Genomic DNA, 144,179 nt, shown 5'->3' with positions numbered 1-144,179 from the left:
ATGCCTGGGATACACTGAAAAGGTCTGTTTATGGACGACGTGACCCACCAACGACTCTGAGGGATCTACGCCGAATCGCCGTTGAGGAGTGGGACAATCTGGACCAACAGTGTCTTGATGAACTTGTAGATAGTATGCCACGATTAGTACTGGCATGCATCAATGCAAGAGGACGTGCTACTGGGATTAGAGGTACTGCTGTGTACAACAATCTGGTCCACCACATCTGAAGGTCTCGCTGTATGGTGGTAAAACATGAAATGTGTGGTTTTTATGAACAATAAAAAGGGCGCAAATTATGGTTATCTTGATCTCTATTCCAATTTTCTGTACAGGTTCCGGAACTCTCGGAACCGAGGTAAAGCAAAACTTTTTTTGATTTGTGTACATAGCTCCAAGTACACAAATACGAGAACAATCAGAACACTGCAGAACACTGCAGCTTAAATGTTGAAATTTTGTTGCGATTTGGCATTCTAAGTACTTTGGACATCGTCACGGGCCGAAATGGTCATTAATCGAAAATAGTAATGCCCATCGGAAAAGAAAAGAAGGCTTTGGAGAGGAATACGAGTAAGCGAATTCGTGATTCGATATCATCCTCCAAGAGACGATGTCCGGGAAGAAATAAAGTCCTGCCTACTGATGTGTCAGACCAATGCAATGCCGTCAACGATGAAGGGCCTCAGAAGCAGCTTTAGCACATTGAGATTAGTCGTACCGAGCAGGTAGTAACTAAAAATGGTTCCAATGGCTCTGAGCACTATGGGACTCAACTTCTGAGGTCATCAGTCCCCTAGAACTTTGAACTACTTAAACCTAACTAACCTAAGGACATCACACACATCCATGCCCGAGGCAGGATTCGAACATGAGACCGTAGCGGTCGCGCGGTTCCAGACTGTAGCGCCTAGAACCGCTCGGCCACTCCGGCCGGCCAGGTAGTAACTGTTCAGTCCTATCGTGATTGGTGTTCTCAGATCAGTATTGCACAAGAGCAAGAAAGATCACTCTCAAATGCATGCTGCAATATAAAAAATGGTATATAGGATATCAAATTGGTTGGAATAGTACTGAATACATCAGAAGTATTTCCGTTTCGTGGACCAAGGTCTATGAAAAATATATGTGAAAAACGTTTTGTCACCTATTGCTGGAGACATCGACAGAGACTATAAAGACATAGATAATTGACACACTGGAACAAATATGCTCAGCAAGTCCAATAGTTTATAGTTAGGTAGTTAAGACATTGATGAACTGGGCTAGGTTAATTTACGAGCCACAGTACTTTGAGGAAGAACTCGATCTATGAATTACTCTAAGAAGTGTTTTTCTGACAAAAGTGGATGGTGGTGGTGATAACAGGTTGATTGCTGAAACTTCCTGGCAGATTAAAACTGCGTGCCGATCGTTTACTCGAACCTGGGACCTTTGCCTTTCGCAAGAAAGTGCTCAACCGACTGCCATTCAAGCGCGATTGACGACCCGCCCTCATAGCTTTACTTCTGCCAACCTCACCTACCTTCCAGACTTCACAGAAGCTTTACCGCAGTCCACAGGCTATGATTAAGCGATGTCTTCGCAATATCGTTTCTTCTCGTATTGTTACGTCCACAGGGTATGCGGGAGAACTTCCCGGAAATTTGGAAGGCTCCCTTCGCCGTTAAGAAGCCCCACCTGTCGCGAACGGAAAGGGAGTGAAAAAGCCGGGCCGTTTCTCTGACAATCGACGTAGTGTATTGCTCTTGTGGCGGGGCCAGCTGAAGAGTGAGAGAGTGGTAGAGGGAGGGAGGGGAGAAAGAGGGAGAGAGGGAGGGAGGGGAGAAAGAGGGACGGAGGGAGCGAGGGAGAGCTGCGGGCAGTTGACAGTGGCTGAGCGCCCTTGGATCTGGACACAACTGGTTTCGCCGGCGCCGGAAGGAATGTGTGTGTTTGCCGGGCAAATAGCCGGCTACACTTTACGGGCCGCAGCACAGCACGGAACGGAACGCAGTTCTTTCTAGGCGGGCCTATAATTCCTATTGTTATGACGCCTGCTGTGTGCTGCTCTCGTGAAATGTGGCGAGATGTCTTGCGAAAGACCGAGACCGCGCTTGCTCCGAAAACAAAACAAAATACTTTGGTTCCGGAATGTGGGCGCGTGTGTGTAAAGCCGTGAACGCGTTTGAGTGAGAGGCGATACCTTAAACAGCGGCTGTATTGTCAACTGTCGACACCGCAAGTAACTGTCGCTCGCTACAGTTTATATACCGCCTAGTAACAACAACCTTAAAATTCGTAAGGGTTTGAACGTGGGCAGAAACGATTCAAGGAAAACTTCCGCGATGATTTGTTGTATAAAATGTCATCGGCCCACTAGTCAGGTTAATTCTCTATGAAAATCCCAGCTTTCGAAATCACCAATCATTGTCTTCGAGAGGAAAGCAACTGACGAAACACCAATGGAATCACAGAGATTTGACTGATGTAGTAGTTCCCACTGCGACCACATATAACATGTATCACACTTCTTCGACAATCAATTATTTTTCTGACGAATACGTAAATGTCAGTATCGGCGAAAGCTCGGATTTTCATAGAGATTTAAGGAGACAACTGTACTTAGGACATTTTATTCGACATAACCTAACAATGTCATTGGTATGTAATATTAAACAAACGAATGAACAATTCTTCTATTTTAAATTTACTATTTTATGCACCTTTACTTTCCTTCACATACGAACAATTTACTTTCCAGTTCTGCCGGCGTAAGCGACTTTTACCTTACAGTGTTCTTGAAAATGTGGTTTGTCGTCTTAATTTTCACTGTTATAACGTTATCTGCCTTATTTTTTAAGATTACTCTCCTCCGATCTTTGCACTGAGTTTTCCAGCCAATTATAGGGGCACCTACAGTTTAATTCGGTTCCCAAACCGCGATGCAAACTGACATTTTTTTTCACGTATTCATTACCCCTACGAGACGGTGAAAATATTAGGACCGACATAGCTGTCAAGGCTATGAGGAACGCACTTTTTACGAACCAACACAAATATTCATAACAAACAGCAGCTAAATCGCTGTAGAGTAGCGTTGTGGAACCTCCTCCACCTTCGCTTACTTTTGTCAACGGTTTGACGTACACTGGGTTATAGCTCAAAAAATGGCTCTGAGCACTATGGGACTTAACATCTGTGGTCATCAGTCCCCTAGAACTTAGAACTACTTAAACCTAACTAACCTAAGGACATCACACAACACCCAGCCATCACGAGGCAGAGAAAATCCCTGACCCCGCCGGGAATCTAACCCGTGCGTGGGAAGCGAGAACGCTACCGCACGACCACGAGCTGTGGACCGGGTTATAGTGTATCAGCGTTTCGTAAAAGTACTAATCTTCGTGAAACAGGTGCACACAACTCCTGAAAAGTCATCATAACCATTCCTCGTTCCCAGTTGCAATTATCTCCGTCGATGATTGAGAGAGGCTGAACTATCTATTGTAAAACCGACCACTGGTGACCCTGTAACTTCCAAGTCTAAAGTTCTTTTTTTTTTAATTGTTGGGTGCAAAGAGTTTCTAAAGCTCAGCCTATGTTCCTCAGTCAACGCGAGTATTGTGTGCACTGTCACACTGTCGTATTAAAAGAATGCGTCTGTATTATGGAAAGCTAACTTGGGCCACTCGATACACCCTGTCACCTAACGTATCACGTCACAAGAAAGCCATATCAAAGGAACTTACGAATCTGTATAAAACTACAACCACCACAGGGAGCCCCTCCCTGTTTAACGACGGACAAATATATAGTCTGATACAATGGATGCTTCGCGCTTCACAAATTATATACCTGCACTATGTCAAGAAGAACTGGCTCTCTACATTATATAAGTCTTTACAGTCATCTTTGGTCCAATTTGCTTGGTGCAGCACCATGTGTGTCGTTACTGCATTCTAGGTGATGATTAGAATATTGCCTCGCGTTTCTAATTTTTCCAATTACGTAATTCGCTCCAGCCTGTCATTCCGAAAACAGCTTTTCTGAAACTGTGACTGAGAATTGATGTCACTAGAGCCGATTAATTCCATAATTCTTAGTGAATATTCAACGAGTACAATAGCTGTAGTTTGCTGTAAGTCCACTACTGCTTATGGCTGATGACGTTTTCCCGCATCACCTCCATATACACAACTGACCATATTACCCTGACAGTTTTTCATGCGCTTCGTCATCACATGCTTTTAAAAATTAATGTGAATTACAGCAAGGGATGAGATTTCTCAATATCCTTTGTGCAGTCGCATAGTGAGTACTACAAATTTATTATGAAACGACATTTCAGTACTATGCAGAAAGAATTTAAAGATTTAATTAACAATTAAAGAGCAAAAACTTATAACGATCGACAGATAGGATTCTTTGTTCTATACATCAAGAAACATTTTGTGCTAAATTTGCAGTCATGAAGCACGTGGAGATATGGACAAAAATGGCTGTTTCAGCTACTGACAGGTAGGAAGTCCTCCACGATAGGCGTACTGGTAGCATAGGCACCTGTTTCAGGGGCTACACAGGTGGATGGGCATGGGTGAGCAAAGAGGGGGGGGAGGGGAGGGAGGAGATGGATATTGAAAGAGGGGGAGGATAAGTTAGACGGAGAAAGAGAAGGAGACAGAAAGAGAGGGAGGGAGGTGATGGATAGAGAGTGAGAGAGGGGGAGGGGGAGATGAGATGAACAGAGGGAAGAGAAGGAGGTGTATGAGACAGGTGGAATATGTAATGGAGTAGTGGGCAGGTGGAAAAGCAAGAGGGAGAGGTGATGGACGGAGAGAGGAGGAGGAAGATATGGACAGGCAGAGGAGAAATTGGATATGGAAGCGGGATGGTCAGATAGAGGGGAGAGAGAAGACGGATAAAGAGAGAGGGAGGAGGAGATAGAGAGTGCAGAGAAGGAGACGGAGAAACAGTGCGAAAGGATGAGGTGGGCTCCGTGGGGAAAAGAGGGGTGTGGGTGTGGGTGTGGGTGTGGGTGTGTGTGTGTGTGTGTGTGTGTGTGTGTGTGAGGAAGGAAAGGGGGTGGAAGCATAATTTTAGTAGAAAAATAGAAGCTATGCCTATATATCGAAACCTTAAGGAAAAGTGTGATAACTGTGATCTGCAAGACCTGGAGTGCTACAGACTGATTTCCTCCTATGCAGTAGCAACGAACCACCGTATCGCACGAATAATCAGTGTCGGAACCTCCCGAAGATGCTGCGTGCTTGTGCACATGCAGCACACACCAATTCTGGATGCGTCGTTATAAAAATATCCCTGCCGCGAGGATTTTAGTGGGCCACGTGAATCAGCCAGAGCGGGCCAAAACAGTCCTCTCCGCCACCCTCTAAAAATAGAGCGGCAGCTGTCGGCTGACCGGCTCGGGCAACGCGGTCGCACTTGGCACACCGAGTGTTTACACCCCCCTCCCCCCGCCCTGGAGTTTACACCAGAAAACTCTAATTCCAGAACGCCAGCAGCGCCCCTGACCTCACCGACAGTTCTAACCACATCGTTTTCTTACAGACTTCTGTACAGAGCACAACCTGTGTACTCCAAAATAAAAATATATTTGGTAGTTTGTTCAAAATCGTGTATCTCCGACAGTTCTTGACTGATTTCTTTGAAATCCATTTACACCCAGTAAGTCACAATCGCAGTCAGTCAGTCACCGTCTCTAGCTCAGTGTCAGTATCTAGCGATCAGGGAAGTGTACATAGCGGGACTTGTACTTCGCCAGCAGTGAGGCTCACGTGGACAATTACGGAAGAATGAGATTTTCACTCTGCAGCGGAGTGTGCGCTGATATGAAACTTCCTGGCAAAGGTCCCGAGTTCGAGTCTCGGTCCGGCACACAATTTTAATATTACGGAAGGGCTCGTACCACAACACATGGACTAACTGAAAGATAAGTAGCTTTCTGTTCTGGTTAACAAATCACCCTGTTAACACATGTGTGCAGAGGATAGAGGATACCGGCCACCAAACAACATCCTCTTCTTTGCTTCCCTTAGTACAAGACTCTACAGTGTCGACGACGACATAAAAGTTACCTGCAAAGCAGATGACAAAATGACAGTGCCAGTCTGCCAGTAAACAGATACGACTAACGGCATACTAAATGCTCGGCTTTCGAGGAACATGCGTGTATGAAAATACGAGCAATAATCGTTAATCGATATTCAAATGCCAAGCGAACTTGAAAAAAACAACAACATAATAACTGCGCTTGTCTTTAATGTAAGTGTGCATAAGCTGTACTGAACAGGAATAATGTAGCGATTTCTGACCGTGGCCTTGTTGAGGAAAAATCTCGACTTTCTCCTACTCTGATGAAAGAGAACTCATCCGAATATAGTTGGGGGGTTTGAATCCCAATCACTCCATCACTACTCTTGGGTGTTAACGACTGAACCAACTGGCTGAAGTCATCAAAAGTGAACGTCTGTCAGCAAACATCAGAAAATATGTGGCAACAGATAAAAATGTTCAATAGACGAAGCAGTAATAGACCCGAAAACACATGGACAGAGGAAACAGGAGCGAAGGAGAAGAACAACAACAACGGAGAAGAATCAAGACGCGTTTCTCTTCTACAGGTGCAACCAAACGAATTGTCATTAGTCTTATGAACCCCTGGCACAACATGAGCCTCGAGATACGACTTCCTGCACCGTCGTGCGTGAAATAAAGCGGCTATAAACTTCCGTTCCACAGCTTTGAGTTTAACCATATTTAACGCAGACTCTGTTTACGGCTGCAACTGCTAAATATAAATGGAAACGTCACAGCATCCTGTTTTATTTCCCTTTGTCTCTTAATCGCGTGGTTATTCAAAAAAGACGACTCCAACATCTGCGTCGATTGCCGTATACCATTGCCAGCATTTCCAAAGACGAAACAAACATCTCTTATAGAACAAAAGCGTGCTACGTAACAGAAAAAAATAAACTCTTGATTATAACATTCATCCATAGCTCTCTGACATTCGAATAAATAAAACACAAATTTTAAAAAATTAAGTGCAGTTTGTTTCTTAGAGACGTAAAATATCTTCCAGATGCATGACAATTAAGATGCTATTTTTACCTTTACGAGAGGCAGCTTGAGCAGCAGAGATTCTGACTTGCAGAATGCACACTGGTATGGAGATGGAGCAGCTAGCTCGACTGACAATATATGCATTCATTTATCCTTATTAATGGTGGTTGACCTCCGTGGTTGTGGAAACACAGCAAACAACCACTTCTCTCTCTTTTTCCACCACATGGTGAATGCTAAGCTGCATCAGTGACACTAAAATTGTGTGTGCTGTGCAAATAAATGCGGAAAAGGAACTACAAATTCCAGTACAAACGGTAGCATAAGTGAAAATAATATCGATAAAAACGTTTATTGATGAAGATATAAATATATTATATCAGTTGAAGAAGGAGCAGGTCTTGACATACACAAAGCTTTATAAAAACGGGCTGGTTTCTGTATTATACATGTATGATACTACGTACTCTTCGGTAACTGTTTTTCAGGAATTTTTGCAGAAACAGTGTTTTGGTTCAAATGGCTCTGAGCACTATGGGACTCAACATCTGAGGTCATCAGTCCTCTAGAACTTAGAACTACTTAAACCTAAGGACATCACACACATCCATGCCCGAGGCAGGATTCGAACCTGCGACCGTAGCAGTCGCACGGTTCCGGACTGGAGCGCCTAGAACCGCTCGGCCACCATGGCCGGCAACAGTGTTTTCTTTACTGGTTATCCCAAACATATTTCAGCATACTCTAAATGTTCAAACCTATTTCTACGAAATACAATCATGGAATGATGACACAAATATTCAGAAGCATGTTTGGGTAAACCGCTACAGAGGTTGTGTGTGTGTGTGTGTGTGTGTGTGTGTGTGTGTGTGTGTGTGTGTGTGTGTGTTTTTCAACAACAGGCGAGAGATAAATGCTTCTTTGGAGCTATTTTTATGTACGTATTTCAAAAGCTACCAATTATTTTAATTTAACGTCGACTTGGTGTAATTTGCATAAAAGACTAAACAGTTACAATCATTTTTGTAACTTTTTTTCTGCACGCTTAATGATTCAAATGACTCTGAGCACTATGGGACTTAACATCTGAGGTCATCATTCCCCTAGAAGTTAGAACTACTTAAACCTAACTAACCTAAGAACAGCACACACATCCGTGCCCGAGGCAGGATTCGAACCTGCGACCGTAGCGGCCGCGCGGTTCCAGACTGAAGCGCCTAGAACCACTGGGCCACAGCTGCTGGCTCTGCACTCGAATATGGTTCAAATGGTTCTGAGCACTATGGGACTTAACATCTGTGGTCATCAGTCCCCTAGAACTTAGAACTACTTAAACCTAACTAACCTAAGGACATCACACACATCCATGCCCGAGGCAGGATTCGAACCTGCGACCGTAGCAGTCGCGCGGTTCCGGACTGCGCGCCTAGAACCGCTAGACCACCGCGGCCGGCGCACTCGAATATATTTGTAATTCACCTACATGTATTAAGATGGGTAGGATTCTAATAGCATATACTTCGGTGGCAGTGTGGGTAGGTCGTTTACGCTGATGTTCATTTATTTAATTAATTTCCTTGTGCTTGGATCGTCTGCCGAAGCAAACGTTTTATAGGTTAAAATATTTTGCCACCTTCATTGTTTAAAATTTTAAATACGATTACTTCTTTTTTTTCCATCATTCACGTCTACAGCAACTGGAATAATGCTGCGTACCACAAGTGCTGCGCCACCTGCTAAGTTCATCCAACATCAGAATGAAACTGAGCACGAATTTTTCAAGGTGAAGAAATTTACTAAGTACATTTACACTTGAATATAAGTCGTTTCACAAAAAATACATGCATGAAAACAGTGCTACAACATCCTTGCTCTTGTGCTAAGTTATAAAACACAGGAACTATGTATACTTGAATGTTCGGTACCAAAAATATGGTTGTAACCTTCGGGGAGTTTCTCATTTAGTTAAAAACAAACTATCTGTTCACAAAGACTCTTTCTAGAAAGTCGCTCAGTCACGTCGATGTAACGTTACTCACGACATTCTTTATTGATTTTAATATGTTTTTCTTAAGCGGATATTTCTGCTAAATCTAGACCCTCGGGATGCGATTGTGAAATATAATATCATGTTTTGTGTAGTTTATGACAAACGTAAGATCTCCACTAACAGTGGTGTAGAAATTCGCCTCAGTGTAACATTCAGGACAGCCTCGCATGCTACGCAGATTTCGGCAGTTCCACTCGCGCGTCCAGAATCATGCAGCTGAGCGCGGCGCGTGACATCACAAGCGGCCGCCGTGGTCTATTTGGAGCGCGTGGAGGCAGAAACGGCTATTTCTAAGTGCAACAGGTGATCGCACCACGTGTTTCTGTTTACATCCCGACAGCACCGGAGGTATATATATAGATTAGCTAGAATCTGCCGCGAGGGGGGAGGGGAGAGACGCGGCCAACTGCCAAAGGGTACTCCTTTCAAGCACGAGACGTGGAGAGACAGCACGGGCGATAGGGGTATTCATCAGAAATACCAGCCATGTTTATCAGTGCAAATCAGAAAGACCTGTTGACAACGTTGCCATTTCTTCCTCAACAACGCAAGGCGTTTTACAAAAATGGCTCAAATGGCTCTGAGCACTATGGGACTTAACATCTGAGGTCATCAGTCCCCTAGAGCTTAGAACTACTTAAACCTGACTAACCTAAGGACATCACACACATCCATGCCCGAGGCAGGATTCGAAACTGCTACCGTAGTGGTCGCGCGGCGTTTTACAGTAAACTTTGCACCGTCTGATATCAAGAATAGAGTTGTGTGTAAGAAAGGAGAAATCAATATTGAGAGATTTTTTTCTCACGAGTTTAATTTCGTTATTGTCTTGCAAAATTTTAAGGGAAATTGGTTTTGCTGACTGTGGTCCTATTAGTTAAAATACTACTGCTTACTTCTGTACATCTGGTGCCTCTGTATCAATGGCATCTGATACAAAAACTTTCGTTTCGGCAATTACAACCAGTCAGCCTGCTGGTATGACAACTTTAACATTGTTAACAGATTTATTTTCTAACTTGTCTCGCTATTTTTTGCGGCATAATTCTGTAGCATCAGAATCTCATCTTTTTATACAAATTAATTACGTACAAGAAAGAGGCACGTTTTTTTTCTTTATTTTATTTACAAACGTAAGACTTGGCACTTAGAACTGTGGCATTTTCACTCCTCAACTATTGTTTGTTATCCACGACTGGATAATTTCCGCTATGTTTCCACTGTCAAGTGACAGTTGCCTTGTATGAGGACAGCCTGCACGCTGTCCAGCCACTAGGACATGACGTGGCAGACATTAAAGTCTAATAAGTAGAGTCGTGTAAAATTTGTACAAAACACTTTCAACGCTACAGAAGAAACGAGAATGCTGTCCAGAACTGATCATGTGTAATATAAGTCAGAGTAACAACAATCGCCAAACGGGTGTTAAAATCATCATGTGAAAACTCATTCAAGCACTGTTCTCAATTCGCGAGAATGCAAAAAATACAGTCGATTTTGTCACTTTAGGCTACTCTGTCTGTAATATACGCGTCCTTCAAACAACATTGCGTCTCCATTTAAAAAGAAGACCCTACAGCTGAAATTGAAGTCCGATGTTCCAGATCCAGAGAACGATGGGATGAAATTACAGAAGACTGAGATATAATATTACAAATTTCGAGAGGCTGATTAAGAAAGCCAAGTTCGCGTTAGATGGATGTAAGCATACTGCAAGAGCTGAAATTGTTAAGTCGAAGAAGCGATGAAACACGTCAAGAATAGTTTTGGAACGGGAATAACATAAGGAGGTTTCAGCGTCAAGGCCATTATCACTGTGCAAGAGACCTTTGTCAATGATCCTTTGCAAAAGACGACTTATAAAATGTTTGACGGTGTACTGGGGTGCTTTTACGATATCTTCTACAAATGTTGGTGCATGAACTTAGCTTTAATAAAATATTTTTCAAAGACCTTTGACGGTGTAATATGATTTTATGGTAGGAGAACTTTTGATTTTCTTTTCTGAGTCAACTGTGTTTCTACTGGTTCGATGCTGCCCAGCATGAATTCTTCTCTTGCGCCAATCTCTTCATTTCAGAGTAGCATTTCCATTCTACGTCCTCAATTATTTGTGGGGTATATTCCAATATCTGCCTTCCCCTACAGTTTTTACCCTCTGCAAGTCCTTGTAGGACCATGGGAGTCATTCCCTGATGTCTTAACACATGACCCATCATCCTATCATTGATATGTTGTGAGTAAATCAAATAAATGTACTTAGTAAGTATACTCATCGACTACGGATTCAAATCCCTTCAAAACAAGATCCTATGTAATGCAAACAAGGGAAACTCCAGCACTGGTCGTATAATTTTGAAACAGTTTTTTTTCTTTTGTTATTGCTGCATAGCGATTTCAATCACAGAGTGAAAGATTAAGTCCAGTGGACTCATATAATCATAGAGAAATAGGTGTTTAGGGGTAAAGTGAAGAACGTGCCAGCTAGCAGGTAATGTTCAAACTCTTTCAATCTTACATGCTGGTTGGCATGTTCTTCACTTTGAACACCTATATTTGAAGTTATATTTTCTGCATGACTATATGAGTCCACTGGACTTAGTCTTCCACTGAATACGATCACTCTATGATTCAAATCAATATGCATTAATAAAAAAGAAACGGATTCAAAATTATACGATCAATGCTGGAATTTCCCTTGTTTGCAATACTTGTTGTGTGTTCATGGTACAAAAACTTCCTAATGGTATCTTATCTGAAGATCCTATTTGTTTGGCTCAGCGCTGAGGGATTGACGTCAAAACAGTTCATTACATGTCTTTTTGCACTAACGCTTCAGTTAAAAGACCAACTTGCGCACTACACAGGAGAACTGACGAAGCGATACAAGTCAATCTTTCAACCAGATGATGATCCATTACGTAACAAACTGGTTGTTACTAAAATATTTTCTTGTCGTACAGTTAAATGGTTAAATCAGAACTTCGGAAACTGTTAATGGTTGTCAATCATTGCCTATCAAAATTATTTCAATTTTTATTTTACAAATTCATTACATAAATTAGAATATCGTCAAAGACACGCAGTAAGAGTTTTTGATACAATTATTTCATATGTCACAGAAGTAAAACATGAAACACCTTTCAGCCATCTAATTTGGAAGTTATTATTTTACTGGGCTACTAGTTTCGGCGATGTATTATGCGATCTTCAGGCCCCCTGAGTGACGGGTAGAGAGATTCCAACCCCAGTTCCGGTCAAAATAGGGGCGAGAATTCAAAGACTGGTATCTGTAGATTTCCATTTGATACAGCGATAACTTCAAACATGCCGACAGTCGGCACATGACGTTTAAAGTGATCGCTGTATCAAGCAGAAGTCTACAGATACCAGTCTTTAAATTCTGGCCCCTATTTTGACCGGAACTGAGGTTGGAATCTCACTACTCGTCGGTCACGGGGGCTGAAGATGGGGTAACATACCACCGAAACTGGTAGCCCAATAAAATAAAAATTTGCAAATTAGACGGCTGAAAGGTGTGTGATATGATTACAGGTCTATATCACTAACATCGATTTTCAGTAGGGTTTTAGAACATATACTGCATTCGAACATTATGAAGTACCTCGAAGAAAACGATTTATTGACATACAGTCAGCACGGATTTAGAAAATATCATTCTCGTGAAACACAACTAGCTCTTCATACTCATGAAGTAATGAGTGCTATCGAAAGGGCATGTAAAATTGATTCCATATTTTTAGATTTCCAGAAGGCTTTCGACACCGTTCCTCACAAGCGTCTTCTAACCAAACTGCGTGCTTACGGAGTATCGCCTAAGTTGTGAAACTGGATTCGTGATTTCCTGTCAGAAAGGTCACAGTTCCCAGTAATAGACGGAAAGTCATCGAGTAAAACAGAAGTAATATCCAGCGTTTCCCAAGGTAGTGTTACAGGCCCTCTATTGTTCCTGATCTATATTAACGACATAGGAGACAATCTGAGTAACCGTCTTAGATTGTTTGCAGATGACGCTATCATTTACCGTCTTGTAAAGTCGTCAGATGGTCAAAACGACTTGCAAAATGATTTAGATAAGATATCTGTATGGTGCGAAAAGTGGCAATTGACCCTGAATAAAGAAAAGTGTGAAGTTATTCACATGAGTACTAAAAGACATCAGCTAAATTTCAATTACGCGAAAAGTCACACAAATCTGAGTGTTGTAAATTCAACTAAGTAATTATGGATTTCAATTACAAATAACTAAATTTGAACGATCACAAAGATAATATTGTGGGTAGAGCAAACCAAAGACTGCCATTGGCAGAACACTTAGAAGGTGCAACAGGTCTACCAAAGAGACTGCTTACACTACGCTTGACCGCCCTATTCTGGAGTACTGCTGTGCGGTGTGGGATCCGCATCAGGTGGGACTGACGGATAACATCGAAAAAGTACAAAGAAGGGCAGCTCGTTTTGTATTATCGCGAAATAGGAGAGATAATGTCACAGACATGATACGTGAATTGGAGTGGCAATCATTAAAACAAAGGCGTTTTTCGTTGCGACGGGATCTTCTCATAAAATTTCAATCACCAGTTTTCTTCTTCGATTGCGAAAACATTCTGTTGGCACCCACCTACATAGGGAGAAATGATCATCACGATAAAATAAGAGAATTCAGGGCTCACACAGAAAAATTTAAGTGCTCGTTTTTCCCGCTTGCCGTTCGAGAATGGAACGGTAGAGAGACAGCTGGAAGATGGTTCATTGGACCCTCTGCCAGGCGCTTTATTGTGAATAGCTGAGTAATCACGTAGATGTAGATCTGACTATCTGTACTGAACAGCCTAGTTGCGCAACCATCTCTGAAAACATGGACATACAGAAATAAAACATGGTGATTTATTACAAAGTCAGCAGGAATAAATTACCTACAAACTTCTCTTTTGAGCGTTAAATTTTTCTTAGAACATTTTATGCAACAGCGACAGCTTCCCCTTAGGCTCCTGGATCAGCCTCATTGCCACGATTCCCCCCCCCCCCCCCCCGCTTCCCCCGTCCTCCCTCCCCATTTTTCCCCGCTGAGGTTTCAGAACTTGTCTTCCGTGATTCACCTTGCATATAGGGCATTCGAGCAGCGAGTACGGTCGCTTTTGATGGACTCTGGTTTCGCACACAGAAAGGAACGGGCTGGCACCTGGCTGCGAGTTCCGCTTCCGGGCGGCGGTCGAGACGAGCAGCGCGCGGGGAGGCTGGAAAACAAACGCCGGGGGGCTGATCCCCGAGCTATCGCCGCTGGGATCGCCGCGCGCAGCGCCGGACTCGACTTTTTGGGCTGCCGCTGCGGCCGGCTGGGTCGACGGCCCCCTAACGGCCGCCCGGCACCTTCTTACGTCACGCGGCTCGCTGCACGCCGCCACTTGCCATCGCTCCACAATGTTACTGTTACGTCAACACGACTCTCTCCACGAGACGCACGTAACAATTTACGATACTACGTCGTCAAAAGTGATGTTTCCCCTGAGGGTCAATACTTCGTACTTCTCGTGATCCGGCTCGGCTTTAAAAAGTAGTGATCAATAAGTAATACGTAATTAGTAATTAGATGCGTAGATCACATAACTAATGAGGAGGAATTGAATAGAATTAGGGAGAACAGAAATTTGTGGCACACGTTGATTGGAAGAAGGGATCGGTTGGTAGGATATTGTGATATTCACTATTTTTGGCTTCATTAAAACAGCAAACAGTCAATACTTTCAGCCAGAAGGCACATACTTTTTATAAAGAATGATTACTGTATAATAAGGCGTCGCATAGCGATGGTGGAATTTCCTAAATAATGTAATTCGTCGTCTTTGGGCAGCAACATAAACAGAAGAATACGGATAGATATGCGCTCCTTCACTATTTTGGTCGAGGGAGAACAAATGAAGCCTCGAGCGCCAAACACTTGTACTGTTTTTCGTAAGTAAGACGGACGCAGATTTATGGCGGTCTGATCTAATTTTTACTAAATTAATAAAAACGTGTTCCGTCTAAGTTTGAGTGAAGTGTAAACAGAAGAACTGTTATAACTTATCGTGACGACGCACGGGCGACTCAAGAGGACAATGGCTATATAAAAGAGCGCTAAATGGACATGAAACGGACATAAAAATCTACCGTCATTGTAGTACTAAGCATAAGGTACGATATATGTTTTAGTTATAATAAATATTTGTTCTGGAAATACTGAATCATTTAGCAGTGCTCATTCCTATTATCTCCTCAGTATTATTTTCATTTTAATTATGCATTTTGCTAAGATTACAGACACCAAGATCAGCAGTCCAATGTGCGTGTTACATTCACAAAAAGAAAACTGTTTTATCTTCTTCTTTAATATTAAATTTCCCTTTTGTGTCACGTTACAGTTGTTTTCTCGGCCTTAAGAACTTTCTGGTCCCTTAGGAAATTGTTGTCTCATAACAATAACTTCACGACCGGGTATGATCGTATCTACGATCGTGAACTAAGTAGAAAGACGATAATGCAATTTCTTAATCAATAGCACGCTAGCTGTGACTGCTCAAAGCCACGCGAAACTGCAAGTAAAGACTATTCACATTTCATAATGCAATCTTTTATGACAATGGTCAATCCATGATTGTGATTGATAAAACAGTAAGCGAAATCTCAAATTCCAACTTTTCCATTGAATAACAACATCACTTTTATTTTGTTACATCACAATATGTTCTGAAGCATTACCACTTTAGTACTGGAGGGCAGCGTGGAGGGTAAAAATTGTAGAGGGAGACCAGGAAGTGAACACACTAAGCAGATTCAGAAGTATGTAGGTTGCAGTAGGTACTGGGAGATGAAGAAGCTTGCACAGGATAGAGCAGCATGGAGAGCTGCACCAAACCAGTCTCTGGACTGAAGACCACAGCAACAACGAATCAATAAAATCACAGTTTGCGATCTTGACTTAAGGATTTTTCTGAACCCACTGCTTTAATACAACAGATCGCTTATCCCCAAATTTGATCAAGTCAAATAACAAGAATTTACAGTCTGCAGCAGACTGTGCGCTGCTTTCTACGTCTACATACATACTCTGTAAGCCACCGTACCGTTCGTGGACTTGTGTGCCCAGTACCACTACTATCCTACCCGTTCCTGTTCCACTCACAAACAGAGAGAGATGTATGTTGGCGGCAGTAGAATCGTTCAGCAATCACTTTCAAATACCGGTTATCTGAAATTTTCTCAGTGCTGTTCCTCGGAAAGAACGTCGTCTTACCTCTAACGATTGCCATTTGAGTTCGCGAGGCATCTCCGTAATCTACCGGTAGTAAATCTAACAGCCTACCTCTGTATTTCTTCGATGTCTTCCTTTAATACGACCTGGTACGGATCCCGAACACTCGAACAGTACTCAAGGATAAGTCGCACCAGCGTCCTACATGCGGTCTTCTTTACAGATCAAACACACTTTCCCAAAATTCTCTCAATTAACCTAAGTCAACCATTCGGCTTCCCTACCATAATCCTCGCATGCTCATTCCACTTCATACCGCCCAGCGGATATGGCAATGGACTCCACATCAAAAAAGAAAGCGCGGTAGACCTGCGAGAAGCTGGAAAGACGACGTCAACGAAGCAATGGCGGCAAGAGGTCTTAATGAAGGGGACTAGAATGACCGTGAACGATGGAGATTGGGGTGCGAGAGGCGGCGGCAGTAGTAGAAACCTCGCTCATATATATATTTTCCTCAGGGCATATTATTACAAAATCCTTTTTTAAATAATGTTGCCCCCACCGCACCGCAGGCCACCTTCTCTCTTTCTCAAAGCAAGTACATAGCCAGACTGTCTAACACACACACACACACTGACTGCTACTCTCTTCAAAAGAAGTAACCTCTCTGACAGACATATGTGGTCTCAGGAACAAGCTTATAAAGAATATCGTTATATCGATACTATGGAGGTCGAGCACATTTATCAAATTCTCAACTTCACTTGCATTTATGGTCAAAACCTCTTGAAAATCGACATGGCAAATAGGACATCTACCTTTCAACTTTCTTGGTACTAGAGGGTACTGTAGAGGGTAAAAACTGTAGAGGAAGATAAAGATTGGAATACATCCAGCAAATATTAGCCGAGCGGTCTAAGGCGCTGCAATCATGGACTGTGCGGCTGGTCCCGGCGGAGGTTTGAGTCCTCCCTCGGGCATGGGTGTGTGTGTGTGTTTGTCCTTAGTATAATTTAGGTTAAGTAGTGTGTAAGCTTAGGGACTGATGACCTTAGCAGTTAAGTCCCATAAGATTTCACACACATTTTTGAACACATCCAGCAAATAATTGAGGACATAGTTGGAAGTGCTCCTGTAAGGTTGGCAGAGGAGAGGAATCCGTGGAATGACGTCACACACAGGTGCCATTGTCGGACACTGTGAGCGCCGCTGACGTTCGGTATTCACCGGTGCACACACAGTGGCCACGATCTCCCTGCAGGCCGGCCTCACGCCTCTGGAATCGACGGCTGATACACATCTGAGGCCGCTGTCAGAACGCGGGCGTGATCCCTGGTTCGTGCGAGGCGATCCACAGATGGAACCAGCTATCTCGCAGCGCTACGTGCGGGCTGTGGCCGGTCCACCACGATCCGGAGGAACGCTGTGTCAGGAGAACGGACTGCCTTGCACGATACGTATCGCTGTCGGTGTTGCCAGGCAAGGTGACAGTTTCGACACTCATAGCAACGAGTTTCTCTTGCACTTTGACGGCACATGCATTTCCTGTTTCACACAAGTTGGCGCGTTACAATTAATTTCTTACGCTGCAACTTCATCTCTAACTCTACCTCTTCAAAACAGTTGTAATATGCGTTAAGCAGGGTACATCTATCTGGCTCCTACTGGACGAAATGCCAGGCGTGTTTTTTAAGTAACGTTCGTTTTGTTGTAGACACTAGTAGTTCGCTCGCATATCGCAACGAGCGCGTGCGTCGTGTACCGGCATGCCTCGGGAACAACTGTACTCAGTTTCAGCTCTGTAGCTAACCTGTACGGTTCTGCTCTAAGCTTTCAAAATGTTTAAGACTATCAACTCGCCCGCCGCTTGTGAGATTCGCTCAGTCATACGGTTTCTGTCAGTAAGAAACCTGTCTGCTGCAGAAATTCATCGACAGATTTGCGAAGTGTAGGGTGATACTGTTATGAGTGAAAGCAAAGTGCGTAAGTGGGTACGAGAATCCAAAGATGGCCGTGACAACGTCCATGATGAGGACCGCTCCGGTCGTCCTTCTTTGATTACAGACGATTTGGTGGCTTCAGTTGTAGCGAGGATTCGTGAGAACAGGCGCTTCACAATAACAGGTCTCCCAAACGAATTTCCTGATGTGTCGATATCAGTGCTTTACAACATTGTTTCTGAACACCTAAAGTTTAGGAAACTGTGCTCCCGTTGGGTCCCGAAACTCCTAACAGAGGACCACAAAAACCAGAGATTTGAGTGTGCGATGAAGTTCTTGACTCGTTATCACGAACAAGGTGACGGCTTCTTGAGTCAGATGGCAACTGGAGACGAAACATGGGTCTCGCATATCACGTCCGAATCGAAGCAACAGAGCATGGAACGGAGACACACACACACTCGCCTCTAAAGGTGAAGGCTAAACAGACTCTGTCTCAGCGCAAAATCATGGCGTCGGTGTTTTGGGATAGGCATGGTGTTTTGTTGGTCGACTTCATGCAACGAGGAACCACCATCAATGCAGAAGCATACTGCCAAACCCTGGGAAAGCTACGCAGAGCGATTCAAAATAAATGACGCGGCATGCTGACAAATGGAATTGTCCTTCTCCATGACAATGCCGCAAGACCTCACACTGCAGGTCAGACCCGCAATTTATTGGACAGTTTTGGCTGGGAAGTTTTAGACCACTCACCCTACAGTCCTGATCTTGCTCCGAGCGATTACCATCTGTTCCTCCACCTCAAACAATACCTCAGTGGCAGCCGTTGCAATGATAACGACGACGTGAAAAAGGCTTATCCGAGCAGGCGGCAAGTTTTTATGAAGAGGGTATTTTAAAATTGGTTGAGAGATATGATACGTGTTTCAACAAACTTGGTAACTACGTCGAAAAATAGAGTCAAGTACGTACTTTCTGAAAATAAATTTACTTTTTTGAAATAACCTTTCGTTGTGTACTTACGTTCAAACGGGCCTTACTTCGCCTCGTAGATCCGTGTGAGATTTACAGTCACAGTGCGACTGGCCTAAAAGTTCCCTGACTGGAGGCAGGCTGCAATCCACAAACACAAGAGCGCTTCACGTATTCTGTAGGTAAGTGTAACACGATGACTGCTTTTCATATTAAGTGACAGTCATTTGAGGAATAACGTTATCTGTAATATCAGATCATTTGTGGACGATGCCCTTATCTGTAAGCAAATGGTAACACCAACAAAGTAGTACCCACTCAGACTTACGTATAGGTGCAACCATTGACAAGTAGAACAACAGCGATGCGGACATATCACACATATTCCCCGTCTGGCCGGCTTCGCTTGATTGACAGCATGCAGGAAAATTGGAATTTTCGCGAGAAGGAATCTGCTTATTAAACACTTGTACAACATATGCGTGGATAGAGCTGAAACGTGCAGTAATTTTATTAGAGCAACAGTGAATACATAAGCCATCGAAAGAAGATCACAGGTGATTGTTCAAAAATGGTTCAAATGGCTCTGAGCACTCGGGACTTAACTTCTAAGGTTATCAGTCCCCTAGGACTTAGAACTACTTAAACCTAACCAACCTAAGGACATCACACACATCCATGCCCGAGGCAGGATTCGAACCTGCGACCGTAGCGGTCGCACGGTTCCAGACTGTAGCGCCGAGAACCGCTCGGTCACCTCGGCCGGCACAGGTGACTGTCACAGGTTTATCAGAGCCTTGGGAATGTGCCACAGACGGATGATAAATGAAATGTCGAAGACAATCAAGTTTCCTGCATATCTATAATCAGCAAATGTTTTGATTTTAATCGGAATAGTTAGTTTACAGGTTAGGTATACGTGACTTCCATACAGGCATGGCGACATGCTGGCTGTCTACTAGTTAGTGACCAGGACGGTAGCTTCAATTTAATAAAAACTGACATATTACTTTTTGACATTAACTGTGTTACCAGTGGAATATACATATGTGATGGAAGATGTTTTGGTTTCCACAAATTCTTGAACCATGCATCACTGTAATCTTCAAGGTGACAGTGTCACCTCTCAACATAAATAGATTTAACAACAAAAGTAAAGTACTTCGTCTTCTGCATTCCCACGTTCAGTTCAGATTTGAAATTTTCTTTGCTAATTGTCAGCAGTTTTATGCTCTGGACAATACTGAATGATTTCTGCGGCTGCTAACGAAATCATTTATGAATCAATGATAGCTTTAACGATTGGTGGCGAAATCATTTAATTATTATTCTGTACGGCTTCAAAGCTAATTATAGACAACTTAAGTCCCCCAAAACTACCACATAAATTTGTAAATTACTTTCATTTCGATATCAGGCACAAAACCTTTTTTTTCATGTATCACTAGTCACTATTAGTTTTGGACTCCTACTGCAGTTTCTGGAACATTCTAGAGACGCTGAGACTAAATAACCCGTAAAATGTAAGAACGAGGGCGCGCTGAGAAGTAATGCTTCCAATTTTTTTATGTGAAAACTTTAGGATTTTTAAATAAAACAAACGTTGTTAACATGCTAAATCTTTATTTTTGATGTCTACATATCTGCAGCCCCCTGCTGCTAGAGAGCTCCGACTTGTAGAGTGTAGTAGGACGGTGTCCATCTTAACTATATCGCTGTGTGAGAAATAGAATTTCGCACTGAAACGTTCGTCTACACATGAAGCACCCCCTCCTTCAACATGAGGATGTCAGACCACACACGAGGACTGCGACATTTGCAACGAGCCGACGCCTTGGTTTCACTGTCATCGGTAACCCCCCCCACCACCACCCCGTAAGTCATGACTTGCTCCCGTCTTATTTTCATCTGTTTCAAAAATTTAAAGAACACTTTCGAGGACTTTACTTTGATAATAATGAAGCGGTGCAAGCAGAGGTGAGGTTGTGGCTCCGTCAATAAAGTTAAACATTCTACAGTGACGGTATCCAGAAACTGGTCTCTCGTTGAGAGAAATGTGTTCGTCTCCAGGATGACTACGTCGACAAATAAATATGTAGACAAGAGGAATGAATAGGTAGAATGTATGTTACTAACGTTCGTTTTATTAAAAAAAGCTTTAAGTTTTCAAGTAAAAAATTTGGAGATATTACTTCTCAGAACGCCCTTGTACGATAACAACCAGTACGAGTATGGCTTGTCATCGTCTGACTTGGGTTTGGCGACAAATAATGCCCTGACATAAAACGAATTAGTTTCGAATAAAACGACAGGCATACAAGCTAAAAAAAATGGTTCAAATGGCTCTAAGCACTGTGGGACTTAACATATGAGGTAATCAGTCCCCAGACGTAGAACTACTGAAACCCAACTAACTTAGGGACATCACACACATCCATGCCCGAGGCAGGATTCGAATCTGCAACCGTAGCAGAAGTGCGGTTCCGGACTGAAGCGCATACAACCGCTCGGCCACAGCGGCCGGCAGCAAACAAGCTATCGGAGAACATCTGCATTAGAAAATGGTCACTGCCGTAACTTAGTAAGCCAAAATAAATGTTGAAGTAAAAGTTGAAATTGTATCAACAAACTGAACAAACAACGGTGGACAGAATGATTTTGACATCATTCACCTCTCTTACATGTGAAGTACCTAATTCGAAAGGATAAAACTGATGTGAATGGTTTTAAAATAAATCGGCGTTAGTGTTCTACCTTCTGTTAAGGTCATTTGTGTGTAAAACTTTCCACTTGCGTACAACTGATGGTTGAAAGTTAGCGAATGAAGAAATTACAGAAGCACAATGCCACTGAAGAAAAAATACCGTCAAAAAGACAACTGTGAGGAGCCGATTTATAATAAACATGAAGACGATATTATTTGGGAAAAACATGAAAATTGGCTCGGAACGTTGTATATTACCACAAACAGTGTATACGAAGTGATGTTTTCAAAACACAAGTTGCAGTACTTTATACCCTTATTTGTCATCAAAGTGCAAATGTTGAATTTGAAAGTGGCAATTAAATGGTTCAAATGGCTCTGAACACTATGGGACTTAGCTTCTGAGGTCATCAGTCCCCTAGAACTTCGAACTACTTAAACCTAACTAACCTAAGGACATCACACACATCCATGTCCGAGGCAGGATTCAAACCTGCGACCGTAGCGGTCGCGCGGTTCCAGACTGTAGTGCCTACAACCGCTCGGCCACCCCGGCTGGCAAGTAGTAATTAAACATAGCGGAACAGAAAGCTATGAACACTCTACAAGGTCATACATTAGGACGTGTTAGCTACATGAGGTTCGGTATATTCGCTGTACAGTGATCCATCAAAAGCCACAGTGACCTCATTATCCACAACTTTGCCACGGGCTCTTATTTTAAGTAATAAAGATACGGAAAGAGAAAGCAGCTCGCCTACACCTTATAAAACATGGCAGCCATCGTATGAAGTAATTTAGGTAAACTCGGTGTAAATACGATTGTCCTGTAACTACGCGAGACATCTGTTTGCAGAATCCTTCTCGATTCTCAGAGAGAATTTCTTTGTCCAAAATCGTCATAATGGGCGAGCATAAAAATACTCCGTAACTCTACAACAGAATTACGTCAGCGATATAGGCGCATAGCTATGCGCCTGTGAGCGACGACCCTTCTTGACAACGAGAATGTCCTATCCTTTTTTTCCAATCTCCTTGTACCTTTCATTGCTCCAGCGACATACAATAAACTAATGCTCCAAGCGGAGCAAGTTCTTTCGTGTAATGTCTTCTGAACCTCAAAGGTACCTCAACTGATCGTTTCCGCAGTTGAGGACTTTCAGTTGATTTTCTATTCCTCGAGCGCTTATCTCAGTATCTGCCATTTCGGAGTTTGTGCCATGTTTGAAAAGAGGAACTGTATTACGATCTTCCCCAGGGAAACAATTTGGGAAGGGCGAATTTCTAGGATATTTAGTAAGATAGTGTGGCAGAATTTTAGTTGCGAATGAATTGAATCGTTCTCGCGTTACTCTCCCTTACAGTCACTTTGGCTTTCGTTTGTTAATTATACTGAGACTTCACTTAAACTGGAGATGAAACTCTCACTACTTTTACAGCACCTTCCTAACATGGCGACTGGGCTATATTACACCATTGCTCAGAACGTAATTGCAAACTCACACTGTACAATCCGGTACTGCAGGCACCGCAGTGTCGTATTTATCGGCCGCTACCGGGCCTGCGATTTACAAATAAAATGTCTCCCCTGTACAGGAATGTTAATGGGATGTACGAGCACAGGCATGGCACATGGACGTGTAACAGCGGCCTGCTGCTGTCGTACATCTTGAAGCGCATCAGATGGCGTAGAGACTCAGGTCGGAGCGATTTCTCGTCGCTCTGCTAGAAGTGATTTGTCAACACGCGTCCGGCGCAGGTAGAGGCTGCGCTGCGCAGCTAGGGAGGCCCGCGGCTATTCGCCACGCGTGCCCACCTCCGCCCACACACAAAGGGAGGCGGCTTTGCCAGTCGGTGCGTCGGCACCACAAAAGAGAGCCGCCCACACGGAGAAGGGCCGAGAGCGGGGCGGTGGGAGGCAGAAGCAAAGGTGGAGGCAAAGGCGAGGACGAGGGCGGCGAGGGTGTCTGCCGGTTTCAAGCACGAGCAGTCGAATGTCGCAGCAGCAGAACTTGCACTGAAGCTTAAACAAAATAAGTCGAACGGAGTGACCTCCTCCACACAAACCAGCACGGATACGGGAAAAGTCAGTTGTTGTAGGTTAATTCTTACAAAGAAGAAGACAGCAACCAACCACTATTAATACTGCTATTTATTTAGGTAAATAGCGCCGTTACCGGTTTCGAACTGGCAAGCTCATCATCAGACGGCTGTTCACATGATTTGCAAGATACACTTTACATTATCGTCACTTTTCGATTTTTATTCTTCCACTCGAATATTCCAAAATATTCGAAAAATACAATCCTGCAACTTCGCAACAAAATCTCGCGGAATTTTCGACGGCAGCAACACACCAAAAATATTTCGCCACAATGGAAGAATAAAAATCGAAAAGTATTAATAGTGGCTGGTTGCTGTCTTCTTCTTTGTAAGAATAAACCTACATTAATTGTACTCAGCCACGGTCTCACCATGTCAGTTTTAGACAAAATAGCAAAGTCAGTTGTATCACTCTTCTCAAATAACATGCTGATAGCCACAGATTAAGCCAAGCAGTAGCTAGGACCCATTATAGAGTCGTTATTTTCATTTAATTAACAGGTGCGCTTGTAGTATGGTAGGTCTCCCAACTGGAAGTAAATGGAAGGGATTACTCCACATTACTAAGGCAGGCCAAGTAAGTCTCACTGATTGATTTACTATACTTCAAAGTGACACAGATACATGATTATTTTTCAGCACAGACACCAAGTCTCTTAAACGTAGGTCGGAATCTTCTACCAATCGTTCAATCTCTAAACGAGAGAAATCCTCTCTTCGCACACAAACCGATTCGAGAACCGCTTGGTGAATCTCTGCCCCCCAAATGCTTTTTCCTCTTGCCGAAAAGCTGATAATGAAATGATGCAAGATCTCGACTGCAAGATGTGTCAGCATCACACGAGTCTATACGGATTTCGTGGAGTTGTTGGCGCCAATTCGCTACGGCTGGAAGCAATACTGAATTCGATCAATACGCCGCCAGAATCTTACCGTCCGTCCCATGTACTTCAACTCTGGAGTACGTTTCCAGCTGCTGCGCCATTTCGGTCAAACACTACGGTGCACCTGTTATCCGCACCGCAGCAGGAAACTCGGAACATGCACTCCTTTCTGACAATGCGCCACTCTTGTTGCGCAATGAGTAACTTACTTTCTGAAGTCCCTATGTAGATCCAGAGGTTTGCCTTACTTCTGGTACTCAACATCAAATACTCGACTCTGGAGCGCAACTGTGGAGCTCAGGAACACAACTGTCGCGCATAAACGGATAAAACTGAAAATTTGTTAAAATACATTCGAAAACGCACCACATTATAAACGTTTTTCATCGGTGAAATATTTAAAAACACACAGCTCCTTGTCCAAAAGGCCATTTCCACATACAAATTGCTCACAGATGCTTGTTACGTGATACCAATACGGTACACAATAGCACGTATGTGTCAAGCATATGTAAACAGACAAAGAGCTGCGTGTTATTAAATACGAGGGTAGTCCCAAAAGTAAGGTCTCCTATTTTTTTATAAGTACATACCTGTTTATTTCTACAATGGTTTACATCAGTTTACAGCGTGAACATTTAGCTATTTTTCGACATATTCACCATTTCTGTCGATGCATTTTTGTAGACGCTGTGGCAATTTTTGTATGCCCATGTCATATCAGCTCGCCGCCATGCTGTTCAGAAAGTTATGAACCTCTTCTTTCACCTCGTCGTCGGAGCTGAATCACTGGGACCACAATTAACGCTGACAGGTACTGTGAGACTCTGAAAAAAGTCAAATGGGCAGTTCAGAACCGGAGAAGAGGAATATTGAGCAAGGGCGCACACATTCTCCATGACAACGCTCGCCCACACATCGCTCGGCAAACCGTTGCTCTCCTGCTACAGTTTCAGTGGAACATAATCACCCACCCACCTTATACTCCTGACTTGGCGCCCAGTGATTATCACCTGTTCCCTAGGTTAAAAGAACATTTGGCCGGAAAGCGATTCAGCTCCGACGACGTGGTGAAAGAAGAGGTTCATAACTTTCGGAACAGCATGGCGGCGAGCTGGTATCACATGGGCATACAAAAACTGCTACAGCGTCTACAAAAACGTATCGACAGAAATGGTGATTATGTCGAAACATAGCTAAATGTTCAAGCTGTAAACTGATGTAAACCACTGTAGAAATAAACATGTCTATGTACTTATTAAAAATAGGCGACTTTACTTTTGAGATTACCCTCATATTTTAGCGATGAAAAATGTTTATAATGTGCTGAGTTTTATCCACTTAACATGTTGTGCGTGAGGTTCAACGTAAAATGAACATGTTCTACAACAGAAAATGTTTAAGACCTGAAGATTGCAGCTAACACTGTCGAAACGGGTTGTCTTGAATAAAAAATATTTCGTCCGATCTTGGCTTTTGAATGGTTTTTAACGATTTAAACAGATCGACTTTCAATATCTCATAATGAGAAAATTCAGTCAAAACTGAAAAACAATGTACAGTGTGAGACATGAAAAGTATTCGCAGTTGCGAGTACGAACCACCTTCATCCGTACAACGGAATGACGACGATGAAAATATTTGTGCCGGACCGCGACTCGAACGTGTATTTACCGTTTTACATTAGCGGTCGCTCACGACTCACGGCCAGACACAAAACATGCACATGCCGCCGTCCATGTGCCATGTCTGTACTCGTACATCCCAATAACATTCCTGTACAGGGAAGACATTTTATTTGTAAATCGCAGACCCGGTAGCGGCCGATAAACATGACATTGCGGGGCCTGCAGTATCGGATTGTACAGGGTTAGTCAACAAGTACGTTCCGAGCAATGGTGTGAGGTAGTCCAGTAGCGTACAGGTTTTAGGGCCAGATGTGAAAATACGAGCGTACTGAGTTTAGGGCCAGATGTGAGACTGGATTAAGGTCTTCTCTGCAGAAAGGACTCAAAACGTTCTTAAAGGAACGAAATAGACAGATGCAAAGTAATATTCGGAGTACCCCAAGCAAATGTTATGAGGCCATTGCTACTTAAAGTATGTATAAACGATCAAACACGAGGATGTGAAAAAGCTATGCCGTTGTGAAGGTTGCATCATCAGAAGACTGTAGCGAAATGCAGGAATATTTGCAAAAAATCGACGATTCGCGCAAAGACTGGCAATTGATCCTCAACATAAGCAAATAGGCGAAGACGTCCAGTACTGTTCGATTACACTATTTGCAACAAATTACTGGAAACAGTAACTACCGTGAAACACCTAGGAGTAAGTGGAATGAAAACAAATTGTAGGTAAAGCAGATGCTTGGCTGAGTTTCATTTGGAGAACTCTAAGGAAATGTAATTCATCCAGAAATAAGTGATTTATAGAACTCTTGTCAGACCTATTCTTCAGTATCGCCCGTCAGTCTAAGGGGCCTTTAGCCAGGCGAATTAATAGAAAAGAGAAAGAAGAAAACAAGAGCGGTGCGTTTCGTTACGGCGTCTAGTTAGCGCGACAGCGTTTTAAGTGTGCTCCACAAACTCCAGTGGCAGACGCTACGACAGATGCGTTGTGCAGCGCAGAGAAATTTACGGATAAAATTTCGAGAGCGTACGTCGGAAAACACTACTTCCTTCTACATATGTCTCGATGTCTCGGGAAATGTCGACGACGAGACAGGCAAAGAAATTTTAACTCACAACGGATCTTTACCAACAACCGTTCTTTCCACCAATTCCTGAGTAGAAAAGGGGAAGAAAAGGAGAAAGGGGGGGGGGGAGCTAGTACTGATGTAGATATAGGCTACGAAGGGGAACCTCCAGTAAACTTTGGTGAGAATCGGGGGATCGGGCCGCGCGGGATTAGCCGAGCGGTCTTAGGCGCTGCAGTCATGGATTGTGCGTTTGGTCCCGGCGGAGGTTCGAGACCTCCCTCGGGCATTGGTGTGTGTGTGTGTCTGTCCTTAGTTAATTTAGGTTGAGCAGTGTGTAAGCTTAGGGACTGGTGACCTTAGCAGTCAAGTCCCATATGGTTTCATACACTTTTTTTGGTGGTGGGGGGGGGGGGGGGGATTGGAACAATTTTTATTTTTAGTTCTTTGCCAATGTTGTCCAGAGACCCAGAAAGAAACAAAAATCTCAATGTGTGTGTGTGTGTGTGTGTGTGTGTGTGTGTGAGACAGAGAGAGAGAGAGAGAGAGAGAGAGAGAGAGAGAGCTCGGACTATCAAGTTAACTGCGAAATTGTTTCATGTTTTTGCTGAGTGTAATACCAACACAACGGCACTTGTGCGGCACAGCCGGTTTCGCGCAAGGCGCTTTGTCTGCTGCCACCTCGGCAGGCTAAATGTGTAATTTCGAAGAAGTGACGTCCAGGGCGTAACGCGTCATGCTCCAGTGTTCAGTCAGCGTAAAAAGCGACGGCTAATTAAGCCAGAGCGCACAGTGTGGCCCTCATTTAGCGCACGGCCATACTGCAATTAAGAGAGACGGCCTCGCTAAGCATCCTTCGCTCTGGTAGCGACAATCGGCTGGCGCCGTGCCCTGTATGTGGGCAGACTCGCAGTTCGAGATCGTCTGTCTAACCTTGAGGGAGCGGCGCCAGTAATTTGTCTGCTAATTGCCTCGCGAACGACGACCGACATTGTTCCAATCGCCTCTTGCCGGAGAGGTATTTTCCTGAATGAGATTTTCACTCTGCAACTGAGTGTGCGCTGATACGAAAGTTCCTGGCAGATTAAAACTGTGTGGCGGACCGAGACCCGAACTCAGGACCTTTGCCTTTCGCGGGCAAGTGCTCTACCAATTGAACTACACAAGCACGACTCACGCCCCGTCCTCACAGCTTTACTTCTGCCAGTACCTCGTCTCTTACCTTCCAAACTTAGTAAAACGGAAGTAAAGCTGTGAGTATGGGGCGTGAGTCGTGCTTGTGTAGTTCAATTGGTAGAGCACTTGCCCGCGAAAGGCAAAGGTCCTGAGTTCGAGTCTCGGTCCGCCACACAGTTTTAATCTGCCAGGAAGTTTCAGGTATTTTCCTAATACGACAAAGGCAATGGAAATACGTTCTGTGTTCAGAAGGATGTTACTCGTACGTTGCAAAATGTGCGCAGTGCACACAGAATATCATTGGAAGTTAACGAAAATATATTGGAACATACCAAAGACGATCGTAGCCTCACTAAACGAAAGTGAAAACAGCGCGCCCTATCACCGACAACGTGAAAAAGCAAGCAATGTTTGAAGAACTATATTGTCAAATAGACGCATGTGGCCTTCTAAATTTTTACATAATAAATTATGACAAGATAGTCTAATTACTGTTATACTGCAGTGGTTCGGCGACACAAACGTATCAAATTATTGAAAAAGTAAGGAACATGAAGGCCTATTGAAACGTCCCCTTAGAAAACTTAATGAATTACTATGCAGATAAACCTCTTACATTATTTGATTTTCAAACAGCTGAGCAGAACTGAACTTACTCAGACATTTCGCTCTTTACCTATTCTGACCAACACTAAACTGACGCACAATATTTTTAGCGCAGCGCAATCTGACTTTCAATAATCCCTACAAATAATGGCCCTGACTAACATTAACCTATATCTTTCACAAATCACTTACCTTACAAAAATCTTCGTTACTCTAACTACTGCAATACAGCGAGCGCCAATACTGCTAGCTAAATAAGAGATTCTAACTACTGAAGGCACTAACTACTGATAGGCATAGTTAGCAAATGAAAGATTTTGATAGAGAACAAGCAATGCATTTACCTTAATAGTGTTCAAAAGTCATAATATATATATCAGTCCATGATATCCAATATTACAAATTTACTCTTTCTGATGGACACACGTCCAGATCGTCCGCTCTCAAAATTCCGCCATCACTCTCCCCGCACCCACCACTGCTGGCGGCTCACCTCCAACTGCGCAACGCTACGCGCTGTTAACATCCAACTGCCCAACACTACAATAGCAAATTCCAACAATGCCACCCAGTGACAGACTGCACACAGCACAGCCAGTGATTTTCACACAGTGTGCTACGTGGCAGTGGCGTTACCAATATAAGAACTAAACAGTCTACGTACATTATTAATGATAAATAATGAAATACTAACTGGAATTCCACAAGCAAAATTTCGGAGCTGTTGGGTTGTGACTTGTTGTTGACAGAGGTTATGGGTTGTCACACGTCTCATTACGATGTCACAACACACCGGTAGATGGTCTGTTTATGATCTGAATCTGTTGTGCACTACACTGATTAGCACAGATGTGTACAACCATGATTTTTCAACAAAACCTTGAATTAAAGGTGCGCTTCCGTATGTTCTGCTGATTTGCTGTTACCATTTTATGCACAATATTTCAACCCATCCGTTGCCTTCTTCAGATGCCACGAGTTTTGCTGTTATGCACATTCGCTGCCTGGACTTCGACCAGACTGTGTCAATTCAAATACATGTTCGAAGGTCAGCGGTGACAGGTGAAAACTAGCGCCGAACGGGGACGCGAACCAGGGTCTCCCGCTTAACGCGAACGATCGCCTTCACTGCCTCAGCCATCCGAGCACGTTTCCCACCCGACCCAATTTTCCAGGCTGGTACACACTACTGAAGTAGCATCACCTACCATAAACCATTTACTCGGCGTTCCGATAGAGACAGGGCATGGGATGTATCAGCACTGAAAGAAAGGATCTACGGTCTTCGCCTTGTTGACATATGTGGTGCCTTTTTCGGACATGTACGAAAGAACAGACATCTCTTATGTACAATGTGTAACGGGTGTACGTGCAGATATTTCTATTGGTGACCGAGAACGGTGAACTACCAGGTGTAGAGGTATGAAGCCGGAATTTCCCTATAGACGGTGCTAGCCGTCAGTGTAGGGCCCGTGAGACCGCGTCTGCAGCGCCATCTGCTCTCTGTAGCGGCTGACAACAAATATCAGCACACAGCAATCCAAGTTCCAAACATCGGTATCTGTTTCAAGCCCCTAAACATATCGAGTTTTGAGCCTACGGACTACGATTTGCGGACTGCGTTGGTTTTCTGTTATCACGTGAAGGAAACTGCTGCAGAATCGCTTAGAATGCTTGTCGAAGCTTTCGGCGAACATGCTCTTTGGAAAACACAGTGCTTCGAGTGTCTCAAAAAATTCAATAGTGGTGATTCTGACGTGAGAAACGACGAGCGCCGGAAACCATCGAAGAAGTTCGAAGACAACGAACTGCAGCCCTTATTGGATGAAGATATTCAAACTCTAAAGGAACTTGCGAAACAATTGAATGTGACGCAGAAGCAGCTTCTCTTCGATTGAAAGCCATGGGAAAGGTGCAGAAAGTGGGAAAATGGGTTCAAATGGATCAAATGGCTCTGAGCACTATGGGACTCAACTGCTGAGGTCATTAGTCCCCTAGAACTTAGAACTAGTTAAACCTAACTAACCTAAGGACATCACACACATCCATGCCCGAGGCAGGATTCGAACCTGCGACCGTAGCGGTCTCGCGGTTCCAGACGAAAATGGGTTCCGCATGAACTGAATGAAATACGACAAGCAAATCGAAATACCACTTGTGAAATGCTGCTCGCCAGATATATAAGAATGTCGTTTCTCCATCGAATAGTGACAGTTGATGAAAAATGGGTATTTTTGTGACTCCTAAAGTTACGTTGTGCAAGACGCGACAGTTGGCTGCGACTGCGACGCTGCCCCCTCCTCTTTCCCCACCCTGGCAGACGGCTACACGGCCGCAACACGACTGGAGTCGTCGCCGTTTCCCAAGCTCCGGTCGGCGGCGGCGGATTCAAATACATAAGAAAAATAAGAATTCCGATTTTCTTGCTGTAAAAAATACTGTATGTTAATGCAACAAAGTTACATCGGCTCCCAGAGTTAGTTTTTCGATGCAGATTCTCCTTTTACTTTAAAAAATTGAAAAGTATCTCTTCCGGTTTTAAGTGTTTTTTTCGCTGTATATTACTTCTCAATCAATTGTGAGGAAAGTAAAAGGCACAAAAAATTGATGTTTGCGTATCTTACAGTTTCACATCACAGCTTGATAATGAGGTGTCTATTTTTCCGATATTCGTCACAGTTATCCCGATACTTAATTTACAAGTAACCTACTGCATAAAATTTGACTTGTGTACAGTGAAAAATGTGGTCGCTGGCTACTTTACGTATGGTTCACGTTAGGTCATACATCGTTGTCGATGAAAAGAAGCTAACATATCGAAATTATTTTTTAAGTTGAGATCAGATTGATATCGATCTCCGTTTCCGAGATTTGGGCTCATATATCTCCGGGAGCGTCGCGACTAGCCGCCAGTTCTGTCGACGCGCAACGAGAATCGTGTGGTCATCACACGATAGAGAATGCATTTGTTTTGTTTCGCTGACACATTTGGACCTAATGAAACCATTTTATGTCATATTCCTCCGGTATGAGTTACTAATATTTCTCCATATGCTCTTGACAATTTCATTTAAAATGCCACGAAACGTAGGTTTCTTAAAGCCAAGTGATCAAGTAGAACCCATTTTCTTGGTTTTGCTGAGGCATCTGAACCTGTTCCAAGCTTTCTTTCTCGTTTATTTCTCTGATACGAGTCCCGAATATTCCTCCATCTGTTTTTGCACATTTCACCTAAAATTCCAATGAAAGATAAGTTTATTAACAATAAGCGCACGCTAGCTTCCTTGCATTGTTTCAAGTTCTTGACAACGAGATAGGGTTACACCTTAAACATCTCTAGAATTTTGATTCTGAACGTCTACAGTATACACTGGCAGAAATGTGGAAGAAATAATGTCCATGCTTGTTCACAAAATTTCCCCAAATTATACTTGTCAGTTTCTCCCATGCAGAAACTTTTGGAACAAGCTAAGGCAACTTTCATAGCCGACTGAATCTTTATTCCCATCGAAATGAACTTCCATATTCTTGTATTCTGACAGCATACATCGTTATGGATGACATCAACATTTAATCTTGCCAAGCTGCACTCAAAAGATGACTCCAGGATTTACAAAAGACGAATTTCAATTGTGAACTGTGTCAGACCAGAAGGGCCTTGTAAAACAGTAGTGCACTTTTGGCACAAGTTTTTTGAGCACCATCTTCTACCAATGAATTGAAGTGAATGTGAAAAATTACTTATTGCAGCATACTGTTTGCGCAATCTGTTGAGAAACGCCTTCCTCAAAAACGAACATCTATTGATTACAGAAAGCTGTACAACAATCTGGTGGTGGTTTTTCACAACTAGAAGGTATCATCAAGACACCAATCTACCGTTTACTTTCAAAGTGAAGGTACTGTAAAATGTAACTTTCTCGTTGTACTTTAGATTGTTCATTTTATAATGTATTTGCCGTTTTCAATTTTTATCGTCACAAAAAAGAGTAATGCGAAAATTGACCTTCAAGTTCATTTTCATCATTCTAATTCTACATCTGCATGGATTATACTGATTTCATAACAGGCCTGAAAAATTTGCATTAATGGGAAAATATTGTATATTTCACTCACCTGCCAGTTTCAACTGTGCACCAATTTCTTCCCAAATTCTGTCTCTGAACATAGTGTCTCTATATTTAGGGTTCTCCAAATCGTAAAGGCAAGGCTGTTGCGAGACCAGCTCACAGAGCATCACATCCTGTGAGTGGCTCATTTCAGTTTTCCTTGACTGGCTCGACATCTTTCTCGCAGCCGTACGTCTTTGTGTCGTGCGACTTCCGTCGCAACACTGCTCACTGGTGCAGTGCTGCGACAGCTGCCGCAACAGTCGCGCGTCGCATCCCAAACTCGAACTGCGCATGCGCCAGCGGACAACTTCTGACGTCACGTAGCGACCCGTCGCAGTCGCTAGTGTGCGTCGCGTCTTGGACAACGTACCTTAAGCGACGTATATCATGGGTGAATCCAGAGAAACCATCGATATCCACTGGAAGACCAAGTCGCTTTGGAAAGAATACAATGATCCGCATTTCGTAGGATCAGAAGGGTGTCATCTAGTATGAGCTGCTAAAACCTGGTGAACAGTTAACAGAGATCGCTACCAACAGCAAACGATCGATTTAAATCGAGCATTATGTGAAGACCGGAATATCGAAAAAGGCAACACAAAGTCACATTGCTTCATGATAACGCCCCATCACACACAGCAAAACGGGTCAGGGAAACGTTCGAGGCTTTCAGTTGGGAAATACCAGGGCAAGCGGCTTATTCCCGAGACTTGGCTCCGTTCGATTATCATCTATTTGCATCACTGGGACACGCTCTCACTGAACAACGCTTCAGTTCGTATGAAAATATACGAAAGCTGCTCTTCGCTTCAAAAGGTGAACTGTTTTTTTGGTGTGGCATTCATAGCCTGCCGGAGAGGTGGGAGAAATGTGTAACTAGCAATGGAGATTACTTTGAATGAGATATTGTTTATCAGGTTCAAATAACAGATATATAAGTATTGCAACCAAATTCCGGTTTCATACTTCTACACCTGGTACATTACATCAGTATTTACGTCAATTGAAGACTAATAATTATAGCTATTACATGTCATAAGTTCTTAGGTTGGGTAGTGCCACCAAGTACCTGTGGCAAGAGCAAGCCATTAATGCTTATTTTCCCCTGGGCAGCAGGTCACTACCGTGCAGAAAAGATCAAGTCGTAAAGATTGAGAACAAGAAACCAATACACAGATGTGTGTGCACATTAAGGTACCACCACATACAAAAATATCTGCCCTTCCGCAGTCTGGTTGCAGTCCACACATCGAGTCACGCAACAGCAAAACTCGCAGAGGACGGCAGGGTAGGTCGTCGAAGTGCATAAAATGGAAAGAACTACTCGGCAGAACACCCGGAAGCATACCGTTCATTAATCACGCCGAGAAAACCTGAAAAATCTGAAAATTTCACCCTTACTGAGGCGGTTTTGCTGGGTATTTTGGTGTAAGCGACCCGTTGTCGCTGCTGACTCGTTACAGAGTAATAATGTAAATACGATTCATTGATTTGTTACCCAAATTACCTTTTGTCTGTGGAGAAACCTTCACAACAGTGAAAAAGGCGAGACGTACAACACCAAACACAGAGTAATGTAACAATCCTCAGATACAACACTAGTGTGACGTGGTTGCCGTCGCTGAGGAAATAGCTCACCATACAGTCGTTGTTCCACTCTTCCACATTTTGTAAACTCACGTATGAGGTACACGTCGGCAAACTCTACCAGTAAACCGAACCATACTACTGTGTACGACTCATTGAAAAAAAATGAAAAAAAATTTAAAAAAAATAAAAAAAAACGAGCCATACACAAGCTGTTCTAGATGCAAGTTTGAGGGCGAAAAGTGAAGTCGACATTCCTGTCAACAAGAAGTACCGTGAGTCAATGGAACTAGGAGGCCTTGCTGAAAAGTAATGCCTCCGATTTTTTAATGTGAAAAATCTTACAGCTTTTTAAATAAAATAAGCTTTACTAACATTCTACATCCTTATTCTTCACGTCGACTTATTTACAGTCCTCTGGCAAGAGAGGACTCCGAATTGTGACACGTAACGAAACCCTGTTGGTGCTTGAGAAACAGCGTGCTGTAATAAAGTTCGAATTCGAAGCATTCGTCCACACTTGGAACACCTTCTCCTTCAGCATGCCAATGGCAAACCACACAGTAGCCCTGTGACATCTGCAACAGTCCGAAGCCTTGGGTTGGCTGTCAACGGCTATCCTGAGTACAGTCCCGGCTTGGGCCAATCCGACTTTCATCTGTTTCCAAAACTTAAAGAACAACTTCGCGGAATTTACTTTGATACATCTACGTGATTACTCTGCTACTCACAATAAAGTGTCTGGCAGAGGGTTCAATGAACTACCTTCAAGCTGTCTCTCTACCGTTCCACTCTCGAACGGCACGCAGGAAAAACGAGCACTTAAATTTTTCTGTGCGTCCCCTGATTTATTTTATCGTGATCATCATTTCTCCCCATGGAGGTGGGTGCCAACAGAATGTTTTCGCAATTGGAGGAGAAAACTGGCGATTGAAATTTCATGAGAAGATCCCGTCGCAATGAGAAGCGCCTTTGTTTTAATGGTTGCCACTCCAATTCACGTACCATGTTTGTGACACTATCTTCCCTATTTAGCGATAATACAAAAAGAGCTGCCCTTCTTTGTCTTTTTCTATGTCATCCGTCAGTCCTACCTGATGCGGATCCCACACCGCACAGCAATACTCCAGAATAGGGCGGACAAGCGTAGTGTAAACAGTCTCTTTAGTAGACCTGTTGCACCTTCTAAGTGTCCTGCCAATGAATCGCAGTCTTCGGTTTGCTCTACCCACAATATTATCTATGTGATCGTTCCAATTCAGGTTATTTGTAATTGTAATCCCTAATTATTTAATTGAATTTACAGCACTCAGAGTTGTATGACTTACCGCGTAATTGAAATTTAGCTGATTTCTTTTAGTACTCATGTGAATAACTTCACACTTTTCCTTATTCAGGGACAATTCCCACTTTTCGCACCATACAGATATCTTATCTAAATTAAATTGCAAGTCGTTTTGATCATCTGATGACTTTTCAAGACGGTGAATGAGAGCATCATCTGCAAACAGTCTTAGACGGTTACTCAGATTGTCTCCTATGTCGTTAATATAGATCAGGAACAATAGAGGACCTATAACACTTCCTTGGGGAACGCCTGATATTGTATTGTATTGTCTTGTATGTTAACCGGGGACCTAGAAACGACGGAGAGGCTCCGTCCCCGCCGCAGCCGCAGTGGTCCACAACCCCACGACGACTACCGCAGTCCACTTCACCCCTCCGCCGCCCCACACCGAACCCAGGGTTATTGTGCGGTTCGGCCCCCGGTGGAACCCCCAGGGAACGTCTCACACTAGACGAGTGTAACCCCTATCTTTGCGTGGTAGAGTAATGGTGGTGTACGCGTACGTGGAGAACTTGTTTGCGCAGCAATCGAAGACATAGTGTAGCTGAGGCGGAATAAGGGGAACCAGCCCGCATTCGCCGAGGCAGATGGAAAACCGCCTAAAAACCACCCACAGACTGGCCGGTTCTCCGGACCTCGACACAAGTCCGCCGGGCGGATTCCTGCCGGGGACCAGGCTCTCCTTCCAGCACGGAAAGCCGTGCGTTAGACCGCACGGCCAACCGGGCGGGCCGCCTGATATTACTTCTGTTTTACTCGATGACTTTCCGTCTATTACTACGAACTGTTACCTTTCTGACAGGAAATCACGAATCCAGTCGCACAACTGAGGGGATACTCCGTAGTGATGAAACAGTGCAAGCAAAGGAGACGTCTTTGCTCCGTCAACCAAGTCGAACATTGCACAGTGATGGTATCAAAAAACTGGTCTCTTGTTCGAAGTTAAGTTTTCGTCGCCAGGGTGACTGCTGAGAAATAAATATCTAGAAATGACGAATAAATATGTAGAATGTTAATAAGATTTGTTTTATTTAAAATGGTGTAGTAGTTTTCGCGTAAAAAAGTAGGGGGCATTATTTTCCAGCACGCCTTCATAGTTTGTTTCCATGCAAGACACACAGAGCGTACTGCAGATTTTTGCGCTGTTGTACAGATATTTTGGGTGCTACACAGATACAAAGATAAGTGGGAGGTGGGGTCAGAAACCAAGATGCAATACAACGAGCCACTGGAGATCACGGCCTCCATATGCCAACTGATAATGTTCGTTACTTTATACGAGAGGCTGTCAACTAATCCCAGACTAGTGCATATTTTCTATTTACAGTCAGAAATGTGTCAGTTTGTTCATTCTTCATTCTCTTTTTTCAGTTTTTTCATAAAGTGAATCTACTTTGTGTGTAACCATTCTTGTGGGCATTTTCGATGCCATTCGTTTCTTTTCCTACATCTGCTTTAGATAACTGTAATTTGACCATTCTTTGGCGAAAGAGTTGTATCGCTGATATGTTTGTTTATTTAGGACCATAACCTCCCTCATCTGCGACTGCTTTCCCAGGCAATGACGACAACCCTTAAGGGGAACCGGAACGATCCATCTCCTCCATGTTAATTTTAGCATCTCCGCCATGTTAATTTTAGCAAATAGAAGGCACATTGTTTCTAAAACCATTAAACATATTGCTCTGAAATTTGGACTACATGTTCGGTGAATATTTCTCTACAAAGTTATAATGCCATGTTAAGAAATATTTATTGGTTTTTGTTTTACAATTTTTTTAAACAGATGTTTATTTTTTCTATAAAATTTTGCACTTTTTCTTCTATAACTCTTGAATTATACATTTTTTTTATAATTTGTTATAAAAATGAAGGAAAAGAAGTAATCAATATTGTGTATAAATTTCATTGATATATTATTAGCAGTTTTTGAGAAAATGTTCCTCATGAAAATTTTAAAGTTACGGGAAATGGCTTCCAAAGTTTTTTAATACATTCCTGCCCCATATGATGGATTTCAGCATCCTCTTCTTTTTCCAGTGTTAGTCTCCTTTTCACTGGTCTTTTCTTCCCTTTTGATGCATGTTGTAGGCTTTTGTCTCTTCTTCCTGCACCTCTTAGTCTTTCTTCATCAATTAGGCGCAGTGTGGAAATGGTGTTGTGTCCTGGTTGGAAACCTAAACGTTTCAGCACATCACATTTGATAATATTTCCTTTGTTGTATGTTGCCACTGCATCATACACTCCAAAATGCAATGTTTTTATCTGTACAAACACTCTTTTCGGAATCCTAATCCAAATTAAATTATTTACACTTTCATTTGGATTTTGTGTTTTCCGATGTAAACACTTTTCCAAAAAACTTGGCTGAGATAAATCTCTGAATAAGGGCTTAATTACATCAATTACAGCATTTGGCACACTGTTTTGATGGGCATATTCCTTTCCTGATTGGTACTTACACCATATCACCTGTGGGGCACAGTGCATGTTGTGGGTGCTCATTTGTTGATGCAGTATGAAAAAATTATTCCCATACTGCTCTCCTCATATGCTCAATGCTACAGATACGAGCAAAATTCGTCAAATACGCACAATTGAACAGTTAAACAACACAAAGCAAACTCCACTAGTCAACACACACGGTATAGCGTTTCTCTCTGTGACAAAAGACTGTTCATATCGGTAAACGCTACTCCATTTAATCCTCAAATTAGCAGGTGAGTAAACCCGTCTGATCACATTAGCCATACAATGTTGAAAAACAAAACACTGTCTAATTCCGCAAAGATAGCCTGCTTGCAGCCAGCGAGCGGCGCCACCAGAGGTGACACACCAAGTCGCTACAACCGTTTACGCGGCGCGTCAATTTTGCAGCGATAAAAAACAGACTTAGAATTCATTTAGACGGGTGAAACTTGATTTACTTTATTCAGAAAACTCCAAATAATTTTATAATAAAAAAAACAACAACAAAAAACTTTAATTTTTTCATTTTCATCGTTCCGGCTCCCCTTAAGGGGGTAGGACGTCAAACGTGGCGACTTGGAGCAGGAGAGGCACCACAGGACATTTTAATTTCCATTGTCTATACTTTTACAAGTAAATTCATAAAACTTTGTCAGCATGACCAGGAAGGATTCAGGATTCACACTCGTAGCAGCGGAAGTTCAAAACCATAACAAAATAATTTTTTTTACATGTGAAATTTCATCATTTTTTCACTTACTATTGGCTGCATTTGTTGCTATAGGTACACTTTTCTTCATAAATAAGAGAGACTGTTCGATGAATTTTGCATAGTATTCAAACCATACTTACAGGTGTCTGAAACTCTAGAATCTGTTTAATTTATGAAAAAATGAGTGAGCTGTTACGTTTTAAGCTTTATGTTTAGAAAAAAGTCAAATTTTTTATTTTATTATCTCAATTTTTACCACAGTTTTTAATAGATTTGGAAAATTCTACAGTTTCATACACCTGTAAGTATGTTTTGTATGCTGTACAAAATTTCATCAAAGAATCTCTCTTACTTGTGAAGAAAAATGTACCTATAGCAACAAATGCAGCCAACAGTAAGTGAAAAAAATGATGAAATTTCATATCTAAAAAAATTTATTTTGTTATGTTTTTGCACTTCCACTGCTATGAGTGTGAATCCTGAATCCTTCTTGGCCATGCTGACAAAGTTTTTTGAATTTATTTGTAAAAGTATAGACAGTAGAAAATAAAATGTCCTGTGGTGCCTCTCCTGTTCCAAGTCGGCCCGTTTGACGTCCTACCCCCCTTAAGTGAATCTTGGAAACGCTGATGACTGAGTTTTCGTTCCGAAAAAGTATTATAAATAAAAAACTAAAATGCCAAGAAACAGACATTCTATGGACTTCTGCTTGCCTGTGTGAGGCCACGTGTGGCACGCGAAAACCACATAGAATTATGTTTAAAAAAGGAACACCATTTTGAGTAAACTATAAGAATAGGACGTCAGAGAACATCAGCCCTTGATAGAAAGGCTGCGGCCGCCCTCTCCGGGAGTTCGTAGCACCCCTCGCAGCTGAACGGGTGCATTTGCCGCTCGGTGGGCCCGCGGCCGTTGCAACAGCCGTGCGCGCCTTGTCTCGTCATAGGCTGCCCCAGTGACCTTCTCAGATAACGCAACGCCAAATGAGCCGCCCTACGTGTCCGGCGCGGCCGCCAACACGTCACGGACGCAGATAAGCAGGATTTATGGCCGCCGTTAGCTAAGGAACTTGTTCTGGCAGCTGTTAGTGTTTCAAGTACGACTAACAACCAGATAAGCGTGCTTTCGTTGGCGGACCTTCGCATTGTAATGTAGAATACTTTGCTTTGTTCCACCGCTTAACCTACACATAGATCTGATGGTTGCTATTACATTTTTTAAGGTATCATTAGACTGTGGTCTAAAATGACTCATATGACACGTTTCAGAAAATACAGAACTTTCATATTACACTGATACATACAGTTTACATTCATACACGTCAGAAACTAGATCATTACCACTACAGATCACCACAAACGGCAATAAAAACACGATTGACCAAACAAGTGTGGGCGTAAAAAAATAAAAGTAATAAATCTAAATTAGAAAATAAAATTCATGAAACAGTTGCGGAGAGAGTATCTAAAGTGAAATATTTGAGAGAAATATCTCAGCCCTTCCAAATAAACACAGGTGTGTAACAATGAGATGACCTATCCCCAACTGACGAAATGGCTAGTGGCTTCTGTCTCGGGTTCTTCGGCCGACGTTCGTCTGATGATTTTACTGACGTTTCGCCAACACGAGTGGCTGCCATTGTCAAAGCTTTACCCTCCACTGCTGGACAGTTCTTTTCCGCAAAGAATCATCATTGGTGAACAGACTCGGTGATACCAACAACAACCTATCACAAAACGAAAAGCGCAGAAATTTACATGAAGTGTCAACGGTTTGACAACATAACCGACATCCGGGCCAATGTATCATGCGAGTTGAACTTCATCCCAAAGAAGGACTTTCCTGTTAGTTTCAATTGGTTGCACGACTGTGCGTTGTACATGCGTGTGTGTGTGTGTGTGTGTGTGTGTGTGTGTGTGTGGTGGGGGGAGAGTAGATTGTATAGGACACATAGGACACCTGAAGCAATCACAATCTTAACTTTTTTATTAATTCAGTCTCTAAAGTTTTTGGAGGTTAGCCAACTCAACTTTCCACAACCCAGCTCGGCACCGCAATAACCATAACGATTTAGCTTTAGACGTGTGCTAAGACTCTTCTCTATCTACTGTCAACAGCGAGACTCTACCAATATGAGTTTTAGCCACCATCGCGCACAACGTGCAACAAACAATTATAGCGCATACAGGTAACTCATAAGTTACCCGTATGCGCTCTAAACGTTCGTTGCAAGTTTTTGACATGGTTTTCATATCTTCGGGAAATCCCATTTTCCACTATGTTACGATGGATCTCAGCCCGAAACTGGTCATCGAGTGAATAGAAAAGTAAAAATTGCAAGTCTGGACTTGTTTTTCGTTCTACTGATTAACAGAAGTTGCTGACCCACAGCTACTCCAGCATGCTGGAAGTTCGTAAAAACTGTACGTCCAGGCCTGGAATGCCGGTGCTCGGCAGACAGTGGACCACCAGGTGCAGGCCTTGGAATGCTGGTGTCAGGTGTGAGGTGTGAGGCGGCCGGCCGGCTGACCTGGTTGTGGCAGCGGTCGCGGCGTGGGCGGACGCGGTAGGCGGGGGGTTCGTGACGCGGCCGGTCCGAATCCGGCGCTCCGTGAGGCCGGCAACACATCCTGCGGCTTTTAAGGGCAATCGCCGGAGCCCCTTACGGGAGCGGCCGTCCCCCAGGTCGTGACTGTGACTGCCTGCCTTCCGTCTGCGGAGGCTGCGCCGGCGACAGCCGCTCCGCGATAACTCCTCCCCCGTCCGGGACCGGCGGCCCGTTACCACCAGCCCGCTTTCCCCATCATTTTATAACCGTCGTGCCCCTTATTATCCCTTACGTCTACAGAAACCAGACTGAAGTTACCTGAGTTGAAGGACTTCAAAGTGAGAAGTAAGGATCGTGAGACAAGGCGGTAGCCTGTGTCCGACCAATACAGTGAACAAGCTGCGAAGGAAACCTAGGAGAAGTTTGGGAAGGGAATTAAGGTGATGGTGGTGGTGACACTGGTTTGTAGGGCGCTCGACGTCGGGGTCATCAGCGCCTGTACAAGTTCCCAATCTTTCCATTTCCAGTCTCGCCCCTTCCCGAATGACGATGACGACAGCACAAATACCCTGTCTCCGGGTGGGGAAAATCCCCGACCTGGCCGGGAATCGAACCTGGGACCCAGTGGTCCAGAGGCAGCAACACTAGCCACTGGACCACGAGCTGCGGACGTGGTGGGGGTGGTATGTATAGGGCGCTTAACAAAGAGCTCATCAGCGCCCGTATTCAACTAACAGAATGCAAGTATGGTTACTAGATGTTAGGAGCATGCAACAAAATGTAAATTAGAAAATGTAATCCGCAGCTGTCCTCCTCCTCCTCACACTCTCACACAAAAAAGCAAAAGACGTATGATACAATGCAGTGTGTGAGAGTAAATTACAGAAACAACAACCAGAAAACATCTAAAATAGTGGAGGAAGGAAAAAAACCTACACGATCATATGGAAAATAAAGGATGAAGCAACTACCCTAGAAACACATTAAAACATTCTACCTAAGACACCACTGAGAAGACTAGACATCAAACAGAATCTTAAAACACGAACCACATTCAATCCGTCATCACCTAAAATAGAGGCAGGCCAACTGTTTTAAGTGAGTTGCAGCCTTCAAGGCTCGGTCTAAAACGCGTTCAGTTAAGAGTGTGGCGTACAGAAACCTGCAACAGGACGAAACCATGCGTCAGTGTCCTTTCTGGAGGCGCGCTAAAAGTACTTGCTCCTGTCGCAGTGGCCGGAAGGTCGTGTTGATGGTTTCATGGGCCTCAGCTTTTTGTTCTCCAATCCTAGCCACTCCTCCTCCCACAGACGCATGATGTTTTGTCTCAATAACGAGGTAACTGCATGGACAGAGGCACCACTACAAGGGAATTGAACGTCAGCGGGAAGAAGTTAAAGCTTTTCACGTCTGCCGACGACATAATACTGTCGGAGAGTTCAGGGAACTTGGAATGGCAAATGAAATGAATGGTTGTGTCTTGAAAAACGGTTATACGACGTGTTAAGTTCCCCTGCCCCAAAGAAATTACTCTTCTGACCGAACTGATGCTGCTTTCCACGCTTAGTTCTGCCAACCTCTTCTTCTCAGAGTAGCGCTTGCTCCTTACGTCCTCAATTATTTGTTGGATGTATTGCAGTCTCTGTCTTCCTCTACAGTCTTTTACCCTCTACCGCTTACTCCGATAACACGAACGTTACTCCCTGATGTCTTAGCGCAAGTCCTATCGTTCTGCTTACCATTGTTGTTGTTGTTGTGGTCTTCAGTCCTGAGACTGGTTTGATGCAGCTCTCCATGCTACTCTATCCTGTGCAAGCTTCTTCATCTCCCAGTACCTACTACAACCTACATCCTTCTGAATCTGCATAGTGTATTCATCTCTTGGTCTCCCTCTACGATTTTTACCTTCCACGGTGCCCTCCAATGCTAAATTTGTGATCCCTCGATGCCTCAAAACATGTCCTACCAACCGATCCCTTCTTCTAGTCAAGTTGTGCCACAAACTTCTCTTCTCCCCCATCCTATTCAATACCTCCTCATTAGTTACGTGATCTACCCACCTTATCTTCAGCATTCTTCTGTAGCACCACATTTCGAAAGCTTCTATTCTCTTCTTGTCCAAACTAGTTATCGTCCATGTTTCACTTCGTACATGGCTACACTCCATACAAACACTTTCAGAAACGACTTCCTGACACTTAAATCTATACTCGATGTAGACAAATTTCTGTTCTTGAGAAACGCTTTCCTTGCCATTGCCAGTCTACATTTTATATCCTCTCTACTTCGACCATCATCGGTTATTTTACTCCCTAAATAGCAAAACTCCTTTACTACTTTAAGTGTCTCATTTCCTAATCTAATTCCCTCAGCATCACCCGACTTAATTTGACTACATTCCATTATCCTCGTTTTGCTTTAGTTGATTTTCATCTTATATCCTCCTTTCAAGACACTGTCCATTCCGTTCAACTGCTCTTCCAAGTCCTTTGCTGTCTCTGACAGAATTACAATGTCATCGGCGAACCTCAAAGTTTTTACTTCTTCTCCATGAATTTTAATACCTACTCCGAATTTTTCTTTTGTTTCCTTTACTGCTTGCTCAATATACAGATTGAATAACATCGGGGAAAGGCTACAACCCTGTCTCACTCCTTTCCCAACCACTGCTTCCCTTTCATGCCCCTCGACTCTGCTTACCATATGTTGGTTATATCACCGATTGTGCAGAGAATAATCCCATTTCTTTAACTACCCACCTATTTTCAACTTTCTTCTGTAGCACCACATCTCGAACGCTTCGATTCTCTTCTGCTCCGATTTTCCTACAGTCCATGTTTCACTAACACACAATTCTCTGCTCCAAACGTAAATTCTCCGAAATTTCTTCGTCAAATAAGGCCTATAATTGATACCTTGGCAGGAATGCCCTCTTTGCCTTTGCTGATCTGCTTTTTACGTCCTCCTTGCTTCATCCGTCATGCGTTATTGCGCTTGCAAAGTGCAGAACTCCCTATTCTGATGTTACATTTATCCTTACTCTCATTTCTGCTATTCCTCACGACTTTCGTCGTTCATCGGTTTACACGAAATGTATTCGCAGTTGCGAGTATGGACTACCACATGCTGTATAATGGAATGACAGTGAAATCTTGTGCCGGACCGGGACTCGGACCCAGATTTCCCGCTTATCGACAGCGGTCGCCCCTGGTAGCTAAGTGGTCAGCGCGACAGAATGTCAATTTTGAGGGCCCGGATTCGATTCTTGGCTGGGTCGGAGATTTTCTCCGTTCAGGGATGAGTGTTGTGTTGTCCTAATCATCATTGTTTCATCCCCATCGACTCGCTAGTCGCCAAAGTGGCGTCAAATCGAAAGACTTACACCCGGCGAACGGTCTACCCGACGGGAGGCCCTATTCACACGACATTTATTTATCATTTGGCTACCCTAGCACGACTCACGACCATACCCAAAGTTCCATATGTCATCAACCACGTGTCCACAACCTGTACCCGTATATCCATTACGAATATTCCCGTACAGCGGAGACGCTCTACTTGAAAGTCACACGCCCGGTGACGGCGGATAAATATGATATTATAGTGCCTGAGTTATGCATCTTCGAAGGAACTTTGTATCGTAATTGAGAATACCACAGGCACTGCAACATCGTATTCATCGGTTTACTCTGAATCCATATTCTGTACTCATTAGACTGTTCATTCCGTTCAATAGTTCCTCTAATTCTTCGCTTATACTGACAACAGCAATGTCCAGTCCTATCACTGATATTCTTTCACCCTGAATTTTAGTCCTACTCTTGAACCTCTCTTTTGAATACCAACGTAAGTAAAAAAAGCGTAACTGAATGTAGCCGAATTAAATCAGGCGATGCTAAGGGAACAGTTCATGGAATCTACATCTACACCCATACTCCGCAAGCCACCAGACGGTGTGTGGCGGAGGGTACCTTGAGTACCTCTATCGGATCTCCCTTCTATTCCAGTCTCGTATTATTCGTCGAAAGAAAGATTGTCAGTATGCCTTTGTGTGGGGGGTCATCTCTCTGATTTTATCCTCATAGTCTCTTCGCGAGATATACGTAGGAGGGAACTATATACTGCTTGACTCCTCGGTGAAGGTATATTCTCAAAACTCAACAAAAGCCAAACCGAGCTACTGAGCGTCTCTCTTGCAGAGTCTTCCACTGGAGTTTATGTATCATCTCCGTAACGCTTTCGCGGTTACTAAATGATCCTGTAACGAAGCTCTGCTCTCCGTTGGATCTTCTCTATCCCTTCTATCAACCCTATCTGGTACGGATCCCACACCGGTGAGCAGTATTCAAGCAGTGGGCGAACAAGTGTACTGTAACCTAATTCCTTTGTTTTCGGACTGCATTTCCTTAGGATTCTTCCAATGAATCGCAGTCTGGCATCTGCTTTACCGACGATTAATTTTATACGGTCATTCCATATTAAACCACTCCTAATGCCTACTCCCAGATAATTTACGGAATTAACTGCTTCCAGTTGCTGACCTGCTATATTGTAGCTAAATGATGAAGGATCTTTCTTTCTATATATTCGCAGCACTTTACACTTGTCTACATTGAGATTCAATTGCCATTCCCTGCACCATGCGTCAATTCGTTGCAGATCCTCCTGTATTTCAGTACAATTTTCCATTGTTACAACTTCTCACTATGCTACAGCATCATCCGCAAAAAGCCTCAGTGAACTTCCGATGTTATCCACAAAGTCATTTATATACACTCCTGGAAATGGAAAAAAGAACACATTGACACCGGTGTGTCAGACCCACCATACTTGCTCCGGACACTGCGAGAGGGCTGTACAAGCAATGATCACACGCACGGCACAGCGGACACACCAGGAACCGCGGTGTTGGCCGTCGAATGGCGCTAGCTGCGCAGCATTTGTGCACCGCCGCTGTCAGTGTCAGCCAGTTTGCCGTGGCATACGGAGCTCCATCGCAGTCTTTAACACTGGTAGCATGCCGCGACAGCGTGGACGTGAACCGTATGTGCAGTTGACGGACTTTGAGCGAGGGCGTATAGTGGGCATGCAGGAGGCCGGGTGGACGTACTGCCGAATTGCTCAATACGTGGGGCGTGAGGTCTCCACAGTACATCGATGTTGTTGCCAGTGGTCGGCGGAAGGCGCACGTGCCCGTCGACCTGGGACCGGACCGCAGCGACGCACGGATGCACGCCAAGACCGTAGGATCCTACGCAGTGCCGTAGGGGACCGCACCGCCACTTTCCAGCAAATTAGGGACACTGTTGCTCCTGGGGTATCGGCGAGGGCCATTCGCAACCGTCTCCATGAAGCTGGGCTACGGTCCCGCACACCGTTAGGCCGTCTTCCGCTCACGCCCCAACATCGTGCAGCCCGCCTCCAGTGGTGTCGCGACAGGCGTGAATGGAGGGACGAATGGAGACGTGTCGTCTTCAGCGATGAGAGTCGCTTCTGCCTTGGTGCCAATGATGGTCGTATGGGTGTTTGGCGCCGTGCAGGTGAGCGCCACAATCAGGACTGCATACGACCGAGGCACACAGGGCCAACACCCGGCATCATGGTGTGGGGAGCGATCTCCTACACTGGCCGTACACCACTGGTGATCGTCGAGGGGACACTGAATAGTGCACGGTACATCCAAACCGTCATCGAACCCATCGTTCTACCATTCCTAGACCGGCAAGGGAACTTGCTGTTCCAACAGGACAATGCACGTCCGCATGTATCCCGTGCCACCCAACGTGCTCTAGAAGGTGTAAGTCAACTACCCTGGCCAGCAAGATCTCCGGATCTGTCCCCCATTGAGCATGTTTGGGACTGGATGAAGCGTCGTCTCACGCGGTCTGCACGTCCAGCATGAACGCTGGTCCAACTGAGGCGCCAGGTGGAAATGGCATGGCAAGCCGTTCCACAGGACTACATCCAGCATCTCTACGATCGTCTCCATGGGAGAATAGCAGCCTGCATTGCTGCGAAAGGTGGATATACACTGTACTAGTGCCGACATTGTGCATGCTCTGTTGCCTGTGTCTATGTGCCTGTGGTTCTGTCAGTGTGATCATGTGATGTATCTGACCCCAGGAATGTGTCAATAAAGTTTCCCCTTCCTGGGACAATGAATTCACGGTGTTCTTATTTCAATTTCCAGGAGTGTATATTGTGAATAGCAACGGTCCTACGACACTCCCCTGCGGCACACCTGAAATCACTCTTACTTCGGAAGACTTCTCTCCATTGAGAATGACATGCTGCGTTCTGTTATCTAGGAACTCTTCAATACAATCACACAATTGGTCTGATGTCCATACGCTCTTACTTTGTTCATTAATAATAAGGGAATAGAAGCTACTGAAATGTGATGTTACAGGAGACTACTGGAGATATATACGACAAGTAATGAGGAGGTGCTGAATCGAATTAGGGAGAAAAGAAATGTACGGTACGGCTAAGAGAAGGGATCGAATGATAGAACATATACTGAAGCACCAAAGTATCGTCAGTTTGTTAATGAGCGAAGTGTGGAGGATTTGTGGAGGGACCAAGGCTTGACTAAACTTAGAATGTTTAAACGGATGTGGGTTGCAATAGTTATTGGACGAGAGAGAGGGTATGGACTGGATAGTGTCGAGAGCTACATCAAACCATAACAAGGACCACAAAACAAGAAAATCAACACTGCTAAGCTTGCACGGAGAATAAGGCACTTAACAAAGCAAGGAGGACGTAAGACGCAGAGTCGCACAGGTAAAGAGAGCATTTACTGCAGAACGAAGTACTCTAGTATTCAACATCAGCCTTAATTAGAGAAATAAATTTATGTTTGTAGCACCGTATTGTTTGGGTATGAATCGTAGATTGTGAGGAAGCCAGAAAAGGAGGGGACAGAATCATTTGACACGTGTTTACAGAAGAACGTTTACAATTACGTTAACTCGTAAGAGGTGATGAGGTTCCTCGCGAAATCGACGACGAAAGGAAACATACGGAAAATAAAGGCTAGATGAAGGGACTATGTAATAGGCCATGTATTAATACTGTTAACAAATAAGGAAGTTTGTGTATGGCAAAACTATATTGGAAGACAGAGAATGAAATATATAGAGCGAGTCATTGAGCACGGTGGGTGTTGGTTCCATTCTGAGATGAATGGATACGAAATCATGCGGCCCGGATGAAAGAAATCAGAAGACGAACAGAGGAAACATCCGTACGTTAGTTTTTATTTTTATTTGTTTATTTATTTATTGTTCCGTGGGACCACATTAAGGAGAAGTCTCCATGGTCATGGAACGAGTCAATACATGAAATTATAACACGATTATAGAAACAGATAAAATGAAGTATAAGAAACATATTCAGTTGTAGATTGTAGAAACAGATAAAATGAAATATAAGAAACATATTCAGGTGACAAGTCGTTAGTTTAAATAAAGAAAATCAAGAATGTAACACTGGAATTTGCTTAATTTTTTAGCTCTTCCAGGAGCTCCTCGACAGAATAGAAGGAATGAGCCATGAGGAAACTCTTCAGTTTAGACTTAAAAGCGTTTGGGCTACTGCTAAGATTTTTGAGTTCTTGTGGTAGCTTATTGAAAATGGATGCAGCAGAATACTGCACTCCTTTCTGTACAAGAGTCAAGGAAGTGCATTCCTCATGCAGATTTGATTTCTGCCTAGTATTAATTGAGTGAAAGCTGCTAACTCTTGGGAATAAGCTAATATTGCTAACAACAAACGACATTAAAGAAAATATATACTGTGAGGGCAATGTCAAAATTCCCAGACTATTGAATAGGGGTCGACAAGAGGTTTTCGAACTTACACCACACATAGCTCGAACAGCCCGTTTTTGAGCCAGAAATACCCTTTTTGAATCAGAAGAATTACCCCAAAAAATAATACCATATGACATAAGCGTATGAAAATATGCGAAGTAGACTACTTTTCGTGTTGAAATGTTTTCAGATACTGTTCTAATGGTAAATAAAGCGGCATTTAGTTTCTGAACAAGATCCTGAACATGGGCTTTCCACAACAGCTTACTATCTATCCGAACGCCTAGGAACTTGAACTGTTCCGTCTCGCTTATAATATGCCCATTCTGTCTGATTAAAATATCAGTTCTTGTTGAATTGTGAGTTAGAAACTGTAAAAACTGAGTCTTACTGTGATTTAGCATCAAATTATTTTCCACAAGCCACGAACTTATTTCATGAACAACATTATTTGATAATGTTTCAATATTACACACAAGATCCTTCACTACCAAGCTGCTGTCATCAGCAAACAGAAATATTTTTGAATCACCTGTAATACTAGAAGGCATATCATTTATATAAATAAGAAACAGCAGTGTCCCCAGCAACGACCCTTGGGGAACGCCCCATTTAACAGTGCCCCATTGGGACTGAACATCACTACCACTCTCAATATTGCGGAGAATTATCTTCTGCTTTCTGTTCTTGAAGTAAGAGGCGAACCAATTGTAAGCTACTCCCCCTGCTCCATAATGGTCCAACTTCTGCAGTAATATTTTGTGGTCAACAAAGTCAAAAGCCTTCGTTAAATCAAACAAAACACCTAACGTTCGCAACATTTTATTTAATCCGTCCAAAACCTCACAGAGAAAAGAGTCTATAGCATTTTCAGTTGTTAAGCCATTTCTAAAACCAAACTGTACATTTGACAGCAAATTATGTGAATTTAAATGCTCCAGTAACCTCGTATATACAACCCTCTCGATAACTTTAGCAAACACCGATGGCATAGAAATAGGTCTATAATTATCAACATTATCCCTGTATCCCTTTTTATATAGTGGCTTCACTACCGAGTACTTTAATCGGTCAGGAAACCGACCACTCCTAAAGGAAAAGTTACAGATATGGCTAAGTACTGGGCTAACATACATGGAACAATACTTCGGTATTCTGCTAGATACCCCGTCATATCCATGAGAGTTCTTGGTCTTTAGTGATTTAATTATTAACTCAATCTCCCTCTTGTCAGTATCATGGAGGAGCATTTCAGGTAACAGGCTCGGAACACTTTTTTCTGCGAGTGCTATATGATTCCCTGTTGGGACTAGGTTTCTATTTAGTTCACCTGCTATATTCAGAAAGTGATTATTAAATACTGTACATATATGCGACTTATCAGTAACACGGACATTCCCACTACGCACTGATTCTATATCCTCGACCTGTCTCTGCAGACCAGCCACTTCCTTTACGACTGACCATATGGTTTTAATTTTATCGTGAGACTTAGCTATTCTATCTGCATACCACATACTTTTTGCCTTCCTAATAACTTTTTAAGCACCTTACAATACTGTTTGTAATGGGCTACTGCATTTAGATTGTGACTGTTTCTAACGTTTTGATATAATTGCCACTTTGTTCTACAAGATATTCTTATACCTTTAGTCAGCCACCCAGGCTGCCTGTTTGTGCTAGTACCCTGTTTTGAACGTTCTAACGGAAAGCAACTTTCAAAGAGCACGAGAAAAGTCTTGAGGAAAGCATTATATTTATCGTCTACTGTATCAGCGCTATAAACATCTTGCCACTCTTGTTCCTTGATAAGGTTTACAAAAGTCTCTACAGCAACTGGATCAGCTTTCCTAAAAAGTTGGTAACTATATTTAACATGTGTTGCAGCACAAAAATCTTTTGGACTTAAAATTTGTGCATCATGATCTGAAAGGCCATTCATCATTTTGCTAACAGAATGCCCTTCTAGTAATGAAGAATGAACAAAAATATTGTCTATGGTTGTTCTACTGTTCCCTTGCACTCTCGTTGGAAAGAATACGGTTTGCATAAGATTATATGAATTAAGGAGGTCTACCAGCATCCTTTCCTTGCACAATCACTTATACAATTAATATTGAAGTCACCACATATAACTAACTTTTTGTATTTCCTATAAAGTGAACCAAGAACCTCCTCTAGCTTTAGCAAAAATGTTGTAAAATCGGAGTCTGGGGATCTATAAATAACAACAGTAAGAAGTTTAGCTCCACTAAATTTAACAACACCTGCACAACATTCAAACACCTTTTCAGTGCAGTACTTTGAAACATCAATTGACTCAAATGGGATACCGTTTTTCACATACATGGCTACTCCCCCACACCGCAAAGAGCTCCTAGAAAAGCTGCCAGCCAACCTGTATCTTGGTAAAGGAAGCCTCTGAATTATCTCCTTATTTAAGAAGTGTTCAGATATACCAATAATTTCAGAGTCAACATCTATAAGCAGTTCACTAACTTTATCTCCAATACCTTGTATATTTTGATGAAATATACTAATTCCCTCATTAATCGGATACCCAAGCTTTGTCCAAAGTGGTTTCTTTGTTAGAGACACTTCCCTTAAGCAGGAATACCTATCAGCTGACTTCAGTCTAAAAAAGGTACAGCGGTAACACCCACAACTACCGGAATTTTCCCATGAGTGATCCCACCACCCCCACCTATGCTGTCACGTATAAGCTTTGCCAACCTCCCCTTTCCATTCCTGTTGAGGTGCAGGCCATGTCTAGTGAAACCCGTCCTGCTGATACACTCCACCGACACCACTGAAATGTGACTCATGCCTTCTGTCATCAGCGCACCCCGAAGTCTCATGTTATTACGCCTGACGGCTGTATTAAGATGAGACCGATCGTGACGCTGAAACAGTCCCACGAAATGCACATTCGTGTTGCCAGTCTGAGTGGCTATCTTTTCCAGGTCACCATCTATGTCATACTCCCCATCCCTATCAATACTATTACCAGCCCCAGCCACAATCACTACCTGATCCTCTTTAGTAAAATCCCTACATAACCCCCCTATGTTAACAGTCACCTGAGCCAATCCTCTGTGACGTGGTTACCGTCGTCGCTGGCGGCGCAGTGTACCCGTGTATTGCAGTTTGAAGGCGATTGATATTCACTTGGCTGGGCAGTTTAATAAACAGCAATTGATTGGAGGTCCAAATGTTTTTCGTGGACTCCATCTCAACTTTACCTGTGATGTACAAGCAGTGTTTGGAAGTAGTACCTGGCTGACACTTGCTGTTGTATGGGGCAATCAAGCAGATTATGGTGCCCTTGAAACATTTCCAGATGCTAACATTTTGGCTTGGAAGTATTGCTGAGACTACAGGACTGTTGGCTAAACAGCCTTATGGTACTCTTGTTCCAAGCATGCAATTTGTTTTGACTACGAGAAGGAAGAAGAAGTTAAATGCTGATGAGTACCACTTTTTATGGGCGAAAGTCGGCAATGGCAATTGTAAAATAAAGATCAACGGCGATTGTAGTAGCAACAAATTCAGAAACCCTCAAGTAGAGAAGTAGAGCCCAATGAGCATTTTCTTTTTGTCATCCTTTGCCTTCTCGTTCAGTGATAAGGACTGTATTATCTGTAGGAATTTTCCAGAACTAGAGTTTTGTGTGCGGATTCCTTAGACACAGATCGCATTTTCTCAGCACCCTCAACATGCCTTTCTTCTGTTGCACTTGCTTACCACTACCTTTAACGAATGTGGCGGGCTGCAGCAGTTGACCACTCACCCTGTAATCCGATAGTACAGAGACCACCTCTTTGTTACGGGCATTTTCTTGCTATTCAAGCCGCACGTCACGTTGTTTGACTCAGAGCAATAATAATGACGATTTTTCTTGCATATTTTAGTAATCAAGTTTCAATTACAACAGTTTTCGTTTCGTCGACACTACAGTATTTGTAAGGATCTGCTGATTGCTTAGAAGAAACGATAGCTAACTAATTAGTCTGTAAATGTCTCAAGGAATCTTAAGCATCGCTATCATGCCGGGCGAAGCCGCCAAGGTCGAGGTTCCTGTGGATATTCCGCGGCGCGCTCCGGCAGTCTTCGACTCCAGCGCCTCGCGGCCCAAGCTGGAGGCACAGAGCGAAGAGGACAGCAGTGAGTTGGTAGGTGGCCAGCAGTGAAGACGGAGTCAGCCGGCATCTGCTGTGCCGCGGAGCCGTGAAGTCTGTGGCACCAATGGTCTAGGCGCGGCGTGGCCGAGTGCTATGGAGATTGCCTACCTGAAGGGTGGTCGGTGGTTTCCCGGTGACCAGAGAAGGCGGCAACCCCAGCCAGATACAGAGAAGAATAATTTTATTATTACTGTAAATACGGAGCACTAGTAGTGTGCTTTATCAGCCTGCGTGATTCTCAGGCAGTTGAGAAGTGGTCAGATTAGAGTAGCGTACGACGGGTGCCGTGTACAGCGAAGTGGACAATTTATGTGCTTGGAGTACGACGTGTTCGTTATAGTCGCAATATTGCGCACCGTGGCCGTGAGGGCAGACTATTCTACCTTGTATTCCTTTTTTCTTTTAGACGCTGAGGGCGTAGCTGATAACGTCCATAGCTTTAAGTTATTATTTTGTTATTGTTGTTGTTCTCCGTAGCTTGGGTAGCTTGACAGCCCTGTTCTTTTTAGTAGCAGTAAGTAGATGGTGGAGGTCCTTGGTAGTGGAGGTATATTCTACTGTGATTTTATTCATTTATTATACTATAACGTTCTGCGGGCACAGATTCTGAAAACCCTATTCTCTATTTTGTTTCTCTTGCTTGGTGCTCCCTCTGTGTGTCACATAGGCTGAATCACAACTGTGTTGTATTTAGGATAATTCTTAAAGTATTTTTTTTATTTACTCTAGTAGCTGACAAGCACGGCATCGCCCGGTAGCTATTCACTTCGCCCATTTTCTATTAGAAACGAAAACAAAAAAATGAATTATGTTTGTAGTGAAGTGTCCAAAAGAACTTCATTTTCATGCATTCGTGAAAACATTTTCCAATTGTGAAATATCTGGACAAAGAATTGTGTATAATGTACAAATGTATAACTATCTAGATTAACAAACATTATCTCGGAAAGTTTCCGTGCACTGGGTGCACTTGCTTCGCATGTCTACAACGCGATTTAGTAGACGTCTCTGTGACAATGTCTCTTCATAGCTCTGTAGACAGGTAGTGTTTTCGTCTACAGCCGTTTGTGCTTCGCAGTTGAAAGCTCTCAAACGCGCTGCTAGGCGTCACGGATTTCTTAAATTTTATTCGACTGCAATAGTGTCCCAGTAGTAAAGAACAACTATCTTAAAACTTAATGCATGATATGGCAATTTTTCACGCAGTTCAGCGTTTATGACGGCGTGTGTTTTGAACGGGTGTTGTACAATGCTGTATTTGTGTAGGTACATTCAACGGCATGTGTGGATACTGTCTGTGAAATATATAGTGTCTAGCGTTAGTAGCAAAGGAGAAAAAAGTTTAAACGTCGAGAATGCTGCAGCAGTTCTTCAACGCATCTCACTGTTTATGGCGTCATATCTCCTGAACTATGTTAGGTAGGTGATTCCTACGCCCACAGTCATTGTAGCCTGACAGTAAAGAATATGTGTACCAAGTTCGGTTGAAATCTGTCCAATGGTTTTGGAGGAACGTGAAACACACACATACACACACACACACACACGTACATGTATGGATTATTGTCTAACGCCCAAATAATACAAGGATTAGCAGTGTGCAATATTCCACTGATTTTTTTATTATTGTTTAACATACTGCTTATCTTTTGTTTGTGCGGAAGTGTTTATGACCTAATTAAGCCCATACATGTACAACCTGAAAAAATGGTTCAAATGGCTCTGAGCACTATGGGACTTAACTTCTAAGGTCATCAGTCCCCTAGAACTTAGAACCACTTAAACCTAACTAACCTAAGGACATCACACACATCCATGCCCGAGGCAGGATTCGAACCTGCGACCGTAGCGGTAGCGCGGTTCCAGACTGTAGCGCCTAGAACCGCTCGGCCACCCCGGCCGGCCGTTCTCCATCCAAACCCATTGCTACACTATATTTATCTTCCTGTTAGATGGTTTTCAAAATAAATCCTTTTCCCCAGAATGAAATTTTAACTCTGGAGTGGAGTGGAGTGTGTGCTGTTTGGAAACTCCCTAGCAGATTTAAAATGTTTACCGCACGAGTTTTGATTCTGCCTCTTGCTCACAGTTTTAATCTGCTAGCAACTTTCAAAACAAATAACTTTCTCCTACACGGCGAAAGGTTCACTCTGTAAACAATCCGCCAGGCTGTAGGCAAGCTTTTTTCGACGATATCCTTCCTTCTAGGAGTATCGTCCTGCAAGATATGCAGGACAACATCTGTGAAATTTACAACGTAGGAGAAGATGTACTGGCGGAGCAAAAGGGTTTCCGGTTCGAGTGCCAATCTGACGCACAGCTTTGATCTGGCAACAAGCAATTCCTGTTTAATCTGCTAGAAGCATATCGCTTTTTTTCAGTGTTGCTTATACAAGTGTGTTATTTCACGGTGAAAACGGGAACTGCATTTCGGAGAAATGCATCTAAGGTTCAAAAATCCAATAATGATTCGAGTCATTTTAAATTCGTCTTGACTCGGATTAAATGCGTCAGCGTATATGCCAAAAGGGTGTCAGACGGCATGAGTCAGAGCCGGCGTGCTAGCAATAAAAAGCGCTTGCGCGAGGTATAATTTATGGGCGCCTTTTACGGCTGGTTGCGCGTGAAATCTAAAAACGCCGCGTGCCGAGTTAGCAGTGGAGATGGATCTGGCGCGCGTGCCGCAGCGAAAACCCAGTCCCACCCCCTAATGAGGCGACGACGAGGACTTGATACCATCTGCAGGCCATACCGCGGGTCCGTAACATACCGTACCGTTCAACGGGCCCGGCGTCTCAGCTGACCTCACCGATGATTCCCAAGGCAGCAACGAGTCGACCGCGCAGTATCTTGGTCGCAGACTCAGAGGCTGTGACCAGTGACGTAGGAACTGCGACTGGGGCGTCAGAGACCACTGCAGCCTTCGTCCGCCTTCCTTGTCGCACATGCTTGAGTTGAAACTTATACTCCTACGATCGATGACTTCCATGCCGTTACCGTTAAGGAAGGAGGTCCAACTCTACACGAACATACGCTTTTGCTCATCTCTAAAATATGGAAAACCACAACCACCCTGCTGATCTCAAAGACGTATCAATTGTCATCGTCTTCAAAAGCAGGATATAGATCTGAGTGTGGCAGCTACCGTGCAATTTCTGTACTCTCATAACTTTAATCTTTTTTTCTTTTACTGTTAATCAGATTATGGACAAAGTTAAATGCCTGATTTAAATCTATTTTAACTTCAAAGCCTATGTCATCTATGCAACTTGATATTAGTACTTGCTCTGAAATTAGTCAAAATATCTGTTATAACAGTCTTAGTTGCAATTTACCATACATACACTCAGTTTCGATTAGTATTAATCATCTTCAGATCCGATCAAACAAGTGTTGTGAAGAGCGAAATTCTTTTTTTTTGTAATGTTTTTTAAATTGCTTCATTCAGCGCTGGTAACATTCCATTCTATGCACCACTCTTTAACACGAACACTTGATCTAGTACAACAGACATCTTTTAGGAGGTTATCCACGATCTTTAAGGGAAAAGCTGAGCTGGTCCCGAAATCTCTACTCTAGAAAATACAACACACACATGACAAAATCCTACACGTTTATTACTGCTCCCTCAATCTTTCTGTAGAAGTTCTAACTCGTCACGGTGTTTCCATTTTTTCCACGATTTTCAGTGTGGATTTCGTCTTACACCGTCACCAATGCTACGAATTTTTTTTAATTCTTCCTCCCATTACCCTGCAAAAATTGATTTTTTTCTGGCATTTTCAGCTCTTCTGGAACAAAACTCATCATTCAGTATTTCCTTAATTTTTTCCTATTCTCCTACGTGCCGTCTATGTCTTATCTGCCTGAGATGTCGCTCTAACCGTCCTATAGTTTAGTCATAGACTGTCTGCGGCAGTCTGATGAAAAGTCTTTGCGAAAAACCGTCTCGTTTCTCGAATTTGTAACACTCTATTTCTGCTTTTCGCTTCGTTTATCCTGTCCTACAGTGTCTACTTCTTTCATAACTTATCAAATTTATTTTTGACTTGAAAACCTCTATTCCCTCGGCGGTAGAACTTTCTTGGGTGACAAAATACCCTCAAATTTGAATCGCTAATAATTCGCGAACAATGGTTGAGCTCACAACGGATAGATCATGTCTATTCATATTGGCCGTGCAGTATTTGTTTTGCGGGTAATGTCATCGTACCAGTGTAGGCGCATGCACGTGCATATCACGGTTACCTTCGTACAAAGTGTAGCGTGGTAACGCGTTGATCTAAGACATTAGCTCGAGAGTTATTGTGAAGAGGTTAGGCAGGACGAATAGGATCAAAAGTGAAACGTTACAAATATTCGCCGGAATCATTGTAAAAATCGATATTAATTTGAGAATTACAAAATAATGAAAAATATTGTCTCGTATGACACGTAAATGTGCTCGGAATTATAGAAAACTCAAGTCAGAAGAAAACACGTACCGGTATAGAAAGGAGTCCAAAAAGTCTAAGAGGTCCAGTTCTGAGCGAATGCAAGAACTACTGCAGTATCGAAAAGGAAATGAGAAAATGTCGCACAGCGATTACGTAGTTGGTTCGTCAGGCAGCCAGCAACAGTCAAAAATTGCGATTTGTCTGCTTTGTAACCTTTATAGTACTCGGTGTAGCCATTGTATTAAAACGATTAATAATTATATTACATATTAACACAAAACACTTGTTACGGCATTATTCCGACGTTTTCACGAAAAATCTACGATGAGGACTCCAACTGCGCTCAGAGATTTTTTTTTATTTTTTAAATTTTAGCTTTAGGGACGGGAGTCGTATGCACCATCTATGCGTGGACCAAAAAATCTTCTGGTGTGTGTTATCGTTTTCAACTATTCATATATCGATGGAGTAACAAAAACGGAAGATTTTGCCATGTGTGTGTAGTGTTTCCTGGAGTGGACAGCTTTTGTCTGAAAGAGCAGAAAGCTTCCAGAAACCACCCTGGCTTTCCGGTTACTAGATCGCCACGTGGATTTCATCTGGGTCTAGGTCACCTCCCAGTCACACAAGTTAGAGCGCTGAGCTTTAAGCTATATGAGAAGGTCGATTTTCAACACTATCTCGAATATCTTTATTCATACGCTTCGCAATGATTTTCGGAACTTTGAAGATATGTGGCTAAATTGACTACCAGCCACAGTGAAGCATGAGAACCCAGTGCCCCGAGGGATATTTGCCAGCCGGCGGGTCTGAGCGACAGCAAATGAGTTTTGATCGCTATGCAGATAAGGGCCTACGAGTGGCAGTGACGCCCCCTTCGGCAGGCAACCCGCGTAGCACAGCCGGCCGTAGCGACCGCAGGGAGGTGAAACACGTGTAGCGTGCGGCGCAGGCGCCGCCGGGCTCGCTACCGAGCACACACGCGTCCAATATCAGAAAGCGCGGACTGCCCGCTTGCGCAACGCATAGTACTAGACGGGCCCTAAAACTGCCGTGCAGCCTGACGCCGCTGTTTTTTACTACTACTTTTTTCCACCTACCTTGTTCCACAGAAACCGTCAGCGCCCATTTCCGCTGTCGGACGCGAAGAAGCAGGAACGCGCGTCGTAAAAATTACACGCGATGGTCAGATTAACATATTTATGTATTTTTATGAAGTTCGGTCGACGGCATCCTTTCAGCTCGGGGCGGCACCGATTAATTTTGGACAGGCGCGATTCTTTTTCACTTTTCCGCGTCTATCTTCCAGGAAGCTCCGGCCTCCTTATGTGACGTCTATGTCCAGAGATGGATGTGACAGAGACGAAGTCTAAACAGTACGTCCAGACAGCGAAGACTTCGCAGCTCCCCTCGCTTTTCTTGTCGTTACCGTGCGGCACGAGCGACGGAAACGTGACCGTCATTCTAGGAAACATTGTAGCAATGGTCTCATCCAATTGTGAATGTAATCAGTATTCCATAACTGCCTTTTTTAGTACAGATTTCAAGTGTGTGGCCCTACACAACAAAGAACAAGCCTATATCTTGGTGGAGGTAATAAATCACGCTCATTTAATGCTACTGTGTGTAACATTCGTTCCAATGATATTAATGTGACCACCGCCTGTGTTCGACGTCAAGGTACAGCAACCACTCAAAGACGGGACTTGCAATGCAGGATATACAAACCCTGTCGGAAAGGATGGGGACAACCGTACAATCGTTATTATTGCGGAAACGGAACGATTTATTTTACGCCCAAAAGGGCATGATCATTGGTTTTCGTGCCAAGGGAAGAAGCATTTCAGAAACGGCCAAGTATGTAAACTATTCGCATACCGCTGTGGTTAAAGTACAGCGTGCACAGCCAACGGTGCTAACCAAAACCGCCGCTAAGGCAACAATGACTCCTCAACGTCTGTACAGCGAATGGGCCTCCGCAGCAAGCGTGTGGTTCATCCGCCCATGCTGACTGCTGCTCATCTGCGACGACGACTGGAATTTGCACGCCAGTTTCGCAAGTGTAAGTCCACTGAGTGGCCACAGGTGATCTATACAGATGAACACGTTTCATGGTTCATCGGACAGATGGCTGTCTGAAAGCGAACACCCTCGGAAGCGTTCAGGCAGGAGGATAGACCCGGGGAATGATTTAGTAGCATTCCCTGGATGGTCTCGTCACTGTGGAAGGCACGATGGATTAACACAAGTATGCGTCTATCCTTGTGGATCACGCCAACCGCTACATGCAGTTTGTTTTTCCTCAGCAGATGGCATCTACCAGCAGGACAATGAAACGTGTCACACAGACCGCCGTGTACGTGCGTGGTTCGAAGATTAACAGGATGAGTTTGCCATACTAACCTGGCCACCAAACTCAAAAATCTGTGGAACCATCTCGATCGGGTCGTTCGCGCTATGGATCCTCAACCGAGAAACCCACCGAAGCACTATAGTGGGGATGGCTCTACATTCCTATCGGGATCTTGCTGAACCTCCTTGACACTCTTCCTGCACGTGACGCAGCGGTCCGTGCAGCAAAAGGAGGTTATTTAGGCTTCTGACAGCTGGTTACATTAATGTGACTGGACAATGTACAATGGGACTGAAGGAGGAGTTAAAAGAAGGGCAGCTCGTTTTCCATTATCGCGGGATAGAGGGAGAGAGTGCAACGGACATGATGCGTGAATTAGGGTGGCAGTCATTAAAACAAAGGCGTTTTTCGTTGCGGCAGAATCTTCTCACGACATTTCGATCACCAACTTTCTCCTCCGAATGCGAAAACATTCTGTTGACTCCCACCTACTTAGCGAGAAATGATCATCATGATAAAATAAAAGAAGTCAGAGCTCTAACAGAAAGATTTAAGTGTTCGTTTTCCCCGTGCACTGTTAAGAGAGTGTAATCGTAGAGAAATATCTTGAACGCGGTTCGATGAACCCTCTACCACCCATTTAATTGTGAATTGCAGAGTAATCACATAATGTAGACATATAGACGTCACGAACTGAAAAACTTGGTGAGAATGCACAGAGTGTCTTGAGCAACAAACTGAGGACAGGAACACACGACCACAAATGTCAGCCAGTGACGCTACAGAACGTCGCGATTTCAGGGGAAACACCATGCGTTACGACTCTCCTTCAGCAGCGAACTGCGCGCGAACGGAACGTGAGCAGTATTGTGACAGGCATGGATGTGTTCAACGACATTTAAATGAATGGTTTTATGCTGACGAAGCAAAACGTTATGAGCACTTGCTCAAAAGCGTGTTGGTGTACCTTTGGAACGCAGCACAGCAGTGATTCTGCTTGGCAAGGATTCCTGTAGTCCTTGGTAGGATTCCAGATTACGTAATTACGGGCCGGTGGTTTGTGTGCCCGAGCCCGTGACCGTAAAATCAATATGAGTTCATTATTACGCTCCTTAAGTCACTGCTGCACCATTCTGTTTTATTTATTTATTTATTTTTTATGACACGGATATCCTGCTGGAAGACGCCATCGCCGTCGGGGAGACATCCAGTATAAAGGGATGCAGGTGGTCCGCAATAACGTTGACGTAGTTCACATCTGTCATGGTACCTTCCATTATTACGAAAGGTTCCACCATAACATAATACTGCATCCATCATACTGAGTCCATGGCATGGTACGTGTAACGGCAGACGTTTGCCCCAATGACGGCATACACGGACACGATCATCGAACTGGTGTGGCAAGAAACGTGTTACATCCGACCACGTGAAACATTTCCCTTTATCCACGGTCTAATTTCGATTTTCCCGTGCCCAATACAGTCTTAATTGACGATGTCGTATGATCAGCATGGGAACACCTGATGATCGTCTGCTGAGGAGCCCCGTGTTCAATAACGCACACTGGATGGTGTGTTCCGAAACTTTTGCGCCGGCACCAGCGTTGTAATCTCTCTGGCCTTCCCATTCTGTGACGAGGTCTGGACGTCCAACACCCTGTCGCCGTCCTCCAACCATTTTCCACGGCTGCTCACGACAATAGCGCGCCAACAGCCGATGGATGCGTAATGCTCGTTCCAAGGTGCCCAGCCGTAGTCACCTGTCCTCGGTCAAAGTAGCTTCCGTCAGCGGATTTCCCCATTTACGGCCGCATCGTCGCTAGAATGATGCCCAATTCGCCTCTGCTCCACATATATACTTTCCGCACCATGCCATATCCCTCAACGCCACAAGACGGTGGGCAGTAGTCACAAACCGTTGGCTCATCAGTGTATGTCCACCACGAGAAGCTTGACTTGCGGTCTGTCAACGTGTAAATCTTAATTTGGCTGCCGACAGGGTACTGTGTTTCTCATTGTGCAGGGACTCTCGAACTAACAAATGATGTTCAGAACGTCGACGTTCTGGGAGTTCAGGTTCGGCAATAAACGCAGCCATGGGTCGTCAGTAAACAAGATCAGCTCAGGCTGAACCACTCCCTCTGCACAGACTGCAACAGTCAGTTGCAATACTGACGTCGAACAACGGTATCTGGTCAGTCGATTCACTAACGATATATCGTTAGGCTTCAGCACGAGCATGTGAAATGATGGGACTAATAGCGCAGACTGAGTTTCTGAATGGCTGAATAATTTTCTCTGACTTCTTACTAAGACTCTCTAAGCTAAAACCGATACTATCTGACAAAGTCCGAGCACCGTGTCGAAGCATATGGGTCGAAGTCAGGTTCAGATCAAATCTTCCATTCTAATAAGTGTTATCATTTTTGCATGGTTTAGAGTGACTTTCAAATTATGTTTCATCTTTTTCTTCTCTGTTTCGTGAAGGGGGGAGCAGGGTATGAGTTTGATATGAAACCCCCTCCCGTGTTTTTTGCAACTGTTCAGTACTACGGATTACCCATGTCTACAATTAATGCCCGTCCAATTTCCCTATAAATATTACTTTTCATTACCCTTAATTTTAACACAGCCCTTATACCTACGATTTTAACTGAAATTAAGTATATAAAATGTTTTAATAATCTATTTCGATCAGTGCTTACAACATCGCTATACTATAATTTACAAGAAGCTGAAATTCAGAGAAAGTGATTCCAATAAATTCGGTTTCCCACCTTCAGCAACAGCAAAAATGGTTCAAATGGCTCTGAGCACTATGGAAGTTAACATCTGCGGTCATCAGTCCCCTAGAACTTAGAACTACTTAAACCCAATTAACCTAAGGACATCACACACATCCATGCCCGAGGCAGGATTCGAACCTGCGACCGTAGCGGTCGCGCGGTTCCAGACTGAAGCGCCTAGAACCGCTCGGCCACACGACCGGCAGCGACGGCATAATTTTCACGATATAAAATTAAAGTGTGCACTCATCTGTGCCACTATTTCACTTAGCACTACGACTGTGAATACTTGTTTGGAAACTACGACTACGCAATCATATAAATAGAAAGTCGTTTCTCTCTGATTTTGGAAAAAGCCAATCCCTCAGTTGTTATTGTCTTACAATTATTGGAAGCTCTTTTGCTATCTGCCTAGTTTTATTCGGCTTACTTGGACTCACGAACATGCCAGATTTGTAGCTGGTAGCAGGTCAACCTGTCCATTGTGGTCTTCAATCGGCTGGAGTCAGCCATTGGTGTTGAAAGCCCATTCACGTGGGCTGCCCTCGGAGAAGCAAGTAAAAATTGGAATTCCTTGCCAATACCGAAGTCTCGTGTCCTCATATTAAACTATCCTCCAACAGCTGTCTAAAACGTTTGCTACCTGATACGTGTAAAAGTACAGATAATATCAACAGATTGTTCTTTGGAGGCGATCTTAACCTTCCCCTAGAATATGCGCCCGATTTACTCTACCCTCCCCTAGAATATGCGCCCGATTTAAACGTTGCCGCTCCCGGGGACTGGTACTCACGCAATACCTTACACAGCGCTTCCGTAATATACGCGAAACACACTGTTTGATGACGAACTCTTGTTTTACGCTACCGCGCGCGTCCCAGGGCACTCGAATTAGACGCTGTTTTTCTGAACGGAGAGGGTATGCGGCTGTCTGGCACACGTGCCTGCGTGCAGCGGCCTGCAGAAGCAGCGGGGTGCCGCGGAGGCTGAGATAAGCGGGCGACCGCGCAGCCGCGCCACAATGAACCACCAGCGGCGGCAGCGGCGTAACGGTTCAGGCGATGTCGAGCGCGCAGTACATCACGCGGGCCAACTGGTCCGGTCCGGGCGGCGGCATTTGCATGCGGCGGCCAGCAGCCGGCAGCTTCCGCGTCCGCCACCGGCCGCTACCGCAGCGCACGCGCCGCCTCCGACACTCTGCTCCGAGAGCACCAGGTCACGCCGTACACTATCTGATCAAAAGCATCCGGACACCCCTTCGCAATGTGGAACTGACCACTACGTGTCACAAGAACCGTATAGACCTCGCTGACTTCCAATGTGAGCTAGTCATTTTTGAATGTCACCTGAGTAACAAATCGATTAGGGACATTTCAACCCTTCTAAAACTGCCCAAATCGATTGTCGGTAATCTGGTTGTGAAGAGGCAACGCAGAGGAAGAACCACTTCTAAACCAAGATCAGGCAGGCCTCACGAACTGGCTGACTTGGACCGTCGAATATTACGGAGGGTGCTTTAAAAAATCGCTTGAAATAAGCGGAAAGAATATTTTGTGAGTTTCAAACTACTGCCAAGAGTCCGCCTAGCACAATGACTATGCTTAGGGAGTTAAAAGTGCTGGAGTACAATGATCGATCAGCTCCTCATAAGCCACAATTTTTTCTAGTGCTAAGTGACGCTTCAAGTGGTGTAAATAGCGACACTGCTGGACAGTAGATGACTCGAAACGATTGGTTTGGATTGATTGGCTCTCAGCGCTATGGGCACTATGGGACTTAACATCTGAGGTCATCAGTCCCCTAGAACTTAGAACTACTTAAACCTAACTAACCTAAGGACATCACACGCATCCATGCCCGATGCAGGATTCGAACCTGCGACCGTAGCGGTCGCGCGGTTCCAGACTGACGCGCCTAGAACCACTCGGTCACACGGGTCGCCCCAGTGGAACGCCTTTGGGCTGAATTATAATGTGGACTTCGCACCAGACCTCAGCATCCAACATCACTATCTTCTATAGCTTCAGCTTTAGAGGAAGAACGGGCTGCCATTCTTCCAGAGATATTCAGACGCCTAAAGGGAAAAATCACTAGCAGAGTTCAAGCAATCATGAAGATGCATGGTGGACACACCCTTCATTAACGTCCGCTAATAGGCACGCCGTGGAACTCCGACGACGGGGTTTGCTTTTGGCGAATGCCTGGAAAATATTACTTGCGTTACCTTTAGTGCCAAGCCTTACGGTATAAGGGTGTTTTTCGTGGCTTATTGAGCTTAAGACAACGCTAAATATGGAAGGATATGAACACATTTTACACTATTCTGTACTGTGAAAAGTAGAGAAACAGTACGGAGACGATGGTGGACTGTATCACCATGGCAATGCATTCTGTCATAAAGCAGCATGTGTGAGGTAATGTTTCGTAGACAACAACATTCCTGAAATGGACCGGCCTGCCCAAAGACCCGACCTGTCCCAGTGGAACACGTTTGGGGTGAATCAGAACGTCGACTTCACTTCAGATCCCAACGTCCAACATCACTGACCTCTCTGGTTTCGGCTCTTGAGGAAGAAGAACTGCCGTTTCCCGTTTCTCTACAGACTTTCAGGCACCTCACTGAAAGTATCCCCAAGAGTTCAAGCCGTCGAAGAGGCGAAAGGTGAGAACATCCCATATGAACGTTCACTAACAGGTGTCCGGATACTTTGGCCAGATAGTGTACTGGACCATCTTAAGACGCTAATTTTGTATCAGCTAATCACTTGCTGATGTTGGAAGTCCTCTTGACAATTTTTCTGTACTCGCGTCTTTGAGTTTTTAATCTATGCTTTCTGCAAAATGCAACTATTTCTTTTTTGTATTTACTCAAACATGTTTCCACAACTACGCTTCAACTTCTGTTAGTGTCGATTTATTTTTATAAAAGTATTACACAAAGTTGACGGTTATTTTTCTGCTCCAGGCTTGAGAACTGTACCATGCACATTTTTAAAAATTTTGATGTGGTTGTTCAACTCAAGTTACATTATTATGAATAAGGGTTTCTACAACTTGTCTTGTTTCTAAGAACCTTTACCGTTTGACAGCATGTAAAATTTAGAAACACTTCATTCGAGAGTAGTTGTGTATGTCCTATAGTTACGTTTTCCATCCTCTTGTACAGCTTTAGTATAGGTTACAAGGATAAAACACGAAAACTGTACAGCAAGACGCAAAAGATAAGTACAGGAAATACACCGTTACTACTTTCAGAAGAAATATTTGAAAATGAATAACTCTCTAAGCAACTTCTTCTGAGTGCTTTGCAGATAAAATGCTGTGAATCCATAAAAGGGCATTAAGGCAGGCCAACCTCTACAAATCCACTTTCACAATTTGGTCTAAAATAGAAAAAAACCATGAATTTTGTGATATGTCTACAAAAAGAAGTCTATTTCTACAGAAGATGGGCAAACAGCAAAAAGATATACTTCTTGTTTTGCAGAAGACGGAGTTTAAAAACCCAAATTTTGTATCAGCACTGGAACAAAATATATGGGGGGCTACCATCACTCCAAGAGAGCAGTTTTGAGTGTCAAGACCGCTGTGTGTGTTACTGTAGAAGGTAAGGGCGTCGGGTGGGAGGGATGGGGCATAGTGATGCTACAATAGCATGTTGACTGCACTCCCGAGACTTCGGAAGTTTTCAGGGACAACATGCAGGGAACCAAAGGTTATCTAAAACTAGTAGAATTTCCAGACTGTGGTTATGAGAGTCGAAAGACATAAAAGTCAAACAGTAGGTGGGATAGTGTTACAGTTTGTCCCCATGCCATTCATTGTTACACTGGGCATACTGTAAAGGAACCGAGGGAAAGTATGGAAAGGAAACTGGCCTTAAGACTGAAGGCCACAACGTGGAATTGCTACTGTGTTCACGAAGTCTTTCGTAGTGACATCCTTGGATAGCAGAACATATTTTGGTGAATCATTTGTAAATTATCATTCAGGTTTTCTATTTTTACCTTAGTTATCTTTGTAATTAGCAAAGTTTTGCTCCTGACACACACGGAGATAAACCTGAAAACTTTAAGTGGTGATACTACTCCGCCGCGCTAGACGCCCGAACACCTGCTACATGTGTAACGGCGTGAAGAAATCTCTCTCATGGTATTTCAGGGAACCGTAGGGGGCATAAATTGGAAGTGAAGACAGTAATTGGAATATATCTAACAAATAATTGTCGCCAGCCGAGGTGGCCGAGCGGTTCTAGGCGCTACAGTCCTGAACCGCGCGACCGCTACGGTCGCAGGTTCGAATCCTGCCTCGGGCATGGATGTATGTGATGTCCTTAGGTTAGTTAGGTTTAAGTAGTTCTAAGTTCTAGGGGACTGATGACCTCAGATGTTAAGTCCCATAGTGCTCATAGCCATTTGAAATAACTTTCGAAGTTGTGTTTTGGTGCAACAATGAGATGAAATGGCACGCGACAGAAAATCATGGCGGGCTGCATCAAACCAGTCAGAAGTGGGAACTCACCCACCCCCCTCCTTTCTCACCCATCCCCTCGTACTCAAAACAAGATGACAAGACTGATTTGTCTCTTGCGAAACAGCGTGACTTAATAAATTCAGAAAATCAATACCAAAACGAAAAACACAGGAAGTATGAGAAACGCGAGCACAGTTTTAAGTTCAGAATCTTGATTAATACTCTGCCGAGATCAAAATTTTCATAAAGTTTCACACAATTCGTTCTACAGCGTATTGAGATCATTTATCATAATTTTACAGTATTAGCTTAGAACTGACGTACATGTGTCCGTCAAAGGCTAGAAATTTGTAAATTAAATTGTTTCCACGATATAAATTGCTCACAGTTGACAAATTAGGCGTTGATTAAATGCCAGTACCAAAACTGAGGCCTTTCAGATGTAAGCAATCTAACGAAGCGATTAGTTTTAACAGATCCGAATATGACTGCTCATAACCAATGTTTTAGCATTAGGAAATGTGAAACTGCGATCTAGGACAGTGCAGTTATTGTAAAAATGATCATAAAGATATAAAGCACAACTGGAAAGTGAGAACGAGCTTCTCGTAGCGTCACTGTCCCTGTGCGAGTTGATACCATTCCAAATCTGGTAATTGTTTATAGTTACGTCTACTTATCCTCTCTTTCTGATCCTATTTAATAAACAGCAGCAACTGACAACAGTTAGCACTTTGTTCGCAAGTAACGCCTAATGTGTAGTGTACACGAGGTTGTTTAGTACAGCGGTGCCGCGAAATAGCTGGCCATTAGCAGTACTTACGACTGAGCGTTCCGCGGGAAGCATTATCAACCCAAGCAAACACAACAGCTCATCTCGCCATTTACCTGAAACAAAGGAAACAGAGTGAGTGCTAAAACAAGGAAACTCAGAAAATGGATCTAGGTTCAATACAGATGAAACATTATATATGTAATATTACATTTGCATCAACTATGGTCATTTTTCTTGACGCTTCCTGTAAAATTAAATGTTCTTCCAACAGTAAATTCTGTATATTGTACTGTAATGGATTTCATGGCCATATCGTAGTTTTCAGTGGATGGGAATATCACAGTGGAAAAAAAGGGAAAAAAAGAAAGGCAACCAGTAAGGTCTACGTATCCGTTTTACTTTACTACTGTCATTCAGCGGCTTACCTCAGAAGATGGGATGGCTTCATAGACACGTCTAGAAATATAGAGGTTTGTATGAAAAATAAAAGGGTCCATTAACACTTACTGACAATCATAATCACCAGATTTAAATGATATCCAACCTCTAAATTCTGTATTTGGAAAAAAAAAGAAAAAAAAGAAAGAAAATGTGCTTGATGAAGAAAACTAAATCAGTTCTCGAAAAAATATTATAAGGAAAGCCTGAATCTAATTAGGCACTGCACAAACTACATACATTTCTTTTGAAATCAATTTTTTATATTTGGCCCGCTGCGAGCTTCGATGGTCACTCCACATCATCATCATCATCATCGTCGTCGTCGTCGTCGTATTTCATTATCAGATGGATTTTTTTATATTTTTTAATCGGGGATTATATTCCTGGCGTGCATGTGTAAAATATGTTTGTTTCAACCAATGATGAGACGGCAAGATGTTTAATGTTACATGTGTAACTTAAGAAAAACATTCGCTCTTACTGCACAGCAGACAGGACCGCATGATTTGTTACAGTATATTGTAAAAGAATATATCTTCAATAAAAAGTTTCCCGGTTTTTGAATGTATCGTCGTGTTCTTTATAAAACCAATAGTTTGGCCACCTGCAAGTGGTCGTCGTCAGTCTGTAATAGGTAGAGGGTTATCCATAGGTACCTTAGAGTTTTCGCAACACAACTGCGTGAAAACTGCAAGACATACAGAAAAATTACACGTACTAGTGGATAGAACGTGTCTCCAGGTTTCGATACGTTATATCTGCCGTTGCGTAGTTGCTGAACACGGTAGCAGAGTGTAAGCCATGTATTGTTGCATCGAATTCGTTCGCGCCTGCAGGCAGGTAAGCCGACGAACACACACACATCAAAAAAGTTTTGCATCACCCTGGTTCCCAAAACTCCTGAAGACAGACGTTGACTGTGGATATTGCATCACACACAGAGTCCCTTTGACTGTTAAGAGATGTCACTAAACCCGCCCAAGATGTAAACAACCATGCATGAGCAGCGCCTATTAGAGGAGGGGGTCCGACAGCCGATCAGTTCCAGTCATTCCACCAGGAAGGAGATACACGGATCATGTTGACTGTAGTTCAACCACGCCTACACGGCGAATACCGCGGTTCGATCGCGTCCGCATTGTTACTTTGTGCCAGGAAGGGCTCTCAACAAGGGAAGTGTCCAGGCGTCTCGCAGTGAACGAAAGCGCTGTTATTCGGAATCGGAGGAGGTACAGAGAGACAGGAACTGTCGACGACGTGCCCCGCTCAGGCCGCCCAGGGGCTACTACTGCAGCGGATGACCGCTACCTACGGATTATGGCTCGTAGGGACCATGATAGCAACGCCACCATGTTGAACAATGGTATTCGTACAGCCACAGGACGTCGTGTTACGACTCAAACTGTGCGCAAAAGGCTGCATGATGCGCAATTTTACTCCCGACGTCCATGGCGAGGTCCATCTTTGCAACCACAATACCATGCAGCGCGGTACAGATGGGCCCAACAACATGCCGAATGGACCGCTCAGGATTGGCATCACGTTCTCTTCACCGATGAGTGTCGCATATCGCATATACCTTCAAACAGACAATTGTCGGATACGTGTCTGGAGGCAGCCCGGTCAGGCTGAAGGCCCTAGACACACTGTCCAGCGAGTGCAGCAAGGTGGAGGTTCCATGATGTTTTGGGGTGGCATTATGTGGGGCCGACGTACGCTGCTGATAGTCATGGAAGGCGCCGTAACGGCTGTACGATACGTGAATGCCATCCTCCGACAGATAGTGCAACCATATCGACAGCGTATTGGCGAGGCATTCGTCTTCACGGACGACAATACGCGCTCCCATCGTGCACATCTTGAGAATGACTTCCTTCGTAGAGTGGCCAGGATGTTCTCCAGGCATGGACCCTATCGAACACACGCCTGCGATGGACTGAAAAGGGCTGTTTATGGACGACGTGACCCACCAATCCCTCTTTGAGGGATCTATGCCGAATCGCCGTTGAGGAGCGGGACAATCTGGACCAACAGTGCATTGATGAACTTGTGGATAGTATGCCACGACGAATACAGGCATACATCAATGCAAGAGGACGTGCTACTGGGTATTAGAGGTACCGGTGTGTACAGCAATCTGGACCACCACCTCTGAAGGTCTCACTGTATGGTGGTACAACATGCGATGTGTGGTTTTCATGAGCAACAAAAAGGGCGGAAATGATGTTTACGTTGATCTCTATTCCAATTTTCTGTACATGTTCCGGAACTCTCGGAACCGAGGTGATGCAAAACTTTTTTTGGTGTGTGTATTTCCAAAGTGGGCTGCTGCCGTTGCTCCTTCCCAGGCTGCAATTAATTGCATGCGCGTACTCTTCCGCCAATACTGACGTTTGCAGCGTCACAAACAGTCCAATATTGAGCACCAGCCATGTGAGTTATTAACTCGGACAGACGACCTATCCACTGATGTGTGTCTGTTCTCTGTATGTCTTGTAGTTTTCGTGCAGTCATCTTCTGAAACCCTTGAGGTACCTACTAATAAACCTGTAAATAACCATGATGCACTTGCTACTGTGGCCAAAAGACTGGTTTTATAAACAATGGAACGATGTGGTCACATACCTGGAAACGTGTTATTGAAGGCAACGGCCGCGGAAGTTTAAGCTCGTACTTTATTTTGGAGCTCCTGCAAACGAAAGACATAGAGAAAAATAGAAACGTTAAAACGGCTGGGCATCTCCGACTGTATCTACTTCCGATAAAGTGTTCAAGATATTGATTCAGTGTGTTACTGTGTAGACGGGGCCGCCATCATGAAAAACTTGTACTGAGTCCTTTCTGCCTAACCAAGAAAGTGCTTGCAAGTCCCATAGGAAGTAAAGCGCAAAAGTGTTATTCTCAGGGTAATTGTTTGCACATGAAAGACTGTAATGGAAGAAATTAACCACCACGCTTCTGTTTCCTCCATTAACAAACCAACCAGTCTTGGATACTTAGAATACGTCTGACCACTTTGTGTTTCTTTCTTTGAACGACTCCTTCGTTCATTGAGCACAACGCTAATTTAAGTCACCCCGAATACTGTACATTCACGATAGTGAACGTTTAAGACAGTTTCATGCTATGTGTCCAATTGTGACACAATCCAAGACACCTGGCTCACCTGCCATGTTTACGTACGTCTCATCACTGCAGACTGTGCTGGTATATTAGCAGCCCATGGAGGCGAATGAACAACAAACTTTGTAAATTTTGGCCCGTGTTTGTGGGAACCATTGTGTGTGTGCGAGGGGTTATACCGAGTTTTCATTTAACCTCGGAAAAATTTCTTTTATTGCTTGTTTGGAGGTAAATGTCTGCATTTCTGTAATAGCACCCCGAAGAAATAAAGAACGTCTAGAGTCCGTCAGAGAGTGAAATTCCACGCCACAGTACTGCAGCATGCTGTTAGAGGTCCAGTACAGAAAGGCACCGCCCATTGGTAAAGTGATTGGTTGAGCCATTGTTTTAGCCTGTTCTAGACGTGTTCCTGCAAACAAACAATTACGTAACTTTGTTTATCCGTGTAGTATGGCGCGCGCCGCTATCCTGTGATCTTGTTCAGGGCGCGCACTGTAATCGATTATAGTTCGCTGTCCTGGTGCGGGTGGCGCTCCGGTGGCGATTTGCTATGACGTCGCTGGCGTGTGTTTGCGGTGGCGGGTGAAAAGCGAGAGGGTGGTTGGTTTCCGGGTATTGCACAGAACATGAAGTTCGCTCTGTCTGACCTGCTAGTGACTAGCGCTAAGGTTGCTGTGTCTCGGAATATGGGCAGAGTGGTCTGGGGCGGAGGCGACTCGCCGCAGTGCTGGCCATGCGGTGGTGATTAATTGGAGTCGGCGTACTTGTTCTGCCAGCCTGTCTGATGCGGAGGTCCGGTGGGGTCCTGTGATACTCTGGCCCGGAGACAACTAGTGGCTGAATTTTGGAGTCGTCTGCCAGGTTAGGGTGTGGGCTCGGTTGGCTCGTCAGATTTTCCCCTGGAAGCTCCAGCAGCGGTTTCTGAACTTCATTCTAATGTGGGACAACGTTGTTGGAACTTTTTCCTGTGTGTGTCTGTGTGGCTCTTTACGATATTTGTTGGTACTAATTTATTTGCTCAACTGGAGTCCTGCCCGGAGTTGCGTTCATGTACGGTATATTTGGCATTCGATGTGTTAGGTAAAGTCTGCCTATGAAGGGCGCTTTTGTACAGTATATGCATAGTGAATTACTGCTGCTTGGTATATGTGGTCTTCTGGGACCTGAACAACACGATCTCGTCAATTTGGTTGTGTAACAGCATTTAATAGGATGTTCTGTATTTTTATCACTGTGTTATTATTAACTTAGTTGGAATAGTCGCGTTTGGTGTCGTTAAGGCGCTTCTAAGATTGTGGTTTGACTATTCATGTGCGCTTGGCTTTTATTGTGTCGTTTTAAGAAGCGAGAATTGTTTATTGAGATTTGTGTGTGTTGGCTTCCGGCACTTGTTAAGAGCGCCCGAGTCAACGGCGCCGTGGTTATCATGTGCTATCGGGATGTTATACTGTACTCTTGAATGTTATCTTGTGTTGATATGATCTGTCGTGTGTTACATAACCAAGGTGCGTAAATGATGGGCAGTTGTGGGAGGCATGTCGGGGAGCTCTCAGCGGTTTATTTCGGGGACCGTTTCTAGTGGGAAGGCTCCGAAGTGTTGAGAGCTCGCTCGTCTTGATTGCGTTGGGAGTTGCCCTCGCCCTTTGGTTGTATCAAATTATTATTTTGTTATTATATTTATTGGTTGTGTGTTGCGCTTCTTTCATTTTAGGGGCCGCGCGGGATTAGCCGCGCGGTCTGGGGCGCTGCAGTCATAGACTGTGCGGCTGGTCCCGGCGGAGGTTCGAGTCCTCCCTCGGGCATGGGTGTGTGTGTTTGTCGGCAGGATAATTTAGGTTAAGTAGTGTGTAAGCTTAGGGACTGATGAACTTAGCAGTTAAGTCCCATAAGCTTTCACACACATTTGAACATATTTTTTTTATGTTAGGGTGCCAAGCGCCATTATCTTTCTCAAAGTTTTTTTTAATATAAATCGTTTTAAATTGTAATGCCAAGTTAACTTATTACTGGATTTTGTCCTTTGGGTAAACTCTAAAAGCAGTATTGTAAAAGGTTCTTTGATTTTATGGTGGCAACCGGCCGTTATTGTTTTTAAAGATCACCATTTTAACGATTTGTTAAGTTCTGTAAGTTATATGAATTTGTTATTTAAAAGAGTTCAGCATTGACAATTTAATAAATTATGTGCAGAGTCTGCTGTTTGGATATTATTGGGTGGAACTCCTTGGATAGTTGTCCTATAAGAACACACATTTCACCCTGGTTACAATTCAAAATTATGTGTACCCCTAGTAAACAATTAGGCTTCACATCGCAATTAGTGTTTGGATTTATTGGGTTATAGACACACAGTGAAACTCCCCCACGACCCATTTTAGCACAGAGCGCCTCCTTTCGTGTACTGACGTGTCTGCCGTAGCGCACCTCGAGGCGGCCTTCCAGTCTTCAGTGACAAAGCGCGCAGGACAGCAGAGGCCTTCATAGCGACAACCTGTCTCTGTGCGCGGCGGGCGTCCATTTAAATACAATGGTCCGCCGCCGGCCATACGTTACCGGCGTGGCATCGCGCTGTCTGCAGCGCATGGCCGCCCTGTGCCGCGGGGAACGCACTGCCTGCTGCCGTCTCTGTAACGTCAGCGTCCGCCTGCGCTCCTAGCTTTGCCTGCACGGGAATTCCCTGTCTTGAGCCACAGCCCCACTGGAGTCCTAGAAGTTTGCTAAGGAACCTAATATGCTATATTTAATTAATGAACTTCCCGACTGGGAACCGAGCTCGGAATCTACTCTTTTCTACATCTACATCTACATTTATACTCCGCAAGCCACCCAACGGTGTGTGGCGGAGGGAACTTTACGTGCCACTGTCATTACCTCCCTTTCCTTTTCCAGTCGCGTATGCTTCGCGGGAAGAACGACTGCCGAAATGCCTCCGTGCGCACTCGAATCTCTCTAATTTTACATTCGTTATCTCCTCTGGAGGTATACGTAGGGGGAAGCAATATATTCGATACCCCATCCAGAAACGCACCCTGTCGAAACCTGGACAGCAAGCTACACCGCGATGCAGAGCGCCTCTCTTGCAGAGTCTGCCACTTGAGTTTGCTAAACATCTCTGTAACGCTATCACGCTTACCAAATAACCCTGCGACGAAACGCGCCGCTTTTCTTTGGATCTTCTCTATCTCCTCTGTCATACCGACATGGTACGGATCACACACTGATGAGCAATACTCAAGTATATGTCGAACGAGTGTTTTGTAAGCCACCTCCTTTGTTGATGGACTACATTTTTTAAACTCTCCCAATGAATCTCAACCTGGCACCTGCCTTACCAATAATTAATTTTATATGATCATTCCACTTCAAATCGTTCCGCAAGCATACTCCCAGATATTTTACAGTCAGTTGCGGTGAGTACTCTCACTGACTGAGCAATCCAGGCACGACTAACGACCTGCTCTCAACGTTTCACTCCTTCATCTTTCGAAGATATACGGAAACACTTCTCTATTCTTTGCTGGACAAGCATTCTTGTGGAAATTATACTGCGAATAAATCGTTTATCCACAGCCTGTCGGCAGAAGCAAACATTAACGGGTAGGTGGGTGAACCGTGCATGGATATCTCAGTCGGTAGGAGCAAAAGTTAAGAATATGGTTTAGAGACTCAGTTCGTCAAATACTTTTAATCTGCCAAGAAGTTTCGAAACAGCACACACTAATTTTCTATTTTCTTTCTCATTCGGAAGTTATTTACTTTCTCCAAATTAATAGTGCAGAGGAGGGAGGGGCAGAAATTGGCCAAGTTTCAGCTCTTCTACCACTGATGTTTGTAAAACAGTTCACATTAAAATAACAAATAATTCGAGAGTTTAAAATGTAGGTGATCTATTCGCTTTTTCCTTGGCTGACTTGTCAGTAACTTAGGTGTCCCCTGGCCACTTATGAGCGCTGCTCAGATAAGGGCGGTGACAGTGATGTCATCTCAAAGCTTCCACTCCAGCTTCCCTGCTAATTGGCCGCAGCAGACAGGATTGGTCCTTTGCTCATTAAGTCATATAGGTAGCGCGTGGTCCCACGTTGCTTCGATTTCGGCAATGTGATTCGTAACAAGATCATAAAATTTAACGTAATACTGACACATTTAGAAATACGCTACAAAAAAAAAATAAGAGACACAGATGAAATTTTCGCGACTGCTACGGTCGCAGGTTCGAATCCTGCCTCGGGCATGGATATGTGTGATGTCCTAAGGTTTGGTTAGGTTTAAGTAGTTCTAAGTTCTAGGAAACTGATGACCTCAGATGCTAAGTCCCATAGGGCTCAGAGCCATTTGAACCATTTTTTTTTTTTTAATTTTACGAAGTTATGTCAGCACCTACTCTGAAAGCTGGGTTCTCACGGAAAAGGATACGAGCAGCATTCAGGTTGCAGAAAGAAGATTTCTCTGTAGTGTCAGAGACTGCACCAGAGAAGATCGTTTCATAAATTAAGACATTAGAAACATTTTCATTACATTAGAAATGAATTAAAAGTTGATTCAGTGGCAACATGTAGATATAACGAATGAAAACAGACTTCCTAAACAAATTCTTGCCTACGAGCCTAGAGGACCAAGACAGGGGGAAAGACCACGGAAGAGATGGCTGGAAGTTGTTCACAACAGGTGAAAACACCTTATCAATAAAGGGTGGGAGAAGAAGAAGAACATTCAGGTGATGATGTTTATGAAAAGGGGGATGGCCACGTATATTTTAAAGCATCATGAGGATGATGTGAGCTCCTTGTAACTGTGAGTGACTGGGAAGTAGTACTATTTGGGAACAATATTGGATAGAATGAGTGTGGTGTATTTGTAGGAAGCAGCTGGGATGCAGGTATGAGGATTGGGATGCCAGCTGGGCAAAGAAAGGCTGGGTTGGGCGTTCATTGGGATGGGATGCGATGGTTAGGGCGGTTTATGGTAGGAAGAAGGGGTAAATCTCGCGAATGAGGTAATGGGTTGGGAGGGAAAGACGATTAAAATTCCTCTGGCAAAAGATAATTACGGTTTGGATGAAGGCGGGAAGGTGGGACGTGTTGGTAGAGGGCAGCAGCAGGCCAGGTTTCTCAAGAACAGGGCAGGCCACAGGGTGCCGGGACTGAAGATTGCGGGACATTTAGGAGAGGCAGAGGTGTTGGAGAAGTTGCGAGAATTTAATTAACTGGTAAAGGGGGCACGTGCGGAATGGCAGATGGGTACGGAAGGCAAGGCGGCGTGTATAGTGCTACAGAATTTGAAGGGAGTGATATGTTCATTCGTACAACGACAGGGATGACAATAATTACGTGATCAAATGGTTCAAATGGCTCTGAGCACCATGGGACTTAACATCTATGGTCATCAGTCCCCTAGAACTTAGAACTACTTAAACCTAACTAACCTAAGGACGTCACACAACACAATTACGTGATCCGACGAACATAAAACAACAAGTAAAATAATGAAAAAGAATAGAAATATATAAAAAGAAGAAGAGAGCAAATATATGTAGAGAGAGTATAACAAGAAGTGAGAGAGAGAGAGAGAGAGAGAAACAAAAAGATCTGATGTACAGAGTGATAAGGCACTGGACACGCATTCAGGGTGACGTTGGTTCAAGTCCGCGTCCAGCCATCCAGATTTTTGATTTTCCGTGGTTTCCTTAAATCTCTTAAGTCGGATGCCGGGATGATCCACCTGAAAATGCACAGCCGATTGCCTTTACCATCCTTTCCCGATCCGTGCTTGTGCTCCGTCTATAATGACCACATCGTCGACGGGACGCTAAACTCCACGCTTCCTTCGTTCCTCGCGTGCCGACAAATCCGACTAATTCTCACTTCGGACATTCACATCTACACAAGTAGCTAAATTCTAAGTTTTACAGATTTCGGATACTGCTGATGAATATCTACTACTAAGACCTATTGATAAGGGCATGACAGGGCGACCAGTCAAGTACACTTAGAAAAAAGATGGAATACTAACAAAAGCCGCTACTACACGACACACTGGTGTTGTAACAGAGTCATCACAAGTGACAAAATAACTGTGGATCGATATAAAGATCTGATGATGGGGTAACACTAAACACGCCATGAGAAGTTAAAAATAAAGAAATATTTTTGGCGACCCCGACAAGCGCATAATTATTAGTGCCACCATGGTCTCATATCCTCTCAAAGACTTCTTGTCTAGGGCGATGTCAAATATAGAAGATTACGAATGCGAATAAGAACAGAAAATTGTCGTTCGTGAGTTTACACAACGCAGACTCTGCAAGAGCCCTTTTATACATGTAAGATAAAAAATTAAACACTTAAAGATCTGAAACGTTACAACAAGACTGAGTTTTTATGGAAAATGTTCTCCTGGAAAAACTGTAGCCTTCCTCCGACGTTATAATCGTCTTATGACCAGTTTTAGAGAAATCCACATTTCAAGGTGGGATCTGAAACGATGGAACTTCTGTTTTCGCTATTCTAGGAGTTACAGGCTACAAAAGCATTATTTATCTTTGATATCCTTGGACTAACTCCATACGTTTGGTAGTCTAATGCATGTACAACCACGATGTGGTACGGAGACTTGAACAATTTATCCGAACACAGCTGCGGGAAAAATTACTCATTTACTCCAAAGTCATGGGTGCAAACGTTGACTAGCGTTATCGAACCCTCTAAAGTCAGATCAACGTCACTGAGGTTCTAGTATATTTCAAATGAATATTACGTTACTTCAGGAACAACATTTTGAATCGCCATATCAATTACTATGATCTACTTAACTGTGTGAGATTAATATCGTCGTTTTAGCTTCAGCAGAACCTCGAATTAAATCGTTTCTGATATATGCCACCATATTTCCTTTGAACAAGAACCCTTCCTTTACTTTTGGTTGTACTTCAGCAGTGTACCTGGTGTTTTTCCCACTGGATATTTCTATTTATTCTTACATTTGATCATTTCTTAGTTCAGACTTCCATGTTTTTCTAAAACCGTCACTTATTTTTCTACTCCGTACATTCTACTGCTCTGAACTATTGCTTTCTGAATGCCCCAAAATTATCTCCATAAAACAATGTTGGAACTGCCATTATTTTATAGGATTTAGTCGTCCCAACTTTCATCGGACTTTGTGGCACACAATGACATTTTTGGAGTTTTGTACATCACTGAAATCCGAAGCAATATCACGACCTGGATATAAACGTACGATGACCTGTTTTATCGCTTAGATGTTACTGACAGTACGAAACACCAGACATTTGAAGGCAACGAGATGTAACCATGAAACTAGACTGAAATGAATGAAGGATTCGACGAAGTAAAGTACGTTTCACAAAAGAAATGAAGAGTATGTAACAAATAAAAACGTTATTCAATGACAGACGCATTTGGGCATCGAAATGAATCGATGATAACAGGTGAAAATTTGTGCCGGACCGGGACTCGAACCCCGATCTCCCGCTTAATGCGAACGGTTGCCTTAACCGCTTCGGCCATCGGTGAACGATTCCAATCTGATCCAAATTCCGAAAGAACGGACACCACATAAACATAAATGAAAGTGTGTTGCTTTGACGGTGTGGATTTCGAAATCAGGTTGATCTAGTACTCCCACAACTTAAGGTCACATCTGAAAGTTTCGCATGACTAAGGCAGTGTTTCTTCAACCTGAAGCTGTAGCGAGATTTGTTGGATGTTGTTGTTGTTGTTGTTGTTGTTGTGGTCTTCAGTCCAGAGACTGGTCTGATGCAGCTCTCCATGCTACTCTGTCCTGTGCAAGCTTCTTCATCTCCCAGTACCTACTGCAACCTACATCCTTCTGAATCTGTTTCGTGTATTCATCTCTTGGTCTCCCTCTACGATTTTTACCCTCCGCGCTGCCCTCCAATACTAAATTCGTCATCCCTTGATGCCTCAGAATATGTCCTACCAACCGATCCCTTCTTCTAGTCAAGTTGTGCCACACACTCCTCTTCTCTCCAATTCTATTAAATACCTCCTCATTAGTTATGTGATCTACCCATCTAATCTTCAGCATTCTTCTGTAACACCACATTTCGAAAGCTTCTATTCTCTTTTTGTCTAAACTATTTACTGTCTACGTTTCACTTCCATACATGACTACACTCCATACAAATACATTCAGAAAAGACTTCCCGACACCTAAATCTATTCTCGATGTTAACAAATTTCTGTTCTTCAGAAACGCCTTCCTTGCCATTGCCAGTCTACATTTTATATCCTCTCTACTTCGACCATCATCAGTTATTTTGCTCCCCAAATAGCAAAACTCCTTTACTACTTTAAGCGTCTCATTTCCTAGTCTAATACCCTCAGCATCACCCGATTTAATTCGACTACATTCCATTATCCTCGTTTTGCTTTTGTTGATAATCATCTTATATCTTCAAGACACTGTCCATTCCGCTCAGGTTCTTTGCTGTCTCTGACAGAATTACAATGTCATAGGCGAACCTCAAAGTGTTTTATTCCTTCTCCATGGATTTTAATAGCTACTCCAAATTTTTCTTTTGTTTCCTTTACCGCTTGCTCAATATACAGATTGAATAACATCGGGGAGAGGCTACAACCCTGTCTCACTCCTTTCCCAACCACTACTTCTCCCTTGCATGCCCCTCAACGCTTATAACTGCCATCTGGTTTCTGTAGAAATTGTAAATAGCCTTTCGCTCCCTGTATTTTACCCCTGCCACCTTCAGTATTTGAAAGAGAGTATTCCAGTCAACATTGTCAAAAGCTTTCTCTAAGTCTACAAATGCTAGAAACGTGGGTTTGCCTTTCCTTAATCTATTTTCTAAGATAAGTCGTAGCGTCAGTATTGCCTCACTTGTTCCAACATTTCTACGGAATCCAAACTGATTTTCCCCGAGGTCGACTTCTACCAGTTTTTCCATTTGTCTGTAAAGAATTCGTGTTAGTATTTTCCTGCTGTGGCTTACTAAACTGATAGTTCTGTGAGGGTATTTCGCCTGTCTCATATCTTGCTCACCAGATGGTAGAGTTTTATTTAGACCATGTGGGCATCAAGTAAGAGCTGGCTGTTCACATACGAGTACACCTTTTCCTCTTCATCCTCCTGGCAGTCATATTTTACGGCTGTTACTTCAGTAAGTATCCCTCCCTCTTTGAAGACATACGATAACTCAACGACACACTCACTTTCTCACTTGTAATTTGTGAGCGCGGGTATATTACATCCAGAGGTGCCATACCGCGTCTCGACCGCAAAACGGCTAACGCGCCTGCCCACAGAACAGCATATCCGCGGTACTCCGCCTAGTGTAACTGTCGCTTTCACCTGACATTAGCATAGCAGCACACAATGGGAGTCCGGCAGGTGCGTTCCAGGAAGCCGCCCACCAACACCTAGAGGGAGAGAGATCTCGCACGCACGAGTCTGGCTCTTACATGGCCGAAAGTCCCTTCTACATCTACATACATGCTCTAAAAAATTCACCACACAGTGCATGGCGGAGAGTACCTTTTACCACTGCCCCTCATTCAATTTTTTGTTCGATTCGTAAGTGGAGCGAGAGTGTACGACTGTCTATACGATTCTGTACGAGTAATGATTTCTCTTTCTTCACTGTCCTTTCCGTGTGACATATGTTAATGGCAGTAAGATCGTTCTGCGATCTGTCACAATTGCTGGTTTCACGTGTTTCGCGAAAAGAACGTCTTTTTCCCTCCACAGATTCCCATTTGAGTTCACGGAGCATCTTCGTAATCTTCGTGTGTTAATCGTGCCTACCGGTAGCAAATCAAGCAACAGGCTTCCTTCGATGCCTTCCTTTAATCCGACATGGCATGGATCCCAAACGCTCGAGCATTACTCAAGAATGGGTGCTCCATTTCATGTCACTTTGCTATGTCACGGCTACATCTTTAACGGTGGTGACAGTGTTAGGCACATCACAGATACCGTATTCGATCATCACAGGATTGTTAAGTCTATCTTGAATTACAGGATCGTTTTTCTTACTCACACAGCAGTAGGCGCCAACAGTGGACACAAATTGCTTCCATATTGTCGCTAGGCCTACTGACAACCTGCTCGCCATCACACATTGAAAATAAAAACGAAAAGAAACCTAGGTACTGCGCTCAGCTTTGCGTAACCAAAAGGAGCGTTTCGGAAATACACATAAATAATCATCTAAAACAGTGTACATTAGTTTCAACATAGGCGATTACCTGTTTCGGCAATTATCGACCACCTTCAGATCTTTTCCGTTGTGTTACATTGTAACGCGTTAGCTTCATAGGCGTGAAAGTTGCCTTAGCATTTTGGATGTTTTCGTGTTTAGGCAGCCACGAATGGCTACGAAAAAATGGTTCAAATGGCTCTGAGCACCATGGGACTTCTGAGGTCATCAGCCCCCTACAACTTAGAACTACTTAAACCTACCTAACCTAAGGACATCACACACATCCATGCCCGGGGCAGGATTCGAACCTGCGACCGTAGTGGTCGCGCGGTTCCAGACTGTAGCGCCCAGAACCGCTCGGCCACTCTGGCCGGCTAATGGCTACGAAGTTGACGCGTACACTGTAGCAAAGCTAAAATGACCAATTATAAACGCTCCTGCCTCACCGACGTTTAAACTGGCGAAATACTTGGCCCAGTACTTCAGCCGCGCGTGGGAAAGACCGAAAAATTCTTATGGGTTTCGGGACATTTCATTCAGAAGGTGAAGAACTAAAAGTTGGACCAAATGACATACAGCTCAACTCTGATGTTTCTTTGTTCAGCAAAGTGCCACTCAGCCAGTCGCTGGAGCATATCTGTTCCATTTTCCACATACATGTCTTAACACCAGCTACATCATGTGGAATGGTGATTTCGACGTATAGCTCAAAGGCGTCGCCTGTGTAGTCCATTTAGTCCAATGGCTACTAGTTTCTTCATGCAGCATTTCCAAAGACAGGCCTGGACTTGGCACTTTGTAAACCTAAGGTGTGGTACAGGCACGTCGATAATGCCATTGTATGTAGCCATGGTGAAAAACACCTCGTTGACGTCCTAACACATCTGAACAGTCTCCATGTTAACATTAAATTTATTATGGAGTTGAAAAGGGACCAACGGTTAGCCTGTCTAGAGGTGCTGCTAACGAGGAATGGTGAGAACCTGGGTCACAAGGGTGTAGCGAAAAGCAAGATTCCGATGCTTGCATACACTACCAAATCATCACCCGAGACAGAAAAGGCGAATGATTAAAGCGGTCGTAACGTACGCAAGACGAGTGTGTGAGCCGCAGCGCCATGGAAGTGAGAGGCAACTGTAAGGTGTGCTGAGGAGCAATGGGTACACCACTTGCATAGGAAGTGTCACGAAACCTCTCGTCGAAGTGACCTGTCGAAAGAAGAAACGTCGAGTACGACCTTTCTACCATACATTTCCAGAGTGAAGGACACATTACGTTATATATTACGCAAACATGCGTAAAGACTATTTACAAAGCGACAAATATCGTTAAAGAATGTCTTCGGTGGCTAAAGGACATAAGAGACCAGCGCGGGTTGTCGGAAATACACGCATACTGTGTACATGCGGAAAAGTCCATGGTCGAATGGACTGGATGATTCCGTCGAACTTCAGCTGTGATTCAGACGCGATCCAGGTTTTGTTTCGTCTGCGTGAGGGCGCTGCTAATTTGGATGGGAGAATGTACAAGCAACGGGTAGTGCACCGCGAGCATATTTACTCATCTAATTCCTGGGCCCCACCTTCCAACACAATTCACATCAGAAATTTATCTCGCGCTTCCTCCAATTTATATCTCGTGACGGTTCAATCTCTCGTCCAGCCACCCAGATTTGGATTTTCCGTAGTTTTGCGGAAGATAAATACCGAGATGATTCCCTTGAAAGGGCGTGGCCGATTTCCTTTCCCATAATTATCCAATCCGAGCAAGTGCTCCGACCGAGCGAGGTGGCGCACTGGTTAGCACACTGAACTCCTATTCGGGAGGACGACGGTTCAAACACCATTACAGATCCTCCACTAACATGAACAGTCCCCTGCTGAGGGTCCACGCAATGATGTGTCTTTTTTTTCCTTACCCGTACACGTCTATCCGCTCGATACAATTTGAAACGAGACTCGTCCGACCAGGCAACACGTTTCCAGTCATCAACAGTCCAATGCCAGTGGTGTCGGGCCCAGGCGAGACGTAAAAGTTTGTGTCGTGCAGTCATCAAGGGTACACGAACAGGCCTTCGGCTTTGAAAGCCCATATGATATTTCATTAAATGGTTCACACGCTGACAGTTATTAATGGCCTAGCATGGAAATGTGCAGGAATCTGCAAAAGGGTTGCTCTTCTGTCACGCTGAACGATTCTCTTCAGTCGTCGTTGGTCCCGTTCTCTTTTTCCGGCCACAGCGATATCTGATATCTGATGTCTTGCCAGATTCCTGACGTTGACGGTACACTCAAGAAATAGTCGTACAAGAAAATCCCCACTTCATCGCTACCTCGGAGATTGAATCTGGCTCCAGGCTTTTCCCATAGCACTTTCACTACGGCGATCAGTTTATTAGGAATTTAAATCTTCCATTGCTGTATACAGCTCCCTTCGGCCAATGCTGTCACAGGCTGATCTTAAGTCTGTAACGAGGTGATATCAATTTAAAACTCTTTACATTCTTCTAGTACTGACCGTATCGTGATCAGCAGAAGGTCCTGCCCGGCAACCTCACAGGCTTCAGAGGATTCACGGATAACCTAAATCTGAACGACGGGACGGGAATCTGAACCACCGCCGTCCCGAATGGGACTCCAGTGCCCCACTTCATCGCCAACTGGCTCAGCCATACAGCACGGTCGCGTGCAGACTCCAGATGTAAATCTGAAACCTGGTTATCCATATTCCGGTGAGCCGCGCTGTTTAGGATTGTGACACTGCCGGTGTGCAGTGCTGTAGAGCGGGCCCGCAGCACCACCTGGCAGCAGCAGAGGCGCGGCCAATGCGGAGAGAGTGCTAGAGGCGGCTTACGCAACGACCCGGCCTACATAGCGCCAGTGGCCGGAGACCGGCGTCTAGTTGCCGCACGCCGCCAAGTTCACGGCCGCCGCGGCTTCCGCCGGCCTCCAATACACCGACGGGGAAAAAAAATCGCAACACCAAGAATGAGCTGCGTGACATTAACGGAAGGTGGAAGCGTGTTTCTACATCTGAAAGATTTTGTCCATTCAAATTTCGCACAAGTCGTGTAAGAGTGGCTCCGATATTTCGGGGAGACTTGGCAGGATTATAGCCACTATACATGATCGCTGGCAGCGTTTGTCAGAGGAATGCACGGTTGCAAGAAGACGTGGAACCCGGACCGCCACGTGGCACTACCGACGGAGAAGGTAATTGTGTTTGGCGTATGGTTCTGACGCATCGTACTTCATCTGCAGCAGCTATCAGAGCAGCAGTTGGCACTAAGTGACTCAACGAACTGTTACTTCAAGAACAGTCACGAGGCAGATATCCCGTAACGCGCATTCCACTGACCCCAAACCACCGCCGTTTGCGACTTCATTGAGAACATCGTTAGAGGGCAGGGTGGAGGTCTGTTGTGTTTTCTGATGAAAGCTGGTCCTGCCTCGGAGCCAGTGACGGCTGTGTGTTGTTTAGAAGGGGCCGGCTGACGGCTGCAACCAACTTGTCTGCGTGCTACACGCACCGGACCTACACCTGGAGTTACGGTCCGGGGTTCGATTTCGTATGACAGCAGGAGCGCTCTCGTGGTTTTGCCTCGCACCCTGACTGCAGATCTGGTGATTCGACCTCTTCTGCTGACATTCATGAACAGAATTCCAGCCGAGCGGTCTAAGGCGCTGCAGTCATGGATTGTGCGGCTGGTCCCGGCGGAGGTTCGAGTCCTCCCTCGGGCATGTGTGTGTGTGTGTGTGTTAGGATAATTTAGGTTAAGTGATGTGTAAGCTTAATGACTGATGACCTTAGCAGTTAAGTCCCATAAGATTTCACACACATTTGAACATCTGAACAGAATTCCATGGGATGTTTTCCAGCTGGATAACGCTCGCCCACATACCGCTCTTGTAACCCAACTAGCCCTACAGAACGTCGAAATGTTGCCTTGGCCTGCTCGATCACCAGATCTGTCTCCAGTCGAGCACATATGGAGATCATCGGCCAACTCTAGCATTATCCACAAACAAAAGTCCCTTTATTGACCGACCAAGTACAACAGTCGTGGAACTCCATCCCATAAACTGACGTCTGGCAACTGTACAACACAATGCATGCACGTTTGCACGCTTCCTTTCAACATTCTGGCGGTTACACCGGTTATTAATGTACCAGCATTTCACATTTGCAATGGATTACTTCGCGCTTATATTAATCTCTGATCTTGCGAAGTTCCCTAGACAAATGTATTTCCAAAATTTCATTACTCAATACCAATTATTTTTTTGTCTTGCATTGTTTTTTCACATCAGTACAGCTAACTCCGATACTTGTAAATGAACAACTAGTTCAATCTACAACGTGCTATTTATCGTATACCAACCCTTTGGCATTAAAATTGTCGGTAAGCTTTAACTGAATATTTTTAGATAAAGAAGTGTTGCTTTCATTGTTGTTGTTCTGTAGTCTGAAGACTGGTTGGATCGAACTCTCCACGGTAATCTATCCTGTTGCGACGTGCCTTGTCATAACTAAGCACAAATTTCCTTTCACAGATTATTTTAAGTAGTATGGAAATTCATAAGAGCCAATATTTTTTTCAAGCAGTAGCTGATAGAGCTATCAAACTGTGGCGGGTGGCTGAACAACTCATACGCCATGCTTAAGGGGTGGTGTCAGAAGTAGTTCGCTATGTGAGAAGACATTTTTCTGGCTGACATTTAGATAGCGGATGACCCGAAAGAAAAGGCGCCACAGTTATTATTATTAAAAGAGATTTCTTCAAAACAGAGGCTTCTTTTCTCCATTGTAACAGTACGTCAGAATGTTTTTCAGACAAGAGCAAACAAGTATTTAATATTCTCTCTTCAAAATGTTCCTCCAAGCATTCTGATCTTGCTTATCATCATCGTTTGCGCCAAGGCCTCTCATTACTAGTTGCACATTTCGGTGTTCCTCCAAGCATTCTGATCTTGCTTATCATCATCGTTTGCGCCAAGGCCTCTCATTACTAGTTGCACATTTCGGTGTTAGGTAGTCATGGGGCGTCGTCCTCTTCTACCTTCAGGTGCCCATCCCAGCACAAGTTTTGCTGTTCTTGTTTTCTCCATTCTTCTTACATGTCCGTACCACTCTAATTACAGGCTGATTCAGCTGCCTATAGCGCTGAGATTTTCGCTAGAGGCCGCAGTTTTCGAATTATTTGAGAAAAATGTGCAAAAGCGACTTACTTTAAAACTCTTTTCTTGACTAACTAAAACCATGCCCTCCAGGGAAAAGGTAGTACGTTGAATTACGGACAAAAAAAATTCCGGTTTTCCTTTAGGACTAATAGTTTGTGCATAGCAAGCGACAGATTATGAAAACCTTGCATATGGTTTTTCAAGGGGTTGCGGGTTGCATAAAACCCAGTGGAAGGGGCAACTGGATCACCCTCTATATTCCTTCTCATACTTCCATCCTCTCTATCACTTCATCACTCATTTTTTCTTTCCTTGAAATTCTTGCTGATCTTCTCCAAAAGTCCATTTGTAATGCTTCCAGCCTGATTAGCTGCCCAGGTCTCCTCTCCTTACAACTCGATACTGATATCGATCTAAATACGAATCTCTTAGCTAATTCCATTCACATTCTTGTTCCGTAAGATTTAATTGAGCATCAAAAGATCTTATAGTCGATATTAATTTAAACATCTGATTTTCCCTCTTTTTCTAAAACAGACCACACGTAGCAAAAATTATTGATCTTTTTGATTTTTCCCCATCTTTTGTACAGTCCATCTAGATAACTGATAATGTATTCTGTTATTGCTGAATAATCTTTAGGTCCCTGTTTTTGTATTCTACTGCTAACTGTTTACATACGTAATTTGCATCCTTCCTGTCTTGTGCTAAGATGACTTAGTTATCAGGAACTGGCAAATGAGATAGGTATGTCCCATCTATAATTTCTAATCCCAATCTCCTGCTTATAGACATCATGTCCTGAGACTAATATATTTTAAATAATGTTGGTGACTTTCAACAGGCGCTGTTTTTTGTAAATTTCTGCGAGATAATTTATGATTTCATTACACAATACTTCACTTTTGTATAGCAATTGTCAGTGGAAGTCTCACAGGTGTTGGCTATAATTTTGGAATTAATATAATACAGTAAACCTCTAGGTTTTCTAAACAAATGACGGGCACAGAGTCACCCGAGAATAAATGAGATGATCCAGCATTGTGTGGTGCTACACAGTGGATCTAGTACTGCCCCAAATGCGTTACTCAGCGCTTAGACACGATACTGCCGAAAGCTCCGTGATCGCTAGAAGCATAATCGTTTCTATTTTTAGATATGACTATTAACATATGAACTGTATTGCTAAAAGTTTATTAACAACAAACGCACAGTGAAACATCTCTGTTTTCATTTAATAATGATAGCTTCACGCAATCCTACCAGAAACCACGCTTCATTAGTTAACAGCATAATAGCCCCACCGACTGCGAGAGACATTATCAAAAGGACCTGCAATGCTTGCGAGATTAATTAATAGCCGACCTAACCTTGTCATTTCTCCTTCAGTGAAGCTGATTTGCCCAGTGTATCCGTAAGGCACCAAGGTCACTGCTCAAGGGCAAAACGCCTGCTTATAAATAACAGCATTTGGGTTTTGACGTGAGAGAAAATAACACTGTGCAAGTCCCTTCACCCCTGCACAACTACTGAATCACACATATACCTGAATCAATGAATCTGCTTACTAACCGTAACAAACAACTAACGTTGGAAAATAAGGCGTAGAATGTATGTCAGGCAACTGGTTGTGAACTGGTCACATATTGTCGGACTGCCTATCGTTAGTTGCTACTTTTTACGATTTCTAGATTATGTCTGTCTATGCGCAATCCAGTGAACCTAATATTCGTTTTTTCACAGGCGTTTCGTTTTAATTTATTGAGGCATCTTCAGCGACAAACATAACAATATAATAGAAAGGTGCATGTTTAGCTTGTGTGCTGTGTCGGCAGGAATTCTTAGTGGAGTAATGAGGTCTAGAGCTTCACCAGCAGAACAGCAAGCACGTATGTGAGCAGAGGCAACATACTACTAATGAAAAGAGTTCAATAAATACAGGGATAAAGTGTCTCGAAAAAGAAATTTGAATTATACAATTGCACATGGAAAGCAAAACGTAAGTTATATAATGCTTATATTCTTAAGAAACTACTGCATCAATGTTGGTGGCACAAAAATGTGCCTCTCGGAAAAATGTACGAATGTACAGATGAAAGTTTCGAACAGGCGTCGTCCTATATGATTGGCGTGGGCAGAATCTTGCGAGAAACTGGGTCGTTCAATCCACAGTAAACTGTCAAAAGTTGTCAGCAAATATACATATTAACAAAAGTTTTCATCGCATCATTATTACTAAATTCGTGGTATCGAAAACAAAAATTGGCTATGAGGCATGCGTTATATTACTTGCAATGTCACATCACCAAATAAAACAAAAAATAAAATAAAAATAAAATGTGTAATAATAAAATCGTCCGTTTTCCATGGGGGGGTTTTTCACGCTACTCCTGTGCAACATCAATATGTGGTGGAAAGTCTCCACGCAGAGTTGTAGGCTGGAGTCTGAGTCCGCCGTGACCAAACTGTCATACTCTGCAATAGCGATCTGCGTAAGTAGCGCAGACTAATTAGTCGTTGTCTACGACCAAAAACAGCTCGATTCATCGATCCCACAGATCTTCGATTGGGTTCACGCCCGAGAAAAGGGCAGACCACTCCATTCTGATGATCCCAGCGCGCTAAAGAAACGTATTCACGAGAACAGCACGATGAGCACAAATCACTCATAGAGATGAAAATGTTACCAAAATGGTAGCGGTGCGGTTACGCTATTGGCTTCAGAATCTCGTCCTTGTGCCCTACATTAGTGAGATTCCCTCAACGTCCACGGGAAGTGTACGGCGGTGTGGTGTACGACGTGGTGTCGGGAAACGAGATTTGCATCATGCAATCGTCTCTAACAATTTGATGAGATACAGGACGCCGTGCAGCCCCTTCGAACTCCGAATTCACTTCTGAAGAACTCAACCCACGGTTCCTTTGACTCAAAAGTCGCAGATATTGGACGTCGACGACCTTTCAGGCGTAAGTCTTCAACACTACCTGTCATATGGAACCGGTTCCATGTCCGAACCACATCGCTTTGACCCTGATGCACACGTGGAACTACTGGTTGGCAAGTAGAGTGATGACGGTACCCGATTAACAGTCGCGACTGCCCTTCGTGGTTTGGAAATGGAAAGGAGCGTTTGGCGTCATTGGCCGGAAGGCCCCTTGCGGGGCAGGTCCGACCGCCTTGCTGCAGGTCTTATTACATTCGACGCCACACTGGGCGACCTGCGCGCGGATGGGGATGAAATGATGATGAAGACAACACAGCACCCAGTCCCTGAGCGGAGAAAATCTCCCACCCAGCCGGGAATCGAACCCGTGCAATCCGTCACGCTGACCACTCAGCTATCTGGGCGGACTCCTTCGTGGTATGATGGATGTTCACTATAATGTTCCACAGGCGTCGCAAATGCGCCCCAACTTGTGCTTTACATTCCATTCAACATTCTGCAGTCTATTCTATTGAGACGTTCTAACTGCAGGTAGAGCTGTGTGTATGTAGACAAACAACAGGGGGGGGGGGGGGGGGGACCTTCGAACCAGTTCTGGAACAATCACAGTAGTAACAGTACTGCACGGGATATCGGGGTGATGCAAAACTTGTCGATGTGTGTCTCACACAACAGAATTGAAGGAGGTGTCGACTCGTGCAGGAGAACAGAGCAGTTGCGCATGAAATTCTGGTTTACCTGCAAAACATGATGACCGGAACGTTGCAAATCAGGTAAGTTCGGAATAGCTGAGAGATCGTAACAAACGGATATGTTTTTTGGAGCTTAAAATGGCCACTGTGCATCGCAGATGGCTTGAAAAAAATTATGGAAGTAATTACCGCATTTCTACTCCACACGCGCAGTTTTTGAAGATTACAACTAGGTCAAGTACTTCTTTCGTCAAAGTAGTCTCCCGTCAGCTGCAGTAGTGTTGCTAGCGACCATAGTGCTAAACGAGGCCGTTTGGACGTGCAGATGGGACCTTTGACCTTCGTGTCGGATTAGATTGTAAGTAAATGTCTTGGTCAGAGCGATTAAAAGTAATTACAGGATCGGATTCGGAACCATCCTCCGATCTGAAACTGATGATTACAGCAGCGACACATAGGAGCGTACTCAATACATATTTCGACGGCGCGCCTACGTGTTGCTGCTGTAATCATTAGTTTCAGATCTAAGGATGGCTGAGAACAGAAACCTGCGATCAATTTTAATAAAGTAGCACGTGGTCAAGGAAAAGACCGCCTTTCTGGCCACAGACGTGCCAAACGGGCTCGTCCGACCGCCGAGTCATCCTCAGCGAATGGCGCCATAGAGATGCGGTATGGAGGGGGGTGGTCAGCACACCGCTCTCCTAGGCGTTGTCGGGTTAGCAGACATTGTGCTGCTACTACACAGCCGAATAGCTCCTCAGTGGCATCGCGAGGCTGACTGCATCCCGTACCAGTCGTCCCGCCAAGGAAAAATCCCTAGCAGTACTGGGAGACGAACCCGAGTTGCCTGTATAGTAACCTATGGAGGCGGACATGCGACGAAGACGGATCTTCATCATATAGTCTTGTTAGTAATTAAACTTCAGCTGATTACTTTTATATCCGCCTCCATTGCTCAGTAGTCAGGACTGCTATACGGAGGATCCGTCTTTGGTTTCCGGCAACGCCAAAAAATTTTTCCTTGGTTGGAGGGCTGGAGCGGGGTGTAAAGTCAAGAACGCCGACAACGGCTGGAAGTGCGGTGTGCCACCCCCATTTCGTTCCGAACCGCATCCACATGACGCCTTTGGCAGGCGATGACACGGCGGCCGGTCGGTCCTGACTGGACCCTCAGATCAAGGACGCGAAGCTATTCTTGGCTTTGCTTGATTACTGTTAGCGGTGTACCTCCCCTGTAGCCGAAAAAGCAGTGCAGGACAGATTTTTTCCGTTCTCTGCTCAAGGTGCAGAGTGGGGACAGCCCATTATAGTGGTTCTGGGTCGGGGGTGGGGGGTGCTCGCCAAAAGGGAGCTCCATTTGAGAATATTTGCACTGCGAATGGAGGACTGTGACGTACAGCTGCTTCTCTGCAGACTGTGCACCAACGACCCCTAGGTTAAATCCCGAACTCTCCACACGTCTCGTGCACTGTGGACATGTGACACTGTGGACGGCGAAATGAGTGTGCGAGTTTGATGGAAAGTGGTGTTTGTAGAAAGACAGGAGGCGACTGTAGCAGAGCAAAGGAGAGCCGAGGTGTCGCAAGCTGGTCGGTGGCAGCGGCAGCGGCAGCGGCAGCGGCAGGTGTCTGTGTCTGCGGTCTACCGCAGGGATCACTTTCCCCGCATTGTCTGCAGACACGGCCCACACGGCTCCAGCCTCGCCAGCCTGGCGACTCACCAGCGCGCCGTCTCCTGCAGCCATTTAATAGGAACAGCCTGTGTCGTATTTTCACGTTCTTTTCAACGTCCTATCTTCGGTTGATAGACTGTTTACGATCGTCTCCGTTGTCAATATTTAAATGCTGCCCCTCGTCCGCCGTGATAAGCACCAAGCCCGTAATTACAGAAGCTAGAGTAGTTCGAAGTGATAACGTCATCTTTGTTTATTGTGTTCCGTCACACAGAACCCTCTGCGGTTCCATGTAAAGATCGACCATTAGTGTCAAAAACTTCTGATGACCCGTTGCGTCAGACTAGCAATGTATGAATCGGACTGTAAATGTTTGTTTTCCTAACCTAACAAGATAGCAGAATCCCCTAACTTGGTTTATCACGCGGTCACAAATGTTTACGCTTAACGTCAAAATAAACATTTCATTTCTGCTGCTCCTCAATACTTTCTTTGTTTTACTTATAACCTGAGTCACCACTTGGTAGACGAGCATTATTAATAGCTACAGCCGTAGAGGCTAAATGTGGTAACTCCACTACCTCGCAAATGGAAGAACAGTTAAGCATCATTGTTTCTGTGAAGTTTTCATCCAGGCCATTTCCTGAGACTATGTCCAATGAAGTACAAGTTGTCAATAAATGTTTATCCCAGTTTCAAGATTAATTATATTTACGATGGCAACATTTGTTTTCTGTCACAAGTCTAATAGGGAACCCGTGAAGTTCCTGTACATCTGTGTCTCATTCATCATCTTCGCCATAACGAACGCTGTGCGTGCAATATCGTAAAAATGGTTTCCTCCAAGAGAACGCTCCATGGGTTGTCTGGATAGCAGAAACCAAATCACCGACTACTGTGCAGCAAAAGTTTATGTTCCATTATGGAAATACGCACCTGATGTCGAGTTAATCAGAACATGGATGGAAAATTTTTTAGCAGCGGGGTCGGTACAAAAACGGACAGGGTTCAAATGGTTCAAATGGCTCTGAGCACTATGGGACTTAACATCTGTGGTCATCAGTCCCCTAGAACTTAGAACTACTTAAACCTAACTAACCTAAGGACATCACACACATCCATGCCCGAGGCAGGATTCGAACCTGCGACCGTAGCAGTCCCCCGGTTCCGGACTGAGCGCCTAGAACCGCTAGACCACCGCGGCCGGCGATGTGCGAGACACTGTCATCTTTCAGCAAGATGGTGCTCCACAGGGCTCGAAATCAGCGATTTTCTTGACAAAACTTTCCCCGACAGGTGGACTGGCACAGACGGTCCAATTCGATGGTCCCAGAGATCACCTGACATTCTTTCTTTGAGGCTATGCGAAAGAGATTCTGTACACAGGCTAGATATTTCACGTGTTACCAGGGGTGCTGAATTGATTTAATCGTTGAAGTGTATTACGTGTAACGAATATTTACGCAAGATTCAAAACTTATTGAGTAGAGGCACATGTGGTATAACGCATGTTCCATTTACGGTATCCAATAAAGAGGTACGTTATTTTGTAACCAGGACAAACATCTCTGGACGCGCTGTAACGTTTACAGGCAGAGCTGCTTCTTCGGTCTCTCGGAACTCCAAGAGCCGATCCCTCTACGATGCACAACGCCTCTCCTGTACAGAAATCTCTTACAGTTTGTTGGGCATCTCATTAACGTTCGTACGCTTACTACATGATCCCGTGACAATACAAGCCGCCTTTCTCTGCCTCTACTGATCCCAACTGGTAAGAGTCACAAGCTGACAAATAATACTCTAGAATCTAACGATTTCTTTGAAAGATATTTCTTTCGTGGATGAACTACTTTCCTTATGATTGTTGCAACAAATCTCACTTCACATGGTAGTATGTATTTTGCAGTCGTTTCAGTTGCGGAGGTTTATCGCCAATAATGTAATCAAAGTGTAGTGGATCCGCTCTCTTATCTACGTGCAAGCCATCTATTCATGTTCAGCGACAACCGTCAGAATCGACTCCAACCACCGATCCTCTGCACTCTTCCTCATTTTGCTGCAGTCTTCTGGCGTTGTAACATTCCTAAAGGATATAATATCGTTCGCGAAAAGTCTCACAAAGCTCCCAACGTTACACATTAGACCATTTAAATATTTTCATAGATACACGTTGTACATTATCACAGCTGTACTTTATCGACGATTTTGCCGAATATGCTATGGGTATCCTGTTATCTGAGCCAGTTGCTCGATAGCTGCTGACGTGTATACCACGCTGTGTATTGTATACTTATCAAACAGATGAGAAACTATGTTACCAGCGGACCAAGGTGCCTTGGACCTGTATATTTCTCCGACGTGGGACGTTACAAGCACGATGGTTCAAAAGAAATGAATGGAAATATGTTTGTTCGCTACAGTGATGCCACAATCCTGAAACACATCCCGAGATATCAAAAAAGAAAGTGTAGCTACCGCCATGTACAGGGTGGTGCACGAAATGTGTTACCATTTTGTTTTTGAATATAAACTTTATTGTCAAAACAATCTGAAAGAAACATATACTACAATGAAGGGCCGTCCATGGAGATTTGTTCTAACTCAGCACATACTCAATATGTCCACCATTTCGTTTCCTAACTTCCTTCAAACGAACACCGAAGTTAGTGATTGCCCTATGGCACATGTCTTCCGTAATTTCACTGTAAGCTTGAAGAATAAGTCTTCTGAGCTCCACTAAATCACGTGGACGTTTAGGGAAAACTTTTTCCTTTAGGTACCCCCAAAGAAAAAAGTCGCATGGATTGAGGTCTGGACTATTGGAGTTTTTACACGAGCATTTCGACATGTGGATCATTTCACTCAGGTTTCCAGGTCGCTTCTATGACGGACAAAATTGGCCCCCCAATAGTCGAGACCTCAATCCAAGTGACGTTTCTCTTTGGGGGTACCTAAAGGAAAAAAATTTCCCGAAACGTCCACGTGATTTAATGGAGGTCAGAAGACTTATTCTTCAAGCTTGCATTGAAATTACGGAAGACATGTCCCGTAGGGTAATCACTAACTTCAGTGTTCGTTTGAAGGAAGTTAGTAAACGAAATGGTGGACACATTGAGCATGTGCTGAGTTAGAACAAATCTCCATGGACGGCTCTTCGTTCTAGTATATGTTCCTTTCAGATTGTATTGACAATAAAGTTTATATTCAAAAACAAAATGGTAACACATTTCGTGCGCCACCCTGTATAACGAGCCCTCGAACAAATAATGTTCGTGCGGTTCTAGGCGCTTTAGTCCGGCGCCGAGCGGCTGCTATGGTCGCAGGCTCGAATCCTGCCTTGGACATGATTGTGTGTGATGTCCTTAGGTAGGTTAGGTTTAAGTAGTTCTAAGTCTAGGGGACTGATGACCTCAGATGTTAAGTCCCATAGTGCTTAGAGCCATTTCAACTCATTTGAACAAATACTGTCCTTCCGCCATAACAGGAGTGTATCGTTGAGAAACAACTAGCCCGTGAAAAACACAGTTATTTGCAGACATTCCGTGTTTGCACACTTTATGAAATGTTGAGTAGACCATTTTGTACGTTTGGTGTTTCAGCAACGTATCCCAGTACCATTTACACGGTCCAGTCACATAAATGTGACGACCGCCTTTATTCAACGTCAACGTGCGATTACCACCCGCAGACTCCAGGTGGCAGCACTAGCAGTGGAGGGTACAAAAGCGTGTCGGGGGGACATGGAAAGCAGTGCACTCGTTGTCGTAATGCGGAAACAGAACGCTTGATCTGACGTCCAAATGAGCATGATCATTGGCTTTCGGGCCACGTATGGAAGCATTTTCGAAGCGTATAAGTCTATAGGCTATTCGCGTGCCTCCGTGGTTAAAGTATGTCGCACGCGGTAAGATGGCGCTATCCAAAACTGGCGCCGAGGCAGCTGTGATGCACCACGGTCCACAGATGACAGGGGTGAATGACGGATGCAGGGATGTATACGGACGAACTGAAAAAATGGTTCAAATGGCTCTGAGCACTATGGGGCTTAACATCTGAGGTCATCAGTCCCCTAGAACTTAGAACTACTTAAACCTAACTAACGTAAGGACATCACACACATCCATGCCCAAGGCAGGATTCGAACCTGCGATTGTAGCGGTCATGCGGTACCAGACTGAAGCGCCTAGAACCGCTCGGCCACACCGGCCGACCTCAAACGAACTGACGTGCAGCTGTTGAGCCGCAGGGCTACCAACAGCATCTCCTCAACCAAATGTGAATATTGTCACAAAAATATGTCTGTTACTTCGCAGAAAAGTAGTACGATATTACTGGTATCGAGAACTGGGGTTGGAGTGCCGTAATGGTCACGTAAATAAAGAACCATTACAAGGTCCTCCGCATGAGCGTCTAGGGAAGTGATTCCAGTGGTGGTTTCCCGTTGCCTTCCGCTGGTGATGATGAAATGATAACGAGGACAACACAACACCCAGTCCCTGAGCGGAGAAAATCTCCGACCCAGCCAGGAATCGAACCCGGGCCCCTTGGCGTGACAGACCGCCGCGCTGACCACTCAGCTATCGGGGAGAACTATCAACAAATAAGTTACTAAATAAATGATAGTGACCCTGTGACACGGCGCAAGTTGGTGCTTTAATGGCTTGTTTGAGCAGAACATCAGAAATATTCGTGCGAAGTACCATTAGCTTTGCATTTTACAGTGGCTTTCTGAGTTGAGATATAAGTGTAGGTGTAGTGACGGCGTTGGAAGAACATGCACGCGCAACCGGCGACGGACTGCCAACGAGAAACAAACAACAGTACCGGATCTGGCTCGCTCGAATTGTCGGACGGAGCAGATCACCAGCTGAAAGTAAAACCTGCTGCTCCGTGGCTCGTAACGAAAGTCGCGGCGACTGTTTGCACTCGTTCAGAGCAATCAGCGGTAGGGGCGCGGGGTGGGCTGTGGTCGGGGCACGCACGGCCCATGCGCATTACGTAATTTGCGAGGCGGCCGCGGCGCTGCGTGGCGCGCGGGTCGCCAGCGCAGACCGCAAGCTGGGACGGGCGGGGAGGTGGCTGCAGGGAGTCCGCAAGTGGTCCTGGAGGCGGCGGCTGACGGGGTGGGGGTAGGTCTGCAATTTGCGGTGCGGAGCGACGCGCAGGCATCCGACAGTCCGGCCGGACCGCCATTACTTCTTATAAGCGCTGTGTGTGTGTGTGTGAGAGAGAGAGAGAGAGAGAGCGCGCACACACACACATGCAATTGCTACCTTCGCAAAGCGCGCCCCTGTAGAGCTCTTTAAAATTAAAAAAAAAGTAAAGCAGAAAATGGCGCGTCCGTAAATCAACCCAGGTTCGTTGGCCTGGAACAAACAGGTCATGGTGCCGGACATCGGATGAACTCACCAAGTACACAATAACCTAGACCTCGTTACCGAACCGCTTTGCTGATGACCGCGTTGTGCTTCGCGCTATTTTATACTGCGTTCTTCATCCTTAGCAATTAAGAGGACTTGATGACAGCTGTTGTGACAAAATACTACTCTAAACATACTTTCATTTGCTTAGGCAGATTGATCTGGGCGCACTCGTCTTGACTCCAAGGAGCGAAAATGACTTTGGGCGTGTCAAATGGCTCTGAGCACTATGGGACTTAACATCTGTGGTCATCAGTCCCCTAGAACTTAGAACTACTTAAACCTAACTAACCTAAGGACATCACACACATCCATGCCCGAGGCAGGATTCGAACCTGCGGCCGTAGCGGTCACGCGGTTCCAGACTGAAGCGCCTAGAACCGCACGGTCACACCAGCCTGCTTGGGCGTGTCACTCAAGTGCGTTTTCGTTCAGAATTTGAAGAATCGACCTACAAGATTTAAGACTGGAAACGAAACCAGGGACGCCATCGGCACTGTGAGGATTTCGTCGGAGAGAGTTTTGGCTGTTAACAAAGAGTTTCGTGCTTGTTTTATAGACTGGCTAAAGGCTTTCGACAGGGTCCACAGGACAAAATTGATGCACATCTTTAAGGAGATGGGATTCAACTGGAGATACCGGAGACTAACTCTCAACTGGTACCTGGGACAAAGAGTAAAGGTGCGACTGAACTGCAGAGAAACAAACAGCATGGAAATAGGAAGAGGAGTCAGACAAGGATGTTGTCTATCGTCAAGTCTCTTCAACCTGTAAGAAGAAAGGCTGGCCAGGGAAGCTTTGAAAGGACGCGGAAACTTCATGATAGGTCGAAGTGCTCGCCAAAAAATAAAAAAGAACAGCAACATATGACAAACTGGTTGGTGGAAACTGGAAGGAAATATGACATGGAAATCGACATCGCCAAATCAGAAGTGATGCTGATATCAAAACGGGAGAAACCTTTGGGGTTGTACGTCGACAATCGAGAACTGGAGAATGTGACTCAGTTCATGTACTTGGGACGCTTGCTGACAAAAAGGGACCAACTGCACAAACAAAATTCGAACAAGTATCGCCACGGCCAAAGCTGCATTCAAGAAGAAGAGGTCTCTGGTTACCAGCAAGTTGAGCTTGGAATTAAGGAAGATACCTGAAGTGATATATCTGGAGGATTGCACTGTACAGAGCGGAGTCGTGGACCATGAAGGAAAAGGGGAAAAAATATCTGTAAGGTTTTGAAATGTGGTGCTGGAGAAGAATAGGGAAGATCAAGTGTACAGATTGGGTGTACAAACGACGATGTACTGAGATGAGCAACAGAGAAAAAAACTATGCTAAATACAATTCTTCAGAGAAAGGCCAACTGGATCAGGCACGAGGGGCTCTTACACGACGTCGTAGAAGAGAAGATCAAAGGAACTACAGGACGAGGAATAAGAAGAATTCAACATCTGGATAACACGACAGACAGAAGGAGATACAGAACACTGAAGGAAGAAGCTGAAGACTGTGAACACTGGCGTGAGAAATTCTCGGTACGAAGACACAGAACTGCCACTAGGCAGAATACCGCATAATAATAATAATAATAATAATAACATTGCTCTGCTCCCGTAGCTGGGCAGTCAGGACGTAACTGCCACACGGAAAGCTCGCATTCGACTGAGCTGCCAATAATTTTTCCTTGATAGGATACCGGAAGGCTGTCTTCTAAGATACGTGATAACTGAGCAGCTGCTGTCAGGAGCAGTAAGACATCTGGTCTCGAAAGCTGCCATTAACGTCAAGCAAAACGACGTGCCTTTCCTATCAACTACCAAACCACAGGAAGTGTGACCAATTCAAAACGGCTATGAGATAGCTAGTACATTGATTCATTTAAGTTTATTGGCAAAATATTATGGTAGCCCGCAGCGTTATAATCTAAAGAGTACACAGACGTTCCTACTATAGCAACAGCGAAGAGCTATCTACAACCTGTTATCGTAAGTAACGTACCCACCATCCACGTGGAAGCAGGACTGTTTTTATGAGAAGTATACCCAATACTATGATACAAAATCAATAAAACACACACACACACACACACACACACACACACACACACACACAAACACACACGTGCGCGCGCGGTCCCAACTGGACTACCTGTGTCAGAGACTGACTTCACATCGAAGCCGCTGTTTACAGTTACATCACACCTGGCTACAGTGTACGTCATACCAATCTACAACGCCTTTTTTACACATGTGATGAGTTGACAACATGTATTAACTTCATTTTATAATTCGTATGTTTCAATATTTTATTTATTGTTTTATTCAAATGGTTCAAATGGCACTGAGCACTATGGGACTTAACATCGGAAGTCTTCAGTCCCCTAGAACTTAGAACTACTTAAACCTAACTAAGAACAGCACACACATCCATGCCCGAGGCAGGATTCGAACCTGCGACCGTAGCGGTCGCTATTGTTTTGTAATTTAAAAAAAAAATCGTGTACATAAAACAAATAAAGTGGTTGTAACCAAAACACGGACTAATGTTTTACAGTTTAGTCCCTTTAATAAACAAACCAAGCAACCAACTAATGTTTTGCAGTTACATACGCTGTGGTACTTGTGTGAACTAACAAGTGACATCTGTTACTATTGCACACTTTACTTCTGAACCTGGTATAAAAATACAGAAAATCTTGTTCAAAAGACCTAAATTAATAAAATTTATTAGTACAGACTAAATTCTAAGTACATTTGAATGAATTGGAAGACATAAGAATGGCTTCATAAGCTATCATATCAGCAGCGGTATATACTTGATTACAGTTAAACTGGAAAACAACGTAGACAGCTGTTGCGATGAAGGCAGCATTTTTCCACTTTGGCTAAATGCATTTACACGTCCTTCTCCGTTTCATAACTATTTTAGGACCTGTAAACCGTTATCAAGTTTTTAGCTCTATGAAGAAGTTCAGTACATTACCGCCACGAAATGGCACAAGGCTGTGAACGTAATCTAACGGAAAGACGGTTACGTAAATCAAGGTGCTATACGAATGGAAATGACAGTGTATTCACGTAATGTGCTTCCATTCATTTTGGTTTACAAATGATGCTGTTATTTATGGTTCGACAGACGGTGTACTTAACGTGGGGAATGTGCAAAGACGAAACGCTGTGAAAAGAATAAAGCGAGCGCGGACTAACAATCTCACGGATCTATTCACGTACATTTATGTTCAAGAAAAGCTAATAAAATAATAAAATAAAATAAAATAACTAAAAAGAAATGGTTTAGTACAATGGAAAAATTCCAAAATTTAAAATATAGATGATATAAATAGTACTCAGTTTTATTCTTTGGTCACAATTATAGCTCTGGACATGTTCCATTCTTATGTGTACCGCCTATCAGTCAAAGTATCAAGGACACCACAGTTTGCAAAAGGAAACACATCATGTGAATAAGTTCGCTTTTTCATATGTGTGGCACCTTGTTGTAGGTAACTATTTTTTCATTAAGTTCATGTCACAGTATCCTGTTTCGTAGCAGTAATGCAGTGTGCTTTTTATATATTTAAGCACTCTATAATGGTACAGATACACGAAACTAGGACTGTAACAGAGAGGTGGTCTCAATAAACACAGACTAAGTGCAAAAATATCGACTTCATTTAATAAATTTATGGCTGTGGTAACCACTACTGGTATTTGGATACACTAATAAAAAGGAAAAAAGCACGTTTATTTTCCGCCGTGACACGATGGGGAAACTGATCCGTGACAGCACCCGCCGTAAGAGATTTAGGGATCCAACAAAAGCACAAACGAATGTGACAAGACCTAATCGCCTCCAATACGAGTCCAACAATGTAGCTCCCGCGTGCCTTCATTCGACTTCAGCATTGTCCGTTTCGCTATGTTGGCTCGAGGTGGCTTGCAAATTCTGCTAACCTATTTGCCCAGAATGTTTCTTTCGCGTCACACTTTGCAAACCGGATTTAATTAAGCAGATACAATCAGTACGTGCGAGATTCGTCCATTCATGTGTGGCGTGCCACTTACCCTACACGAGCAATAAGCACCGCCGTATGAAGTGGGTCATTGCTCGCTGCAACCAGGTTATCAAATGGCTCTGAGCACTATGGGACTTAACAGCTATGGTCATCAGTCCCCTAGAACTTACAACTGCTTAAACCTAACTAACCTAAGGACATAACACAACACCCAGTCATCACGAGGCAGAGAAAATCCCTGACCCCGCCGGGAATCGAACCCGGGAACCCGGGCGCGCAACCAGGTTATCAATCTGCACCGCTTACAGTTTATGTCGTATATGAAGTATTAACTTTTAAACTGTGAAATGTCTGGTTAATATTATTTGTTATCAAAAATCTGGGGCATCATTAACATGCGGTGATCGATCGCTGCTGTCTATCTTCACAACGGCAGCGAACAACTAAGCTGTTTTGCGAGCTGCAGAAATTGGATTTTGAAGAAAGAATGAACCAACATATTCCGACTAACAGCCATTCAAATCCTCAAAGCAAAGGAAAAAGTAAATTACGATAATACAAAAATAATAATCCAACTATACGTGAAAGGGCAATTCTCCCACCAAACGAGTTGTCTCAGCATTTGGAGGAAGATTTTCTGTAACTAGAGAAAAACTGTGTGATATTTTATATATCTCTACAAGAGGTAGTGAGTTTCAACTCAAGATTTCTGGGTTAATTGCAGCAACCCAAAATTCGTCTGCTTTCGTTTTCTGGTTTGGTGAATCTATGCATGCGTTCGTATCCCCTTCTGCACTTCGTTTCCCTTCTGGTAAAAGTCATTGGGTAAAAACAAAGGAAAGTAGCTACTTAATAATTAAGAAAAAAAAGTTTGCTAAGTATTCACAGAAAGCGGAGTTGCTTCTTCTGATCTTCTGCTTCATGTGCTGAACAGCATTTCGATCACATACTGTTATATCACTGAGTGAATGAGAATTTGTGAATTTAGCTCGTTTTGAAAAATTTAGGCGCAGTATAATAATGTACTTGTCTTTGCAGAACACGAAAACAATGAACAGACATTTTCACTTATTTATTTGGTTTGTTCGCTTCTCTAATTAAAAGCTGAAAAGATAAAAAATGGAAACGAGAAATAAACAAGTAATCAGAAATTGATGGACTGAATTTTATTTATAAGGACGCAATGGACTCCATGGGGTACTTGCTAATATGGCAGTCAAAAGTATATAATTTCGTCTACATCCTATTAAAACGAAAAGTTACTAAATGCAAGAACGGCATAATACGAAGTCCAAGCAAGTTCTACAATCATGAAAATACCCTCCAATATAAACCGATTTCAGTATTTATTTCCGCAAATGTCAATCTTCGATGATTTGATATGATTTACTACTGCATCTCAGAATTGTTAATTTTGTTAACTGATAACTCATATTTTAGAGTTTCTACCAGTGAATGACGAAGGAGTTGTAGCTGAATCCATATTATGGCTCAAACTACCTCTCTATCACGGCGAAGATAGTAATCTCCATAATTAATTGAGCCACAATGTCATTTATCAATTTTCGCTGACACATAAAGAGTAAAAGGTGAAGCACGAGCGATAATCCACTGGTGTCACTGCAGTAGGTTACAGCAAAGGTTTCGTCGATCGTTTGGGGTAACGCTGTGCTAAGGACTACAGAACAAAACCAACACCAGCACTGAATAATAAGCAAGGTACTCCGTCGCACACGAGGCTGTAATGAGTAACATATAAAGTACATAAGCGAAAGTGTACTGAAATATGCTGATTGGTCTCTGCCTCATGTTTACTTTTATTTACACGCTAATCAGTTACTCGTACGTCTTCAAAGAAAAACAATTTCTAGAATCGCAATGAATTTTCTTACGTATAAACCATACTATTTTCTGAAAACTGATCGAATGATCACATCTCTTTAACTTCTTTCGTATATAGTACGGGTTGTCCCTCGTGTGCCCATGACAGATAGGGAGTTATTTCATCAATGGACTCTTATAATGAATTCAAATGCTGCACACGGAACTGTCCAGCCGACAGCAGAACAGACAGCGAACAAAGCCAGGCACACGAGTGCCCACCGTGCGCCGACGGTGACCTCAATGCACGGTCGGAACAGCAGCCCGACTGTTCGGCCACTTGTCAATAGTCGATCGCGCGAGGCGAGCTCCGTTATGCTGCGGCCGAGCCGTGCTATTTGTGACGTATTAATTACACACCGGCACCGCTGGACGGGCAAGCTATTCACCGAGTCGTCAGCTGATACGGCGCGCCTTTAAGGTACACCACATCGCATTTAGATGAAGATATTCTCCAGGAAAAAATCACAGGCGCAGAAAGGTCAACGCCCGACAGATATTCCTTAACCGCTACGTATTTACTGGTGTGCACCAGTATGGCCTTTAGCAAAACAGATTTAAAATCAAGTTCAACTGAGAGAAAATAAGAGTGTTTAGGAAGCTGAAGTTGAGGAAAGCTATTTCGTAACAGCAATCGTACATATAAATAAGACAGAATTTTCATTTTGCAAGTATCAGACAGAATACAAATATAATTAGGCAGATCGAAAAAAATTATAACAAATTAAAGCTTTGTACCAGGCCAGAATTGGAACACGGACTCCAGCATTTCGTGGACAATGCTTTGTGAAGTAAGACTGCTATTGCATCCTTCCTTTCCTTCTGAGACGTTTTCATCTCTTTACCTGTGTTGAACAAATCGTCATCACGTTGTATTTATTTACCACTTATACAGCTGATGGGAAACAACACCTCCGGCAGGTAAAGTATGTTAACCCATTCTCCGAGGCAATACTTTAAGTAATAGTGCAACATGAAACTTCCTGGCAGATTAAAACTGTATGCCCGACCGACACTCGAACTCGGGACCTTTGCCTTTCGCGGGCAAGTGCTCTACCAGCTGAGCTACCGAAGCACGACTCACGCCCGGTCCTCACAGCTTTACTTCTGCCAGTATCTCGTCTCCTACCTTCCAAACTTTACAGAAGATCTCCTGCCAGGAAGTTTCATATCAGCGCACACTCCGCTGCAGAGTGAAAATCTCATTCTGGAAACATCCCCCAGGCTGTGGCTAAGCCATGTCTCCGCAGTATCCTTTCTTTCAGGAGTGCTAGTTCTGCAAGGTTCGCAGGAGATCTTCTGTAAAGTTTGGAAGGTAGGAGACGAGATACTGGCAGAAGTACAGTTGTGAGGACCGGGCGTGAGCCGTGCTTCGGTAGCTCAGATGGTAGAGCACTTGCCCGCGAAAGGCAAAGGTCCCGAGTTCGAGTCTCGGTCGGGCACACAGTTTTAATCTGCCAGGAAGTTTCATATCAGCGCACACTCCGCTGCAGAGTGAAAATCTCATTCTGGAAATAGTGCAACAGTTATATGATCTGTCGCATGCACTAACGTCTGTCTGACAATTAATGGCCACTGTTACCTTTTCCCCATCGCTTTCATCTGCTTTATGTAATATATCATCACCCAAGAGATACTGTAAGTGATTAATGGCTGCGGTAGTATGTGTCTGTATTTCCGATTGTGGCGTCCGCGAATTCAGACGTCGCGACAGACACGTCACAGGGGGTCCATTGCCGGCCGATGTGGCCGAGCAGTTCTAGGCGCTTCAGTCTGGAACCGCGCGACCGCTACGGTCGCAGGTTCGAATCCTGCCTCGGGTATGAATGTGAGTGGCGTCCTTAGGTTAGTTAGGTTTAAGTAGTTCTAACTTCTAGGGGACCGATGACCACAGATGTTAAGGCCCATAGTGCTCAGAGCCATTTGAACCATTTTTTGGGGGCCTATTACAGGAGATAATTTCCTCAAATAAATTTGCCATCATTAATTTTTGTGAAGAAATTTTGTCAATAAGTTCGTTTTCATTTATTACGACGTTTAGACTACTGCCATCTTCAGATCAAAACTTAGATGTAAAAGTTCATTGTCAATTCCGATAAAACCAGGGGACACTCAACTTTGTTTTCCCCACATCTGAGTCTTTATTAGGTGGCCGAGCGGTTCCAGGCGCTACAATCTGGAACCACGCGACCGATACGTTCGCAGGTTCGAATCCTGCCTCGGGCATGGATGTCTGTGATGTCCTTAGTTTAGTTAGGTTTAAGTAGTTGTAAGTTGTAGGGGACTGATGACCTCAGAAGTTAAGTCCCATAGTGCTCAGAGCCATTTGAACCATTTTTTGAGTCTTTATCGGATTAAAACAGTAGCTGAAATGTTGTAGTAAATGAATATTTATTAAGTGATGTAGACGGCCTTACTCGTAAAAGAAAAATACACGTAATAGATGTAACAGCGACGTACTTTTAACTTAAAAACTTCTGAAGATTATTTAAGCAGACGGAAACCTATGATGAACTGTTGTTTGACAGTTACCATTGTACGCTTATATTAAAAATAGTCCATTTGTCCCATAAGACATTTGAGTCTAAAATCATAAAAATTAAGTTTACTTTACAGAGGAGTTCACTTTATAGAGGAGTTCACTTTATATAGGAGTTCACTTTACAGAGTTCAGTTTACAGAGTTCAGTTCAGCGACATTTTTTTATCACTTTAAAGTCCTAGAGTACGTTTCTCCGAGTTTCCAGCAGATGCCCGGCGATTTAAGATCTACCAATCCATTTTTCCTTCAATGTTTGGCTGAAAAACAGTTGACGACACGAAGCTAGGACGCTCAATTCTCGAAATAAATCCGCCAATGCGTTAGGTCTAAAATGTCCAGTGTGTAAGAAACGGAGGAGACATCCTTACGGGAAGTGAAAGAGGTCATGCGGGGCACTGAGACCGCCCTGTCCGAGCCTCGAACCCCGCACTTCGGGCGAAGGAATGCGGCCAGCGCGCCGCATCTTAATTGGGAGCCGGAGCGCCGCCCCGCGCCGGGCGGCGGATAGCGGAGGCACGCTCGCGCTCCGTAATGAGACGGCAGGCATTTCGCACGCCTTGCGTCAGGCGCGACCCCAGTATTAATAACAGAAGGCAACAGCTGACCCACTTGGCGCGTCTTCGCCTTCCACGTGCTTCCAAATGCAACGCGGCCCTTTGATGAATCTCCATTTCCAGGCGTGTTTCAAGAGAGGGCGGAATCGTTACTGAATATGGTCGTTTTGGAATCTGTATGCCCTAGCCACTCCGAACCACGATGTACAGTCTGTTAAGTAACTGCACGGTCAACATTACAGATAGATAAAGATATCGCCTTGGTTCTATCACAGCCCAATAGAGGGAAATTTTGTCCTTCATGCAATGTCCATAAAGCATTAGTTTACTTCGAATTCCTGACTTAGATACACAAGAAGAGACATGAGTGCAGCTTACGCATCGCGTTTTGAGGATGTGTTTCTCTGTAGCCACACCAAAGCCCCGAAAATAAGTCCGGCAGCGGCGTCTAAATATACGGGTAAATCAAAATCGTTTCTACAATAGTGGATAACACGTGGATGAGTTTGAAGAACGTGGGGCAATTGGTAAAGTGAACCTAAAAGTGGATCAAATGATTAGTACGATTTTTTCGGGAAACCCAGTCTTAACATTGCGTCTAGTGCAAGCAGAATTCACTTTGAAACAGCTGTCAACGCAAATTCGTGGCATATGGAGGTCTTTTCCACGTGATTACGCAGGAACCTAAGTTTCAAGCATGCCTCGAAGATGCCAAGCAATTATAGGCGCTCGGGTGACTAGACATATTGTTAATTGTAATTGCCTATTCTTTCGTTCGTATATGAGTGTGTTTATATTTTAGATCGTTGTGAAATACATTTTTGTACGGATTAACCCAACCAAGATTTTACTTAGCAGACTGTGACTTGACATTTTCACGCATACACATCTTTTCAGGAGGCAGGAAAAAAACTCCGAGTACTGAAGATAATGCAATATCCTCTAAGCTACCGGGCCTGACATCGGCGTCTTATAATACTTTAAATAAAAAATAACGCGTCTTCATGATATAATGGGCCATCAAAACATTACCGTTTGAGAGCTTTGATGCAGCGTATATGCCACCCAGCGCGACTGCGATGCAGGTATATAAGCACCGACATGTATGCATGGGGTTAGTGCGGTCTTCGAACGAAAACTTTTTATCACCCCTTGTACTATACAATATCAAATATTTTATAGTAATATAGTGCGTCTCTCCTAAGAGTCATCACGTGCATTTTCTCTAGTGTTTCCGCAGATGTTTACAATTTCGTTTTTGCAATACCTAGCGGAAGTCAGTCAAAACAAATGACGCTCATTGCCAACGGAAAGCATCGGTTTGTTTCCGTTACAATCAATCTCATTTTTAAAGAGAAATTTTACGTGACCAGTCGACAGAGCTGTCCCAAATTAGTCTAGTGCGATATTCGTCTGACGTATGTGAATTCGCAAGGACAGTAAAACACGAGAAACGAATATTACAGCAGCAACAGCATCTCCTTGGCCCCCGCTGACTGCTGCTTCCATGCAGGTGCGCGCTGTTCAGGTGTATGAGCACTTAAAATTTCAGTTTAAAATAATTTTATTTGTAATGAGAAACGAACAGACACTTTCCTCGACGCTCGGCGTCCTAGGAAAGTTGTCATGAGCAGGGTTTTATTTTGGTTGACACCACGTTGAAAAAACGAAATTGTAAATATCTGCCGAAACACAACAGAAAAGTGCGGCTGGTCCCGGCGGAGGTTCGAGTCCTCCCTCGGACATGAGTGTGTGTGTTTGTCCTTAGGATAATTTGGGTTAAGTAGTATGTAAGCTTAGGGCGTGATGACCTTAGCAGTTAAGCCCCATAAGATTTCACACACATTTGAACATTTTTGAACCACATAAAATACGCCTGATGACCCACAGGAGACACTTGTTGTAAGAGACTGACTGAAAGATAGGTCGGTTGATACAACACATCCTGAGGCATCACAGAATCATCGATTTGGTCAGAGAGGAAGGTTTTTGTATGCATGTATGTATGGTGTGTGTGTGTGTGTGTGTGTGTGTGTGTGTGTGTGTGTGTGTGTATGTGTGTGTGTGTGTGAGAGAGAGAGAGAGAGAGAGAGAGAGAGAGAGAGAGAGAGAGAGAGTGCGTGTAACTACGACAATATGAAAACAGAGTATCTCTGGAAATTTTAGGAAACTATTTAACAGAGGATGGAAACATCGTTCAGGTAGGTTGTATTCTTTTTATTACCTATGCCATTGGCCAGTTTCAACCGTTGGTCACTTTCAAACACGTATCTTAAGCTTCCAGCGCTTGAAAGTGAATAAAGGTTGAAACTGGCCAATCGCATAGATAATGAAAAGAACACGGCCTACCTGAACCATGTTTTCATTCTCAAAACATGTTGAGGCTGTGGACCGCCTTAACAGAAAATTACGGAGTTCGTTAGTCCGACATACTGAGCAGAAAATCTATCGAGTGAGCATTCAGGCTCCTGATCACCAGCCGTTTCCACGTCCTGGGCTAAGATCAAAACCCCTCCGTAGTGTCTCACAAAGTGAGGGCACGCAACACTGTTTGTGGTGATGCGTCCGCAAAACGTTAAAAGGTCGACGGCCTGTTGGTGCCCTTCGATAGGAGTAGGCTATGTGCATTCATCAAGTTTCACCTTCTCTTTTCTCTCATCATCTCCTGCACGAACATGACTCTACACTACACACACACACACACACACACACACACACACACACACACACGCGCGCGCGCGCGCGCGCGCGCATTACATTGATTCACGCTTAACAGATACACTAACAAAACACAAAAAGGTCTCATACTATGCGGAGGAAACGTGCCTGTTGGTGCGAAGGACAGGGAAAAACTTACCAATTACTCGTCTGAACGTGTCCTTCGGGGTCTCGCAGCCATCCATGCCGTACGACTTCACAAGTAACGATAACTCCACCGACGAGCGCCCATCACAGTTAGGACTGTTGATATTTCTAATAATATAAGGAATCCGATATATCAAAGTTAAAAAAAAAACATTACCGGATCGCGATATATCGAAAAAAGTATCGATATAATGATATATGGACGAAAAAAGATATCGAAGTACCTGCCTATAATAATATCGGCTGCACACTGTAAAAATATTGCCGGTTTAAAGAGCTGTAAAATGGTTCAAATGGCTCTGAGCACTATGGGACTTAACAGCTGTGGTCATCAGTCCCCTAGAACTTAGAACTACTTAAACCTAACTACCCTAAGGACATCACACACACCCATGCCCGAGGCAGGATTCGAACCTGCGACCGCAGCAGTCGCGCGGTTCCTGGCTGCGCGCCTAGAACAGCGAGACCACCGCGAGACCGGCAAAGAGCTGTATATTTAAGTATTGATTTATTATTAGATATTCTGTAAATCAACAAGCTAGCAGTATGCCTACCTCCTTTAGAGCAAAAATTGAAAGGAAAACGATGCACATTCACGCTTGGCGATAACCACTTCGCTAACAATGTTAACTGCATGTAAGTGGCACAATAAAAGCTGTCTGATGCGTCCATCGTTCGGTTTCGTCGGGTGTCGGATATGTGTCCGGAACACTTCATGTCGACTTCGCCGTTTTTTCGTTTCTGCAAACGCCAGCGCTTGTGTCAAAACCTCGTGGTGAAACTGAACGTAACAGTTTCTGTTGCTAGCGCCGAGCGCCAATTACGTCAGCATTTCCCCTCAAACGTCTACGCCCACCGCAACGTCCAATCTTGTCATTTAGATTTTTGTTCAGCATTTTCAGCAACCTTTGCAATCGGAGTTCTTTTTTTGTACTGCATCTGCTTGCTTCACACACTCAAAGAGAAAGATTGGACGTGATGAAAGCTCACAAAGTAGTAAGACTCCTTCACACAGTGAAGGTAAAATTACAGAATGACAATTATTGAACTATATGAAAAAAACATGAATTAGTTACAAACTATGGCATGCACACGTTTTATTCAACACGTGAACGTCACTACAGGTATTCAGATTTAGGTTACGACAATGTTCGATGTGCCTGCCATGATGTGCCGCAAACGAATAGCGAAATTTGCTTGACCCGCTGAAGTGTCGTAATATGGATGCTGTCGATGCTCTCCTGAATGGCTGTTTTCAGCCCAGCAATGGTCTTGAGGTTATTGCTGTACATCTTTTCTTTAATACAGCCCCATAAGAAGGAGTCGGATGTGGTGTTCAGATCCGGAGAATATGGCGGTCGATCTAGACCCACGCCAGTGGCCCTTGGGTACCCCGGAGTCACAATGCAGTCCCCAAAGTGCTCCTCCAGGACATGACACACACTCCTGCTTCTATGGGGTCGAGCTCCGTCTTGCATGTACCACATCTTGTCGAAATTTGGTTCACTTTGGATAATGGAGATGAAATCATCTTACAAAACCTGTACGTACCGTTCGGTAGTCACCGTCCCATCGAGGACTATAGCACCGATTGTTCCGTGACTGGACATTGTACACTACACAGTCACCCGTTGGGGGTGAAGAGACTTCTCGATCACGAAATGCGGATGCTCAGCGCCCCAAATGCGCCAATTTTGCTTGTTGACGAACCCATTCAAGTGCAAGTGGGCTTTGTCGCTAAACCAAACCATATTCACATACTAATTCCCATCATGCCCCGCGGCGAACTGCACAGTTTGAACGTCGCAAGGCGAACAGTTCAGAAGTTATGACGATTTTATTTCATATAGTTCAATAATTGTCACCCTGTATATTCTACTACGGTTTACTTCTTTCTTTCTTTCTTTTTTTAAAGGAGGAGATTGGTGCAAAAATACCAAGATCACTCTAAAATAAATGCACACTATATCTGTAAAAATGCAGTTTTCATTCTGCACGTGTGAAAGTTCTAGAGTCTGTAGATACATCCTTCCCGCTTGTTTTCAAACTTAGTTCAACCTGTTCCCATGAGTGGCTCCGTCGCAGCATGTCTTCAAAATGGCTGCTACATTTGACGTTCGTCAGAAGCAACGTGCTGTCATAGAATTCCTGTGCTGTGAAAAAGAGACAGTGGGAAACATTCACAAGAGGTTGAAAAAGGTTTATGGAGATGCTGCTGTCGATCGCAGTACAGTTAGTCGGTGGGCAAGCAGGTTACGTAATGAAAGCGGGCACGGCAATATTGAGGATTGTCCTCGCAGCGGCAGGCCTCGTACTGCACACGCTCCACACAATGTGCAGAGAGTTAACGAATTGGTGACTGCTGACAGATGCATCACAGTGAACGAATTGTCACGCTACGTTGGGACAGGGGAAGGAAGTGTTCGCAGAATACTGGAAGTGTTGGCGTTAAAAATGTTTTCTGCCAGGTGGCTCCCTAGGATGTTGACAGTGGCTCACAAAGAAACAAGAAAAATGGTATGCAGCGAACTTTTGGAACAGTACGAGAATAGTAGAGATGAATTTCTTGAAAGAATTGTGACAGGTGATGAAACATGGCTCCATCATTTTTCACCAGAGACGAAGAGGTAATCAATGGAGTGGCATCATGCAAACTCACCCAAGGAAAAAAAATTCAAAATCACACCTTGTGCTGGAAAAGTTATGGCTACGGTGTTGCCGGCCGGGGTAGCCGAACGGTTCTAGGCGCTACAGTCTGGAACCGCGCGACCGCTACGGTCGCAGGTTCGAATCGTGCCTCGGGCATGGATATGTGTGATGTCCTTAGAAGTTAAGTCTCATAGTGCTCAGAGCCATTTTTTGCTACAGTGTTTTTCAATTCCGAAGGACTCTTGCTTGTGGACATCATGCCAAATGCAACCACCATAAATTTTGATGCGTATGTGACGACACAGAAGAAACTTCAATCTCGACTGAGTCGTGTACGACCACATCGGCAAAAACAGGATGTTTTGCTGTTGCACGACAATGCACGGCCACATGTCAGTCAAAAAACCATGGAAGCGATCACAAAACTCGGATGGACAACACTGAAACACCCGCCTTACAGTCCTGACCTGGCTCCATGCGACTATCATCTCTTTGGGAAACTGAAAGACTCTCTTCGTGGAACAAGATTTGAAGATGATGATGACTCCCTTGTGCACGCTGACAACAGCGTCTCCAACAGGATGGTCCAGAATTTTACCGTCCGGTATACAGGCGCTGGTTCCAAGAAGGCGTAAGGCAGTTGAGAGGGATGGAAATTATGTGGAGAAATGCAAATACTCTTCCTAAAGGATGTATATACACAATGTAAAACTTTCAAACATGTAGAATAAAATATGGATTTTTTAAAAAAATAGTGTGCATTTCTTTTGGGGTGACCCCCGTGTTGTTGTTGTTGTGGTTTTCAGTCCTGAGACTGGTTTGATGCAGCTCTCCATGCTGCTCTATCCTGTGCAAGCTTCTTCATCTCCCAGTACTTACTGCAACCTACATTCTTCTGAATCTGCTTAGTGTATTCATCTCTTGGTCTCCCTCTACGATTTTTACTCTCCATGCTGCCCTCCAATGCTAAATTTGTGATCCCTTGATGCCTCAGAGCTTGTCCTACCAACCGGTGCCTTTTTCTTGTCAAGTTTTGCCACAAACTCCTCTTCTCCCCAATTCTATTCAATACCTCCTCATTAGTTATGTGATCTACCCATCTAATCTTCAGCATGTTCTGTAGCATCACATTTTGAAAGCTTCTATTCTCTTCTTGTCGAAACTATTTATCGTCCATATTTCACTTCCATACATGGCTACACTCCATACAAATACTTTCAGAAACGACTTGCTGACACTTAAATCTATATTCGATGTTAACAAATTTCTCTTCTTCAGAAACGCTTTCCTTGCCATTGCCAGTCTACATTTTATATCCTCTGTACTTCGATCATCATCAGTTATTTTGCGTCCCAAATAGCAAAACTTCTTTACTAGTTTAAGTGTGTCATTTCCTAATTTAATTCCCTCAGCATCACCCGACTTAATTCGACTACATTCCATTATCCTCGTTTTGCTTTTGTTGATGTTCCTATCCTCCTTTCAAGACACTGTCCATTCCGTTCAACTGCTCTTCCAAGTCCTTTGCTGTCTCTGACAGAATTACAATGTCATCGGCGAACCTGAGATTTTTTACACTCCTGGAAATGGAAAAAAGAACACATTGACACCGGTGTGTCAGACCCACCATACTTGCTCCGGACACTGCGAGAGGGCTGTACAAGCAATGATCACAGGCACGGCACAGCGGACACACCAGGAACCGCGGTGTTGGCCGTCGAATGGCGCTAGCTGCGCAGCATTTGTGCACCGCCGCCATCAGTGTCAGCCAGTTTTCCGTGGCATACGGAGCTCCATCGCAGTCTTTAACACTGGTAGCATGCCGCGACAGAGTAGACGCGAACAGTATGTGCAGTTGATGGACTTTGAGCGAGGGCGTATAGTGGGCATGCGGGAGGCCGGGTGGACGTACCGCCGAATTGCTCAACACGTGGGGCGTGAGGTCTCCACAGTACATCGATGTTGTCGCCAGTGGTCGGCGGAAGGTGCACGTGCCCGTCGACCTGGGACCGGACCGCAGCGACGCACGGATGCACGCCAAGACCGTAGGATCCTACGCAGTGCCGTAGGGGACCGCACCGCCACTTCCCAGCAAATTAGGGACACTGTTGCTCCTGGGGTATCGGCGAGGACCATTCGCAACCGTCTCTATGAAGCTGGGCTACGGTCCCGCACACCGTTAGGCCGTCTTCCGCTCACGCCCCAACATCGTGCAGCCCGCCTCCAGTGGTGTCGCGACAGGCGTGAATGGAGGGACGAATGGAGACGTGTCGTCTTCAGCGATGAGAGTCGCTTCTGCCTTGGTGCCAATGATGGTCGTATGCGTGTTTGGCGCCGTGCAGGTGAGCGCCACAATCAGGACTGCATACGACCGAGGCACACAGGGCCAACACCCGGCATCATGGTGTGGGGAGCGATCTCCTACACTGGCCGTACACCACTGGTGATCGTCGAGGGGACACTGAATAGTGCACGGTACATCCAAACCGTCATCGAACCCATCGTTCTACCATTCCTAGACCGGCAAGGGAACTTGCTGTTCCAACAGGACAATGCACGTCCGCATGTATCCCGTGCCACCAAACGTGCTCTAGAAGGTGTAAGTCAACTACCCTGGCCAGCAAGATCTCCGGATCTGTCCCCCATTGAGCATGTTTGGGACTGGATGAAGCGTCGTCTCACGCGGTCTGCACGTCCAGCACGAACGCTGGTCCAACTGAGGCGCCAGGTGAAAATGGCATGGCAAGCCGTTCCACAGGACTACATCCAGCATCTCTACGATCGTCTCCATGGGAGAATAGCAGCCTGCATTGCTGCGAAAGGTGGATATACACTGTACTAGTGCCGACATTGTGCATGCTCTGTTGTCTGTGTCTATGTGCCTGTGGTTCTGTCAGTGTGATCATGTGATGTATCTGACCCCAGGAATGTGTCAATAAAGTTTCCCCTTCCTGGGACAATGAATTCACGGTGTTCTTATTTCAATTTCCAGGAGTGTATTTCTTCTCCATGGATTTTAATACCAACTCCGAATTTTTCTTTTGTTTCCTTTACTGCTTGCTCAATATACAGATTGAATAACATCGGGGAGAGGCTACAACTCTGTCTCACTCCTTCCCAACCACGGCTTCCCTTTCATGCCCCTCGACTGTTATAACAGCCATCTGGTTTCTGTACAAATTGTAAATAGCTTTTCGCTCCCTGTATTTTAACCCTGCCACCTTCAGCCTCGTATAATGTAAAATAAAAAGTCGATACTCGATATTGAAATTCTGATGTCGATATATTTGGTGGCGTGTTCCGCAGATAAATATCGATGTCTCTGGATGGGTGTCGATATATCGATATTTAATAGGAGCCCTACTCCACAGCGAAGTGGTCGTGTTATAATATCGGCGCCTGTTTATCACGGCTCCTCTCCGCGCCGCGAGGGTGAGCCGAAAGCCTCGGTAACGGTGCCCGGCGCGCGCTCCGTTAACACTCTGACCGGCGCTGCGGGGCGACCGCTTGCTGCCGGCCGTCCGTCCTTATAATCCGTCGCCGTCGCCGGCTACCTGCCTTCCCCCTAAATAATGCGCGCTCCTCTCTTTTTGGCGTGCCGGCCGCAGGTTGCTTTATGTTTATTGTTTACCCCGTTAGCCGGTGGCCCGCCTCATTGTTCTCTTTAAGGAGCTGAGCGCGTGGCTGCGCGAAACCCGACTCGTTATGTAAAGAGGCTGCTGCGGCGACGGATTCCGGCAGGTCCTACGCGTCGACTCCAGTCGCGAACAAACGGGACGGCCTGACCTCGGTGCTCCGCAGGCACGGACAGATCATTCGGCGAGAAGTCGCGCGTCCCACGACATTTACAACACGTCCGCAGTTGCCTCGCCGATTACGCCAGCCACAATGCTGGGCCTAGTTTATGCGGCATTAATACTTCCTGAACGCGCAGTTAATTTTCTCGTAATGGGCATTCATTTACAAATTCGAATATTGTTGTTATGAAAACCAGGTAATGTGGAGTTCCTTGGAGCTCCGGTAGCTGGAAAAGGCGCTGTGAAGGTGCTGACGGTATCTCGGGAAAACCAGCAGTACATCTCACAACTACGAAATACGAGGCGTGTTTTTTTAAGTAAGTACCGTTTTGAAATTAAAAACAGACGAGCTAAGATATCTCAATAATTTTATTTTTACGTGAAAGCCTGTACCTTAATCTACGCACTGACGCCATTACAGCCGTGCGGTGTAAGGCGCTTTAGTCATGGAGTGTGCGGCTGGTCCCGGCGGAGGTTCGAGTCCTCCCTCGGGCGTGGGTGTGTTTGTTTGTCCTTAGGATAATTTAGGTTAAGTAGTGTGTAAGCTTAGGGACTGGTGACCTTAGCAGTTAAGTCCCACAAGATTTCACACGCATCTGAACATTTTTTGACGCCATTACATTCTTCCTTGTTTACGTTGTGTACTGAGTGTTTAAGATGCCTCCGATAATCGTGAGTCCCGCTGACTGTGAAGTACGGGCTGTTATAAGATTTCTTAGTGCTAAAGGCCTAAAAGCGATCGATGTTCATCGTGAGATCTGTGCAGTTTACGGAGGAAACATTATGAGTGGTGGAATGGTAAGAAGTGGGTGAGAGCATTTAAAGATGGCCGCACAAATGTGTGGTGAACAACGGAGTGGGCGTCCTTCGGTCGTTAATGAAAGTTTGGTGCAGGAAGTGGACAATAAAGTGAGAGAAAACAGACGCTTTACGATTTCCTCCTTGCGGGATGACTTTCCTAATGTTTCTCGTAGTGTTTTGTATGGCATTGTGACCGAGCACTTGAATTACCGAAAATTGTGCGCACGTTGGGTACCGAAAATGTTCACGGATGTGCAGAAAACCAAACTTTTAGACAGTGCATTGACTACCCTTGAGCGGTACCACAACTACGGTGATGATTTCTTAAGCCAAATTGTTACGGGCAATGAAACATGGGTGGCCTACGTCACACCAGGATCAAAGCACAGTCCATGGAAATTGAGCAAGGGCATCGTTTTGCTGCAAGACAATGCCCGTCCGCATGTGGCGAATCAGACCAAAGATCTCATCACATCGTTTTGATGGGAAACTCTAGATCATCCTCCGTACAGCTCCGATCTTGCGCCCAGTGACTACCATCTGTTCCTGCACTTGAAGAAACGCCTGGGCGGTCAGCGTCTTCAAGACGATGACGAAATCAAAACAGTGGTGATGCAGTGGTTAACAAGTCAGGAGGCATACCTCTATGAGGAGAGTATTCAAAAACTGGTACAACGTTATGACAAGTGCCTCAATATTGACGGAAATTATGTAGAAAAGTAGATTAAGGTACAGGCTTTCATGTAAAAATAAAATTATTGAGATACCTTAGCACGTCTTTTTTTTTTAATTTCAAAACGGTACTTACTTAAAAAACACGCCTTGTACTTCGAAGCTGACAGTTCGAGCGTCCAAATTACGTTCGCGTTCTCCCCTCATTTCTGCCCTCCCCCAGCCACCCATAAAAAATATTGTCACTGCAGTTTTAACTTGCCGCAGATATCTAGGATCCATACATATTGTACAACTGTGTGGGCAAGTATGTGTGTGTGAGAGTGTGTGTTCCACATCTCCTTTTAAACCACTGGGCCGATTTCAACCAAACTTGGTACACACATCCCTCATAACCGGGCAATAATCGCTGTCAGGTTAAAAGCCATCTACCTATGATAGTTCAGGAAATACGACGTCATAAACAATGAGATGTATAAAAATCTGCTGCATCATATATGTCGCTTAAATTAATTACTTCTGTGCTGCTGACTGTATTCGCAATAATTTTTGCAGACAGTTTCTACGCTGACTGTACCTACATAAATATTTGTACATCACTGTACGATCCGTAGTTCAAGAGAAACTGCGTCATAAACTCTGAGATGCATGGAAAAAATGCAGCATCCTGCATGAAATTGTAATACATTTATTCTTTGCTACTAATACGCTGCTACTGTCGAGTTAACTCTAGGAAATCCCTGACATCTTGCAGTGCTTTTGACAGCTTTCAACTGCGAAGAGTAAACGGCTTTTGAGCGAAAACAACAGCTGTCTATAGAGCTACACAGAGGCATTACCATAGAGACGTTTAAAAAGTCACGTTGTAGACGCTTGAGGCTTTGCCGACAGTCTAGTTGTAAATAGTGTTCTCGTGCGAGCCGTCGGATGTCGTTGTGAAAATTCCACAAGATTTCGTGGCGCAGTTGACCGACCCTAAAGATCTCGGCCAGTTGCGCGGACGAAATATCGTCGAATTTTCACAGCAACATCAGACGTTTCGCCCGAGAAACATATTTATATATACATTTGTACATTTGGCATATTTCACTGTACGGCTGTTTCATAATTTCAAAGATATTTTCACGAATACTTGAAAATGATTTTTTACAATATTACAATACAAACACAGTACATCTTTTTGTTTCCGTTTACAACAGAAAACTCTTAATACGAATACCCCGGCGATCTCGGGTTTGTTGCTAAATGTAATAATAAAAGAACAATAAAGTACGTAAAAACTTATTTACGAGTGTATCAATACAAGTACCTCAATTTAGATTGTATTTCAACGAACAGTATTCGTTCTTTTTTTGAGAAGTACATCTGTTATACAATTCATTTAAGGATTATTAAAGCAACAAACTTACATAATTTCTAAAACCTCGTAGTTTATGTACACGATATAAAATCGAAGGCGAGCACTCGTCATTCCTTAGCATCATGCATGTGAATCAAGTCTGCACGCTTCGATCTAAGAGCGCGTTAAATGAGGGAAAATCTTTTTCTTTTCAGCTACATTGAGGAAAGTCAGTGTCTCTATTATTTTTTCTTATTGCGCTAACTTCCTGAGGTTTGGGGACTTACAAACCAAGTGAGATTTACGATAATGACTGAAGCAGAAGAAATGAATTAAAATTTGTGCTGCGGCCGGGCCTCGAACCCGTGTCTTCTTACTTGCTAGGCAGAAATGCTAACCATTACACCACTGCAGCACAATGGTTAACCTTGCTGCACGAAGTACTCAACTTAAGTGCCCTCCCCAACACAAACTTCATATCTTCCGCTTATTTTCACTTAACTGTCTAAGGGAAAAATATAATTACAAGTGATAGTTGTTGTTGGCAGCTGATAAGGCCTGCCTTTTCCTAGCTTGGACGTTTCTTGCAGACGGCGTAGCCGCACGTCCATTCACGTGGGCAAGCCCCCATGAAAGCAACGGAAAAGTCGCTTGTGATAGACATAGCACGTAATTTACTAGAATTGCTTGCATCCGCAACTGTACTGGCTGCACTGTTGAATGCTAGACTGTGAGGTACAGAGTTTGATTCTAGACGCGTCCGTAACTTAGTCTGATCGGTTGAGGTGTCTTTAATCTTTCTTATAGTATTATGTGTGCGAAACCAGCCCAGTTCTACGATGAATTATCTGTAGGTCGCCATTTAGCTGCTTGAACGAACTGATTTCTGGTGGAATAAAGCAAAAGCACACACCAGTCGCCCGAAAAGCTCCGAACATTTTACTGCTGGCGTATAACCGACATCAGCGCAGTAACCACGCGGAAGGACTTATCTGACAGTTCCACATGGTTGTATGGACGTTCTGTGCGTTGCACTCTATTGGGGGAAACTATGCAGAACACCGGAAACAATAAATGTAGAAAACGGATATGCATTCGACCGCTCAGTGTGAGCAGGCAGTGTTAAGTAGTGGGCGGGCAGCCGTTGTTTATCGACGTTGTTGTGAAATCGCAATGGAGCAACATCTCTAAATCAAGTGTTAAGACATTCTCTAGAATTTAAGGAGAGAAAAGTGTGTCCAAAGTTTGTCCCTCTCACACTCCCGAACAGAAAGAACGAAGCGTCGTCGCTATCGCTATTCAATTGAAGTGTAAAATGCGGACAGTTCTTTGCTGGAAAAAAATCATCATAAGTGACGAGACTTGGTGCTGTCAATACGAAGAAACCACGAAACGAAAAGCTGCAGAATTAGCGTCTTGTGTTTCACCATGACGGAAGGAGGAGTGAATTTGACGCGCGAATTAAACAACGTCTCGCGGAAGGACTGTTCTGACAGTTCCACTTGGTTGTATGGACGTTCTGTGCGTTGCACTCTATTGGGGGAAACTATGCAGAACACCGGAAGCAATAAAAAAAACCGCCTTAAGTTCTCTCAACTTTTTATTAATCCAGTCCAGTCTGACAGGGTACGTCCCTTAGGAGGCCACCGTGGGGTTCAAAGAAACGTTCGAATGCTGCTACTACCGTACAAAAAGAAAAGTATAACGTGTTTACGTGTCATAACACCCTGCTCGATGGACGAGGTTCTGAAGATTACCAGTCATGTCAGGGATCCGACATATATCGAGTGTTTGTGTCGGGCAATAACATAGTTAAATTAAGATGAGCCGCTGAAATTTAAGGTGCTGTGCAAGGTGTGGAGGTTCTGTACTGGGTCAGCGGTAAGCGACCTTTTTTACCCATCGTTCACTTTTGTATCACTGTTAGTAACAAAATTTTCTATCCGCCCACCAGTTCCACAGTAAGGGGGATTTAGAAGTGGGGAAGTACACTGAAGCGCCAAAGAAACTGGTATAAGCATGAGTATTCAAAGACAGAGATATGTAAACAGGCAGAATACGGCGCTGCGGTCGGCAACGACTATATAAGACAAGCGTCTGGCGCAGTTGTTAGATGGGTTACTGCTGCTACAATGGCAGGTTATCAAGATTTACGGGAGTCTGAACGTGATGTTATTGTCAGCGCACGAGCGACTGGACACAGCATGAGTCTCCTGTGAATATCTGGAATCCGGTGAAACATCAAATCCGACACCGGCGCGACCGAAAAAAGATCCTGCAAGAATGGGACGACTGAAGAGAATTGTTCAACGGGACAGAACTGCAAACCTTCCGCATAATGCTGCGAATTTCAATGCTGAGCCATCAACAAGTGTCAGCGTTCGAACCATCCAACGAAACATCATCGATATGGGCTTTCGGAGCCGAAGTTCCACTCGTGTACCCTTGATGTCTGCACGACGCAAAGCTTCACGCCTCGCCTGTTCCCGTCAGCACCGACATTGGACTGTAGATAACTGGAAGCATGTTGGCTGATCGAACGAGAGTCGTTTCAAATTGGGACTCAACTGCTGTGGTCATAAGTCCCCTAGAACTTAGAGCTACTTAAACCTAACTAACCTAAGGACATCACACACATCCATGCCCGAGGCAGGATTCGAACCTGCGACCGTAGCGGTCGTGCGGTTCCAGACTGTAGCGCCTTTAACAGCTCGGCCACTGCGGCCGGCTCAAATTGTATCGAGTGTAGACAACCTCATGAGCCCACTGACCTTGCATCTCAGCAGGGGACTTTTCAAGCTGGTGATGGCTTTGTAATGGTGTGGGACGTATGCAGTTGCAGTGATATGGGACCCCTGATATGTCTAGATACGACTCTGACAAGCGACACGTACGTAAGTATCCTGTCGTGATCACCTGCATCCATTCATGTCCATTGTGTACTCCGACGGACTTGGGCATTGCAGCAAGACAATGCGACACCCTAAACGTCCAGAATTGCTACAGAGTGGCTTCAGGAATAAATCTTTATAAAATCCATAAACCAGTGTTCCAACAAGTTAAGGCATATAATAACAACAATTATGTATACAAATCCTTATGTCAACATTTTATGAAAATGTAATGCAAATGTTTTTAAAACCCGTACTGCCTCCCGCCCTCTAGTTGATGGTGGAGAACCTCTCCATGGGCAGCCGTCGTAGCGCAGCGACTGGTAGCCGCGCACCGTGACTTCCGACGACGTTGCTGCTTTTATTTGGCAACGTAACGGATTGCATGTTCGCTTACAAGACGTAATTACAGAGCGTCTGGCACGAAAATTAATTATAACGCAGAGTCAATACGCACAGCTGAAAACGGATATGAAGCACAGGCGGAGGAGCGTCGAGCAATTACGGCCGCAGTAAAGCCCCGGTGGCTTGTAGGGGCTGCCTTTGTTAGTTAGGAGCACATTTTAGCGTTTATTGCCGCCAATGCATAATGCATGAGCGCGCGACGCACGCGCGGGAGACGGGACAATACCGACGCTGGGCACGAGAGCTACACCAACTACGCTAGTGTGCTGTAGTGTAGTGTACTATGGTTCTGGACACTATTTGTACACTGTCTGATCCAAAGTACCCGGACACCTATTAGTGGACGTTAATAAAGGTTTGGTCCACCCTTCGCCTTCATGACGGCTCGAACTCTGCTAGTGATTCTTCCCTCGAGGAGTCTGAATATCTGTCGAAGAATGAGGGACCATTCTTCCTCACGACCTGACGTCTAGTGCGAAGTCCACGTTGTAACTCATGCCACAGATTCAGATCGGGACTCTGGACAGCCCAGCATATTTCAGGGATATTATTGTTCACAAGCCACTGCCTCACAGATGCTGCTGCATCACAGGGTCACTTTCATGATGATACAAACAACCATCCTACCCGAATTGTTCTTCTATTATACGCAGTAAACAAGCTGAATAATACACTGAAAAGCCAAAGAAACTGGTGCACCTGCCTAATATCGTGTAGGGCCTCCGCGAGCACGCAGAAGTGCCGGAACACGACGTGGCATGGATTCGACTAATGTCTGAAGTAGTGCTGGAGGGAATTGACACCATGAATCCTGCAGGGCTCTCCATACGAGGCGGTGGACATCTCTGCTGAACAGCACGTTCCAAGGCATCCTAGATATGCTCATTAATGTTCATGTCTGGGGAGTCTGGTGGCCAGCGGAAGTGTTTAAACTCAGAAGAGTGTTCCTATAGCCACTCTCTAGCAATTCTGGACGGGTGCGGTGTCGCATTGTCCTGCTGGAATCGCCCTGTCCGTCGGAATGCACAAGGAACATAAATGCATACAGGTGATCATACAGCTGCTTAAGTAAGTGTCACCTGTCAGAGTCGTAACTAGACATATCAGGGGTCCCATATCACTCCAACTGCACACGCCGCACGCCATTACAGTCTCCACCAGCTAGAACAGTACCCTGCTCACATGCAGGGTCCATGCATTCATGAGGTTGTCTCCATACCCGTACACGTCCATCCGCTCGATACAATTTGAAACGAGACTCGTCCGTCCAGGCAACATGTTTCCAGACCCAACAGTCCAATGTCGGTGTTAGCGGGCCCAGGCAACGCGTAATCCTTTGTGTCGTGCAGCCATCAAGGGTACACGAGTGGGCCTTCGGCTCCGAAGGCCCATATCGATGATGTTTAGTTCAATGGTTCGAAAGCTGACACTTGTTGACGGCTCAGCTTTGAAATCTGCAGCAATTTGAGGAAGGGTTGCACTTCTGCTACGTTTTAAGTCGTCGTTGGTCCTGTTGTTGCAGGATCTTTTTCCGGCCGCAGCGTTGTCGGAGATTTGATGGTTTACCGGATTCCTGTTATTCACAGTACAGTCGTGAAACGGTCGTACGGGAAAATCCGTACTTCATCGCTATCTCGGAGATGTTGTGTGCCATCGCTCGTGCGTCGACTACAACACCACGTTCAAACTCACTTAAATCTTGATAACCTGCCACTGTAGCAGCAGTAACCGATCTAACAGAAAGCAGCATGTCATTCTCAATGGAGAGAAGTCTTCCAAAGTAAGAGTGATTTCAGGTGTGCCGCAGGGGAGTGTCGTAGGACCATTGCCATTCACAATATATATAAATGACCTTGTGGATAACATCGGAAGTTCAATGAGGCTTTTTGAGGATTATGATGTAGTATATCGAGAGGTTGTAACAATGGAAAATTGTACTGAAAGCCGGCCGGAGAGGCCGTGCGGTTCTAGGCGCTACAGTCTGGAGCCGCGTGACCGCTACGGTCGCAGGTTCGAATCCTGCCTCGGGCATGGATGTGTATGATGTCCTTAGGTTAGTTAGGTTTAAGTAGTCCTAAGTTCTAGGGGACTGATGACCACAGCAGTTAAGTCCCATAGTGCTCAGAGCCATTTTTTGTACTGAAAGGCAGGAGGATCTGCAACGAATTGAGGCATGGTGCAGGGAAAGGCAATTTAATATCAATGTAGACAAGTACAATGTGCTGCGAATACATAGAAAGAAGATCCTTTATCATTTAGCTACAATATAGCAGGTCAGCAACTGGAAGCAGTTAATTCCAAAAATTATCTGGGAGTAGGCATTAGGAGTGATTTAAAATGGAATGATCATGTAAAGTTGATCGTTGGTAAGGCAGATGCCAGACTGAGATTCATTGGAAGAATCCTAACGAAATGCAATCCAAAAACAGAGGAAGTAGGTTACAGTACGCTTGTTCGCCCACGGCTTGAATACTGCTCACCAGTGTGGGATCCGTACCACATAGGGTTGATAGAAGAGATAGAGAAGATCCAACGGAGAGCAGCGCGCTTCGTTACTAGGTCATTTAGTGATCGCGAAAGCTTTACGGAGATGACAGACAAACTCCAGTGGAAGACTCTGCAAGAGAGACGCTCATTAGCTCGGTACAGGCTCTTGATGAAGTTTCGAGAACATACCTTCACTGATGAGTCACGCAGTATATTGCTCCCTCCTACGTATATCTCGCGAAGAGACCACGAGGATAAAATCAGAGAGATTAGGGCCCACACAAAGGCATACCGACAATCTTTCTTTCCACGAACAATACGAGACTGGAATAGAAGGGAGAACCGACAGAGGTACTCAAGGTACCTTCCACCACACACAGCCAGGTGGTTTGCTGAGTATAGATGTAGACGTAGAACAACTGCGCCAGACACTTGTCTTATATAGGCGCTGCCGAACGCAGAGCCGTATTCTGCTTGTTTACATATCTCTGTATACGCATGCCTGTACCCGTTTCTTTGGAGCCTCAGTATATATTTAAATCCGTGAGCATTAAGCGTTTTATCAAGCGAAATAAGTGAACCACACCATGACCACAAGAAACACCCTGGTACTGTAACACCACCTCCTTCGTACTTAAATGAAGGCACTACGCATGATGGCATGTATCATTCACCAGGCAATCAGCAAACCCAGACCTTTCCATCGGACTGTCACAGGGTAGAGCGTGTTTCATCTCTCCAAATCCCTCGTTTTCAGTCATCCATTATCCAGTGGCGTCGTTCTTTACATCACCTCAAGCGGCGCTTACACTGACTACAGAAATGTGTAGCTCCACCATTGAACCCCATTCATTTTAACTCCGTACGCCGAATTACGTGCTAGTTCGACTGCTGTTAGCACTTCGGAACGCACTAGAGATACCTTCCACCAGTTTCATGCGCATTTTTACAACCACTCCCTCCAGAATGGTCGGCGGTCTCTGTCTGTCAGAACATCAGGTCGTCTTGGCCTTGCGTTAGTTGTGTTTTGTTCCTTCGCCTTTCCACTTCACAAGCACATGAGCAACAGTCGACTTGTGCAGCTTTAGAAGGGTTAAAATGTTCCTGAAGGATGTTTTACTCAGGTTCGTCCAATGACATGTTCACGCTTGAAGCCACTCAGCTCTCCCGATCGCCCCTTTCTGCTGTTACTGTTTCTCTGCTGATGACTCAATACTGTCAGCGTTCTTTTCTACTGGCGGCTTCCGCCTCTCGTGACATATAGTGGTCAGTTCCGTTATACATAAGTGTATCGGGATATTTTTGATTCGATAACACGTCTGGGCCGTAGGAAAGCTTTCTGGCGTAACATAGGCTGCCTAAAAACATAGAATGGAGGAATCAGAGACAACACTGTAAAGTCTCTCGAAGAGCTCATTAAGAGATCTATCAGAAACACGAAGTAAGTAAGTTTGGAGAGGAAACGGAGTGTGTTCTTCGCAACGGAACCACCCCGGTATTTGCCTTAAACTTATCTAGAGAGATTACAGGAAACTTAGATCTATTCACTGGACGGGAACCTGAAATCCAATCCTGCAGGACGGGTGTTAACCCCATAAGACTCCGTAAATCTGCTGTCGGTATCTCTAGGTATGGAACTAGCCATGTATGCGAGTGCAAATATTTGGAATAATTGCGACAAACGCAGGGATCGATGTGATCCAATCATCTGCTGTTTTTAATGCACTCATTATGTTTCTTAATGATGTGGGATGAGACGTGGCTGGCTGGGACGGACAGTTATCTGAGGTCGGCGCTGCCAACTGTCCAACCACAGCGTACCTCATACTGCTCACTCTGTCCAAATGAAGTTACTCTCAACCTTCTCCGAATACGGCTTCAGACGTCGGAGAGAAGTACTCTGGGCCTGTGGTACCTATGGCCTACGACACAGTATGCGGCACATATTAACTGAGTGTATTTTATATTGTTATAAGAGTGCAGCACCCATTTCAGCTGATGACGGGACAAGTGTGACACAGCTTTCAAAATTTTATGTAGTGCCTGGAGTCCATACTAAGCACTTAGGCTAGAGATCCGTGTGTGTTGCACAATGGCTGACTCATCCTTTCTATTCCAGCGATCAGCGAGTCGCAGCTATCAGCGTACTATTTCAGTTCTTACCACTGAGTTTATCTTTGCAAGGTGTGTGTGTGTGTGTGTGTGTGTGTGTGTGTGTGTGTGTGTGTATTTCTGTATTTCAGTTTACTGTTCTGTCACTTTCATGCAAACTCACCTCATCAAAATTTGGTGCGGGTACTGAAGACATTGCTGTCGTGCTCGGAAACGAAAGCTCGTCATCATCATACATCACCATCATCATCATAAACTTATGTTTCCTTCTTTACCTTATATCGTGCAAACAGCCGGAGAGCAACAATAAAATTCGCCTGGAGAATGAGATGAAATAAGTTACTTTATTTAATGACAGGAAAAATATTATTTACAGAGTAATTACATCAAATTTAGTATGTCCCAATTTTCGATTATGTATTATCTGCTTACATTATGTTGTCAGGAAATGTCCGAAACATTTTTTCGGAACAATTTCATTCTGCTCACTCTGTAACTTTTCATCGAGTTTTGTTACAAACATTAAATTTTTGGTGTGTCAAAGACCCTTTCTTGGTATTAGATCTCGTCCTCATCCCCCCCCTCCCCCCCCCTCTCTCTCTCTCTCTCTCTCTCTCTCTCTCTCTCTGTGTGTGTGTGTGTGTGTGTGTGTGTGTGTGTTTTATGTGTCTTCCATTTCAATTTAACTTTTTCACAAGAATAAATTTTTTAATCTGTTTTATCGGCACGTCATTGTCTTACGCAAAGACGTTGACTTTATTGGTGGAAATACTTTAGTCTCTTTAAACTCCTTCCAGCATTAACTGCGTTATCCTGCTGCTTTTATGGTTTATGTCTACGATCCTCTCAGAGCTACTCATTCCAGATGCTCTCAGCATTTAACGAGGCTTTTTTTCCCGAAGTGAAAATGCCGTTTCATTATATGGTGGTTTGTCTTAGTCGACTCACAAACTCATTAACGTACGATATTCCCGCACCCTCCTAAAAGCGTTCCTCTGTTAGTTTTTGTTTGAGCACAGATCTTTTCTCGTCTTCTTATTTCGCAGCACTTCTGTCAGAAGAAGCCGGGAGTCGCAGATCTTAAGGAGTAGGGAGAGGGAGAGAGAGAGAGAGAGAGAGAGAGAGATAGCAGCTGTTGTCAGCGACCGTCGCTTATCGAGGCTTGCTGCGGCCGCTCGGCCAGTGTTCCGGGCCGCCGTGTCACTCAGCTGGATGAATTGCGCCCAAACACAATAGGTGCGAATTAACCTGCCACGCCTAATCGCGTAGGCACGCCGCATTTTCTCCTGTCCGGCCTCCTCCATCCATCAGCGAACAATGAGACCGTTTTAATTGGCATGCTTCGCACCGGCCGATAACATCGCACTTTGAGAGATACCGGAGTCCAAAAAATGTTTATAAACTGCAGCACGACCTTGCTGTACCCGTCACGTATAATGCGGAGCGTCGATTAATCGAAAACTTTAGAACTTGTCACGGTCTTGAATTACCGAACAGTTGAATTCAATCTAGTGAAACGTGAGCTGCAGTTCTTGCTGCTCTTGGCTGTAATGATTGTATCTGACACGTTAAAACTGTGCACTTGACCGGTACTCCATTATCCAATTTATTACTTCGTATTTACTCTCCAAGTCACCGTACACTGAGTGGTAGAGCGTATTTAGTAAAAACATTAGCCATCCACTTGTAAATCTTGGACTGTTGTCATTAATTCCCCTCTCACAGGTGAGTAATGTCTTACGCTTAGAAAAATGTCCCCGTTACCACAATAGTGATAGCATCAGACTTCTTGTCTTACTGCAGGTGTTTTTGACGAAAATTGCTGTATGAATATATACTGGGATGGGTGAGACGGTTACACACTGTTGGGTACGACTTCGTACACAACGGTAAGGAGAGGTTGGCTACAGAATGGTACGGCAAAGATGGACAGAAGCAGAAATTATTAGCGAACAAGACAATAGGGCACACAGAAGATTTACTTGTATTCCTCCAGCTGTATAAAGACTCATTACAATTAATACAACAAGTAGAGTCCAGCTACTAATGTCAACTAGGATAAGGGTCTCTGTATTAAGCACAAACGATGGTGTCGTAGAGAGGAGAGTCCAAGTGGAAGTGGGGTGAGTGGCTGCCACCGTCCCCCCTATATCGCGGCGGCAGAGAGCGCTCGTGCTACGGGGACGCTGGAGGCGTGAGACAGCGGGCGCACATTCATTACGTCCACCAGATGCTGCACGACAGCTATCGGCGTCTGACACAAACGTGCAGTTCCGCTGCCAGCTGTCTGACGTCCGTGGGGTGGTATCGAAATGGTTCAAATGGCTCTGAGCACTATGGGACTTAACATCTGAGGTCATCAGTCCCCTAGAACTTAGAACTACTTAAACCTAACTAACATAAGGACATCACACACATCCATGCCCGAGGCAGGGTTCGAACCTGCGACAGTAGCGGTCGCGCGGCTCCGGACTGAAGCGCCTAGAACCGCTCGGCTACCGCGGCCGGGCCCTAAATTTATCGGATTTCTTTTAGTACCCATGTGGATAGCCTCGCACTTTTCTTTGTTTGTTTCTTTATTGTGCGGTTCGGCCCCCAGTGGAGCCCCCCCCCCCCCTCCCGCCTCCCCCCTACCCCGGGAACATCTCATGCCAGACGAGTGTAACCCCAAATGTGTGCGTGGTAGAGTAATTATGGTGTCCGCGTAGGTGGAGACAGTGTTTGCGCAGCATTCGCCGACACAATGTAACTGAGGCGGAATAAGGGAAACCAGGCCGCATTCGCCGAAGGCGATGGAAAACCACCTTAAAAACCAGCCAAAGGGTGTCCAGCACACCGGACCTCGTCACTAATCCGCCGGGCGGATTCGTGCCGGGGACCGGCGCGCCTTCCCGCTCGGGAAGCAGCGCTTTAGACCGCGCGGCTAGTCCGGCGGGCTAGTAGCGCTTAATAACATACTTTTTTTTAACAGCCTCGTAGAAACTATGATCTTACAACGTAATATAAATAATTCGAAGCCTAAATGTCTGAGTCTTTTTTGCCGAGTAACTCCCATAAAAACGAACTCGATGCGTAAATTGTCCCAAGCTTCTCGCGATTTTCGTTCACAATAGCCAATAACAAGAATAAAAACTTGTAACATAACGAGAGCGATTTGAATTGTTAGAGAGACAGCAAACTATATATCTGCACGTGTAATTGAAAACCTGTGGTTGTTGGCAGCACTCCCACCTGTATAAGCCGAAACCCAGATCTGGTTCATAAAGCAAGTGGCATACCTGTTACAAAGCAAACAAGCTGCCATTAGTAACGTCTTTGGATAAACGTTTGACAGCGCGCTATGAATAAATGATGGTTGCGCGTTGTATTTTTCACATCTTAGGCTCGCTTAATCCCAGTGTAGAGGCAGTGCCTTTGTCCCAGGACCGGTCGGAGGTTCCGCGACGGTTCAGCGAATCGCTGCGACACGGTAATTTATCACGGCCTCCCTCTAGAGCACTACGTTTATTCGACCCGAGAAGAGGGCACAGGCGACGTGCGCTGTGTGGAGACTCTGTGTACCCGTCCGTGTCGGGATTAACGGCGGCCTACTGCCACATTCCCGCCGTTTGTTTTTCGTTTCTAACACTACCAGCTGAGCAAGGCGCTTCTTCTTGACTGTCAGTGGGTAACGGGCAGGAAACCTTGTGATAAGGGGCCTCTATGTACAGGACAACCACCCTGCAACAACAGCGGCGCGAAAAGTAATCTCGCGCATTTCGGCTGCTCGATGTTCTCAAATTAGCGAGTCGAGCAGTCCACACTTGCTCACTAAAAGCTAAATCTGCCCAATTTTAAGGAAAAGGTTTGGTAATTAGCTTGGTGCTCGACTTAGCCAGTTGTGTTTTCCTATACAGTGGTGGATGGAAGGGAATGGCGAAGAATTGACAAATCGCAAGCTGAGGGTGGTCTCATTTCCACTGTGCAGCGGAATGTGAATGTATGTTGTTAAGGACTTCACACGTACACTGTCGAATCACAGTAATGTGACTACCTGCCAAAAGCTTGAATAACCACCTTTTACAGAGCGGACCACCTGCGAGATGTGCAGGAAGAGACTCAGTGAGGTACCGACAGGGATGTGGAGCCACGCCGACTACTGAGACGTGGCCAGCTGCACCAGATTTCTCGGTTGAGCATCCGTGGCACCAACAGCCCGCTCGAGATGGTCTCACAACTTCTCGATTGAGTTTACACGGGGCTGAGTTTGCTGCCCAGAGAAGTACTGTAAACTCATGCTGGTGCCCCTCGAACTACGCACATATTCTGCGAGTTGTGTGACAGTTTGCGTTGTCATGCTGGTAAGGCCATCGTGCAGAGGGAAGTACAGTGTTTATAGGGGTGGAAAATGGTCCCTAAGGCTAGATGCATACTAATGTTGATCCACTGTGCCTTTCAAATCACCCAGGGAATGCCGCGAAAACATTCCCCTGATCATTATGCTCCCTCCTCTGGCGTGGACCTAAGGACGATTGTTGCAGGATGTTTGCTTTCAGTCCGATGGAACATGAAACGTGATTCGTCTGGAGAGGTCGCCTGTAGCCACTCAGCTGCGGCACTGGCGTCCGAGTTCCAGTCTTAGTCGCCGATCAGTATGGATGCACCAGTGTTTAAGAAGGGTAGTAGGAGTAATCCATCGAACTACAGACCTATATCATTGATGTCGGTTTGCAGTAGGGTTTTGGAGCATATACAGTATTCAAACATTATGAATCACCTCGAAGGGAACGATCTATTGATACTTTTCAGCATGGTTTCAGAAAACATCGTTCTTGTGCAACGCAGCTAGCTCTTAATTCGCACGAAGTAATGGCCGCTATCGACAGGTGATCTCAAGTTCATTCCGTATTTCAAGATTTCCGGAAAGCTTTTGACACCGTTCCTCACAAGCGACTTCTAATCAAGCTGCGGGCCTACGGGGTATCGTCTCAGTTGTGCGACTGGATACGTGATTTCCTGTCAGGAAGGCCGCAGTTCGTAGTAATAGACGGCAATTCATCGAATAAAACTGAAGTGATATCAGGTGTTCCCCAGGGAAGCGTCCTGGGACCTCTGCTGTTCCTGATCTATATAAATGACCTGGGTGACAATATGAGCAGTTCTCTTAGGTTGTTCGCAGATGATGCTGTAATTTACCGTCTAGTAAGGTCATCCGAAGACCAGTATCAGTTGCAAAGCGATTTAGAAAAGATTGCTGTATGGTGTGGCAGGTGGCAGTTGACACTAAATAACGAAAAGTGTGAGGTGATCCACATGAGTTCCAAAGGAAATCCGCTGGAATTCGATGACTCGATACATAGTAGAATTCTCAAGGCTGTCAATTCAACTAAGTACCTGGGTGATAAAATTACGAACAACTTCAGTTGGAAAGACCACATAGATAATATTGTGGGGAAGGAGAGCCAAAGGTTGCGTTTCATTGGCAGGACACTTAGAAGATGCAACAAGTCCACTAAAGAGACAGCTTACACTACACTCGTTCGTCCTCTGTTAGAATATTGCTAGGCGATGTGGGATCCTTATCAGATGGGATTGACGGAGGACATCGAAAGGGTGCAAAACAGGGAAGCACGTTTTGTATTATCACGTGATAGGGGAGAGAGTGTGGCAGATATAATACGCGATTTGGGATGGAAGTAATTAAATTCAGTCACCAATTTTCTCTTCCGAATGCGAAAATATTTTGTTGAGCCCAACCTAAATTGGTAGGAATGATCATCAAAACAAAATAAGAGAAATCAGAGCTCGAACAGAAAGGTTTAGGTGTTCGTTTTTCCCGCCCGCCGTTCGGGAGTGGAATGGTAGAGAGATAGTATGATTGTGGTTCGATGAACCCTCTGCCAAGCACTTCAATGTGAATTGCAGAGTAGTCATGTAGATGTAGATGTAGATGTACGAACCAAGCGTCTGCTGCTGAGGCTCATAAGGAGCTGCGTTCGCTGAACAATCTTTGAGGGGACACTCTTGGTAGCCCTTTGGCTAATCTGAGCCGTCAGTGGCTCAACAGTTGCACGTCTATTCGCCCGTACAGACATTCCCATCCATCGTTCACTTCTATCATCTATATACTTATATGGATATGATGTCTGTTCTTTTAGACATGTTCCAAAGAACAGACATCATATCTATATAAGTACACTAATGGCCATTAAAATTGCTACACCACGAAGATGACGTGCTAAAGACGCGAAATTTAACTGACGGGAAGAAGATGCTGTGATATGGCAAATGATTAGCTTTTCAGAGCATTCACACAAGGTGGGCGCCAATGGCTACACATACAACGAGCTGACATGAGTAAAGTTTCGAACCGATTTCTCATACAGAAACAGCAGTTGACCAGCGTTGCCTGGTGAAACATTGTTGTGATGCCTCGTGTAAGGAGGAGAAATGCGTACCATCACTTTTCCGACTTTGATAAAGGTCGGATCGTAGCCTATCGCGATTGCGGTTTATCGTACCGCGACATTGCTGCTCGCGATGGTCGAGATGGCTGTTAGCAGAATATGGAATCGGTGGGCCGGCCGGTGTGGCCGAGCGGTGCTAGGCGCTGCAGTCTGGAACCGCGAGACCGCTACGGTCGCAGGTTCGAACCCTGCCTCGGGCATGGATGTGTGTGATGTCCTTAGGTTAGTTAGCTTTAAGTAGTTCTACATTACAGGGGACTGATGATCTCAGAAGTTAAGTCCCATAGTTCTCACAGCCGTTTGAACCATTTTTTTGGAATCAGTGGGTTCAGGAGGGTAATACGGAACGCCGTGCTGGATCCCAACGGCCTCGTATCACTAGCAGTCAAGATGACAGGCATCTTATCCGCATGGCTGTAACGGATCGTGCAACCACGTCTCGATCCCTGAGTCAACAGATGGGGACGTTTGCAGGACAACAACCATCTGCACGAACAGTTCGACGACGTTAGCAGCAGCATGGACTATCAGCTCGGAGACAATGGCTGCAGTTACCCTTGACGCTGCATCACAGACAGGAGCGCCTGCGATGGTGTACTCAACGACGAAGCTGGGTTCACGAATGGCAAAACGTCATTTTTTCGGATGAATCCAGGTTCTGTTTAAAGCATCATGATGGTCGCATCCGTGTTTGGCGACATCGCGGTGAACGCACATTGGAAGCGTGGATTCGTCATCGCCATACTGGCGTATCACCCGACGTGATGGTACGGGGTGTCATTGATTACACGTCTCGGTCACCTCTTGTTCGCATTGACGGCACTTTGAACAGTGGACGTTACATCTCAGATGTGTTACGACCCGTCGCTCTACCCTTCATTCGATCCCTGCGAAACCCTACATTTCAGCAGGATAATGCACGACCGCATGTTGCAGGTCTTGCACAGGCCTTTCCGGATACAGAAAATGTTCGACTGCTGTCCTGGCCGGCACATTCTCCAGATCTCTCACCAACTGAAAACGTCTGGTCAATGGTGGCCGAGCAACTGGCTCGTCACAATACGTCAGTCACTACTCTTGATGAACTGTGGTATCATTTTGAAGCTGCATGGGCAGCTGTATCTGTACACGCTATCCAAGCTCTGTTTGCCTCACTGTCCAGGCGTATCAAGGCCGTTATTACGGCCAGAGGTGGTTGTTCCGTGTACTGTTTTCTCAGGATCTATGCACCCAAATTGCGTGAAAATGTAATCACATGTCAGTTCTAGTATAATATAATTGTCCGAAGAATACCCGTTTATTATCTGCATTTCTTCTTGGTGTAGCAATTTTAATGGCCAGTAGTGTAATCAATCACCAAAATTATTTGTCTCTCTTACAGAAATGGCTTCTGGAATGCTACTTATTGACCACCAAAGAAGTTCGCAGCAACCATTCTAGGATGGATGGCGTGCAGATAAGCGTAAAGCAGTGCTTAACATTGGATTGCGCCCAATCAAGCAAACAATATTGTAGCCGTGCTGTCCAACATTTTAATAACACATAACACATCTTCTCTGAAGCAGGGCGCCAACAGGCACGAACTAGATATGCATTAACTCTAGAATCGTGTCGCTACTCAGATGAAGCAATTTTGTGCGACCACGAATGCATGTCGCATGCATTATTATTATTACAGGACGTAACACAAGCGAAAAACGTGACGGAGCCGAATGGTCTGCGCTGCGTCGGAAGCGCATTTGTCGCACAAATGAGAAACGTGTCCCTGTGCTACTGTGAGCGTGAGCCATGTACATAGACATTGTGGACCTAGCACTTTCGTAACGGAATTTACGCGTGAACAAGGAACGGCCCATGACACTTGAAGAACTTTCGCCGTATTTTCGAGTCTGGGAGCAATACGAACGTAGTTCGTTATGTATGCGTACTGTTACGATTCTGCCACAGAGGAAAAGAAAACAGATTTTTTTATCACGTCCACGACACACTGTGAACGTATGGCATTCGAACTACTGTAAATTCGATCCTTAAAGTGTAGACAAACAGAATAATATAAAAAAATATAATATTGCACCGATGATAATTGTGTTGAACTTCTATCACAAAATGGCTCTAAGCACTACGGGACTTAACATCTGTGGTCACCAGTCCCTTAGAACTTAGAACTACTTAAACCTAACTAACCTAAGGACATCACACACATCCATGCCCGATGCAGGTTCGAACGTGCGACCGTAACGGTCGCGCGGTTCCAGGCTGAAGCGCCTAGAACCGCTCGGCCAATACGGCCGCCTTCTATCACGCTAAAGTGATTTCAAAATTAAGGAAAAACCGGTAGAAATAATAACAATAAGAAAGACTACTATAACAATAACTATTATTATTATTACTATTATTATTTCGTGTGGTACAACGGCCTGGTACAAGTGTTTCAATCGGACGCCACTTACGTGTTCTTAACTTATCTCAGTTAACCAACTGAATAAAGATGATCTACAGTAGTTGCAATTATCACCTCAAACATGTTGGTAGTTTGTATGTTCATGTCTACATTCCTGGATTCGTTTAACCAATACCAGATTTTTCCATAAAAACACGGGAGAACTGCCGGATGTCAGTAACGTTACAGACATCTGGCAGTTCTCCCGTGATTTTATGGAACAATCAGTACTCCGGGAAAGCTTTAAACATCACATCAATACCAGATTTGTGACAACGTATTCTACGATTATTTATAAAGAAACAGAGGCAGTAGCTAGGATATTTTAATTATTTTTTTATTGCCCCATTTTATTTTGGTTCCACTAGCGGCGTGATACCGTGGAGTGGCGCGTAGATTTCAGTGTGTTCCAGGACTGCGAACATATACCTGGATAAAAATAGAAACGAAAGTAACCTTACTCTGAGGTGACAAAAGCCATATGATACCTGCTAACATCGTCTCGGATCTCCGTTTGTCCAGCATAGTGCAACAACTTGACGTGGCACAGATTCCATAAGTCGTTGGAAGTCCATTGCAGAATTACTGAGCAATGCTGCCTGTATAGCCGTCCATATTTGCGAAAGCGTTGCCCGGTGCTGGATTCTGTGCTCGAACTGACTTCTCGATTAATCCGCAGGTCGGGCGATCTGGATGGCCTAGTGATTCTCTCGAACTGTCCAGAATGTTCTTCAAACCAATCACGATCAACTGTGGCCCGGAAACATGGCGCACTGTCATCCATCAAAATTGCATCGTTGTTTGGGAACATGAAGTCCGTGAATGGCTGCAAATGGTCTCCATGTAGCCGAATATAACAATTTCCAGTCAGTGATCAATTCTGTTGGACAAGAGGACCCAATAAATTCCATGTAAACACAGCAAGCACCATTATGGAGCCGCCACCACTTTGCACAGTGCCTGTTTGACAGCTTGGGTCCGTGGCTTCGTGGTGTCTGCACCACACTCGAACCCTACCATCGGCTCTTACCAACTGAAATCGGGGCTCACCTGAGCAGACCACGAGACCACGGTTTTCCAGTCGTCCACGGTCCATCCGATATGATCACGAACCCAGGAGAGGCGCTGCAGATGATGTCATGTTGCTAGCAAAGACACTGGTTTCGGTCGTCTGCTGTCATAGCCAAATTTCGCCACACAGTCCGAACGGATACGTTCGTCGTAACCCCACATTAATTTCTTGGGTTATTTCACGCAATATTGCTTGTCTGTTAGCACTGACAACTCCACGCAAACGCCGCTGCTGTCTTTTCAAGTGAAGGCGGTCGGCCACTGCGTTGTCCGTGGTGGGAGATAATGCCTGAAATTTGGTACTCTCGGCACACGTCTCATACTGTGGATCTCGGAATATCGAATTCTCTACGATTTCCGGAATGGAATGTCCCATACGTCTAGCTCCAACTACCATTCCGTATTCAAAGTCTGTCAATTCTCGTCGTGCGGCCAGGATCACGTCGGACACATTTTCACATGCATCAGCTGGGTACAAATGACTGCTCCGCCAATGCACTGCCCTTTTATACCTTGTGTACGCAATACTACCGCCATCTGAATATGTGCATATCTCTATCCCATGACTTTTGTCACATCACTGTATCTCTTTCAGGCTACCGCTTTACGTCTTTACAAATACTCATAGAATTCTTTGTTACACATCCAGCATTGTTTGAAAACTTGAAATCTGAAACGCCCAAATGGTCATAATGAAACCAATAATACAAATTTACTATAGTAATTTACTTTTTTACAAATCTCAGACCAAGACGATGGTCCGAGCAATGCCCTACCACGAGTACCTATTCTACCATTCGATTCTAATGACATAAGGCAAGATGTGTGGGATCCGTACCAGATAGGGTTGATAGAAGAGATAGAGAAGATCCAACGGACAGCAGCGCGCTTCGTTACAGGGTCATTTAGTAATCGCAAAAGCGTTACTGAGATGGCAGATAAACTCCAGTGGAAGACTCTGCAAGAGAGACGCTCAGTAGCACGGTACGGGCTTTTGCTGAAGTTTCCAGAACATACCCTCACCGAGGAGTCAAGCAACATATTGCTCCCTCCTACGTATATCTCGCGAAGAGACCATGAGGATAAAATCAGAGAGATGAGAGCCCACACAGAGGAATACCGACAATCTTTCTTTCCACGAACAATACGAGACTGGAATAGAAGGGAGAACCGATAGAGGTACTCAAGGTACCCTCCGCCACACACCGTCAGGTGGCTTGCGGAGTATGGATGTAGATGCCATTAAGTTCCAAACAGTTATTAAGCTCTTCATTTGTACCAGTCGGACTTTGTAGTCCAGCGGTAAAGCCAGTTCTCGGAAACTGGAATATAGCGGGATCGAATCCCGGTCGGACCAAGATTTTTCTTTTTCTACTTGCCTTTAACGTAGTGAATTTTCTCCAGAAACAACACTTAGTTGAAATTCCTATCTACCGCCTCCGTGTCTTTATGAATGATCATAGAATACGTTGTCATAAATCTGGTATTGTTTAAACGAAACCAGGAACTGTAGACATGAAGATGCAACCTACCAAAGAATTTATAGCATAACGTCATTATTTGCGGTTATAATTGAACTACTGTAGAGGAAAAGAATGCAGCAAACAGGTACACATTTGTAGTTGATTGGTTGATTATTTTTCCCTACAAAATTAATAATACAGCTTCGAACCTAGGCCGTGGATACGGCGTGATACTCCATGAAGATTGATAACTGAAACTTTATCGGTACTTGTCGCAGAGGGGCAACGAAATGACAAGAAATAAATGCGAGTAAAAAATGAGACGTCGTTTCGACGAAACACTTCGGCGTAGAGTCTAATAAACTGAAGCATTGCAGTATGTCAAAATAGTAGCGACGAAGCGTGGGGCTCGAGGTTTTGGGGTAAGGGTAAGAACTGAGACGGCGGCGCAAGATGTATTGACGAACTACGGTACATCTACATCTACATCTACATTTATACTCCGCAAGCCACCCAACAGTGTGTGGCGGAGGGCACTTTACGTGCCACTGTCATTACCTCCCTTTCCTGTTCCAGTCACGTACGGTTCGCGGTAAGAATGACTGCCGGAAAGCCTCCGTGAGCGCTCGAATCTCTCTAATTTTACATTCGTGATCTCCTCGGGAGGTATAAGTAGGGGGAAGCAATATATTCGATACGTCATTCAAAAACGCATCCTGTCGAAAATTGGACAGCAAGCTACACCGCGATGCACAGCGCCTCTCTTGCAGAGTCTGCCACTTGAGTTTGCTAAACATCTCCTTAACGCTATCACGCTTTCCAAATAACCCTGTGACGAAACGTGCCGCTCTTCTTTGGATCTTCTCTATCTCCTCTGTCAACCCGACCTGGTACGGATCCCACACTGATGAGCAATACTCAAGTATAGGTCGAACGAGTGTTTTGTAAGCCACCTCCTTTGTTAATGGACTACATTTTCTAAAGACTCTCCCAATGAATCTCAACCTGGCACCCGGCTTACCAACAATTAATTTTATATGATCATTCCACTTCAAATCGTTCCGTACGCATACTCCCAGATATTTTACAGAAGTAACTGCTACCAGTGTTTGTTCCGCTATCATACAATCATACAGTAAAGGATCCTTCTTTCTATGTATTCGCCGTACATTACACTTGTCTATGTTAAGGGTCAGTTGCCACTCCCTGCACCAAGTGACTATCTGCTGCAGATCTTCCTGCATTTCGCTGCAATTTTCTAACGCTGCAACTTCTCTGTATACTACAGCATCATCCGCGCAAAGCCGCATGGAACTTCAGACACTATCTACTAGGTCATTCATATATATTGTGAAAAGCAAGGCTGAACTGACGGGCATTGCTTACCTACGAAAGAGAATGATGAGGACAGACGGTATCTCATATGAGATAATATAAAATGATGTTGCGAGTTAAGTGACGAAGAAAATAGCAAGCGGCCTTGTAGGAGCGATATGGAAACAAGAAGCCCGAGACGACGACTTCTAAGGAAGGACCTGCTCATCGACTTCACTACAGAAAAGTGTGAGACGCCGCTTACCAGACTGAGTGCAGCAGCACTCGCACATGCGTCCCACGCCGGCCTGGGAACTCATCAGAGATACCGTAACGCTCGGCTTAGCAGCGAGTATTCAACACCGCAGATGACGTGCTACCTGTATTGAGCCGCGAAGCACTCCAGCCGCTACTGACTGGTTTTGCTCGCAGACAGGGCAAGCTGCAGACGTCTTTAGCGGCGGCGCACGATCTCACGATCCGGACCCAGCAAGCGGCCCGTATCGTTAACCGCGATCTGCTGCCCGCTAATAGAACGGGAGCCTGCCGTCCTGCACATTCGCGAAAGTGTGCCCCGGCCTTCCGGGGACGTCCGCGACTGACTGCACATTTTTTTCCCCCCCTTTTCTTAACACTGTCATCAGCGGCACTTGCCGCCTGACACCAAGAACGCGTTACGAACGAAGACAGAAGCATAAAACAAATATTTACAAATTGTTTTTAACGAAACAGGTACAGCATCTCAACGACTTGGTTCAACTGGACCTACATGTCCAGTTATACTCCTGTAGCCACCTTATGGTGTATGGTCGAGGGTACTTCAGGAACCTCTACAAATTATCTGACTCCCTTCTCCCCCCCCCGTCACAGGGGTGCTCAGTTCTACTTCATTACTATACTGTTACTGGTTAATCCATTCAGTCGTTTCTGGTGGTTTTTAATTCAAATTTTCAACTTCAAAATTATCTAATTTCATCATTTCGGTTGAACTCGCCTGTCAGAAGCACACGAACGGATGTTCGAAGGATCACTGCATCCTGCTTTTTCACAAGACAGGCACTTCAGTTTCGTATTTATCTGCCGATACCGAGCCTGCGACTAACAAACGAAATGTCCCACCTGTAGGGGAATAACATTAACGGGATGCACGGGTACAGGTATAATACATGGACGACGATATATGGAAGTTTGGGTTTGGCTGTGTGTGGTGCTCGGACAGCAGAATCGGGTAAGGCGACCGCTTACGTAAAGCGGGAAATAGTTCGAGTTTCTAACAGGACTAAATTTCCATTGTCGTCATTCCATTACACAGCTGGAGACAGTTCATATTCGCAATTGAAAATACATTTATGTCTACCACAAGTATAGCTAAAGACTGCCCAGTTTCCAAATCATGCCAAATAAATACCATCAGGAGCAAGAAGCAAAAATGAGGAAAGGTGCGAGACAAGGATGTGTTCTTTATCCTCTCATATTCAGTGCTTACATCCAATAAGCCATAGTCCAGATTCGTGAAAATTTTGAGGTGGGGATCAAAGTTAGTGGGTACATCACAGGCATGCTACGTTACGCATTCGATGTTGCTGTGAACAAGGAGACGAACGATGAGCTATAGAAGGCCCTCCATACAATGGAAAGGATTTTCTGCACTCAGTATTGTATGAGAATAAACAAGCGAATGAATAAAGAAATGGTGTGCAGTGTTGAAGAAGAGTATGAACCAAACAGAATTAGAAGAGAGGAGCTAGAAATGATAATGGAATTTACCTATTTGGGAAGCAGGATTACAAGGGAAGGTAGAAGCAGGAAATAAACAGTAAGAAAAATACAGCAGGCAAAAGTTACATTTAGTTTTAGGAAGAACTTACTGACCAGCGAGAACTCCAGTCTGTAAATAAGGGAACAGATAACGAAAGCACTTCCCCATACGGATGTGAAACTTAAACATTAAGAAAACAAGATAGAAGAGAGCTAGAAGAGCTGGCGATTTGGTGCCACGGAATGATGATGAAAACCAGCTGAAAAAGTAGACTTACTACTGAAGAGGTGCTGAGATGAGTACAGGAAACCAGATGTCTGTGGAGACACGTCCAGGTAAGAAGAGAAACTGGGAGGACATGTTTTGAGACATCATATAATCATCGGAACTATAGCAGAAGGAGTTATTGAGGCAAAGACTCGACGGGGACGACAAAGGATGTCATACATCCAGCAGATTATGAATGATGTCGGATACGCTACATATGCAGAAACGGAGAGAAAGGCAGATAGAAGACGGGAATGGAGTACTGCTGCAAACAGACCTCATGGTTGAACACTAAAAGGAAGAGGGAGAGAGAGAAAAACCACTTACAAAACAGCTAAACGGATTATCCAATAATAGTTTATTAACCTCGAATTTTGCTTATTTTCTCCTCATGGAAAATGTATCTGGGAAGGAAGTAATTGATTTCCTGCCTCTTCATAGATAATACTTCCACGAATTTATAACAATAAATCGTGCAGTAATATACACACATCAGAAAAGTTTTGTATCATCCCGGTTCCCAGAACTACTGAAGATAGACTTGGACTAAGGACATTCTATCACAGACCCAGTCTCTTTGACTGTTCAGAGATGTCACTAAACCAGCCCAAAGATTTAAACAACCATGCATGAGCATGCCTATTAGACGAAGGGAGTCCGAAAGCCGATCAGTTACAGTCATTCCACCAGGAAGGAGGTACACGGCTCATGTTGTGTGTAGTTCAACCATGCGTAGACGGTCAATACCGTGGTTAGATCGCGTCCGCATTGTTACTTTGTGACAGGAAGGATTCTCAACAAGGGAAGTATCCAGGCGTCTCGGAGTGAACCAAAGCGATATTGTTCAGACATGGAGGAGATATAGAGAGACAGGAACTGTCGATGACATGCCTCTTTCAGGCCGCCCAAGGGCTAAACTGCAGTGGATGACCGCTACCTATGGATTATGGCTCGGAGGAACCCTGATAGCAACGCCACCATGTTCAATAATGTTTTTCGTGCAGCCACAGGACGACGACTCGAACTGTGCACAATAGGCTGCATGATGGGCAACTTCACTTCCGACTTCCATGGCTAGGTCGATCTTTGCAAGCACGGCACCATGCAGCGCGTTACAGATGGGCCCCAAAACGTGCCGAATGGACCGCTCAGGATTGGCATCATGTTCTCTTCACCGATGAGTGTCGCATATGCCTTCAACCACACAATCGCCGGAGACGTGTTTGGAGGCAAGCCTGTCATGCTGAACGCCTTATACACACTGTCCAGCGAGTGCAGCAAGGTGGAGGTTCCCTGCTGTTTTTAGTGACATTATGTGGGGCCGACGTACGCCGCTGGTGGTCATGGAAGGCGCCGTAACGGCTGTACGATACGTGAATGCCATCCTCCGACTGATAATCCAACCATATCGGCAGCATATTGGCGAGGCATTCGTCTTCATGGACGACAATTCGCGCCCCCATCTTGCACATCTTGTGAATTACTTCCTTCAGGATAACGACATCGCTCGACTAGAGTGGTCAGCATGTTCCCCATGCATGTGGAAGCCACGGAACACGGCATCAATCTGGGCGCCTTTGACTTCATAGGCGAACAGAGCGAGCTGTGTTTCGCAGGAATTACATGCGGAAGCGCCTATGAATTTCTGTGCGCTCTTGACGTCGGCAGAGGTGTCACTACCACC

This window comes from Schistocerca piceifrons, chromosome 4 (genome assembly GCF_021461385.2).
Source record: "Schistocerca piceifrons isolate TAMUIC-IGC-003096 chromosome 4, iqSchPice1.1, whole genome shotgun sequence".
NCBI lineage: Eukaryota > Metazoa > Arthropoda > Insecta > Orthoptera > Acrididae > Schistocerca > Schistocerca piceifrons.
Note: the sequence above shows the minus strand (reverse complement) of the source record.